The 144179-nt window shown below is 41.5% G+C and overlaps 3 protein-coding genes across 3 annotated transcripts; all 3 read right to left on the bottom strand.

Annotated features, from left to right (window-relative positions):
* Window positions 1–35349: 35349 nt before the first annotated feature.
* On the bottom strand, window positions 35350–61271 carry LOC139458131 (neural cell adhesion molecule 2-like). Its single transcript, XM_071239437.1, has 8 exons — window positions 61247–61271; window positions 61044–61157; window positions 59920–60216; window positions 59236–59502; window positions 39387–39685; window positions 37678–37688; window positions 36028–36129; window positions 35350–35572 (listed from the first exon to the last, which is right to left on the bottom strand). The coding sequence occupies exons 1-8, from the start codon at window positions 61269–61271 to the stop codon at window positions 35350–35352; spliced, it is 1338 nt and encodes a 445-aa protein (XP_071095538.1).
* A 2183-nt stretch (window positions 61272–63454) lies between these two features.
* On the bottom strand, window positions 63455–66355 carry LOC139457455 (uncharacterized protein KIAA1958-like). Its single transcript, XM_071238844.1, has 7 exons — window positions 66323–66355; window positions 65829–66116; window positions 65195–65389; window positions 64774–64981; window positions 64257–64483; window positions 63971–64080; window positions 63455–63766 (listed from the first exon to the last, which is right to left on the bottom strand). Exons 2-7 carry the CDS (start codon window positions 66061–66063, stop codon window positions 63455–63457), a joined length of 1287 nt encoding a protein of 428 aa, XP_071094945.1. The 5' UTR covers window positions 66064–66116; window positions 66323–66355.
* A 10725-nt stretch (window positions 66356–77080) lies between these two features.
* LOC139458130 (myelin-associated glycoprotein-like) lies at window positions 77081–102649 on the bottom strand. Its single transcript, XM_071239436.1, has 9 exons — window positions 102577–102649; window positions 101998–102180; window positions 101134–101475; window positions 100421–100717; window positions 98536–98802; window positions 81173–81471; window positions 79948–79958; window positions 77759–77860; window positions 77081–77303 (listed from the first exon to the last, which is right to left on the bottom strand). Exons 1-9 carry the CDS (start codon window positions 102647–102649, stop codon window positions 77081–77083), a joined length of 1797 nt encoding a protein of 598 aa, XP_071095537.1.
* Between the last annotated feature and the right edge of the window lie 41530 nt (window positions 102650–144179).

Raw genomic sequence — 144179 nt, 5'->3', positions numbered from 1 at the left:
TATCAGCCAGAAAACAGCTCTCCTCTCACTCTCCTGCATCTACGTATCAGACAGACAGCAGCTCACCTCTCACTCTCCTGCATCTACGTATCAGGCAGACTAGAAGGACCACAGCAGGCACCAGAAGGGCAGGGGCGGCACTATACACGATGATGGCAACCTGGACGCCGTCATCTGGATCTATTGATGGATGCATGGTATCAGAAATATGTGTTGAACTCACATTTTTGTAAGTTACTGCATTGTTAGTAATGCTGTATGGATATATTCGATGCATGTTATATGGCACGCCATCAGGTGTATCACTGACTGTTCTACCCCCAAAGATCCAGACTCTATTCAATTAAAAAGTATCAAATACGATAAGATAACGTAGCACGTTATTATCCTGAAGGAAGTTTGGGTTACAGCAGCACATTGGCACCGCTTATTGATCAACACAGATACAAAGGAATAAGAACATCACAAACGTAATTAACAATAAATGTTGCACAAGGGAATACATGCTCAACAATTATTTGTCACGAAACATATAGCAAAACCTGGAACTGGCTGGTCAGAATGAAATCCGGGTCGGTTTGTTCTCAACATGGCAACTGAAGTAGGCGACAAGAAGGACGCACTTGATACTCCGAATGTAAAACATGCGAGGTATCTCTCTGAATATATATATTGTATTTGCTCTATTAATTATTCACTGCCGGTATTCTGAAAAGAGATGTTGATGTCCTGAAGAGATGCCATTGACTTTAGTTCCATACCAGCTGTTGAAGTTGGATGTCAGAATGTTCTGTCGGATATTTTTATGAACATTGACATGATGGTAGAGTCAATATGAAATTGTCTTATACGACGACTTTATTTGGTCAAAAGAGGTTGATTTTCCACATACCACGTGAGCATGAAATACATGAGGTGAGGTGAGGTGAGGTGAGGTGAGGTGAGGTGAGGTGAGGTGAGGTGAGGTGAAAGCGGGCTCACGAATGTCGCACGTACATAACGACGTGTATGCCCCGAGCCTAGATATAATGTATGACAAATGCTCTTACACTGTATATCCAGCTTTAGGTTCCTAGACTTATTTCCATGTGTGTTGTTGACGTGACAGGTGTACAGATCAGACAGTGATCTGTTTACAGCTGGTATAGACAACACAGCCTCCCTCCGTCCCGAGGTCACCCTCTGTCTGGATGTGTCGCTCCAGGTCACAGTGCAGTCGGGGTTACAGTCAGCAGAACATGTCACTGTGAGGGGGTCACCTTCTGTGGCAGTCACTTTGTCGTCATTTTCGTTAAACTGTACCGTGTATGGTCCATCTGAATATGAGAAATAATTAAAGAATTTTTACAATGCGATTATTGAGTTCGCTCTTGATTTCATCATCCAAACATTTTCAGAACCACTACAACCTGGAGATAAAAGCCTGAGCTTTGTCTCAATCATTTATATTTAGTTTAGTAACGTTGACTAAAGGATCTACTTACGAGAAAGAAAAGCCAGTCATATTCTACCAAAATCAAGATTGTATTTGGCTTAGTTAGCAACACGATGCTTATTCTTCCAAGGGGTTACATTTCCACTGTGAGAGGGGCACCTTCTGTGGCACTCACTGTGCTGGTTGAACCATTAAACAGTGTCTGCCCAGGTCCATCTGGAATGTTTGCTAATAAGTAACAATTCTGCTGTCATTAACAGTGTAATATAACACTGTTAGCTTAAGGGCACTGCTGGCGTATGACAAATAGTTTGCTTCGGGATGTCAGTTTTAAACCTTTCAGAAATGCCATTATCAAAATACAGTAAACTACGGTTATAACAAACTCAACGGGACGACTAATTTTAGTTCGTTATAACCGTAGTTCGTCATAAGGATGTATACAGCATAACTACAGCAAATAGTCGGGACAAAAAAAGTACATGTAAGTTCGTTATATCCGTCAGTTCGTTATAAGCGTTTTCGTTATAAACGTAGTTTAATGTACATAATGCTGGTCGTAAGAGTGTATTAAATGACTGTGGTGGTCAGATTCGGTTACTTGGTTGACTGCATGTCATCGTACGACGATGACGACGATGTAGATCAATAACTAAATCGTTTGGTCCAGACGCGATTATTAACAGGCTGCTGTAATGTAGGTAGAATATGCTGAGTGCAACACTATACAAGCTAAACGTCTTTGTTCTGTATAGAGGATATTTAGCGGCCGTTGTGAGTCAATATCGGTTCTAACCACGTCAATGGATGATATAAACAGCGTATTTAACCACCATTCTGATTTTGTGTGATTTCACTTCTCAAACTAAGTACTCGAACCACGTCCGGAGCCAAGCCACTTTCGTCAGGGTTCACTGTAATGTTTTTTAATACATGCAAACTGAAGACACACATTCGAGAATTGTTTGTAGTGCATAAGACAATCTGTTAGCGCAAAGGAATACTGGTGATGCCACCATGTGCAAACAGCTGATCAGACACGTGTGAACATTTTGTAAGTATTATCAATACAAAAGGAACTGGACTGACTTGACGGAAAATATTTAGGGACTAACAAGAAGGCCAGACAACTACCAATTATCAAATGACAAGTTTCTTTCAACAAAGTCAAGGGTCGCGACCCATCACACGAGCCTTTACCTTTGACCAGTGACGAGATTATCTGATAGGTGAGATGAGGTGAAATGGGGTTTAACGTCACGTCAAAGATTAATGCACTTAAATAGCGACGTGCATGCACGTGTGTGTGTGGCTGCTTGTACTAGTCCGGACTGATCCCGATTTATAGTGCTATTCCACTGAGGTACCATGCCGCAGTTGAACATAAATACACCACTCAGACACTGTATACTGACGCCTAGCCGACCAGTTCATGTCTCAGGCCCTTTATGCCAAACACCAGCCACGGTAACAACAAGTACCATCTTTTAACATCTTTTGACGCGGCCGTAGATCGAAACCCGCCCCTGGCGGACGCTCTACCACTAGACCACTGAGGCGGTGATTATCTAAAAGAGTGGCGATACCATTTCATGGGAACTGCGCGAAATTTATTTCACTACTTGATTCGACTATTTCACTGCCAGTTTTATAATAAATAAAGTTGTTTGATGTTCTACTCACACTGAACATCCAGCACATGTCCGTGACTCCAGTCAGACACCAGCCCCTCCTCCTTTGCCTGACAGGTGTAGTTGTCTTTCTTCTCTTTGTTGATGTGTCTCACAGTGAGGTTCGGTCCATCTACAGGGACGTCTCCACCTCCCTGAATCTCCTCACTGTTCCTCCTCCAGGTGTAGGTCATGGTCAGTGGGGGGTGGTCTGGAGGCAGACTCCGGGAGGAGGAGGAGCATGTCAGGGTCACACTCCCACCTGATACAGCTGAGGCAGGTCCTGTGATGTTGGGTTGTGATGGATTCTCTGTAACATCAACATAGAAGTGGGCTTTCAGGAATGAGCATTCACTAGTAAATGATACAGGTGTGGTTGGTCCTGGCATGACTGGTGTCTCTATAGCAGAACAATACTCAACAAAAGCAAACATGTCGCATATCAATTTCTAACATCATAGAAAAAACACCATACACATACCGACGTTCACTGAGCGACATCATTAAAAATAGTGATTCTTTAGATATGAATACCCATATATGATAATAATGAATATATGTTGTCACACTACCCTTGATACATCAATGGGGACAGTGCACTTAACGTTATACCAAAGCGATGACATGTGTCTCAATATTTACATTTCTTGTTTTCAGAACAATTATGTTCACTAATTCATTGCAGAATCTCACATAAACGTACAGGGGTCAAAACATGTTGTCCTATAAAGTGTTCATTCAGAATTCACGAGCCACAATCAGAAGCTTTTCACAACCAGGCACCCTCTGGGTGTCAAACTTCCGACATTCGTAGATACCGGCGTCCTCTGTAGTGACATTGTACAGTGTCAACCTGAACACTGATGAGGTGATGTTCCCTCGGACTCTGTATCTGTCTCTGTACCATGTATGGATGCTGTTAACTCTTGTAATGTCAGTGTCATGCAACTTAAGAAAGAGGTATTCTGTGTCATTGTTAACTTCCAGGCCGACTTTGAATTCCCCACCAGCCTGAGATACATTGAGGGAGATGACTGCGTCATGACCAACATATGTAACGACGTGGTCAGATGTTGCTGATACAGAGACGAAGCCTGCAAGTACAACAAAACTGAGAACCCACTGCTCTATCTACACAGTCACTCTCAGTTGAAGGAAGCAATATAGTGACATGAAAGATAATGAAAACATATCACTTTGCAAGGATCCAAGGAAGGGCAAAAATCATACTCAATGGCCGTTTTATTGGATGATTACACCTGAAAATATTACACATTAATATAGTGTCGCAGCTAGCAATGAGTCGAAGGCTATAGGATCCTTTGTTTGAATAAAGAATTATGTTTTAACCCCAAACACTGTAATAAATACACTTCAAGCCTTTGTGTGCTATTGTTTCCAATAACTGAAGAAATAAGGCCACGCCGACTACAGAACTACTGTTTCCTGGTTAGCTGATAATAGAGTAAATGACTTATTTTGACTTGCACCATATGTTTTCGTGTTTTGTTCCGGTGACACGTACACTGGCTGTTCACGAAAACCTGGTATCACCGCTATGATTGTGATTCATGAAAACCTTCTTCTGGTGTAGTCGTAATAGCACACTGGACTTTCTTATGATTGTAGAAGGGGTCTTGTCACATTTATCTATATCAATGTTTCAATAAGATGACATCCCTCATTTTTGATTGGGTAAATTATTAGTGTCATAATTCACAAGCGATGTGATATTTGATTGCCTGTTAAGACAGTTTCTTGTTGAGGCTCGGGGGCTCGGGTGGCCCAGTAGTTTAAGGCGCCGCGATTCGCTGTGCAGAGTTGCGTCCCTTGGGCACGCCAGAAACCTATCATTGTGGGTTCGAATCCCATTTCGCCCCGATTATGTTTCTAGGTTTGTCAGCATCATACCCGTGCTCGTGGGTTTCACCGAAGTGGTAAACGTCTGAGACCTGCATCACTTCGGGCTTTCCTTCCACATTAAGTTGACACGCACTGATATAACTGGAATACTGTTAAAAGCAGCGTTAAACCCAACTCACTTACTCACTGTTAAGACTGACCAGAATTATAGCGATACGGAACATGCTGAATCTGGCCAAAGCTGTATAATATGTTTGGCAAGCTCAGCATGTGTTAACAGAATTGTTCCATTGAAGGCAGGGATTGAAATCGCGTTTAAAGCTGATCGCTGTAAGTCTTTTGCTATTGAATGTACTTTGAAAAAGACATTGATAACAGTATGCAAGAGGCCGGTATACAGTTGTTGGTTGGTACACAGTTGTGAAATATATGTTTCGCGCAGGCGTACACGTCATTGAAAACAAATATGTATAACATATGCCGAAATCGTGATGATAGAAATATCGTTTGAATGTGGGGTGAATAAATACACAGACGCTCGTCTCAGCAGTGACTCACTAACTCGGCTTCAATTTCCGTGCTTGAATGAATGAAGAATGCGGGCCAGTGTGTTTACATCAAGGAAGTATCACTGTAATGTGTCAGTTGTGTAGCCCAGTTGTTAAAGGCGTGTCTCGTCATTCCAAAGACCAGGGTTAGATCCCAAATACAGTTGCCATGGGTGAAGCTCATCTCTGGTGTATATCTTGTGTCGACATGTTCGATACATTGCTAAAAACACTGCTTACTTTCTCATTAATTTACTCCACTTTGTATATATTAGTGGTAGTTTTGCTGGCTCTTAAAACTGTTCAAATATGTTTGTTTGATTGTTGATTAACGCCGCATTCAGCAATATTACAGCTATATAACGGCGGTCTGTAAATAATCGAGTCTGGACCACACAGTCCAGTGACTGACATCATGAGCATCGATCCACGCAATTGTGATACGATGACATGCATCAACCAAGTCAGCGAGCCTGTCCACCCGATCCCGTTTGTCGCCTGTTATTGACAAGCATAGTCGCCTTTTACGGCATGAATTGGTTGCTGAAGACCTTTTCTACCCCTGATCTTCAAGTATACAGTAGGAAATGTATGCAATGACCAGATTTACGTTAGTTTCCCGGTATAAACTAACTTCGGGCGTTTATTTCATATGAAGCTACACCTTTGAAACATGATCATCGTGTATGGTCGTATGCACAAGCACCATTTGTCATGAATGCTATGACCTGATGTGCAGAAATTTCCAAGCATGAAATACAACAGTTGATACCCAGTAAATACTTGATCACAGAGCATTTTCAGTGCATTTCTCATAATTGTAATTGGTGCTGACATTTCCAGGTCCCTTCTAAGTTTACAGAGTTTGAAATATGGACACTTCCTTAGTTAGAGCATCATTTGTAAGTTGTTAATGTTCAAATGTTTTCAAGCCTTATAAAGTGAGGTATCATTCTGGATATCAAGGATATGTATTTCAATCGTTGCTATATGCTCATATTACCGGTACGCAATGATCATATGCCCCAACTTTTGAAATACTGGGTTCACGTTGCTATATGTTCTCATATACTGATACCTTTGCCATCAAGGCTCACGTGACCTCTTTCACGTTCTATGTATAAACCTGTGTATCACTAGTGCATACGCTACCACGTGTAGCTCATGAAAACAGAAGGTCAAATTTGGCACAAACGGTCAGTATGTCCCTATGCGGCCGAGTATAAGAAAACAACGAAATCTGAACAGTGACAGGTATTACCACGAAATATATTAACAGTGTTGCATTCACGACTTATTTCTTCTAAAAATAATAAACTTATTTCATATACCTACTTTGCGAAATGCATATCATATTGATAATGTGCAACATAATTCACTCTGAGTGTAATCAGACATGAGACAGAAACAGTATAAGCCATAGTATATGCATAATTTGTATGAATTATGTTTAATACTGTATTCAAGTATTGTACACGCTTCATTTACAAGGTAAGGTGAGGTGAAATTGGGTTTAACATCGCGTCCAAGATTATTGCACTTATATAGCGACATGCATGCACGTGTGTGTGTGTGTGGCTGCTTGTACTAGTCCGGACTGAGGCCGATTTATAGTTCTAGCACACTGAGATTCCATGCCGCAGTTTAACATGAATACCCCACTCAGGCACAGTATACTGACTCCGAGCCGACCAGTCCTTGTTTTAGCCCCTTAATGCCGAGCGCCAGACAGGGTAACAGCAAGTATCATCTTTTAACGTCTTTTGGTATGACGCGGCCGGGGATCAAACCCCGGACCATCCGTTCTCCGGGCGGACGCTCTACCACTAGACCACGGAGGCCGTCCTTCATTTACAACATTAATGTAGCTTCAGTTCGGTATGTCTATTAAAATGTAAACACAACGAACGAATTATGAATTAGAGGAAAGGGAAAAGTGTATGACCAAGAAATATATTTTCTAGTGACATACAAGAACAGTGTACCTTTGTTGCCATGTTGCGTTTTAGACACAATTATTCTGTGAATAGTAAACTATTATTGAACGGTTTAGGAGAACTGCTTGTACTCACCGGACTAATGCCGGGTTGTTTCATGCTAGCCCACTGACTTACCATGCTGACAACAAGTATCATCTTTCAACGTATTTTGGTGTAACGCGAACATACCGAACCAGACAGGAGCTCTTTCCACGAGACCATGATGACGAAATCTTAAGGGCAGATTTAGTATTGCCAAAAGTGTTATACTTATTTCAGATATGATGTGATGAATTGTTTTTATGACAACAGTCATAGTGTTAGTCTTTGTTTTCCTCGTTCTCAATGATTTTTTATATAATACCCTTCCATGTGTGTCTATGTTAATTCGATAATATTAGTGAAAGGTACATGTTCCCCGTATCAATAATCTCTGTTATTGCGTTCTACACACAGGAGAAGAATCTATCACTGGAATATAATACCCTTCACAATCAAATTAACCGAAACATTATTCCTATCGCCTTCCAATCTAGTATTTTTATATTATATATAGAATGCATTGTATTTTGTTCAGCTATATGCTGCAATATTGTATTTTTGAGGGGCTTGTCCATAACATTTTTCCACATTTATACACTGTAAACATGTTTAAGGTGTAAGACAGGTGCTTTGGATTAATGTTATTCCATAGTCAACTGATTCCATATACCTCTGCATACATGCTGTTCATTTACATCCTTAATTGTACAGAGCTGGGTATGATGGTGAATCGGGAACGACAAATGCATGCTTGTAACTGTGATGTGGTGGAATAGATTGAAACTACACTTGTCATATTCTTATGGTGAGGTACTATGTTACAAATTCCCTTATAGGATATATGCGTGTTAGGCAACATGTAGTTCCCATGGATACTACCACACACGTATGGGTTTCAAGTTTGTTCATGTCAGAAAGTAAATAATAGTAGAAACTCGAGAAAAGTCTACAAATGAAACTATCGCTTTGTTATAGTATTCAACTGAAAATGAAGACTGACGTTTACATATGGACATCACGTGCACCCAACCATTAATAAGCCCTCATATTATTGCACCAATCTCGGCGACTTATTCAATTCAGGAAGATTGTGTAAGACGATGAATTTTCCTGTACAGGACTAAACAAAACTATGTCCACCTAAAAATAACATTGATAACCCATATTCTAGGTGGCTATACATGTATCAGGGCTAGGATCATTTGTATGTTCATGTTTATCATATTTTATGACCTGCGCAATTAATGTAATAAATTTGGGAAACACTGTCCCTTCGTGTGGTGTATGTTGTATGTTTTACGCGCACTAGGCAGACAAGCTATGTTATACACACACATAATATTCTGTTCAATAGGGCATTGAATCTGATACACACCAACAGTTTGTTTGTCAACAGGAAGTGTATGAGTCAGGTCGCTGCTTTTAACAGTATTCCTGCTAAAACATATACGCATACAAGACATAATGCTACAGCCAAAGTCAACCCACATCTGTACACACACAGCATACAGTACCACCATCTAGGGTGTTGACATTCGCTGGGTTCATGGTCATGTTGACATCGTAGCCAGTACTGTAACAGAGTGTCGACATCCAGTTGTCACCAGCACGCACATCAACTAATCTTCCTTGAAACTTATGCTTAGTAACAGCTGATAGAATGTTGCGAAGCATCAAGAAAAATAACATAAGGACGGTTATAGATATTAGCAAGTTCAGTTTTCGAAGACATATACAGATACATACCACACACATGGAGTCCTCCGGCCACAACGTAAAACAGAAACATAGTCACCAGCGTGTTGAGTTCACACTGACAGATTTCAGCTTCTGGGGTGATTTGCGGGGAATACGTCCTTAAAGCTAGTTTCACTTGATCATATTTCCCTATCAAACGAATTTTATCACTAAAACAGAAGTGAAAATAAGGAAGAGAATATATGGATGTCAATATTTTTTATTATGAGGAGCAACAAAATTAATAAGATAACAAAAGGTGGAAACTAACAAAGGGTACAAGCTAACAAAGGAAGCCGACAGATGATTGGCGCCGATAGGTGCTTAGCAATAGACAATGGAAGCCAACACTTAAGTTATTATAGCTAAGTAATTGGTAATGGACACTGGGCAAATGGGGGGTGATAGGTGTAAGAATGGACATAGCAAGGGGCAAATTGAAGCCCCTCCGATACAAGGTGTAATATGCAACGATAGATATCACGTCATCGACAGAGTTCTGGTGACATAGTGGGTCAGATATCGACAGAGTTACAGCTGGTGGTGACAATACAGAGACACTAGGTGGCCGTGGAACCAAGGGGGAATTCGCCTTCCATATAAAGGGATATGACTCAGTAAACTTTCTTTCTCATGTGGTTTCAGAAATGACAGTGTCTGCTTAGGGTTTAAATGAGTGCGTGACTGAGTGAATATAGTTAATCGCCCCTTTGAAGGGAATTTCAATTGTTATATGGCAGTGTATTGTGTTATTTGACAATGATTGTAACTGTGTTACATTGTTTTTTGGTTGAGATTCGGTAGACACTCATTGCATTGTGTTTGGGCAGTGACCAGTCGTCAGGAAGTTACTGTATATAGATGCTAGTGTGGTCTATAAAGCGACGACGATGATAGTATCGTATAAAAACATGTGGAAAGTTCTGTGATGTTCTATTGCTGCTTGACTGGTGAGGTCACGGTATTGAAACTTCCAGTAGCTTGTTAGGCTATGTATACTAGTATATAGTACAGGCGGGTCTACGTATCTCTCACACATTTCATCACGGCTTCATTACCAGGATCGCTTGATCTTCATGTGAGGATCGCTCATCATCCCTGATCCCCTGCCCAGCCCATATCGGAAAGTTTACCGCTGTCGTCACTGGGTGAATATATATTATTATAACTGACTTTTGCTATCTCCACTGTATTTTTGGGGGGGATACTGACCACTGTCATCATATTATTTATTGCCATTAAATATTGCACTACCACCGTATTGTGTACTGCCATTGTAATTGCAGTAACTTGTATTGATTTGTAAACTTAAAATTTGTAAGTCCTGTAATACATTTGTTGGTTGTTTGTTGGTTTTACAATTCTTTTTACAGGTGCTCTATCGGGTTCAAATTCGGGGGTGTGGAGGGACAGGGGAGAATATCAAGGTTGTTGTGAAACGTGATGTATGCGGCCGAGCGTTGTCCTGAGCCGTAAGACTGCCCTGGATGTGGACCAACCTGTCCTGCCATGATGGGAGATAGCCGCCCACATCATAACGCTATCCCCACAAAACCTGTCCACTTCCTGTACGCAGTTTCCGGCGTAACGTTCTCCCCGACGTCTGTAGACCCGTGCTCTTCCTTCACCCATTCTATCTAAGGTCCACTGAAACTATGCTCATCAAAATTCAAGAACAGGTGATCATGTCATTAGACACAGACACACACTTGGCTTCTGTAATGCTATCTGGTGTGACATGTGGATCGAAATAACATTCGTCATTAGCAAGGTGGAACTCTTAGAATTAACCTGAGGCCTGAAAGGCTAAAGACGAAACACTGTAATATCAAGGTGGGAGAATACATGCTGTTACGACAGAAGAAACAGAAGAAACTGACGACACCATGTGAACCAGCATTGCACAATGTCAGTGTAAAAGGATCAACAATAACAGCGAAACGATCAAGCGATGGGAGCAGTGTGACCAGAGATTCGACACAGTTCAAGCCTTTGAACAGTGTGATCATGACCACATGTAATGCTGACGACAGCCATGACAACGATGAACAACAACCCAGTGACTGGAGAGAACAGTCACTGCTCAACACTACGCCAGATAACAAGGACGAAACTCCAGATATTCCGGAAGACGTATCTGGAGAACCTGCCACACCAGCTGTATGCAATGAAGGCGGTAAGACCAGTTACATTGGTGAGAACAAGACCTCGCCGAGTGAGTGAGTGAGTGAGTGAGTGAGTGAGTGAGTGAGTGAGTGAGTGAGGTTTTACACCGCATTTTGCAATAGTCCAACAATATCACAGCGGGGGACACCAGAAGTAGGCTTTTCACATTGTACCTATGTCAGGAATCGAACCCGGGTATTCCGCGCTACGAGCAAACCCTTTAACTTTAGGCTACCCGACCGCCCAGGGGCCAGCATATCTCAAAAGACTATGATTAATTATTTGTGCAAATGACTGACGGTTATTCATTTGGATGTTAGATAACATAGCTGATTGATTTGCAAATTATGTAGGTGTCAGTTTATTTTGAATAAAACATTTGTTCTCTTTTTGAAGAAATGTAGTGATTTTGTTTATTATATTGATACTGGAGAAATCCGCTTGATTCGATGTGTGTGTCCCGGTTAACTGATCCAAGGGACGTAACTCTGTATAGCTTATGAATAAACGCAGATGGTGCGATACTGCGAGCTGAGATAGGCTCGTGTTGTCTCTCGCTAGTTACTGACATGAACAGCTTATTGAGTGAAGCTTGAATAAAATATAAAATATTTTGGCACACGGAGCTTTTTGCAAGGGATCCCCGTGAACTTCTCACTCAACTGTCAGTGCTCCCATATAGTTACCATACAGCTACTCACATTCTTGTCTTCTTGTTTAACTTCAAGACAGAGCAAGTTCATCATTTTCAGATATGCTCGTCATTATTTACCCCTGACTCCCCTGCCCAAGTCAATAGTTTGGGTGAAAGTGTCCACAATGTTGTAGGTGGCCATTTGAAAACGATCTATCTGAGAGGTGAAAAAAGTAAGTCTCTCACTGAAAATTAGTTTCATAACAGCTTACCTCTCACTCTCCTGCATCTACGTATCAGCCAGAAAACAGCTCTCCTCTCACTCTCCTGCATCTACGTATCAGACAGACAGCAGCTCACCTCTCACTCTCCTGCATCTACGTATCAGACAGACATCAGCTCACCTCTCACTCTCCTGCATCTACGTATCAGCCAGAAAACAGCTCTCCTCTCACTCTCCTGCATCTACGTATCAGCCAGAAAACAGCTCACCTCTCACTCTCCTGCATCTACGTATCAGACAGACAACAGCTCACCTCTCACTCTCTTGCATCTACGCATCAGGCAGACTAGAAGGACCACAGCAGGCACCAGAAGGGCAGGGGCGGCACTATACACGATGATGGCAACCTGGACGCCGTCATCTGGATCTATTGATGGATGCATGGTATCAGAAATATGTGTTGAACTCACATTTTTGTAAGTTACTGCATTGTTAGTAATGCTGTATGGATATATTCGATGCATGTTATATGGCACGCCATCAGGTGTATCACTGACTGTTCTACCCCCAAAGATCCAGACTCTATTCAATTAAAAAGTATCAAATACGATAAGATAACGTAGCACGTTATTATCCTGAAGGAAGTTTGGGTTACAGCAGCACATTGGCACCGCTTATTGATCAACACAGATACAAAGGAATAAGAACATCACAAACGTAATTAACAATAAATGTTGCACAAGGGAATACATGCTCAACAATTATTTGTCACGAAACATATAGCAAAACCTGGAACTGGCTGGTCAGAATGAAATCCGGGTCGGTTTGTTCTCAACATGGCAACTGAAGTAGGCGACAAGAAGGACGCACTTGATACTCCGAATGTAAAACATGCGAGGTATCTCTCTGAATATATATATTGTATTTGCTCTATTAATTATTCACTGCCGGTATTCTGAAAAGAGATGTTGATGTCCTGAAGAGATGCCATTGACTTTAGTTCCATACCAGCTGTTGAAGTTGGATGTCAGAATGTTCTGTCGGATATTTTTATGAACATTGACATGATGGTAGAGTCAATATGAAATTGTCTTATACAACGACTTTATTTGGTCAAAAGAGGTTGATTTTCCACATACCACGTGAGCATGAAATACATGAGGTGAGGTGAGGTGAGGTGAGGTGAGGTGAGGTGAAAGCGGGCTCACGAATGTTGCACGTACATAACGACGTGTATGCCCCGAGCCTAGATATAATGTATGACAAATGCTCTTACACTGTATATCCAGCTTTAGGTTCCTAGACTTATTTCCATGTGTGTTGTTGACGTGACAGGTGTACAGATCAGACAGAGATCTGTTTACAGCTGGTATAGACAACACAGCCTCCCTTTGTCCCGAGGTCACCCTCTGTCTGGATGTGTCGCTCCAGGTCACAGTGCAGTCGGGGTTACAGTCAGCAGAACATGTCACTGTGAGGGGGTCACCTTCTGTGGCAGTCACTTTGTCGTCATTTTCGTTAAACTGTACCGTGTATGGTCCATCTGAATATGAGAAATAATTAAAGAATTTTTACAATGCGATTATTGAGTTCGCTCTTGATTTCATCATCCAAAACATTTTCAGAACCACTACAACCTGGAGATAAAAGCCTGAGCTTTGTCTCAATCATTTATATTTAGTTTAGTAACGTTGACTAAAGGATCTCCTTACGAGAAAGAAAAGCCAGTCATATTCTACCAAAATCAAGATTGTATTTGGCTTAGTTAGCAACACGATGCTTATTCTTCCAAGGGGTTACATTTCCACTGTGAGAGGGACACCTTCTGTGGCACTCACTGTGCTGGTTGAACCATGAAACAGTTTCTGCCCAGGTCCATCTGGAGTGTTTGCTTATAAGTTACAATTCTGCTGTCATTGACAGTGTAATATAACACTGTTCGTTTAAGTGCACTGCTAGTGTATGACAAATAGTTTGTTTCGTGAAGTCAATTTAGAACCTTTCGGAAATGCCATTATCTCAATACAGTAAACTACGGTTATAACGAACTCAACGGGACCACTAATTTTACTTGGTTATAACCGTAGTTCGTTATACGCATGTATACAGCATAACTACAGCAAATAGTCAGGACAAAAAAGGAAGTTCGTTATAAGCGTGTTCGTTATAAACGTAGTTTAATGTACATAATGCTGGTCGTAAGAGTGTATTAAATGACTGTGGTGGTCAGATTCGGTTACTTGGTTGACTGCATGTCATCGTACGACGATGACGACGATGTAGATCAATAACTAAATCGTTTGGTCCAGACGCGATTATTAACAGGCTGCTGTAATGTAGGTAGAATATGCTGAGTGCAACACTATACAAGCTAAACGTCTTTGTTCTGTATAGAGGATATTTAGCGGCCGTTGTGAGTCAATATCGGTTCTAACCACGTCAATGGATGATATAAACAGCGTATTTAACCACCATTCTGATTTTATGTGATTTCACTTCTCAAACTATGTACTCGAACCATGTCCGGAGCCAAGCCACTTTCGTCAGGGTTCACATTCCAGATCGGAAATAGTTCAGACTTGAACGACAGACGAAAGTTAGTAAGTACAGACTTTTCTTGTTGTAACGTTTTTAATACATGCAAACTGAAGACACACATTCCAGAATTGTATGTAGTGTATAGGAAAATCTAACCAATTAGAATGTACGGCAGTTGTTAGCGCGAAGGAATAATGGTGATGGTGATGTACAAACAGCTGGTCAGACACTTGTAAACATTATGTAAGTATTATCAATACAAAAGGAACTGAACAGACTTGACGGAAAATATTTAGGGACAAACAAGAAGGCCAGACAACTACCAATTATCAAATTCCAAGTTTCTTTCAACAAAGTCAAGTGTCGCTTCGGCGACTCTGACCGTCCCTTTACCTTTGACCAGTGACCAGATTATCTGATAGGTGAGGTGAGGTGAAATTGGGTTTAACTTCACGTCAAAGATTAATGCACTTATATAGCGACGTGCATGCACGTGTTTGTGTGGCTGCTTGTACTAGTCCGGACTGATGCCGATTTATAGTGCTAGTCCACTGAGATACCATGCCGCAGTTTAACATGAATACCCAACTCAGACATAGTATAGGGCGAGATTTATTTCACTATTTGATTTGACTATTTCACTGCCAGTTATATAATAAGTGAAGTTGTTTGATGTTCTACTCACACTGAACATCCAGCACATGTCCGTGACTCCAGTCAGACTCCAGCCCCTCCTCCACGGCCTGACAGGTGTAGTTGCCATTCTTCTCTCTGATAATGTCTCTCATAGTGAGGTTCAGTCCATCAAGAGAAGCGTCTCCACCTCCCTGAATCTCCTCACTGTTCCTCCTCCAGGTGTAGGTCTTGGTCAGTGGAGGGTGGTCCGGGGGCAGACTCCGGGAGGAGGAGGAGCATGTCAGGGTGACATTCCCACCTGATACAGCCGAGGCAGGCCCTGTGATATTGGGTTGTGATGGATTCTCTGTAACATCAACATTGAAGTGGGCTTTCAGGAATGAGCCGTCGCCAGTAAATGCCACAGCTGTGGTTGGTCCTGTCATGACTGGGGCCTCTATAGCAGAACACCACTCAAAAATAGCAATTTCTAACATCTTAGAAAAAAAACATTACAAGATACCGACGTTCACTGAGCGACATCATTAATAACAATAATTATTCAGATATCTGCCCCCATATATGACAATAATGAATATACGCTTGTCACAATACCCATGATACATTCATAGGGACAGTCATATACTGAAGCGATGATAGGTGTCTCAATATTTACATTTCTTGTTTTCAGAACAATTATGTTCACCAATTCATTGCAGAATCTCACACAAACGTACAGGGTTCAAAACGTGTTGTCCTATAAAGTGTCCATTCAGTACTCACGTGCCACAGTCAGAAGCTGTTCACAGCCAGGCAGCCTCTGGTTTTTGTCAAACTTCCGACATTCGTAGATACCGGCGTCCTCTGTAGTGACATTGTACAGTGTCAACCTGAGCACTGATGAGGTGATGTTCCCTCGGACTCTGTATCTGTCTCTGTACCATGTACGGCTGTTGTTCACTCTAATAATGTCATAAATCTTCTGAAAGAGATATTCTGTGACATTGTTAACTTCCACGCCGACTTTGAACATCCCACCAGCCTGAGATACGTTGAGGGAGATGACTGCGTTATGACCAACATATGTAACGACGTGGTCAGATCCGGACGGAACAGATACAAGACCTGCAAATACAACATTATTATCATTATATGATTAAACAGCATGCATCATATTCAATAACCTCTCACATACAAAACATCGTTCACTGTCAGCAATAATGTGGTTGTTAATAAATGTGTAAGGAGATTGGTTTCTAAGTTTGTCAATGAAAATACATACCCAAAACAAATGATCCCCATGTAACAACACATACCACAAGCATGTAACTCATTGCGTTGTGGTGTGCAACCAAGGTCTAAATGCCTCTATTATTGTCGGTTTCAATAGCTCCCGTCACCTACACGAGTTTCACATCGTGACACTTCCGCGTAGAAACAGGTCCAATCTTCTGACACTTACACCTGTCCCAGATAGATCTCGACCCAAAGATGTCTTGTCAGAATTAAGCAACCAGAAGACACTGTATCATCACTGAAAAGATACAGGTTGGGGGAAATCTCAGTACGAGGTATTTTCTCTGGACTAGTTTAATTTGAATTTCGAGCACACCCAACTCACAATGTTTTGACTTGATGTAATCAGACATGCAAACCAGGGTTACTCCTGGATCCAACACACCACTTTTCACCAATACACATTCAAAAAGAAATTAATATTCACAGATTAGGCACATTGTGAAATATTGTTGAGGACTATTTAATCAATATTGATCACATCTAACACAATTTTCTTCCGAACGGTATACAGCATATTTTGAACCCTTTGTGGACTAATGAACTGTCTGGAGTGTATTCATATTCTTAAACAACAGAACATATTTTTTTTGATACATGTAAACTGAACACACACATTCCAGAATTGTATGTGGTGCATAAGACAATCTAACCAATTAGAATGTACGGCAGTTGTTAGCGCGAAGGAATAATGGTGATGCCACAATGTGCAAACAGCTGATCAGACACGTGGATGGATTCTCTGTAACATCAACATAGAAGTGGGCTATATACTAGTAAATGATACAGCTGTGGTTGGTCCTGGCATGACTGGTGTCTCTATAGCAGAACAATACTCAACAAAAGCAAATATGTCGCATATCAATTTCTAACATCATAGAAAAAACACCATACACATACCGACGTTCACTGAGCGACATCATTAAAAACAATGATTCTTTAGATATGAATACCCATATATGATAATAATGAATATATGTTGTCACACTACCCTTGATACATCAATAGGGACAGTGCACTTAACGTTATACCAAAGCGATGACAACCTGAACACTGATGAGGTGATGTTCCCTCGGACTCTGTATCTGTCTCTGTGCCATGTACGGCTGCTGTTCAATCTTTCAATGTCATTCTCATAAAACTTAAGGAAGAGATATTCTGTGACATTGTTAACTTCCACGCCGACTTTAAACCCCCAACCAGCCTGAGATACGTTGAGGGAGATGACTGAGTCATGACCAACATATGTAATGACGTGGTCAAATGTTGCTGATACAGAGACGAAGCCTGCAAGTACAACAAAACTGAGAACCCACTGCTCTATCTACACAGTCACTCTCAGTTGAATGCATTAGAGAAAAAAGCAATATGCTAATGAAAGCATATCAATTTGTAAAGATCAAAAGAGTGGCTTAAATCATGCACAATGGCCGTTTTATTGGATGATTACACCTGAAAATATTACACAGTAATATAGTGTCGCAGTTAGCAATGAGTCGAAGGCTATAAGATCCTTCTTTTCAATGAAGAATTTTGTTTTAACCCCAAACAGTGTAATAAATACACTTCAAGCCTTTGTGTGCTATTGTTTCAAATAACTAAAGAAATAAGGCCACGCCCACTACCGGACTACTGTTTCCTGGTTAGCTGATAATAGAGTAAATGACTTATTTTGACTTGTACCATATGTTTTCGTGTTTTGTTCGGGTGACACGTGCACTGGCTGTTCACGAAAACCTGGTATCACCACTATCATAGACACCTGCTTCTGGTGTAGTCGGAATCGCACACTGGACTTTCTTATGATTGTAGAAGGGGTCTTGTCACATTTTTCTATCTCAATGTTTTCAATATGTTGACGTCCCTTATTTTCGATTGTGTAAATTATTAGTGGCGTTATTCACAAGCGATGTGATATTTGATCGTCTGTTAAGACAGTTTCTTGTTGAGGCTGGGGGGCCCGGGGGGGCCAGTTGTCTAAGGCGCCGCGATTCGCTGTGCACAGTTGCGTCCCAGAAAACCTATCATTGTGGGATAGAATCCTGGTTCGCCCCGCTCACTGTTAAGACTGACCACATGTACAATTACAGAGATACGGAACACGCTGAATATGGCCAAAGCTGTATAATATGTTGGGCAAGCTCAGCATGTGTCAGTATAATTGCTCCAATGAAGGCGGGGATTGAAATCGCGTTTAAAGATGATCGCTATTGAATGCACTATGAAAAAGACCATACGCTAAATGGGACATCTTTGAGATGAGGGAGACGAAACTGTTTGTTCAAACTTCCGTGTATTCTGAGTGAATATATTTATCACGCATACACCAAACTGCAAAGTATCGCCTCGGATGATGACTTGGATGTTTCGAGACATATATCTCCTAACAGATGTGTATGCATGTACATTGATAACAGTATGCAAGAGTTTGGTATACAGTTGTTGGTTGGTACACATCTGAATGTTACATACAATTTTTTTATGTCTGTTGTCTTGTATCAACAGTTGTGAAATATGTTTCGCACAGGCCTACATGTCATTGAAAACAAATATGTATAACATATGCCGAAATCGTGATGATAGAAATATCGTTTGAATGTAGGGATAATAAATACACAGACGCTCTTCTCAGCAGTGACGCACTAACTCGGCTTCAATTTCCGTGCTTGAATGAATGAAGAATGTGAGCCGGTGTGTTTAAATCAAGGAAGTATTGCTGTAATGTGTCAGTTGTGTAGCCCAGTCGTTAAAGGGGTGTCTCGTCATTCCAAAGACCAGGGTTAGATCCCAAACACAGTTACCATGGGTGAAGCCCATCTCTGGTGTATGTCTCTTGTCGAAATGTTTGAGATATTGCTAAAAACACTACTTACTTTCTCATTAATTTACTCCACTTTGTATATATTGGTGGCAGTTGTGCTGGCCCTTAAAACTGTTCAAATATGTTTGTGTGGTTGTTAGTATGATTGTTTGTTTGTTTGTTTGTTTGTTTGTTGATTAACGCCGCACTCAGCAATATTCCAGCTATATGACAGCGGTCTGTAAATAATCTGGACCACACAGTCCAGTGACTGACATCATGAGCATCAATCCACGCAATTGGGATACGATGACATGCATCAACCAAGTCAGCGAGCCTGTCCACCCGATCCCGTTTGTCGCCTGTTATTGACAAGCATAGTCACCTTTTACGGCATCAATTGGTTGCTGAAGACCTATTCTACCCCTGATCTTCAAGTATACCGTAGGAAATGTATGCTATGACCAGATTTACGTTAGTCTCCCGATAGAAACTAATTCGGGCGTTTATTTCATATGAAGCTACACCTTTGAAACATATGATCGTCGTGTATTGTCGTATGCACAAGCACCATTTGACATGAATGCTATGGCCTGATTTGCAGACATTTCCAAGCATGGAATACAAAAGTTGATCCCAAGTAAATACTTGATCACAGAGCATTTCCAATGGATTTCTCTTAATTATAATAGGTGCTGACATTTCCAAGTCCTTTATAAGTTTACAGAGTTTGAAATATGGACACTTCCTTAGGTGGAGCATCATTTGTAAATTGTAAATATTCAAATGTTTTCAAGCTTTATAAAGTGAGGTATCATTCCGGATATCAAGGGTATGTATTTCAATCGTTGCTATATGCTCATATAATCGGTACGCAATGATCATATGACCCAACTTTTGAAATATTGGGTTCACGTTGCTATATTTTCTCACATACTGATACCTTTGCCATCAAGGCTCACGTGACCTCTTTCTACGTTCTATGTATAAACCTATGTATTCACTAGTGCATACGCTACACGTGTTGCTCATGACAACAGTGGGTCAAATTTGGCAGTATGTCCCTAAGTGACCGAGTATGAGAAAACAACTAAAACTGAACAGTGACAAGTATAACCATGAAATATATTAAGAGTGTTGCATTCCTGACACATTTCTTTTAAAAATAATAGACTTATTTCATATACCTACTTTGCGAAATGCATATCATATTGATAACGTGCAACATGATTCACTGTGAGTGTAATCAGACATGAGACAGAAACAGTATAAGACATAGTATATGCCAAATTTGTATGAATTATGTTTAATACAGTATTAAAGTATTGTACACGCTTCATTTACAAGGTGAGGTGAGGTGAAATTGGGTTTAACATCGCGTCCAAGATTATTTCACTTATATAGCGACGTGCATGCGCGTGTGTGTGTGTGTGTGGCTGCTTGTACTAGTCCGGACTGATGCCGATTTAAAGTGCTAGCCCACTGAGATACCATGCCGCAGTTTAACATGAATACCCCACTCAGACACGGTATACTGACTCCGAGCCGACCAGTCCTTGTTTTTGCCCCTTAATGCCGAGCGCCAGGTAACAACAAGTACCATATTTTAACGTCTTTTGGTATGACGCGGCCGGGGATCGAACCCCGGACCTTCGGGTCTCCGGGGGGGGGGGGGGGGGGGGGGCTCTACCACTAGACCAGGGAGCCCGTCCTTCATTTACAACATTAATGTAGCTTCAGTTCTGTATGTCTATTAAAAAGTTAACACAACGAACGAATTATGATTGTTTGTCTAGAGGAAAGGAAAAGTGTATGATCGAGAAATATATTTTCTCATGACATACAAGAACAGTGTACCTATGTTGCCATGTTGCATTTTAGACACAATTATTCTGTGAATAATAAACTATTATTGAACGGTTTAGGAGAACTGCTTGTACTTGTCCGGACTAATGCCGGTTTTTTTCATGCTAGCACACTGACTTACCATGCTGACAACAAGTATCATCTTTCACGTATTGTGGTGTAACGCGAACATACCAAACCAGACAGGAGCTCTTTCCACTAAACCATGATGACGAAATCTTAAGGGCAGATTTAGTATTGCCAAAAGTGTTATACTTATTTCAGATATGATGTGATGAAGTGTTTTTATGACAACAGTCATAGTTTTAGTCTTTGTTTTCCTCGTTCTAAATGATTTTATATATATATTACCCTTCCATGTGTGTCTATGTTAATTCGATAATATTAGTGAAAGGTACATGTTCCCTGTATCAATCATCTCTGTTATTGCGTTCTACACACATGAGAAGAATCTGTCACTGGAATATAACACCCTTCAGAATCAAGTTAACTGAAACATTATTCCTATCGCCTTCCAAACTAGTATATTTATACTATATATAGAATGCATTGTATATTGTTCAGCTATATGCTGCAATATTGTATTGTTGAGGGGCGAGTCCATAACATTTTACCACATTTATACACTGTAAACATGTTTAAGGTGTAAGACAGGTGCTTTGGATTTATGTTATGCCATAGTCAACTGACTGAATACCTCTGCATATATGCTGTTCATTTGCATCCTTAATTGTACAGAGCTGGGTATGATGGTGAATCGGGAACGACAATTGCATGCTAGTCACTGTGATGTGGAGGAATAGATTGAAACTACACTTGTCATATTCTTATGGTGAGGTACTATGTTACAAATTCACGTATAGGATATATGCGTGTTAGGCAACAAGTAGTTCCCATGGATACTACCACACACGTATGGGTTTCAAGTTTGTTGGTGTCAGAAAGTAAATAATAGTAGAAACTCGAGAAAAGTCGTCAAATGAAACTATCGCTTTGTTATAGTATTCAACTGAAAATGAAGACTGACGTTTACATATGGACATCACGTGCACCCAACCATTAATAAGCCCTCATATTATTGCACCAATCTCGGCGACTTATTCAATTCAGGAAGATTGTGTAAGACGATGAATTTTCCTGTACAGGACTAAACAAAACTATGTCCACCTAAAATTAACATTGATAACCCATATTCTAGGTGGCTATACATGTGTCAGGGCTAGGATCATTTGTATGTTCATGTTTATCATAATTTAGGACCTGCGCCATTAATGTAATAAATTTGGGAAACGCTGTCCCTTCGTGTGGTGTATGTTGTATGTTTTACGCACACTTGGCAGACAAGCTATGTTATACACACACATTATATTCTGTTCAATAGGGCATTAAATCTGATACACACCAACAGTTTGTTTGTCAACAGGAAGTGTATGAGTCAGGTCGCTGCTTTTAACAGTATTCCTGCTAAAATATATATGCATACAAGACATAATGCTACAGCAACAATCATCCCACATCTGTACACACACAGCATACAGTACTAACATTTAGGTTGTTGACATTCGCTGGGTTCATGGTCATGTTGATATCGTAGCAATTACTGTAACAGTGTGTCGACATCTAGTTGTCACCAGCACGCAAAACAACTAATATTCCTTGAAACTTATGCTTAGTAACAGCTGATAGATTGTTGCGAAGCATCAAGGAAAAAAACATAAGGACGGTTATAGATATAAGCAAGTTCAGTTTTCGAAGACAGATACAGATACATACCACACACAGATAGACCGCCGGCCACAACGTAAAACAGAAACATAGTCACCAGCGTGTTGAGTTCACACTGACAGATTTCAGCTTCTGGGGTGATTTGCGGGGAATACGTCCTTAAAGCTAGTTTCACTTGATAATATTTCCGTATCAAAAGAATTTTATCTTCAGTTCACTAAAACAGAAGTGAAAATAAGGAAGAGAATATATGGATGTCAACTTTTTTATTATGAGGAACACAACGTTTCGGAGTGTATGCTTACTCCTTCATCAGATGAATGAATGCCTTACTTACTTACTTACTTACTTACTTTGGAGATTTAACGTGCGCTTTCCGACTGATGCGTATTTCGCACACGGGCCCGGCCAGGCCATTTAATGTGTTTCCGAAAGGGGCGAAGGTGGTCTGTGCAACCCAAGAGGGGGCTTTAGGGGTTGCTTATATAGAATTTGGGAATTTTGAGATTTGGAATAGATGCCGATGGGGTTGGGGAGGAGAACTAAGGGAGCTGGGTATGGTGGATGATTGTTTGTTTATGTGATTTTGATTTGGTAGGTTATTATGGTTTTAGATGCGTTTTATTAGTTCCGTTTTTATTAAGAATACGCCTAAGGCCTTGAAGTTTTCTAATTTATTTTGTGGGTTTAGTATTGCTTCTAGAGTGAGAGCCTTGTTTAGATTGAGGGTGGTTTGTAATGCGGTTCGATGTGTTAGGTAGTGTGTGCAGTGTATGAGTGCGTGTTCTGGGGTTTCTGGTTGTTTGCAGTGTGGGCAGTTACCTGTAGTGTGTTTTTTAAATTTTTTTAGGTGGTTATTTAGGTTGGTGTGTCCTGTTTGGAGTTTAGTGATTACTCTGTCGATTTTTTTTGATGGATGGAGAATTTTTGGTTTGGTTAGTGGTTTGCTGAGCACTCTTTTGATTTGGCTATTTGAGTTTAGATATAGGTTATGCCATTTTTGTGTTATTTTTTGTTTGTTTACACTTTTAATTTCTGATTTTGAGATGGGTAAGTTTAAGCTTATTTCTGGGATTTTGAGGGATAGTTTAGCTGCTTTATCTGCGTTTTCATTACCGTATATTCCTACGTGGGCGGGTATCCACAAGAAGGTTATTTGTTTGCCTGCCTTAGTTAGGTCGTTGGAGCTTTTAAGTATTTGATTTATTAATTTAGGTCGGTTTTTGGTATTTTTGTTTTGGAGGGCTTGCAGTCCACTTAGGGAGTCAGTAAGTATTAGGATTTTTTGGTGGTTTTTGGATTCTTGATTGTGGAGGGCTGAGGCCATACCCATTAGTTCGGCCGTGAATATTGATTGGTTATTTGGGAGTCGGAAGGATTGTGTGGTTTTAGTTGGTTGTGTGGTATGGACTCCGAAACCCGTGTGTTTGGAGGTCGGATCTGAGGATCCGTCCGTGTAAATGTGACACCAATTTGGCCAATTTTTGTGTATGTAACTAGTGTGGTAGTTTTAGCTATGTTTGGGTCGGTTTGTTTATTTATTTGGCTAGCTAGTGTTGTGTCTATTTTGGGTATTTTAAGTTTAGGGGTGAAGATATTTGATTTTTTGCAGTTTTGTTTAAGATTTTTAATTTGGTGTTCAGTTAGGTAGTTTGTTATTCTTTTGGGATATTGGGGTAAGTAAGGGGTGTTTACGAGCAAGAGCTTGGTTTTTAGGGCTGATGTTTTGGTTTATTAAGTTTTGGATGAGAGGGTTTGATTGGGACGCGGCCCAGAAATTTAAGCTTAGCTGTTCCCTGCGTAGACTTAGTGGCATTTCTCCTGTTAAGGCCTGAAGTGAGGTGTAGGAGGTGCCATGTTGGGTGCGTGTAATGAGTTTGAGAGCCTGATATTGTATTGAGTCAAGTTGTTTAGATAGAGAGTTGTTAAGGGTGTTGTATATGGCACAGCCGTAGTCTAGTTTTGATCTAATTAGGGATATGTAGAGAGAGAGAAGAGTATCTTTGGAGGCTCCCCAGTTAGAGCCAGTTAAGCATCTTAGGGTGTTTAGGTCTTTACTGCATTTAGTTGTTAGGTTTTGGATGTGAGCATCCCAGGTGAGATGTTCATCGAAAATAAGTCCTAAGAATTTGGTTTGTTTTTGAAATTTGATTGTTTGATTGTTTAGCTGGAGGATTGGGGAGGCGGGTTTCATGTTTTTATGTTTGAATACTATTCCTGTTGTTTTTTCTGAGTTAAGGGAGAAGCCCCATTTGTCAGCCTATTGTTGTATTTTATTAAGAGATTTTTGGAGTAGATTTTTGGCCATTTTCATGCTTTTAGTGCGGATCCAGATGGCTCCATCATCCGCGAATTTTGATGTGTTTACTTTAGGGGATAGACCCTCGAATAGATCGTTTATCATTATATTGAAGAGGGTGGGGCTGAGGATACTGCCCTGTGGAGTGCCATTTTCTAGGGGACATTGGTCCGATAGAGTTTGGTCTATACCCACGGTTATTTTACGATTGTTTAGGAAGTCCTGGATGTAGTTTATTATCTGACCTTTGAGTCCTATTTTTTTAAGTTTTTGTATTAGCCCATCGTGCCATACCATGTCGAAAGCTTTAGAGAAGTCTAAGAAGATGCCTGTGGTATATTGTTTATTTAGTTGTCCTGTCTTAATATCTTGTTCTAGTCGGGCGAGGTTATCTAGGGTTGAGCGGCCAGGAGTGAAACCGCTTTGATCTGGGTTTATGATGTTATTTTGGGTTAAGTAATGTTGTAATCTATTTTTAGCCATTTATTCCATTACTTTACATAAGTTTGAAGTTAGGGATATTGGTCTATATGAGTTAGCTTGATTAGCTGGTTTATTAGGTTTAGGGATTGGTATGACTAGGGCCTGTTTCCAGGGAGTAGGAACCTGTCCGTTTAGGTAGATGAGATTGTATAGTTTGAGTAGTGCCTGGAGTAGTTTTAGGGGGAGTTTTTTAATTATTTGGTAAGAGGTTAGGTCTAATCCTGGGGCTGTGCCCTTTTTCCTGTTTTGGATTACGTAGAGGAGCTCCTCCATTGTGTAGGGTTGATTTATTTCTAGATTGTTATTGTTTGGTTCTTTTGTGGGTTTGTTTTCTGTTTTAAGTTTATCTTGGAATTTTTGGCTGAAGTTGCTGTTACTGCTAACGGCCGAAAAGTGGTTGGCGAGATTATTTGCTTTTTGGGCGGGGTTGGTTGAGTTGTTAATGTTAGGGGTTTTTTTATGTCGTTTTAAGCCTCTAATGGCGTGGATTTTGCGCCAGACCGTTCTGGCATCTGTACGGTTATTTATACCTTCACAGAATTTTTTCCAGTCTCTACTTTTGGCTATTTGGAATAGTTTTTGAACCTGGTGGTTTAGTTCGTGGGCTATGTTTAAATATTTGTAGTCGCGTTTTGCTTTATTGAAGTCTGATTTACGTTTTCGTCTATTCTGTTCTATTTCCTCATTCCACCATGGTACCGTCGGTTTGCCTGTCTTAGATGTTTTGAAGGGGATGGAGGTTTTGGCTGCGTTTATTATATAGTCTGTTAGGTTTTTACAATAGGTTTCTGGATCATTATTTTCTATTTCGTTTAAGTTAGCTTCGTTGCAGATATCTTGGAATTGGTCCCAGTTAGCTTTATTGTAATGGAATTTTGGTTCTTGGTTTTCTGTTTGGATTGGTACGTTTGTATTTCCTATGGTTATGTTTATGGGGAAGTGGTCACTACCTAGCGGGACGTCGTGCACTTCCCATTGGGTGCTTTGGGCTAGATCTGCGGTGCATATGGTTAGGTCGATAGCCGACATTTTTTGGTTTATCTTATCGTACCTTGTGGGTTGGTTGCTATTAAGGAGTACTAGGTCGTTTGTTTCTATCCATTCGGAGATTGATTTGCCATGATTATCTATTTTATCATCTATGCTCCATGTAGGATGGTGAGCGTTAAAGTCTCCTAGGAATATAGTAGATTTATCGCTTATTTTGAGTAGTTTGTTTAGATCCTCAGGTTGGACTTTTTGTTCCGCCCAGTGGTAAATATTTATGATGTTTATGTTTCGGTTATTTAATGTGATTTTAATGCCGTTGGCTTCTAGGTTTGGCGTGTCTATTTTTATTTCTTCGTAATTTATATCTTCCCTGATAAATATGATTAGTCCTCCTGTGGCTCTTCTTGTTTTCGGTTTAGCTCTGTCAGTTCTAACTGAGTTGTAGTTAGGTAGTGTGAATTTCGATTTTTTTGAGAATTTGGTTTCCTGTATGCAAGCAATGTGAGGGCCTTTATTTAGTTTAAATTTAGTTTTTAGTTCATGGCCGTGGGAGGTGAGTCCGTTAGCGTTCCACTGAAAATTATTTAGTCCTTCCATTATTGGTTTCGGGTGATTGGTGATTTAGTTTTTAGTTTTTATTTTATTCGGTGAGTTCTTTTAGATGGAGGTTAAAGAGGAAGAAGGGAAGATCGGTTAACTTTAGATTGAAAGCTACTTTGTGGAAGGATTCCATACTAGCTTTTGGTGAGTTTTGACTATGCATGTATGCTAGGAGTAAGGTGAGGTTATTTAGGTTTGGGGTGTTGGCTGGTTGGGAAGTTTGGTTTGTTTTAGTTGGACTAGTGTCTATTGTTTCCTCAGAAGTGGAGAAATCTTCGTCATGGGTTGGATTAGGTTTAGCTGGTTGAGTTTCCATGGGGGAGGCATGTGATGTGGAGGGTTGTGAAGGTGTTGGCGGGATGGGTGTAGCTGATGTTTTCTTAGTGTTTGTGTTTTGTTATTGTGCTTGCTTGTGGGAGAGTGTTGTTGCCATATGGGCTGTAGGGTGCTTGGATGAGGGTCGTGTTGTGGTGGTCATTTTTGAGGTTTGTTTTGCATGCGGGGGTTGATGTTTTGGCTATGTGAGATGTGGGAGGGTTCGTGGTTGGTTGAGTGGCTGCTTGTGTGTGTGAGGTGGGTGCGGTTTCTCGGTAGGGGTCCCAGACAGAGCTGTCGGTTATGGGTGTGGTGTTTGTTTGTGGGATGGTGTTTGGGTGTGGTGTAGTGAGGAGTGGTTTAGATGCAAGTGTAGCAAATTTTCGTGTTTGGATTTTAGCCGTTTCTATGTTTATGTGTTTGTTGGCCTGCTGGGTGAGTGTGTGTCTGTGTGGGCATTGCTTTGAAAGTGAGGTGTGTTGGGTGGATTTGCAGTGGATGCACCAGGGTGTGCATGTGCCTGGGCAGTCTGTTTGTGCGCATTTTTTACATTTAGTTTTAGGGTATGTGCATTGGGAAGCAGTGTGGTTGTATTTGAGGCACTTTGAACATTGCTTAACCTGCTTTATATAGGGTTTGACTTCTAAGTTGGTGTGGGCTCCGAAGGATATGTGTTTGGGGGCTTCAGGGAATTTAGCGGTTTATTTAAAGTTGATTATGACAATGGAGGTTGGGACCGTTTTTCCATTTCTAGTTGAGGTTATTCTGCGCGTGCTGGTGATTAGGGGTTGAGGGTTTTGGTCTTGGTTTATGTTAGCTTCTAGAGAGTATAATTGTAAGTCCTCAGTTGTTTCCCTTGGGTTAACCCTAATTACGCCTCGTGTGTATTGTTGCCAATTGGGTGTTTGTTTGATTACCGTGACGTGGAATATTTGAGTAATTTTATTTGCTGCGTTGTAAGATTCTCGGTTAGGAAAGATTATCTGGTATCCTTTGTTGGCTTTTTTAATATTGTTGTAATTTATTTTTTGTCTTTTGAACCAAAGTCCTATTTTGTCTGCCGAAAGTTCTAGTGAGAGAGTGGTGCCTGAGCCTGCTGAGAAGAAGTAGAGGGCGAAGGTGGTGAGGAAGGCGGTCGGGGAGGGTGTTGGCGATGGAGGTGGAGTGGATGTGTCGAGTTTGCGTTTTTTGGTGTTTTGTGGTGGCGAGTTAGCTGGTTTGGTTGGGGTGGTGTATGTCGTGTTTTCGCCATACTCGGTCGGGACGTTGTTTTCGAGTGACCTCCCAGAAGTGTTGTGCGCTTCCGCAGGCGTGGGTGAGTAAGGAGCTGGAATGTCTGCGAGTGTGGCGTTGCGGGTGTCAGTCATATTGTTTGGGTGTTGTGTTGGAGATCGTGTGTTGTGGTGAGTGGTGGTGGAGTGTTTTGGGGAGGTGAGTTGGTTTGTTGTTTTTACTTGGTGTTTAGTTGTGTTTAGGAGGCGGAGGAGGTTGTGGTGGTTATTTGTTCTTGGTTTTAGTAGGAGGGTTTGGGAAAAGGATTATTTATTGAAGATTAAGTTTGATTCTGGAAGGCTGGGATAAGGTGAGACAAGTGGAAAGCGGGGATTAAGAGATATTTAGTCGAAGGAGTGGAGGTATGTGAGTGGTGGGCGTGGGTGGTGAGTAGGAAAGAGCGAGCGTTGTGTTTAGGAGAAGGGGGGATTAGGTGTTTTTTGTTTTTAGGAGTTGGGTTAAAGGGTGTGTTTGAGTGGTGGGCGTGGGTGGTGAGTAGAAATGAGTGCGAGCTGTGTTAGGGAGATTGGGTAGGATAAGGTGTTGGTTATTTAGTGTTGTTGTTTTTTAAGGATTTAGGGGTTTTATGATTAATTCGGTGAGAGTGATTTTAAGAGTATGTGAATAAGGATAACGTGATAATTACCGATGATGGAGTTTCCTTGGCTGGCTATCAGGCAATGCTCTGTGCTGGCTTGGGAAGTGTTGCTCGCTGGGAGTACAAACTGCAACTGATTGTCTGGCCAAGACTCGTTTATTTACAAACCGCTGTCCTGTAGCTGGAACACTGCTAGGTTCGGCGTTAAACAACAAACAAACACACGGTGAGAGTGATTGTAAGAGTATGTGAATAAGGCTGAAAAGATGACGTGATAATTACCGATGTTGGAGTTCTCCTTGGCTGGCTATCAGGCAATGCTCTGTGCTGGCTTGGGAGGTGTTGCTCGCTTGGTACAAACTGCAACTGAATGAATGCCATGAGGCAGAGAGCATGTATATACATGTAAGGATCACAAAATTAATAAGATAACAAAAGGTGGAAACTAACAAAGGGTACAAGCTAACAAAGGAAGCCGACAGATGATTGGCGCCGATAAGTGATTAGCATTAGACAATGGAAGCCAACACAAGTAATTATAGCTAAGTAATTGGTAATGGACACAGGGCAAATGGACTGGACATAGCAAGGAGCAAATTGAAGCCCCTCCGATACAAGGTGTAATATGCAACGATAGATATCACATCATCCACATAGTTCTGGTGACATAGTGGGTCAGATATCAACAGAGTTACAGCTGGTGGTGACAATACAGAGACACTAGGTGGCCGTGGAACCAAGGGGGAAGTCGCCTTCCATATAAAGAGATACGACTCAATAAACTTTCTTTCTCATGTGGTTTCAGAATGGACAGTGTCTGCTTGGGATTTAAGTGAGTGCGTGACTGAGTGAATATAGTTATCGCCCCTTTGAAGGGAATTTCACTTGTTATATGGCAGTGTATTGTCTTGTTTGACAATGATTGTAACTGTGTTACATTGTTTTTTGGGTGAGATTCGGTAGACGCTCATTGCATTGTGTTTGGGCAGTGACCAGTCATCAGGAAGTTACTATATTTAGATGCTAGTGTGGTGTATAAACCGCCGACGGTGATAGTATCGTATAAAAAACATGTGGAAAGTTCTGTAATGTTCTATTGCTGCTTGACTGGTGAGGGCACGGTATGGAAACTTCCAGTAGCTTGTTAGGCTATGTATACTAGTATATAGTACAGGCGGGTTTACGTATCTCTCACACATTTCATCACGGCTTCGGTACCAGGATCGCTTGATCTTCATGTGAGGATCGCTCATCATCCCTGATCCCCTGCCCAGCCCATATCGGAAAGTTAACCGCTGTCGTCACTGGGTGAATATATATTATTATAACTGACTTTTGCTATCTCCACTGTATTTTTTGGGGGGATACTGACCACTGCCATCATATTATTTATTGCCATTAAATATTGCACTACCACCGTATTGTGTACTGCCATTGTAATTGCAGTAACTTGTATTGATTTGTAAACTTAAAATTTGTAAGTCCTGTAATACATTTGTTGGTTGTTTGTTGGTTTTACAATTCTTTTTACAGGTGCTACAGAATATCAAGGTTGTTGTGAAACGTGATGTATGCGGCCGAGCGTTGTCCTGAGCTGTAAGACTGCCCTGGATGTGGACCAACCTGTCCTGCCATGATGGGAGATAGCCGCCCACATCATAACGCTAGCCCCACAAAACCTGTCCAGTTCCTGTACGCAGTTTCCGGTGTAACGTTCTCCCCGACGTCTGTAGACCCGTGCTCTTCCTTCACCCATTCTATCTAAGGTCCACTGAAACTATGCTCATCAAAATTCAAGAACAGGTGATCATGTCATTAGACACAGACACAGACTTGGCTTCTGTAATGCTATCTGGTGTGACATGTGGATCGAAATAACATTCGTCATTAGCAAGGTGGAACTTTTAGAATTAACCTGAGGCCTGAAAGGCTAAAGACGAAACACTGTAATATCAAGGTGGGAGAATACATGCTGTTACGACAGAAGAAACAGAAGAAACTGACGACACCATGTGAACCAGCATTGCACAATGTCAGTGTAAAAGGATCAACAATAACAGCGAAACGATCAAGCGATGGGAGCAGTGTGACCAGAGATTCGACACATTTCAAGCCTTTGAACAGTGTGATCATGACCACATGTAATGCTGACGACAGCCATGACAACGATGAACAACAACCCAGTGACTGGAGAGAACAGTCACTGCTCAACACTACGCCAGATAACAAGGACGAAACTCCAGATATTCCGGAAGACGTATCTGGAGAACCTGCCACACCAGCTGTATGCAATGAAAGCTGTAAGACCAGTTACATCGGTGAGAACAAGACCTCGCCGAATGAGTGAGTGAGTGAGTGAGTGAGTGAGTGAGTGAGTGAGTGAGTGAGTGAGTGAGTGAGTGAGTGAGTGAGTGAGTGAGTGAGTGAGTGAGTGAGTGAGTGAGTGAGTGAGTGAGTGAGTGAGTGAGTGAGTGAGTGAGGTTTTACACCGCATTTTGCAATAGTCCAACAATATCACAGCGGGGGACACCAGAAATAGGCTTTTCACATTGTACCTATGTCAGGAATCGAACCCGGGTATTCCGCGCTACGAACAAACCCTTTAACTTTAGGCTACCCGACCGCCCAGGGGCCAGCATATCTCAAAAGACTATGATTAATTATTTGTGCAAATGACTGACGGTTATTCATTTGGATGTTAGATAACATAGCTGATTGATTTGCAAATTATGTAGGTGTCAGTTTATTTTGAATAAAACATTTGTTCTCTTTTTGAAGAAATGTAGTGATTTAGTTTATTATATTGATACTGGAGAAATCCGCTTGATTCGATGTGTGCGTCCCGGTTAACTGATCCAAGGGACGTAACTCTGTATAGCTTATGAATAAACGCACATGGTGCGATACTGCGAGCTGAGATAGGCTCGTGTTGTCTCTCGCTAGTTACTGACATGAACAGCTTATTGAGTGAAGCTTGAATAAAATATGAAATATTTTGGCACACGGAGCTTTTTGCAAGGGATCCCCGTGAACTTCTCACTCAACTGTCAGTGCTCCCATATAGTTACCATACAACTACTCACATTCTTGTCTTCTTGTTTAACTTCAAGACAGAGCAAGTTCATCATTTTCAGATATGCTCGTCATTATTTACCCCTGACTCCTCTGACCAAGTCAATAGTTTGGGTGAAAGTGTCCACAATGTTGTAGGTGGCCATTTGAAAACGATCTATCTGAGAGGTGAAAAAAGTAAGTCTCTCACTGAAAATTAGTTTCATAAAAGCGTATTTTTCAACCATATATAAAGTACGTCGAAATACGTAAGTTCTCACCGCCTTCTGTATCAATGACGCCATGTAGTTCTAAGTCAAATCACTTACATCACGACAAAGGGACAGAACTCTTGCAGCCGTATCTTTGCGAGTCATAATAATTTTCACAACTAACATCATGGAGTCAAAGTTACAAAAGAATCAGTTATTAGGCTAAAGTGAAGCTACCGTAGCGTAACACACACGTATAAAAGAGATAAAAGAAGACACGAACGAAACTGAACGAAACGAACTGAAGTTTAATTATTTCTTAACACAAGACAATAAACACCATGCCACGAACGAAACTGAACGAAACGAACTGAAGTTTAATTATTTATTAACACAAGACAATAAACACCATGCTACAGCATTTTTAAGGCTTTAAGTAAGCAATTAAAAAAGAATGCACACAACTTATGTACGTCTAAACATCATATACAAAAGTAAGCAGCACTGATAGTAAACCAGTTGCTTCTAATAAACAGCAGACCCGATCTAAATACAGAGAAGGCATTATAAATCTACACAGGCATAAATCTAAATAGATAAACATACATCGGATCAAACCATCTGTCATGCAGCCAGTTTCTATACACACAGCTGGACGGAACCGCGACAGCGACCCCAACTTCGGGGACGTCAAAGACAGACAAATCGGCTAGGGCAGTCTTTCTTCCCTAGCGGTCAGCCAGGCCTATTAATTGTGTTTGTTAACAAACTTTAATCCGATGCTTCGAATTAGTATTTAACTAACATGAGTAATAAGGCCATAGTTAAAAGGTGCAGCACTTGCACTTTAAGAACATGATTTATATACAATAAAGGCACAAACAGTTTATTAAGTTATCGCCTAAAAGGTTACTAAAAACGTGTAAAATATAAGCAGTACAAATACGAGGTGGGTCCTTTAATCTGAACTTTGTCACTATGCATCTAGACCTACCTCTACACACAAGCAAATTCAGTAACAAAAACTGTTGACAAGGAGAGTCGTGTTCGGAGATCTGTAACTAACTGTATCTATTAACATCTCAAGCCGATCTGAATCTGCTGTCTTGAAGATTAGGATAGGAGGCTGTGGAAATGTCCGTGGCTCGTAGTCATCCTACCAATGCATCAACCTTCCTACATCTCACATCACCCTGCATCAACCTTCCTACATCTCACATCACCCTGCATCAACCTTCCTACATCTCACATCACCCCCCATCAACCTTCCTACATCTCACATCACCCTGCATCAACCTTCCTACATCTCACATCACTCTGCATCAACCTTTCTACATCTCACAGAACCCTGCATCAACCTTCATACGTCTCACATCACATTGCATCAACCTTCCTACATCTCACAGAACCCTGCATCAACCTTCCTACATCTCACATCACATTGCATCAACCTTCCTACATCTCACAGAACCCTGCATCAACCTTCCTACATCTCACATCACTCTGCATCAACCTTTCTACATCTCACATCACCCTGCATCAACCTTCCTACATCTCACATCACTCTGCATCATCCTTCCTACATCTCACATCACCCTGCATCAACCTTCCTACATCTCACATCACAATGCATCAACCTTCCTACATCTCACATCACCCTGCATCTACCTCCCTACATCTCACATCACCCTGCATCAACCTTCCTACATCTCACATCACCCTGCATCAACCTTCCTACATCTCACATCACTCTGCATCATCCTTCCTACATCTCACATCACCCTGCATCAACCTTCCTACATCTCACATCACCCTGCATCAACCTTCCTACATCTCACATCACCCTGCATCAACCTTCCTACATCTCACATCACTCTGCATCATCCTTCCTACATCTCACATCACCCTGCATCAACCTTCCTACATCTCACATCATTCTGCATCATCCTTCCTACATCTCACATCACCCTGCATCAACCTTCCTACATCTCACATCACCCCCCATCAACCTTCCTACATCTCACATCACCCTGCATCAACCTTCCTACATCTCACATCACTCTGCATCAACCTTTCTACATCTCACATCACCCTGCATCAACCTTCCTACATCTCACATCACATTGCATCAACCTTCCTACATCTCACATAACCCTGCATCAACCATGCTACATCTCACATCACTCTGCATCAACCTTCCTGCATCTCACATCACCCTGCATCAACCTTCCTACATCTCACATCACTCTGCAACAACCTTCCTACATCTCACATCACCTTGCATCAATCTTCCTACATCTCACATCGCCCTGCAGCAACCTTCCTACATCTCACATCACCCTGCATCAACCTTCCTACATCTCACATCACCCTGCATCAACCTTCCTACATCTCACATCACCCTGCATCTGTTCCCATTGCTGTGAAGTGGAGGATACAGAGCCGTGTAGATGTGGGAGCGTTCATCTGACTGGAGAGTCTCGTAGTCAGCTGTAGCATCAGACCCGTGGCTTGACCTGGATGAACGTTCATCCTCGTCATAGCATGTAGCATAGTGGGGCTCGCTTGTGTCACGAGATTCCCCGTTGCTCTCTCCTGTACCTTTGACAGCATGCCTGTTTTTTTTGTGAAATAAAAGGAATAACAATTATATAAGTTACAAGAAGTTGCTCCTTCAATACAGGCAAATTCTAAATCTATCCTCCAATACATTGTGCGTTATACTTTGAAATGAAATAAACAATAAAACAAACATAAAATTGTGTCCGTCAAAATGTTTTAAAAAAACAAAGAAAATCATGAAAACCAAATATATTCACGAAAAATAAATAAAGTCTAGATGTTTATATGAAATCATTTGCTCTATCAGTTTCATCTGTCTTGTATTAACTTAAGTAAAAAGTGTATTCTTTAATTTGACTTAGGTGGGTGGATGTTTATAAGATCGCTATTATACAGATTCATTCAGTCTTTAGAGATCATATCATCTGAAGGAAGAAGAAACATGACACTTTCATAAATTTGTTCAAGGAAATAATCGTGGTTCTTGGCCCGAAATGGTCCTCAGTACCTCCTGCTGGAGTAGGACAACCTGACATCCTCGTCATGGACTGTAGCGTAGGGACTGCTGACACACGACTCTCTGTTCAGTACTGTCAGGTAGGCAGCATATCTAGACACGACAGAAATGTTACAGGAACAGAAATGTTATATGAAAACACAGAAATTAGAGTATCATTGCCTCTTCCATTGAATATTTTTATCAAATGTCAATACCTCCCACAACATCCAAATTAGTAAGTTTAATCTTTACAATGTTAGAAACATATACTTGACAAAATGGAGATATAGAATGTTTGCCTGCATGTAACATAAAATGTACAGAGATGTGATGACCCTTATGAAATATGCAATCGTTATATTCTGTTTTGATATTTTGATATTTACCTTAGGGAGCACGTCTGGCCCAGTCATCTAAGGCGCAGCGATTCGCTGTGCAGAGTTGCGTGCCTTCGACACTCCAGAAACCTATCATTGTGGACTCGAATCCCGATTCGCCCCGATTATTCTTCTTTGTTTGTCAGCACCATACCTGTGCTCGTGGGTTTCACCGAAGTGGTAAACGTCTGAGACCTGCATCATTTCGGGCTTTCCACCCACATTAAGATGACACGCTATGATATAATTGGAATAATGTTAAAAGCGGCGCTAAACACAAATCACTCACTCACTCACTTACTCACTCACTATTTACCTATGCTTGTCGTAAAAGGCGACTAACGGGATCGGGTGGTCAGGCTCGCTGTTTTGGTTGATGCATGTCATCGATCCTAATTGCGTGGATAGAGGCTCATGATATCAATCACTGGATTGTCTAATCCAGATTCGATTATTTACAGACCGCCGTCATATAGCTGGGATATTGCTGAGTGCGCCGTTAAACAACAAACCAACCACTATTTACCTTAATTTCCTTTTTTCTGAAAAGCAAAACAAAGAAGACTATTACCAAGCGTTATACAATAGTAAATCGTCAAGAATCTACATTCGGCAAGTGTCACTGTCATCAAGACGTGGTTTATGAATACTTCATCTTCCAATGATCACTGGTACTTTCAGTCACATGCCTGCATCTTCTTCCATTGCCAACAGCTTACCTCTCACTCTCCTGCATCTACGTATTAGACAGACAACAGTTTACCTCGCACTCTCCTGCATCTACGTATCAGACAAACAACAGCTTACCTCTCACTCTCCTGCATCCTGAATCTACGTTTCAAACAGACTAAAGCTCACCTCTCACTCTCCTGCATCTATGTATCAGACAGACAACAGCTCACCCCTCACTCTCCTGCAACGACGTATCAGAGAGACAACAGCTCACCTCTCACTCTCCTGCATCTATGCATCAGACAGACAACATCTCACCTCTTTACTCTCATGCATTTACGTTTTAGACAGACAACAGCTTACCTCTCACTCTCCTGCATCGAAGTATCAAACAGACAACAGCTCACCTCTCACTCTCCTGAGTCTACGCGTCAGACAGACAACAGCTCACCTCTCACTCTCCTGCATTTACGTTTTTAGCTTCTGCATCTAAGTATCAGAAGACATCAGCTTACCTCTCACTCTCCTTCATCCACGTATCAGAAAGACATCAGCTTACCTCTCACTCTCCTCCATCCTGCATCTACGTATCAGACAGACAACAACTTACCTCTCACTCTCCTGCAACAACGTATCAGACAGACACCAGATCACATCTCACTCTCCTGCATCTATGTATCCGACAGACAACAGCTCACCTCTTTACTCTCCTGCATTTACGCATCAGACAGACAACAGCTCACCTCTCACTCTCCTCCATCTATGTATCAGATAGACAACAGCTCACCTCTTTTCTCTCCTGCATTTACGCACCAGACAGACAACATCTCACCTCTCACTCTCCTGCTTCTACGTATCAGAAGATATCAACTTACCTCTCACTCTCCTGCATCTATGTATCAGAAGACAACAGCTCACCCCTCACTCTCCTGCAAGGACGTATCAGAGAGACAACAGCTCACCTCTCACTCTCCTGCATCTACGCATCAGAGAGACAGCATCTCACCTCTTTACTCTGCTGCATTTACGTTTTAGACAGACAACAGCTTACCTCTCACTCTCCTGCATCGAAGTATCAGACAGACAACAGCTCACCTCTCACTCTCCTGAGTCTACGCGTCAAACAGACAACAGCTCACCTCTCACTCTCCTGCATTTACGTTTTAGACAGACGACAGCTTACCTCTCACTTTCCTGCATCTACGTATCAGACAGACAACAGCTCACCTCTCACTCTCCTGCATCTATGCATCAGATAGACAACAGCTCACCTCTCATTCTCCTGCATTTACGTTTTAGACAGACAACAGCTCACCTCTCACTCTCCTGCAACAACGCATTAGACAGACAACAGCTCACCTCTCACTCTTCTGCATCTACGTATCAGACAGACAACAGCTCAACGCTCACTTTCCTGCATCTACGTATCAGACAGACAACAGCTCACCTCTCACTCTTCTGCATCTACGTATCAGACAGACAACGGCTTACCTCTCACTCTCCTGCATCTACGTATCAGACAGACAACAGCTTACCTCTCACTCTCCTGCATCTACGTATCAGACAGACAACAGCTCAACGCTCACTTTCCTGCATTTACGTATTAGACAGACAACAGCTTACCTCTCACTCTCCTGCATCTACGCATCAGGCAGACTAGAAGGACCACAGCAGGCACCAGAAGGGCAGGGATGGCACTATACACGATGATGGCGACTTGGACGCCGTCATCTGGATCAAGTGAAGGATGCTTGGTATCAGAAATATGTGTTGAACTCACATTTTTGTAAGTTACTGCATTGTTAGTAATGCTGTATGGATATATTCGATGCATGTTAGACGGCACGCCATCAAGGGAATCAGTGACTGTCCGACCCGCAAAGATCAAGACTCTTCTCAATTAAAATATCAAATACGATAAGATAAGGTAGCACCATATTATCCTTAAGGAAATCTGGGATACAGCAGCACATTGGCTCAGCTTATTGATCAACACATATTCAAATGAATAAGAACATCACAAACGTAATTAAGATTAAATGTTGCACAAGGGAATACATGCTCAACAATTATTTGTCACGAAACATATAGCAAAACCTGGTACTGGCTGGTAAGAATGAAATCCGGGTCTGTTTGTTCTCAACATGGCAATCGAAGTAGGCAACCAGAGGGAAGCACTTGAAACTCCGAATGTAAAACATGCGAGGTATCTCTCTGAATATATACATTGTATTTTATTGTATATTAATTATTCGCTGCCGGAATTCTGAAAAGAGATGCTGATATCCTGAAGAAATGCCATTGGTTTTATTTCCGTACCAGCTCATATAATGTATGACAAAAGCTCTTACACTGTATATCCAGCTTTAGGTTCCTAGTCTTATTTCCATGTGTGTTGTTGACGTGACAGGTGTACAGATCAGACAGAGATCTGTTTACAGCTGGTATAGACAACACAGCCTCCCTCTGCCCCGAGGTCACCCTCTGTCTGGATGTGTCCCTCCAGGTCACAGTGCAGGCGGGGTTACAGTCAGCAGAACATCTCACAGTGAGGGGGTCACCTTCTGTAGCAGTCACTTTGTCGTCAGTTCCGTTAAATTGCACCGTGTGTGGTCCATCTGAATATTAGAAATTATGAAAATGCGATTATTGACTTCGCTGGTGATTTCACCACCCAAAATATTCACAGAACCACTACATCCTGGAGATAAAAGCCTGAAGTTTGTCTTAAACATTTGTATTTAGTTTAGTAAGGCCCTGGCTTTGTCACGTCACGTTGACTGAAGGATCTACTTACAGCAAGTCTTTATTGAACGAAAAGCCAGTCAAATTCTACTAAAAAACCAAAAATACATGTTGAACCCCAAAGGTTTGAGTGATATTTAATCTAGAGTGTATTTGCCTTAGTATGCAACAAGATAGAACAACAGTTGATCTTTATTCGAACAGTATTGACGAGGGGACTGTTCACTATTCTTAATCTTCCAAGGGGTTACATTGCCTTTCAATACAGATCACTGATTCACCCACACTGAACATCCAGCGCATGTCCGTGACTCCAGTCAGACTCCAGCCCCTCCTCCACAGCCTGGCAGGTGTAGTTGCCATCCTTCTCTCTGCTGATGTCTCTCACAGTGAGGTTCGGTCCATCTACAGGGATGTCTCCACCTCCCTGAATCTCCTCACTGTTCCTCCTCCAGGTGAAGGTCATGGTCAGTGGGGGGTGGTCCGGGGGCAGACTCCGGGAGTAGGAGGAGCATGTCAGGGTGACACTCCCACCTGATACAGCTGAGGCAGGTCCTGTGATGTTGGGTTGTGATGGATTCTCTGTAACATCAACATGGCCTTGGGAATTAGACGTCATTAGTAAATGATACAGCTGAGCCAAGTCCTGTGATGGTCGATGGGGTCGGCTTCCCTGATAAAATATCTTTATTTTTACATATAAAACTACAGTATCAGGACCATAGCACGAGTGCTCATAAAGAAGGTTTTACGATAAGGTTTTGAGACTCCCACTACTGCAGCATACAAAACTCACTATTGTCAATAACCTGTTGAGTTTATTTCCCCAGGTCACGAAACTGTCAGTGCTCCAAAGTTACAACAGGAAGTAATATCCTATCCTAATACTCCTAATCGTTGTGTTGATTTTATATAAAAGTTCCTAGACAAATGTAAGATTCTACTTCTAAAGCCAGGATGTGTGTTTATCTTTACGTTTAGGATTAATGACGACATTGCAGCTTTATATCAATATGTTTTGCAGAGATGTGTTAAAATAGTTGTGATGAGCTTCAGTAGAGTAATGTACAGGTGTTCACAGTCAATGGACCTGACATGTTGAAGATCGGTGTATAGTTAAACAGCACTGTCTCTGCCTCTATGTCTTATGTCTATGATAGAGATTCATTGACACATGCTTGTGATATGGTTGGAATTTGTACATTTGACTTTTAACTGAGTTTTCTTATGATTATGGAGGTGCTGTTGTCCACACTTAGGACATCAGTGGTATAGATTATTACACTAACTAACTTCGTCAAAGTATTATACATAACGTCATTCCTGAACATGAATTTATATTTTGTTATCATATTGCACTAAATCATCACTCACTTGCTACAATCAGCAACTGTTCACAACCAGGCACCCTCTGGCTGTCAAACTTCCGACATTCGTAGATACCGGCGTCCTCTGTAGTGACATTGTACAGTGTCAACCAGAACACTGATGAGGTGATGTTCCCTCGGACTCTGTATCTGTCTCTGTACCATGTACGGCTGTTGTTCACTATTGTAGTGTCTGTGTCAATAAGAAAGAGATATTCTGTGTAATTGTTAACTTCCACGCCGACTTTGAACTCCCCGCCAGCCTGAGATACGTTAATTGAGATGACTGCGTTATGATCAACGTAGGCAACGACGTGGTCAGATGTTGCTGATACAGAGAGGAGACCTGCAAGTACAAAAAACTGCATGTGTTAGCATAATTGCTCAATTGAAGGCAGGGATTGAAATCGCGTTTAAAGCTAATCGCTGGAAGTCCTTTGCTATTGAATGTACTTTGAAAAGACCAAACACTAAATGGGACATCTCTGAGATGAGGGAGACGGAACTATTTGTTCAAGCTGACTTGGATGTTTCGAGTCATATATCTCCTGACAGATGTGTATGCATGTACATTGCAAGAGTTCGGAATACAGTTGTTGGTTTGTACACATCTTAATGTTACATACAAGTTTTTATATGTATACATCCAGTCTTATCAATATTTTAGATCTCTCTTTTCTTGATATTGTCTTGTATCAATAGTTGTGAATTATATGTTTCGCACAGGCGTACATGTCATTGAAAACAAATATGTATAACATATGCCGAAATCGTGATGATAGAAATATCCTTTGAATGTGGGGATAATAAATACACAGACGCTCGTCTCAGCAGTGACGCACTAACTCGGCTTCAATTTCCGTGCCCGAATGAATGAAGAATGTGGGCCAGAGTGTTTAAATCAAGGAAGTATCACTGTAATGTGTCAGTTGTGTAGCCCAGTTGTTAAAGGGGTGTCTCCTCATTCCAAAGACCAGGGTTAGATCCCAAACACAGTTGCCATGGGTGAAGCCCATCTCTGGTGTATATCTGGTGTCGAAATGTTTGATACATTGCTAAAAACACTGCTTACTTTCTCATTAATTTACTCCACTTGGTATATATTGGTGGCAGTTGTGCTGGCCCTTAAAACTGTTCAAATATGTTTGTGTGGTTGTTAGTATGATTGTTTGTTTGTTTGTTTGTTTGTTTGTTGATTAACGCCGCACTCAGCAGTATTCCAGCTATGTGACAGCGGTCTGTAAATAATCTGGACCACACAGTCCAGTGACTGACATCATGAGCATCAATCCACGCAATTGGGATACGTTGACATGCATCAACCAAGTCAGCGAGCCTGTCCACCCGATCCCGTTAGTCGCCTGTTATTGACAAGCACATTCGCCTTTTACGGCATGAATAGGTTGCTGAAGACCTATTCTACCCCTGATCTTCAAGTATACAGTAGGACATGTATGCTATGACCAGATTTACGTTAGTCACCCGATATAAACTAACCTTGGGCGTTTATTTCAGATGAAGCTACACCTTTGAAACATATGGTCATCGTGTATTGTCGTATGCACAAGCACCATTTGTCATGGATGCTATGACCTGATTTGCAGACATTTCCAAGCATGAAATACAAAAGTTGACACCCAGTAAATACTTGATCACAGAGCATTTCCAATGCATTTCCCTTAATTGTAATAGGTGCTGACATTTCCAGGTCCCTTCTAAGTTTACAGAGTTTGAAATATGAACACTTCCTCAGGTGGAGCATCATGTGTAAATTGTAAATGTTCAAATGTTGTCAAGCCTTATAAAGTGAGGTATCATTCCGGATATCAAGGGTATGTATTTCAATCGTTGCTATATGCTCATATTACCGGTACGCAATGATCATATGACCCAACCTTTGAAATATTGGGTTCATATTGCCATATGTTCTCATATACTGATACCTTTGCCATCAAGGCTCACGTGACCTTTTTCACGTTATATGTAAAAACCTACGTATCCACTAGTGCATACGCTACACGTGTAGCTCATGAAAACGGTGGGTCAAATTTGGCCAAAAAGGTCAGTATGTCCCTAAGTGCCCGAGTATGAGAAAACAACGAAAACTGAACAGTGACAAGTATAACCCAGAAATATATTAAGAATGTTGCATTCCCCGACACATTTCTTCATAAAAATAATAAACTTATTTCATATACCTACTTTGCGAAATGTATATCATATTGATAACGTGCAACATAATTCACTGTGAGTGTAATCAGACATGAGACAGAAACAGTATAAGCCATAGTATATGCATAATGTGTATGAATTATGTTTCATACTGTATTAAAGTATTGTACACGCTTCATTTACAACATTAATGTAGCTTCAGTTCGGTATGTCTATTAAAAAGTAAACACAACAAACGAATTATGATTGTATGTCTAGAGGAAAGGGGAAAGTGTATGATCGAGAAATATATTTTCTCATGACATACAAGACCAGTGTACCTGTGTTGCCATGTTGCTTTTTAGACACAATTACTCTGTGAATAATAAACTATTATTGAATGGTTTAGGAGAACTGCTTGTACTCGTGCGGACTAATGCCAGGTTGTTTCATGCCATCCCACTGACTTACCATGCTGACAACAAGTTTCATCTTTCAACGTATTTGGGTGTGGCGCGGCCTGGAGATCGGACCAGTCAGGAGCCCTTTCAACGAGATCATGATGACAAAATCTTAAGGGCAGATTTAGTATTGCCAAAAGTGTTATACCTATTTCACATATCATGTGATATATCATGTTTTTATGACAACAGTCATAGTTTTAGTCTTTGTTTTCCTCGTTCTAAATGATTTTATATATATATATATTACCCTTTCATGTGTCTATGTTAATTCGATAATATTGGTGAAAGGTATATGTTCCCCATATCAATAATCTCTGTTATTGCGTTCTACACACAGGAGAAGAACCTATCAGTGGAACCCTTCAGAATCAATATAACTGAAAAATTATTCCTGTCGTCTTCCAATCTAGTATATTTATACTATATATAGAATGCATTGTATTTTGTTCAGCTATATGCTGCAATATTGTATTGTTGTGGGTCGTGTCCATAACATATTACCACATTTATACACTGTAAAAATGTTTAAGGTGTAAGACAGGTGCTTTGGATTAATGTTATGCCATAGTCAACTGACTAAATACCTCTGTATACATGCTGTTCATTTGCATCCTTAATTGTACAGAGCTGGGTATGATGGTGAATCGGGAACGACTATTGCATGCTTGTCACTGTGATGTGGAGGAATAGATTGAAACTACACTTGTCATATTCTTATGGTGAGATACTGTGTTACAAATTCACTTATAGGATATTTCCCATGTAGGGACACATGTAGTTCCCCTGGATACTACCACAAAAGTGTGGGTTTCAAGTTTGTTGGTGTCAGAAAGTAAATAATAGTAGAAACTCGAATCTATCGGTTTGCTATAGGATTCAACTGATAACGAAGACTGACGTTTACATATGGACATCACAGCACCCAACCATTAATAAGCTATCATATTATTGCACCAATCTCGGCGACTTATTCAATTACAGAAGATTGTGTAAGACTATGAATCTTCCCGTACAGGACTAAACAAAACTATTGTCCACCTAGAATTAACACTGATAACCCATATTCTAGATGGCTATACATATCTGGGGGCGGGGATCATGTGTATGTTTATGTTTATTATATTTCATGACCTGCGCAATTTCTGAAATAAATTTGGGAAACACTGTCCCTTCGTCTGTTGTATGTTGTATGTTTTACGCGCACTAGGCAGACAAGCTATGTTATACACACACACATTACATTCTGTTCAATAGGGCCTTAAATCTAATACACACCAACAGTTTGTTTGTCAACAGGAAGTGTATGAGTCAGGTCGTTGCTTTTAACAGTATTCTTGCTAAAATATATATGCATACAAGACATAATGCTACAGCCAAAATCAACCAAAATCTGTACACACACAGCATACAGTACTAACATTTAGGTTGTTGACATTCGCTGGGTTCATGGTCATGTTGACATCGTAGCCATTACTGTAACAGTGTGTCGACATCCAGTTGTCACCAGCACGCAAATCAACTAATCTTCCTTGAAACTTAAGCTTAGTAACTGCTGATAGATTGTTGCAAAGCATCAAGGAAAATAACATAAGGACGCTTATAGATATTAGCAAGTTCAGTTTTCGAAGACAGATACAGATACATACCACATACATGGAGTCCTCCGGCCACAACGTAAAGCAGAAACATAGTCACCAGCATGTTGAGTTCACACTGACAGGTTTCAGCTTCTGGGGTGATTTGCGGGGAATACGTCCTTAAAGCTAGTTTCACTTGATGATATTTCCCTATCAAACGAATTTTATCTTCAGTTCACTAAAACAGAAGTGAAAATAAGGAAGAGAATATATGGATGTCAACTTTTTTATTATGAGGAACACAACGTTTCGAAGTGTATGCGGGGCGGTCGGGTTGCCTAGTGGTTAAAGCGTTCGGTCGTCACGCCAGAGACCCGAGTTCGATTCCCGACATGGGTACAATGTGTGAAGACCATTTCTGGCGTCCCCCGTCGTGATATTGCCGGAATATTGCTAAAAGCGGCGTACAACCATAGTCACTCGGAGTGTATGCTTACTCCTTCATGAGGTAGTGAGCATATATGTATATACATGTAAGGACAACAAAATTAATAAGATAACAAAAGGTGGAAACTAACAAAGGGTACAACCTATCAAAGGAAGCCAACAGATGATTGGCGCCGATAGGTGCTTAGCAATAGACGATGGAAGCCAACACTTAAGTAATTATAGCTAAGTGATAGATGTAAGAATGGACATAGCAAGGGGCAAATTGAAGCCCCTCCGATACAAGGTGTAATATGCAACGATAGATATCACATCATCCATATAATGTTCTATTGCTGCTTGACCGGTGAGGTCACGGTATGGAAACTTCCAGTAGCTTGTTAGGCTATGTATACTAGTATATAGTACAGGCGGGTTTACGTATCTCTCACACATTTCATCACGGCTTCGGTACCAGGATCGCTTGATCTTCAGGTGAGGATCGCTCATCATCCCTGATCCCCTGCCCATCCCATATCGGAATGTTTACCGCTGTCGTCGCTGGGTGAACATATATTATTATCAATGACTTTTCCTATCACCACTGTTTGTTTTTTTATTTGATACTGACCTCTGCCATCATATTATTTATTGCCATTAAATATTGCGCTACCACTGTAATGTGTACTGCCATTGTAATTGCAGTAATTTGTATGGATTTGTAAACTTAAAATTTGTAAGTCCTGTAATACATTTGTTGGTTGTTTGTTGGTTTTACAATTCATTCCACAGGTGCTCTATCGGGTTCAAATTCGGGTGTGTGGAGGGGCAGGAGAGAATATGAAGGTTGTTGTGTAGAGAGGCTCTTGTCATACGTGTTATATGCGGTCGATCGGTGTCCTGAGCCGTAAGACTGCCCTGGATATGGACCAACCTGTCCTGCCATGATGGGAGATAGCCGCCCACATCATAACACTACCCCTACAAAACCTGTCCACTTCCTGTACGCAGTTTCCGGCGTAACGTTCTCCCCGACGTCTGTAGACCCGTGCTCTTCCTTCACCCATTCTATCTAAGGTCCACTGAAACTGTGCTCATCAAAATTCAAGAACAGATGATCATGTCATTAGACACAGACACAGACTTGGTTTCTGGAATGCTATCTGGTGTGACATGTGGATCGAAATAACATTCATCATTAGCCAGGTGGAACTCTTAGAATTAACCTGAGGCCTGAAAGGCTAAAGACATGGGTATTAAATCTCCACAGGAAGATGGGTTAAAGATAGTAAACAAAATGTTAAAATACGACATGATAAACACAAAGCAAAGATCAGATCTCGTGATTAAGCTTCTTTTCTCATGAATTGGCACCAGTTCCCACTTCCATGTTCAGCGACGCTGGAAAAATGAGAGTATGCAAGGCAAGGTCCACGATGAACCGTATTTAAGAAGAACCAGTATTATCTTATAATAAAGACAACAGCCTTGATTATTGATGAATCAGTCCTAAAATTATTATCTAGGTTTCAAAGCTAACAGTATATCAAAACTGAAAGTTGGGCATGTACCACAAGGACTGCAGCACTAAGGATGTCACAATGAGGGACGAACAATAATACCAGCAGTAGAGTTTATCACAAGAAGGTGTCAAAAATCTTAACTTCCCAGAAGGCTATCCTCACAATCAATGAAACCAACCATGCATTGACAAATCTGATGTCTCATGACCTCCTTAATGAAGTTGATCTGCTTCATGATCACCCAAAGAACACAAACTTGTCCTTAAAGGAGGGAATAATGTCCCACTTGAAGTGTTCCACGGCATCATATCCAGCAAACATGACACTGCCACAACGCATAAAGAATCTGACAACATAACTGTCCAACAAGCAATTTAAGTAGTAGCAGATGGACTCCATCCAGTGACTGTTCTGTTACCGACATATTCCTCCTGCCGTTACATTTCTACTACTTGCAGAATATCAAGTTACAGGTATTCATGGAGTCACCTGTCCCGGGGCTCACTGTCATTGAGATTGGAGCGTCTGTTTCCAAAACTGAGCCTATCGTTCTGGACCTCCTTGCAACACTTGCTTTGATTGGTTGTGATACAACAGCATCATGTTGCGGGATTGTTAAAGGAAAAGTGTTCAAGGCATTACAAGATGGTCACTGTCTTTCACTGCTCGGAGACCCTACAGCAGATTTACTCGGAATCTCATTACAAGCAGCTCAATGTTTTGTCAGATATCAGTGCCATTTAGAACATATTGTTTGGATACCGATCAACACCCCATCACGTGACTGGGGTCACACCTTACAACGTAATGATAAAGACACAAGTCAGAGCCAAGCTTGATCTTGTGACGAAGCAATCTAAAACAAAAGAGGAAGAAGTGATTAATACAAGGATTCACATAGAAAGTAAATCAGAGAGCCAGAATACGAAACACTGTAATATCAAGGTGGGAGAATACCTGCTGTTACGACAGAAGAAACAGAAGAGACTGACGACACTTTGTGAACCAGCATTGCACAATGTCAGTGTGGAAGGATCAACAATAACAGAGAAACGACCAAGCGATGGGAGCAGTGTGACCAGAGATTCGACACATTTCAAGCCTGGGAACAGTGTGATCGTGACTACATGTAATGTTGACGACAGCCATGGCAACGATGAACAACAACCCAGTGACTGGAGAGAACAGTCACTGCTCAACACTACGCCAGATAACAACGACGAAACTCCAGATATTCGGGAAGACGTATCTGGAAAACCTGCCACACCAGCTGTATGCAATGAAACCGGTAAGACCAGTTACATCGGTGAGAACAAGACCTCGCAGAGTTGTTAGTGAGTGAGTGAGTGAGTGAGTGAGTGAGTGTGGTTTTACACCGCATTTTGCAATAGTCCAACAATATCACGGCCGGGGACACCAGAAATAGGCTTTTCACATTGTACCTATGTCAGGAATCGAACCCGGGTATTCCCCGCTACGAGCAAACCCTTTAACTTTAGGCTACCCGACCGCCCAGGGGGGCAGCATATCTCAAAAGATTAATTAGTTGTGCAAATGTGTATTTGGATGTGAGATAACATAGCTGATTGATTTGCAAATTATGTAGGTGTCAGTTTATTTTGAATAAAACATTTGTTCTCTTTTTGAAGAAATGTAGGGATTTAGTTTATTATATTGATACTGGAGAAATTCGCTTGATTCGATGTGTGCGTCCCGGTTAACTGATCCAAGGGACGTAACTCTGTATAGCTTATGAATAAACGCACATGGTGCGATACTGCGAGCTGAGATAGGCTCGTGTTGTCTCTCGCTAGTTACTGACATGAACAGCTTATTGAGTGAAGCTTGAATAAAATATGAAATATTTTGGAACACGGAGTTTTTTGCAAGGGATCCCCGTGAACTTCTCACTCCACTGTCAGTGCTCCCATATAGTTCATCATTTTCATGGCTATATGCTCGTCATTATTTACCCCTGACTGCCCTGCCCAAGTCAATAGTTTTGGTGAAAGTGTCCACAATGTTGTAGGTGGCCATTTGAAAACGATCCATCTGAGAGGTGAAAAAAGTAAGTCTCTCACTGAAAATAAGTTTCATAAAAGCGTATTTTTCACCCATATTTAAAGTTGTGGGTATTGTTAACAACCCAGCACGTCGAAGTACGTAAGTTCTCACCGCCTTCTGTATCAATGACACCATGTAGTTTTAAGTCAAATCACTTACATCACCACAAGGGGACAGAACTCTTGCAGCTGTATCTTTCATGCGAGTCATAATAATTTTCACAACTAACATCATGGAGTCAAAGTTACAAAAGAATCAGTTATTTTGCTAAAGTGAAGCTGCCGTAGCGTAACACACACGTATAAAAGAGATAAAAGAAGACACGAACGAAACTGAACGAAACGAACTGAAGTTTAATTATTTATTAACACAAGACAATAAACACCATGCTACAGCATTTTTAAGGCTTTAAGTAAGCAATTAAAAAAAGGATGCACACAAGTTATGTACGTTTAAACATCATATACAAAAGTAAGCAGCACTGATAGTAAACCAGTCACAACTAAGAAACAGCAGACCCGATCTAAATACACAGAAGGCATTATAAATCTACACAGGCATTGATCTAAATAGATAAACATACATCAGATCAAACCATCTGTTATGTAGCCAGTTTCTGTACACACAGCTGGACGGCAACTGCGACAGCGACCCCGACTTCGGGGACGACAAAGCGCGGACGTCAAAGTCAGACAAATCGGCTAGGGTAGTCTTTCACCCCTAGCGGCCAGCCAGGCCTACTAATTGTGTTTGTTAACAAACTTTAATCCGATGCTTCGAATTATTTCTTATCTAATATGAGTAATAAGACCATAATTTAAAGTTGCAGCACTTGCACTTTAAGTGCGTGAGTGAGTTGGGGTTAACGCCGCTTTTAACAGGTCTTTAGCAGGTCTTAGACGTTTACCACTTCCGTGAAACCCACGAGCACGGTTATGGTGCTGACAAACCTAGAAACACAATCGGGGCGAACCGGGATTTAAACGCACAATCATAGGTTTCAAGGGACGCAACTCTGCACAGCGAATTGCGGCGCCTTAGGTGACTGGGCCAACCGTGCCCCCTGCACTTTAAGAACATGATTTATATACAATAAAGGCAAAAAAGGTTTATTAGTTATTCCCTAAAAGGTAATATCAAACATCTAATTAAAAAAGCAGTACAAATACGAGAGGGGGGGTCCTTTAATCTGAACCTTGTCACTATGCATCTAGGCCTACATCTACACACAAGCACAGTCACTAACAAAAACTGTTGACAAGGAGAGTCGTGTTCGGAGATCTGTAACTAACTGTATCTATTAACATCTCGCGCAAGCCCTAATTCTGCTGTCTTGAAAATAAGAATAGGAGGCGTGTAGATGTGAACATATCCGTGGCTTGTAGTCATCCTACCACTGCATCAACCTTCCTACATCTCACATCACCCTGCATCAACCTTCCTACATCTCACATCACCCTGCATCAACCTTCCTACATCTCACATCACCCTGCATCAACCTTCCTACATCTCACATCACCCTGCATCAACCTTCCTACATCTCACATCACCCTGCATCAACCTTCCTACATCTCACATCACCCTGCATCAACCTTCCTACATCTCACATCACCCTGCATCAATCTTCCTACATCTCACATCACCCTGCATCAATCTTCCTACATCTCACATCACTCTGCATCAACCTTCCTACATCTCACATCACTCTGCATCAACCTTCCTACATCTCACATCACCCTGCATCAATCTTCCTACATCTCACATCACTCTACATCAACCATCCTACATCTCACATCACTCTGCATCAACCTTCCTACATCCCACATCACCCTGCATCAATCTTCCTACATCTCACATCACTCTACATCAACCTTCCTACATCTCACATCACTCTGCATCAACCTTCCTACATCTCACATCACCCTGCATCAACCTTCCTACATCTCACATCACCCTGCATCAACCTTCCTACATCTCATATCACCCTACATCAACCTTCCTACATCTCACATCACCCTGCAGCAACCTTCCTACATCTCACATCACCATCCTTCAACCTTCCTACATCTCACATCACCCTGCATCAACCTTCATACATCTCAGATCACCCTGCAGCAACCTTCCTACATCTCACATCACCATCCTTCAACCTTCCTACATGTCACATCACCCTGCATCAACCTTCCTACATCTCACATCACTCTGCATCAACCTTCCTACATCTCACATCACCCTGCATCAACCTTCCTACATCTCACATCACCCTGCATCAACCTTCCTACATCTCACATAACCCTGCATCAACCTTCCTACATCTCACATCACCCTGCATCAACCTTCCTACATCTCACATCACCCTGCATCAACCTTCCTACATCTTACATCACCCTGCAGCAACCTCCCTACATCTCACATCACCCTGCATCAACCTTCCTACATCTCACATCACATTGCATCAACCTTCCTACATCTCACATCACCCTGCATCAACCTTCCTACATGTCACATCACTCTGCATCAACCTTCCTACATCCCACATCACCCTGTATCAACCTTCCTACATATCACATCACCCTGCATCAACCTTCCTACATCTCACATCACCCTGCATCAACCTTCCTACATCTCACATCACCCTGCATCAACCTTCCTACATCTCACATCACCCTGCATCAACCTCCCTACATCTCACATCACCCTGCATCAACCTTCCTACATCTCACATCACTCTACATCAACCTTCCTACATCCCACATCACCCTGTATCAACCTTCCTACATCTCACATCACCCTGCATCAAACTCCCTACATCTCATATCACTCTGCATCAACCTTCCTACATCTCACATCACCCTGCATCTGTTCCTACATCTCACATCACTCTGCATCAACCTCCCTACATCTCACATCACCCTGCATCAACCTTCCTTCATCTCACATCACCCTGCATCAACCTCCCTACATCTCACATCACCCTGCATCAACCCTCCTACATCTCACATCACCATGCATCAACCTTCCTACATCTCACATCACCCTGCATCAACCTTCACACATTTCACATCACACTGCATCAACCTTCCTACATCTCACATCAATCTGAATCAACCTTCCTACATCTCACATCACCCTGCATCAACCTTCCTACATCTCACATCACCCTGCATCAACCTCCCTACATGTCACATCACTCTGCATCAACCTTCCTACATCCCACATCACCCTGCATCAACCTTCCTACATCTCACATCACTCTGCATCAACCTCCCTACATCTCACATCACCCTGCATCATCCTTCCTACATCTCACATCACACTGCATCAACCTTCCTACATCTCACATCACTCTGCATCAACCTTCCTACATCTCACATCACCCTGCATCAATCTTCCTACATATCACATCACCCTGCATCAACCTCCCTACATCCCACATCACTCTGCATCAACCTTCCTACATCTCACATCACTCTGCATCAACCTTCCTACATCTCACATCATCCTGCATCAACCTTCCTACATCTCACATCACCCCGCATCAACCTCACTACATGTCACATCACTCTGCATCAACCTTCCTACATCCCACATCACCCTGCATCAACCTTCCTACATCTCACATCACCCTGCATCAACCTCCCTACATCTCACATCACCCTGCATCAACCTTCACACATTTCACATCACCCTGCATCAACCTTCCTACATCTCACATCAATCTGCATCAACCTTCCTACATCTCACATCACACTGCATCAACCTTCCTACATCTCAAATCACCCTGCATCAACCTCCCTACATGTCACATCACCCTGCATCAACCTTCCTACATCCCACATCACCCTGCATCAACCTTCCTACATCTCACATCACCCTGCATCAACCTCCCTACATCTCACATCACCCTGCATCATCCTTCCTACATCTCACATCACCCTGCATCAATCTTCCTACATCTCACATCACCCTGCATCAACCTCCCTACATCTCACATCAATCTGCATCAACCTTCCTACATGTCACATCACTCTGCATCAACCTTCCTACATCCCACATCACCCTGTATCAACCTTCCTACATCTCACATCACCCTGCATCAATCTTCCTACATCTCACATCACCCTGCATCAATCTCCCTACATCTCACATCACCCTGCATCAACCTTCCTACATCTCACATCACCCTGCATCAACTATCCTACATCTCACATCACCCTGCATCAAACTCCCTACATCTCACATCACTCTGCATCAACCTTCCTACATCTCACATCACCCTGCATCAACCTTCCTACATCTCACATCACTCTGCATCAACCTCCCTACATCTCACATCACCCTGCATCAATCTTCCTACATCTCACATCACCTTGCATCAACCTCCCTACATCTCACATCACCCTGCATCAACCTTCCTTCATCTCACATCACCCTGCATCAACCTCCCTACATCTCACATCACCCTGCATCAACCCTCCTACATCTCACATCACCCTGCATCAACCTTCCTACATCTCACATCACCCTGCATCAACCTTCCTACATCTCATATCAATCTGAATCAACCTTCCTACATCTCACATCACCCTGCATCAACCTTCCTACATCTCACATCACCCTGCATCAACCTCCCTACATGTCACATCACTCTGCATCAACCTTCCTACATCCCACATCACCCTGCATCAACCTTCCTACATCTCACATCACTCTGCATCAACCTCCCTACATCTCACATCACCCTGCATCATCCTTCCTACATCTCACATCACCCTGCATCAATCTTCCTACATCTCACATCACTCTGCATCAACCTTCCTACATCTCACATCACCCTGCATCAATCTTCCTACATCTCACATCACCCTGCATCAACCTCCCTACATCCCACATCACCCTGCATCAAACTTTCTACATCTCACATCACTCTGCATCAACCTTCCTACATCTCACATCATCCTGCATCAACCTTCCTACATCTCACATCACCCTGCATCAACCTCACTACATGTCACATCACTCTGCATCAACCTTCCTACATCCCACATCACCCTGCATCAACCTTCCTACATCTCACATCACCCTGCATCAACCTCCCTACATCTCACATCACCCTGCATCAATCTCCCTACATCTCACATCACCCTGCATCAACCTTCCTACATCTCACATCACCCTGCATCAACTATCCTACATCTCACATCACCCTGCATCAAACTCCCTACATCTCACATCACTCTGCATCAACCTTCCTACATCTCACATCACCCTGCATCAACCTTCCTACATCTCACATCACTCTGCATCAACCTCCCTACATCTCACATCACCCTGCATCAATCTTCCTACATCTCACATCACCTTGCATCAACCTCCCTACATCTCACATCACCCTGCATCAACCTTCCTTCATCTCACATCACCCTGCATCAACCTCCCTACATCTCACATCACCCTGCATCAACCCTCCTACATCTCACATCACCCTGCATCAACCTTCCTACATCTCACATCACCCTGCATCAACCTTCACACATTTCACATCACCCTGCATCAACCTTCCTACATCTCATATCAATCTGAATCAACCTTCCTACATCTCACATCACCCTGCATCAACCTTCCTACATCTCACATCACCCTGCATCAACCTCCCTACATGTCACATCACTCTGCATCAACCTTCCTACATCCCACATCACCCTGCATCAACCTTCCTACATCTCACATCACTCTGCATCAACCTCCCTACATCTCACATCACCCTGCATCATCCTTCCTACATCTCACATCACCCTGCATCAATCTTCCTACATCTCACATCACTCTGCATCAACCTTCCTACATCTCACATCACCCTGCATCAATCTTCCTACATCTCACATCACCCTGCATCAACCTCCCTACATCCCACATCACCCTGCATCAAACTTCCTACATCTCACATCACTCTGCATCAACCTTCCTACATCTCACATCATCCTGCATCAACCTTCCTACATCTCACATCACCCTGCATCAACCTCACTACATGTCACATCACTCTGCATCAACCTTCCTACATCCCACATCACCCTGCATCAACCTTCCTACATCTCACATCACCCTGCATCAACCTCCCTACATCTCACATCACCCTGCATCAACCTTCACACATTTCACATCACCCTGCATCAACCTTCCTACATCTCACATCAATCTGCATCAACCTTCCTACATCTCACATCACACTGCATCAACCTTCATACATCTCACATCACCCTGCATCAACCTCCCTACATGTCACATCACCCTGCATCAACCTTCCTACATCCCACATCACCCTGCATCAACCTTCCTACATCTCACATCACCCTGCATCAACCTCCCTACATCTCACATCACCCTGCATCATCCTTCCTACATCTCACATCACCCTGCATCAATCTTCCTACATCTCACATCACCCTGCATCAACCTCCCTACATCTCACATCACCCTGCATCAACCTTCCTACATGTCACATCACTCTGCATCAACCTTCCTACATCCCACATCACCCTGTATCAACCTTCCTACATCTCACATCACCCTGCATCAATCTTCCTACATCTCACATCACCCTGCATCAACCTCCCTACATCTCACATCACCCTGCATCAACCTTCCTACATCTCACATCACCCTGCATCAACCTTCCTACATCTCACATCACCCTGCATCAACCTTCCTACATCTCACATCACCCTGCAGCAACCTTCCTACATCTCACACCACCCTGCATCAACCTTCCTACATCTCACATCACTCTGCATTAACCTTCCTACATCTCACATCACCCTGCATCTGTTCCCATTGCTGTGAAGTGGAGGATACAGAGCCGTGTAGATGTGGAAGCGTTCATCTGACTGGAGAGCCTCGTAGTCAGTTGTAGCATCAGACCCGTGGCTTGACCTGGATGGACGTTCATCCTCGGCATAGCATGTAGCATAGTGGGGCTCGCTTGTGGCACAAGATTCTCCGTTGCTCTCTCCTGTACCTTTGACAGCATGCCTGGGTTTTTGTAATAGGAATAACAATTATATAAGTCACACAAGAAGTTGCTTCTTCAATACAGACAAATTCCAGATCTATCTTTCAATACATTTTGCGATATACTTTGAAATGAAACAAACATTAAAATAAACATAAAATTGTGTCTATCAAAATTTAAAACGAAAACAAAGAAAATCATGAAAACCCAACATATTCACGAAAATTAAATAGTCTAAGTGTTTATAAGATAACGGTTGGTCTGTCAGTTTCATCTGCCTTGTATTAACTTCAGTAAAAATGTATTCTTGAATTTGACTCTCTCTTATACAGATTCATTCAATATTTAGAGATCATATCATCTGAAGGAAGAAGAAACATGACACTTTCATAAATTTGTTCAAGGAAAAAATCGTGTTTCTTGGTCAGAAATCGTCCTCAGTACCTCCTGCTGGAGTAGGACAACCTGACATCCTCGTCATGGACTGTAGCGTAGGGGCTGCTGACACACGACTCTCTGTTCAGTACTGTCAGGTAGGCAGCATATCTAGACACGACAGAAATGTTACAGGAACAGAAATGTTATATGAAAACACAGAAATTTTAGTATCATTGCCTCTTCCATTGAATATTTTCATCAAATGTCAATACCTTCCACAACATCCAAATTAGTAAGTTTAATCTTTACAATGTTAGAAACATATTCTTGACAAAATGGAGATATAGAATGTTTGCCTGCATGTAACATAAAACGTACAGAGATGTGACGACCTCATGAAATATGCAATCATTATATTCTGTTTTGATATTTTTCTGTTTACCTTAGGGGGCACGGCTGGCCCAGTCGTCTAAGGCGCCGCAATTCGCTGTGCAGAGTTGCGTCCCTTGGACACTACAGAAACCTATCATTGTGGGTTTGAATCCCGGTTCGCCCCGATTATGCTTCTAGGTTTGTCAGCACCATACCCGTGCTATTGGGTTTCAACGAAGTGGTAAAGGTTTGAGACCTGCATCACTTCGGGCTTTCCTCCCACATTAAGCTGACACGTGGCGATATAACTGGAATACTAATCAAAGCGGCGCTAAACCCAACTCACTCACTCACTTACTATTTACCTCAATTTCCTTTTTTCTGAAAAGCAAAAAAAGAAGACAATTACCAAGCGTCCAGTTTCCACATTCGGCAAGTGTCACTGTCATCAAGACGTGTTCTATGAATACTTCATCTTCTAATAATCACTGGTACTTTCAGTCACATGTCTTTCATTGCCAACAGCTCACCTCTCACTCTCCTGCATCTACGTATCAGACAGACAACAGCTTACCTCTCACTCTCCTGCATCTACGTATCAGACAGACAACAGCTCACCTCTCACTCTCCTGCATCTACGTATCAGACAGACAACAGCTTACCTCTCACTCTCCTGCATCTACGTATCAGACAGACAACAGCTTACCTCTCACTCTCCTGCATTTACGTATCAGACAGACAACAGCTTACCTCTCACTCTCCTGCATCTACGCATCAGACAGACAACAGCTTACCTCTCACTCTCCTGCATCTACGTATCAGACAGACAACAGCTTACCTCTCACTCTCCTGCATCTACGCATCAGACAGACAACAGCTTACCTCTCACTCTCCTGCATCTACGCATCAGACAGACAACAGCTTACCTCTCACTCTCCTGCATCTACGCATCAGACAGACAACAGCTTACCTCTCACTCTCCTGCATCTACGCATCAGACAGACAACAGCTTACCTCTCACTCTCCTGCATCTACGCATCAGACAGACAACCGCTCATCTCTCACTCTCCTGCATCTACGTACCAGACAAACAGCAACCCACCTCTCACTCTCCTGCATCTACGCATCAGGCAGGCTAGAAGGACCACAGCAGGCACCAGAAGGGCAGGGGCGGCACTGTACACGATGATGGCGACTTGGACGCCGTCATCTGGATCTAGTGATTGATGCATGGTATCAGAAATATGTGTTGAACACATTTGTACTGCATTGTCAGTAATGCTGTATGGATATATTCGATGCATGTTAGACGGCACGCCATCAAGGGAATCAGTGACTGTTCGACCCGCAAAGATCCAGATTCTATTCAATTAAAATATCAAATACGATAAGATAAGGTAGCATGTTATTATCCTGAATGAAATTTGGGTTACAGCAGCACATTGGCTCAGCTTATTGATCAACACATATACAAATGAATAAGAACATCACAAGCGTAATTAACATTAAATGTTGCACAAGGGAATACATGCTCAACAATGATTTGTCACGAAACATATAGCAAAACCTGGTGCTGCCTAGTAAAGAAGAAAATCCGGGTCTGTTTGTTCTCAACATGACAATCGAAGTAGGCGACCAAAGGGAAGCACTTGATACTCAGAATGTAAAACATTAGAGGTATCCCTCTGAATATATATATTGTATTTTATTGTATATTAATTATTCGCTGCCGGTATTCTGAAAAGAGATGCTGATATCCTGAAGAGATGCCATTGGTTTTATTTCCGTACCAGCTGTTGAAGTTGAAAGTCAAAATGCTCCGTCGAATTTTTTATGAACATGGACATGATAGTAGAGTCAATTTGAAATTGTCTTATACACGACGACTTTATTTGGTCAAAAGAGGTTGATTTTACACATCCCATTTGAGCATGAAATACATGAGGTGAGGTGAGGTGGTGTGAGGTGAGTTGAGGTGAGGTGAGGTGAGGTGAGGTGAGGTGAGGTGAAAGGGGGCTCACGAATGTTGCACGTACATAACGACGTGTATGCCCTGAGCCTAGATATAATGTATGACAAATGCGCTTACACTGTATATCCAGCTTTAGGTTCCTAGACTTATTTCCATGTGTGTTGTTGACGTGACAGGTGTACAGATCAGACAGAGATCTGTTTACAGCTGGTATAGACAACACAGCCTCCTTCTGTCCCGAGGTCCCCCTCTGTCTGGATGTGTCCCACCAGGTCACAGTGCAGGCGGGGTTACAGTCAGCAGAACATCTCACTGTGAGGGGGTCACCTTCTGTGGCAGTCACTGTGTCGTCAGTTCCGTTAAAATGTACCGTGTTTGGTCCATCTGAATATTAGAAATAATGACAATACGATTATTGAGTTCATTGTTGATTTCATCACCCAAAACATTCACTGAACCACTCCATCCTGGAGATAAAAGTCTGAGCTTTGTCTGAAACATTTATATTTAGTTTAATAAGGCCCTGGCTTTGTCACGTCACGTTAACTGAAGGCTACGAAAACAATGTACACCAAGTCTTTATTGAACGAAAGCCCAGTCATATTCTACTGAAAGCGAAAATACATGCTGAACCCCAAAGGTTTGAGTGATATTTAATCAAGAGTGTATTTGCCTTAGTATGCAACAAGATAGAAAAATAGTTTATCGTTATTATAACAGTATTAACAAGGGGATTGTTCACTATTCTTAATCTTCCAAGGGGTTACATTGCCTTTCAATACAGATCACTGATTCACCCACACAGAACATCCAGTACATGTCCGTGACTCCAGTCAGACTCCAGCCCCTCCTCCACGGCCTGACAGGTGTAGATGCCATCCTTCTCTCTGCTGGTGTCTCTCACAGTGAGGCTCGGTCCATCTAGATAAACGTCTCCACCTCCCTCAATCTTCTCACTGTTCCTCCTCCAGCTGTAGGTCATGGTCAGTGGGGGGTGGTCCGGGGGCAGACTCCGGGAGGAGGAGGAGCATGTCAGGGTCACACTCCCACCTGATACAGCTGAGGCAGGTCCTGTGATGTTGGGTTGTGATGGATTCTCTGTAACATCAACATAGAAGTGGGCTTGGGAATTAGTCGTCACTAGTAACTGATACAGCTGAGCCAGGTCCTGTAATGTTGGGTTGGGATGGATTCTCTGTAACATCAACATAGAAGTGGGCTTGGGAATTACCCGTCACTAGTAAATGATACAGCTGAGCCAGGTCCTGTGATGGTCGGTAGGGTCGGAGTAAGATTCTACTTCTAAAGCCAGGATGTGTGTTTATCTTTACGTTTAGGATTAATGACGACATTGCAGCTTTATATCAATATATTTTGCAGAGATGTGTTAAAATAGTTGTGATGAGCTATAGGAGAGTAATGTACAGGTGTTCACAGTCAATGGACCTGACATGTTGAGGTTCGGTGTGTAGTTTAACACCACTGTCTTAGCCTCTATGTATTATGTCTATGATAGAGATTCATTGACACGTGCTTGTGATATAGTTGGAATTTGTACATTGGACTTTTAGCTGAGTTTTCTTATGATTATTGAGGTGTTGTTGTCCAAACTTATGACATCAGCGGTATACATTATTACACTAACTAGTGGGGTGTCTTAAGTGCTTTGGTCCAAATATTATACATAAGGTCATTCCTGAACAAGAATTTATATTTTGTAATCATAGTGCGCTAAATCATCACTCACTTGCTACAATCAGCAACTGTTCACAACCAGGCAACCTTTGGCTGTCAAACTCCCGACATTCGTAGATACCGGCGTCCTCTGTAGTGACATTATGTTCACCAATTCATTGCACAATCTTACATTGACGTACAGGGGTCAACACATGTGTTGTCCTTTAAAGTGTCCATTCAGTACTCACGTGCCACAATCAGTAGCTGTTCACATCCAGGCACCCTCTGGTTTATTTCCATCTTCCGACATTCGTAGATACCGGCGTCCTCTGTAGTGACATTGTACAGTGTCAACCTGAACACTGATGAGGTGATGTTCCCTCGGACTCTGTTTCTGTCTCTGTACCATGTACGGCTGCTGTTCACTCTTTTAATGTCACTCTCATTAAACGTAAGAAAGAGATATTCTGTGACATTGTTAACTTCCACGCCGACTTTGAACTCCCCGTCAGCCTGAGATACGTTGAGGGAGATGACTGCGTCAAGACCAACATGTGTAACGACGTGCTCAGTTGTTGCTGATACAGAGAGGAGACCTGCAAGTACAACAAAACTGCATGTCTTAGCATAATTGCTCCAATGAAGGCAGGGATTGAAATCGCGTTTAAAGCTGATCGCTGGAAGTCCTTTGCTATTGAATGTACTTTGAAAAGACCAAACACTAAATGGGACATCTCTGAGATGAGGGAGACGGAACTATTTGTTCAAGCTGACTTGGATGTTTCGAGTCATATATCTCCTAACAGATGTGTATGCATGTACATTGATAATAGTATGCAAGCGTTCGGTATACAGTTGTTGATTGGTACATATCTTAATCTTACATACAAGTGTGTATATGTATATATCCAGTCTTATCGATATTTTAGATTTCTCTTTTCTTGATATTGACTTGTATCAACAGTTGTGAAATATGTTTCGCGCAGGCGTACATGTCATTGAAAACAAATATGTATAACATATGCCGAAATCGTGATGATAGAAATATCGTTTGAATGTAGGGATAATAAATACACAGACGCTCTTCTCAGCAGTGACGCACTAACTCAGGTTTAATTTCCGTGTTTGAATGAATGAAGAATGCGGGCCAGTGTGTATAAATCAAGGAAGTATCAATGTAATGTGTCAGTTGTTTAGCCCAGTTGTTAAAGGGGTGTCTCGACATTCCAAAGACCAGGGTTAGATCCCAAACACAGTTGCCATGGGTGAAGCCCATCTCTGGTGTATATCTGGTGTCGAAATGTTTGATACATTGCTAAAAACACTACTTACTTTCTCATTAATATACTCCACATTGTATATATTAGTGGCAGTTTTGCTGACTCTTAAGACTGTTCAAATATGTTTGTACGTTTGTTTGTATGATTGTTTGTTTGTTTGTTGATTGACGCCGCACTCAGCAATATTCCAGCTATATGACAGCGGTCTGTAAATAATCGAGTCTGGACCACACAGTCCAGTGACTGACATCATGAGCATCGATCTACGCAATTGGGATACGTTGACATGCATCAACCAAGTCAGCGAGCCTGTCCACCCGATCCGGTTTGTCGCCTGTTATTGACATAGAGGATTAACCACTGTGTTCGGTTGTTACCGAAAAATCTACACACGAGTGATTAATCTGCCACGATTAGAACGAGGCTTTGCCGAGTTCTAATCGTGGCAGATTAATCACGAGTGTGTAGATTTTTCGGTAACAACCGAACACAGTGGTTAATCCTTTTTCTCCCATAACAATACGCCATAAAATATCGAGCTCGTAGTTGAAGATTTCCTGTGTTCAGTAACCACTCGGGATTCCCCCGAGCCTCGTTTTCAAATATGCCCAGTAATACAACTGCACCGAAATCAAGTAAATAGGCTCTAGCGACGACAATCCACAGGAGTCTTCCCGTAACAGGCAAGGCACTTGTTTGCATTCATTTTACGGGCTTTGTTAATTATTAAAAGATGATGGAGTAACGTTTTGAGAATTATTAATGTGACTTGATATCTATAAATGGGTTTGGATTAGAGTCTACCCGGCCAATAACTATTTGTATTCATCTCGTCGCGACTATCAGTCCCAATGCGCAACACTAAATAGGTCCACCTTCGAGTGTATGTAAACACGTCATACGTTTATTTGTCCGCTGGAAACTAATGTTATAAACCCAAATAAGAGGAAATTAAATTATTTTTGTTGTTGTAAAATATTGATAACGAAAAACAAGGGCTCAAGGAACTGTCAGCAGGATTTATCAGGCTAGATTCTATAAATACCAACTCAGGCAACTGATCAGCTGATTATTGCTAGGTGAATCTTCTCAACTCCATGAAAGAATTGAAATATTTGTAAACGAATTTTGCTCTTTAAACTAATTTCACAGTGAATAATTCAATATTTGACTTTTGAACATACTATTTACCATCACAACACCAAAAATGTTACTAAATGAGTTGTCTAATTTTCCCACATTTGAGAATGACAAGAAACAATGAATTTGACAAGCACAATAGTTTATTGTGTGTGAAACATAAAGACATAGGGTATATGTAAACAATAAAATATCATTTCAACAGTTATCAAATATTTACAACATTTAATACATTGTCTTTAATACTGTTGATTCTGAAAATAATTAACTGTGATGTTGTATGTGCCCCCATATATATTGTTGAACATTCCCTGCACGGGATCTACACCCCTGGAGACATTGACTGTGTGGCTCTCCCTCTGCTCAGAACTTGTTCTGGACATCTGGCTGGACACCATGGTGCTCACAGGATCTGGTATGGGGCTCACAGGACCTTGTGTGCTTTTGGGTCTTTTTGCTTGTCCACCAATAATCTTAGATATGGTTCTATGTTGGTTGCTGTTCAGTGAACTGTAGTCATTTAGGCTTTGCACATTCTTGTGGCCAGATATCTGCAATCAATAAGCTTAATAAATAATACATTTTTATGAGATATGGGGTATGTCAATTTCATTCCTAAAATTTAGTTATAAGTATTTTCTTTGTATCACGTTGACATAAAGAAGTTGCACAGATCTTTACAAGTTTTCAAACATTGAAATTTGATTTTTTAACTTTGAATATTCACTGATTTAGCACTTAGTGAAGCTCCTAACCTGCATCACTTGGTTGCTAGGAACACCAGCATCACACAACTTTTGGACAACATATTTTCTCGCACTATGGTTGGTCAACCTTTTGGCTTGTGGTCCTCCATCTGTCAAACCTGAATCATAACGGTTTATTCGAAAACTTTATTACATTTGTTATATTAAATCTGCATTTAGTAATTAAGTCAAGTTATCATCACTGTAGTGTAAACATTATCATGTATTGATGTGAACAATTTACATGTTCTCTTATTATATTGATATTTAGATCATATAGTTCAACATATATTACCTGCTGCTTTCGCCATAGATTTCATGAAGGAACCCAACTTGTTGATCCCTACTGGCTGTCCCCTGAACCACTTCTTGGACTTATTCATGTCTGTACAAGTTGATATATAAAAGGGATCAGTTTCCTTCATGTAGTGTGTTGGCCTCAATTCTGAATACTTTTTGAACATCCTTACAGGACAACGTTCTGGGTTCTCCTTGGTAGCCCACATCTTTGGCTCAACTTGTCTGTAAGACAAACTCATGATAGATAGAAATAGTGAAAGTATCTTTCACATCATTGATGATCTATTTTACTGATTAATTACAAAATTATTTGTGTAAGGTCACTCATTATAATTCATAAGAGTTACATTTCTTTCATCCATAAAACATACCAGAAGATGATTTCAAATTACATTGAAATCAATTTTATTGAAGTATATTTTAAACAATTGAATATTTTGGTTTTGTTGCACATTAAGTTGTATTTATATAATATTCATACTCACAAATCATCACCAATTTATTTTCCTTACCTGATATTATTTGGATCTGCTCCACCTCTTGTTTTTGTAGATCGCTCACAGAAGGCGACATAATCGTCGCCATTACCGTCCTGCTTCAGTTTCAAATCGCCCCACTTCATATCATGGTGCTCCTGCACTCCTCTCATACCAAAGTATATGGTATTGTTAAACCATACAGTGTGCAGGAGCGCCTCCGGTGTGTGTGATCCCAGTTGACCTGAAGAGAGAGGGAGACTTTATATCAGTAAAGAGAACACCTGCCAATTATACATTACCTACAGACCTTTTATAACATACATGTGAAGAGCACCACTTCGCTCGCTACAAAAGTTTTAGCTGTTTTCATATGTTTTTTCATAGCTAAAGAACTAATTGTCACAGAATATTTGGATGTTAAGAGCTGAATAAATTGATCATAACATGGATTTACCTGATGAGTAAAGCCTGTCAACTTCATCCTCTGTGAGGCAATCCGCTTTACGAGGTCTGTTTCCTCTCCCACTTCTTTTCAGTTCCATTTGTTTGGAAGCAATGACCATATTAAGTTGGGCAAACTCCTCGCTCCTAATGAGACAGTAGGCGTAATTGTGTTCCCTCAGATGTCGGTTAAATGATGATAACATTCCTGTAAGTAAAATGTCTTTAAGAACTTGAAGATAAGCATGCTTCATACTTTTAGTAATAAGCAGACTGTTCTAAATAATAATTTGATATTAAGTGTATTATCCTAATGTAGAATAAACCAAAATTAAAATCATCATAACAATATATTTAAATTTAGATTTGTATAATTACTTTGAAATTTAAGATGTTCAAATATTATGTGTCATCTATTAAACTAACTGTAATCAGATTGTTCCTAATTTTGGAATATATACTATACATTGCTATCAGAATGACAGTAAGTGAATGATGTGGATGTTTACCAAAATATTAAACTTCAATTTCTTTATCATGTTTGTTAACATCTGTGAATGTAATAGTGAAAAGTTGCCAATCTGAGGCCCATGTTTTTGTAATATTGGATATTACTTTAATAATGTTTCTAAAGTGCGTAATTTTACCTTTAAGGGATGATGGTTCATAGTTTTCACCGTTACTTTTCCTGGCATCCATAAAAAACTTGCAAAGGTGACTGTTAAGTCTGTGTGGAGGGATGGATTGAAGGGGTCTTGTTTCACCTCTATTTTTCTCTAACCACTTGGCAAGTGTTGTCATGTTTGAATTAGTTTTCTTGGCGGTGTTCTTATTTTCTTGTGCCTTGATGAATTGCTGAATTTCCTCCTGGCTACATGACATCCAGTTGTTGAACTCTTCATCAAACTCATCATCTGAACCATCTAGTCTAACATCTACAAATAAACAACATGAGATTTAATAACAGTTATTCATCGATTTATGTGTGTATATTTTATTGTATATGTTTATACTTGTGGTAAGTCATGGTTAGGTACTCGGCAAGCCTCGTTCCTATGGCTAAGTTCTCGGCAAGCCTCGAACCCAACCAAAAAAACAAATTTTTCAGAATTTCCAAAAAAAAATTATATCATAATTTTACCTCTGAATGGAGAACTCTCTCTTGATCTTTTCTTTGACCCATTCCTTTCTTTCACTCGTGAGTTTCTACCTAAAATAATAGTATGAAATTATTTTTTCACTGCTACCTATAAGAAATCAAAATAGTTAAGAAAAAATATAAATACATATATTACTTTCTTGAGTTTTCAGAGATCAAGGTACTTATAACTTAATACATTCAAGTTTAAATGTGGTAATGTTGTTGTTTTTTTATTAAAGAAATGAGCTTCATAATTTTCCTGAAATTGTATGTTTCAATTATTGAAGTCTTCAAGGTAAAAAAAGACCCCAAATAAATATAGGCCCAAATAGATGAATTATATTGATCTGGATAAACTCTACCTGTTGTAAGGGGAGACAACTGCTGTGGTTGCAGTACACCCTGGTCGTGCGCTGTACGGTCCGGCAAAGTATGATCGTTTCCTTCATTAAAATGAAGTATTGCGTTAGATACAAATTATTTGAGTCTTTATTTTCTTGAAATATGAAGTTTATGTCTCTATTATTGTCAAATAACTATGAAATATGCTTTGGACGCTGGGTTACACAAACGATCGATCGGCTCCATATCAACACTTCGTTTATAACGTGACATTGCTTATGTGTTTGATGGTTAATTTTTTAAAATACCAAAAGCAATATGGTAGTTTATTAGTATTTTTACATAAATTAATTAAGTATTTCATTAGCTGTTTTATTATCATTGAAAACGCCCAGTGAAGAATCTACCGGAATGGCTCACCTGGTCCCGTAATATCGAAGCGGTATCTTGCTTCGGTCACCGTCTTCCCATTCTGCGACTTAATCTCGTACATCGGGAAGCCGAAATTCTCAGATACATCTCCGCATATCACACCCCTTCCTCCTCCACAAATTTTCACTTGATCACCAACTTTCGGTGATTGAAACATCGTCACTACGGTGGGGCCTAATGTTTTGACAGCTGAGTATTTCCTGCACCAGACGACCTCGGGAATCCCCGATTCGAAAATAGTGCCGGAATTTATTTTTAGACAGCCAATCAAAACACGATGACACAGCTCTCCACTCTCAGCCAGCCAATCAGATTGCGTAAATAAAAATAAACCACTACGAATAAACCACTGCTGGCGATTGGAGATCAAGCCCTGTTATGGGAGAAAAGCATAGTCACCTTTTACGGCATGAATAGGTTGATGAAGACCTATTCTACCCCTGATCTTCAAGTTTATTTCATATGAAGCTACACCTTTGAAACATATGATCATCGTGTATTGTCGTATGCACAGGCACCATTTGACATGAATGCTATGACCTGATTTGCAGACATTTCCAAGCATGAAATACAAAGGTTGATACCCATTAAATACTTGATCACAGAGCATTTCCAGTGCATTTCTCTTTATTGTAATAGGTGCTGATATTTCCAAGTCCCTTCTAAGTTTACAGAGTTTGAAATATGGACACTTCTTCAGGTTGAGCATCATGTGTAAATTGTAAATGTTCAAATGTTTTCAAGCCTTATAAAGTGAGGTATCATTCCGGATATCAAGGGTGTGTATTTCAATTGTTGCTATATGCTCATATTACCGGTATGCAATGATCATATTCCCCAACATTTGAAATATTGCGTTCACGTTGCTATATTTTCTCATATACTGATACCTTTGCCATCAAGGCTCACATGACCTCTTTCACGTTCTATGTGTAAACCTATGTATCCACTAGTGCATACGCTACACGTGTAGCTCATGAAAACAGTGGGTCAAATTTGGCCAAAACGGTCAGTATGTCCCTACGCGGCCGAGCATGAGAAAACAACGAAAACTGAACAGTGACAAGTATAACCACGAAATATATTAAGAGTGTTGCATTCCGGACACATTTCTTCTAAAAAATAAACTTATTTCATATACCAACTTTGTGAATTGCATATCATATTGATAATGTGCAACATAATTCACTGTGAGTGTAATCAGACATGAGACAGAAACAGTATAAGACATGGTATATGCATAATTTGTATGAATTATGTTTAATACTGTATTAAAGTATTGTACACGCTTCATTTACAAGGTGAGGTGAGGTGAAATTGGGTTTAACATCGCGGCCAAGATTATTGCACTTATATAGCGACTTGCATGCACGTGTGTGTGTGTGTGGCTGCTTGTACTAGTCCGGACTGAGGCCGATTTATAGTTCTAGCACACTGAGATACCATGCCGCAGTTTAACATGAATACCCCACTCAGGCACAGTATACTGACTCCGAGCCGAACAGTCCTTGTTTTAGCCCCTTAATGCCGAGCGCCAGGTAACAACAAGTACCATATTTTAACGTCTTTTGGTATGACGCGGCCGGGGATCAAACCCCGGACCATCCGTTCTCCGGGCGGACGCTCTACCACTAGACCACGGAGGCCGTCCTTCATTTACAACATTAATGTAGCTTCAGTTCGGTATGTCTATCAAAATGTAAACACAACGAACGAATTAAGAATTAGAGGAAAGGGAAAAGTGTATGACCAAGAAATATATTTTCTTATGACATACAAGAACAGTGTACCTATGTTGCCATGTTGCGTTTTAGACACAATTATTCTGTGAATAGTAAACTATTATTGAACGGTTTAGGAGAACTGCTTGTACTCGTCCGGACTAATGGCGGGTTTTTTCATGCTAGCCCACTGACTTACCTGACAACAAGTATCATCTTTCAACGTATTTTGGTGTAACGCGAACATACCGAACCAGACAGGAGCTCTTTCCACTAGACCATGATGACGAAATCTTAAGGGCAGATTTAGTATTGCCAAAAGTGTTATACCTATTTCAGATATGATGTGATGAAATGTTTTTATGACAACAGTCATAGTTTTAGTCTTTGTTTTCCTCGTTCTAAATGATTTTTTATATAATACCCTTCCATGTGTGTCTATGTTAATTCGATAATATGAGTGAAAGGTACATGTTCCCTGTATCAATAATCTCTGTTATTGCGTTCTTTTTTCACACATGAGACGAATCTATCACTGGAACATAACACCCTTCAGAATCAAGTTAACTGAAACATTATTCCTATCGCCTTCCAATCTAGTATATTTATACTATATATAGAATGCATTGTATTTTGTTCAGCTATATGCTGCAATATTGTATTGTTGAGGGCCGTGTCCATAACATATCACCACATTTATACTCTGTAAAAATGTTTAAGATGTAAGACAGGTGCTTTGGATTAATGTTTTGCCATAGTCAACTGACTAAATACCTCTGCATACATGCTGTTCATTTGCATCCTTAATTGTACAAAGCTGGGTATGATGTGTGGCTTTCAAGTTTGTTCGTGTCAGAAAGTAAATAATAGTAGAAACTCGAGAAAAGTTCGCTATAGTATTCAACTGAAAATGAAGACTGACGTTTACATATGGACATCACAGCACCCAACCATAAATAAGCTATCATATTATTGCACCAATCTCGGCGACTTATTCAATTACAGAAGATTGTGTAAGACTATGAATTTTCCTGTACAAGACTAAACAAAATTAGTCCACCTTAAATTAACACTGATAACCCATATTCTAGGTGGCTATACATATGTGGGGGCGGAGATCATGTGTATGTTTATGTTTATTATATTTTATGACCTGCGCCATTAATGTAATAAATTTGGGAAACACTGTCCCTTCGTCTGTTGTATGTTGTATGTTTTACGCGCACTAGGCAGACAAGCTATGTTATACACACACATTATATTCTGTTCAATAGGGCATTAAATCTAATACACACCAACAGTTTGTTTGTCAACAGGAAGTGTATGAGTCAGGTCGCTGCTTTTAACAGTATTCCTGCTAAAATATATACGCATGCTAGGCATAATGCTACAGCCAAAATCAACCCACATCTGTACACACACAGCATACAGTACTACCATTTAGGTTGTTGAAATTCGCTGGGTTCATGGTCATGTTGATATCGTAGCCATTACTGTCACAGTGTGTGGATATCTAGTTGTCGTCCTTGAAACTTATGCTAACTAACATCTGATAGAATGTTGCGAAGCATCTAGGAAAATAACATAAGGACGGTTATAGAAATTAGCAAGTTCAGTTTTCGGAGACAGATACAGATACATACCACACACATGGAGTCCTCCGGCCACAACGTAAAACAGAAACATAGTCACCAGCGTGTTGAGTTCACACTGACAGATTTCAGTTTCTGGGGTGATTTGCGGGGAATACGTCCTTACAGCTAGTTTCACTTGATCATATTTCCCTATCAAACGAATTTTATCTTCAGTTCACTAAAACAGAAGTGAAAATAAGGAAGAAAATATATGGATGTCAACTTCTTCATTATGAGGAACACAACGTTTCGGAGTATACGCTTATTCCTTCATCAGGTGAATGAATGCCATGAGGCAGAGAGCATATATATGTACATGTAAGGACAACAAAACTAATAAGATAACAAAAGGTGGAAACTAACAAAGGAAGCCGTCAGATGATTGGCGCTGATAGGTAATTAGCAATAGACAATGGAAGCCAACAGTTAAGTAATTGTACCTAAGTAATTGGTAGTGGACACTGGGAAATGGGGGGTGATAGGTGTAAGAATGGACATAGCAAGGGGCAAATTGAAGCCCCTCCGATACAAGGTGTAATATGCAACAATAGATATCACATCATCCACATGGGTCTGGTGACATAGTGGGTCAGATATCAACAGAGTTACAGCTGGTGGTGACAATACACCAGGCCGCCGTGGAAGGGGGAATTCGCCTTCATATAAAGGGATACGACTCAATAATCTTTCTTTCTCATGTGGTTTCAGAAAGGACAGTGTCTGCTTGGGGTTTAAGTGAGTGCGTGACTGAGTGAATATAGTTAATCGCCCCTTTGAAGGGTATTTCAATTGTTTTATGGCAGTGTATTTTGTTGTTTGACAATGATCATAACTGTGTTACATTGTTTTTTTGGTTGATATTCGGGAGACGCTCATTGCATTGTGTTTGGGCAGTGACCAGTCGTCAGGAAGTTACAATATTTAGATGCTAGTGTGGTGTATAAACCGCCGACGGTGATAGTATCGTATAGAAACATGTGGAAAGTTCTGTAATGTTCTATTGCTGCTTGACTGGTGAGGGCACGGTATGGAAACTTCCAGTAGCTTGTTAGGCTATGTATACTAGTATATAGTACAGGAGGGTTTACGTATCTCTCACACATTTCATCACATCAAGACCAGCTTTGGTACCAGGATCGCTTGATCTTCATGTGAGAATCGCTCCTCATCCCTGATCCCCAGCCCATCCCATATCGGTAAGTTTACTGCTGTCGTCGCTGGGTGAATATATATTATTATCACTGACTTTTGCTATCGCCACTGTATTTTTTTATTTGATACTGATCACTGCCACCTTAATATTTATTGCCATTAAATATTGCACTACCACTGTATTGTGTACTGCCATTGTAATTGCAGTAACTTGTATTGATTTGTAAACTTAAAACTTGTAAGTCCTGTAATACATTTGTTGGTTGTTTGTTGGTTTTACAATTCATTCCACAGGTGCTCTATCGTGTTCAAATTCGGGGGTGTGGAGGGACAGGGGAGAATATCAAGGTTGTTGTTGTGTAGAGAGGCTCTTGTGATACAAGTTGTATGCGGTATGCTGCCCTGGATAATAAACAACCTGTCCTGCTATGATGGGAGACAGCCGCCCACATCATAACGCTATCCAAACAAAACCTGTCCTCTTCCTGTACGCAGTTTCTGGCGTAACGTTCTCCCCGACGTCTATCGACCCGTGCTCTTCCTTCACACGTTCTATCTCAGGTCCAACGAAACTAGGCTCATCAAAATTCAAGAACAGATGATCATGTCATAAGACACAGACACAGACTTGGCTTCTGGAATGCTATCTGGTGTGACATGTGTATCGAAATAACATTCGTCATTAGCAAGGTGGAACTCTTAGAATTAACCTGAGGCCTAAAAGGCTAAAGACATGGGTATTAAGTCTCCACGGGAAGATGGGTTAAAGATAGTAAACGCAATGTTGAAATACGACATGATAAACACAAAGCAAAGATCAGATCTCGTGATTAAGCTTCTTTTCTCGTGAATTGGCACCAGTTCCCAAGTCCATGTTCAGCGACGCTGGAAAAGTGAGAGTATGCAAGGCAAGGTCCACGATGAAACGTATTTAAGAAGGACCAGTCTCATCTTGTCATAAAGACAACAGCCTTGATTATTGATGGACCAGTCCTAGATTATTATCTATGTTTCAAAGCTAACAGTATATCAAAACTGAAAGTTGGGCATGTGAACTTGGTATTTGACTACCACAACGACTGCAGCACTAAGGATGTCACAATGAGGGAAGAACAACAATACCAGCAGTAGAGTTTATCACAAGAAGGTTTAAACAATCTTACCTTCCCAGAAGGCTATCCTCACAATCAATGAAACCAACCATGCGTTGACAAATCTGATGTCACATGACCTCCTTATTGAAGATGATCTGCTTCATGTTCACACCAAAGAACACAAACTTGTCATTAAAGGAGAGAATAATGTCCCACTTGAAGTCTTCCACGGTATCATATCAGCAGACATGACACTGCCACAACTCATAAAGAAGCTGACAAAATAACTGTCCAACAAACAATTTAAGTTGTAGCAGATGGATTCCATCCAGTGACTGCTCTGTGACCGACATATTCCTACGGCCGTTACATTTCTACTTCTTGCAGAATATCAAGGTACAGGTATTCATGGAGTCACCTGTCCCGGGGCTCACTGTCATTGAGATTGGAGCGTCTGTTTCCAAAACTGAACCTATCGTTCTGGACCTCCTTCAGCACTTGCATTGATTGGTTGTGATACAACAGCATCATGTTTGGGGATTGTTAAAGGAAAAGTGGTCAAGGCATTACAAGATGGTCACTGTCTCTCACTGCTTGGAGATCCTACAGCAGATTTACTCTGAATCTCTTTACGAGCAGCTCAATTCATTGTCAGATATCAGTGCCATTGAGAACATATTGTTTGGATACCGATCAACACCCCATCACGTGACTGGGGTCACACCTTACAACGTAATGATAAAGACACAAGTCAGAGCCAAGCTTGATCTTGTGACGAAGCAGTCTGAAACAAAAGAGGAAGAAGTGATTAATACCAGGATTCACATAGAAAGTAAATCAGAGAGCCAGAATACGAAACACTGTAATATCAAGGTGGGAGAATACGTGCTGTTACGACAGAAGAAACAGAAGAAACTGGCAACACCTTGTGAACCAGCATTTTACAATGTCAGTGTAAAAGGATCAACAGTGAGTGAGTGAGTGAGTGAGTGAGTGAGTGAGTGAGTGAGTGAGTTTGAGATATGCTGGCCTCTGGGCGGTCGGGTAGCCTAGTGGTTAAAACGTTAGCTCGTCACGCCGAAGACCCGGGTTCGAATCCCGACGTGGGTACAATGTGTGAAGCCCATTTCTGGTGTCCCCCGCCGTGATATTGTTGGAATATTGCTAAAAGCGGCGTTAAACCAAGCTCACTCACTCACTCACACCACAAGGTTCCCAGAGGGCTTTACGGAAAAATACAGCTCATGTTATTATCAAGGCTTTGGTAAAGCTCTCCACCACGCTTGGTTTGCCTGGGATTATTCATTCAGATCAGTGCTTTAATGTTCATGTCTGATGTTTTCCAACAGGCTATGCTTCAGTTGGGCATAACTCACATAACGTCTAGTGCACGTCATCCTGAATCCCAGGGAACTTTAGAGAGGTGTCATTAGACTCGTAAGAATATGATGAGGTCTTACTGTTTGGGAGATGGGAGACTGAAGAGGATTGGGATGAAGGCATTTATGTGTTGTGTGCCGTGAGGGAATCAGCTCAGAAGTCCGTTGATTTTAGTCCTTTTGACCTTGTCTTTGGCTGTAAAGCACTTGAAAGAGCATTTGCTTGGTAGAAGGTTTCACATGAGCTCGAGTTTGTTGGAGTATGTGTCATCATGTCGGGCTCGACTTTCAAAAGCTTGTGAAGTTGCTGGGAATAACTTGTAAGGATTCCAAGACAAAATAAAAGAGAAATGTCAGTCTCAGTGTTTTTGCCAATCCCTGGTCAACCTTGACGAGCTAGGTACCACGGTACGTATGTTTGTGTCAGAAGCGTCAGGACCCGTGAAGATCCAGGTTAAAGAAGAATCTGCCACTGTTTCTTCTGTGGATATTGTACCAGATTGTGAAACTGACAAGAATTGTGACTTTGTCATATTTCATGGCATTGTTGACTATGCTAGCCCTAAACTAAACAATTCTGAAGTTTTAGCTAACGTGGATGCTGTGTTCGGTCATATCACAGGCCACGGCCATCCTTCTCAAGCACAGGTGGAAGAAATTTCAAAATTCCAAGTGCTACAAAATAAAAAGAAACTAAGGAGGTTTCTTCGATTTGCTGGTTAATACCGCAAATATTGTTTGCGTAAAAAAATAAATTTGTTTGGGACAGCAATTGTCAGCTTGCTTTTGAGAAAAGTAAAGCCATTGTTATCAATTCTTCTGTTCTCTCGGTACCAAACTTTCACATTGTCAGTAGATGCTAGTAACATTAGTGATGGATCTGTCCTGTTGCAGGAAGATGCATCAGGCTTTGATCATCCTGTTGGTTAGTATTCACGAAAATTTGACAGTATGTTATTGTACGTTAACAACGACCACGAGTCGTTTATTCTTATGTGACATATCAACATTATGTACACCATGACGTTGATAAAATGTACAAGCTTTGAAAATAGTTACCTTAATTTTAATAATGATGACTCCCTGAAGAGAATTCTACCTCAGAATGTCTTTCAAGTCCATTTTATGAACAGGTTTGTAAGGTTTGGTATTTCCTACGTATTTTCACAATCCTTACGTCGATTATATGTACCTTTTCTCCCAATACCGATTGCCATATGAAAAGATCATTCGGCCACTACATATATCTGCGTACCCCAGCTATATCTGTGTGGAACAACTCATTCCACACTTCCCACTTAAAAATAGCGTCATCCAATTACAACGTCTTCCTGTTGCAAGCGTAGGTTCGAATCTCCAGAAATGACGTCAATGTGTTGAAGTGAAATAAACCACGCTTCCTCTTCGTTGTTCTTGTACAGTTTGATACATATGTATCAGTCTTATCGATATTTAGATCCCTCTTTTTGAAATATTGTCTCGCAGTTTTTTGCCAAAGCTCAGGCGTACATGCTATTGAAAACAAGTATTATTATATTTTGCAAAATGATGATTATAGAAATGACGATTCGATAACGTATAAAAACTTAAAAGCACGCGGTCTCTCCAATGTTTGTTCTCAGCCGTGACGCCCTACTCGTTTCAATTTCCGTGCGTGACTAAATGTGTTTATATCAAGGAAGTAGCCCTAAAAAACTAACGTCGTCCAATATGTGACGTCATCAAGTTGCGAGCGCATATTCGAATCTCCAGAAAAAACGTCATGACATAAACCACGTTTCGTTCTACATTGTTCTGTGCGATTTATGACGTCTCATATTACTGAATAAACGTGTCTGTCCCCCAAAATATACTATACTGAAATCGTCACCAACTGCAGAAGAATTACATTATGTGCAATGTCGATCTTCTGTAGGTACACCACACTGTCGGTAATAGATAAGTTTTGATTAGATGCTCGGAATTTTAGGATCGTACAATTAACCGTGAAAAGGAAGCCCTGAAGAGATTACACTAGCGTGGTAAATCATCTATGGTGGATGCACTAACGATTACGCCACTTATACCAGAGTAACGCCTCACCCACGGAGGAGCCGACTCGTAATTGTCAAATGACATTAATGGCGAGCTTGAATACGCACACGTGAAGTTGAAAACTACATAAATAGACAAACTGGTTGCATTACGGCGCATTAGCAACGATAAACGAACTGGAGTTTAATGATTTATTAACACAAGACAGTAAACACCATGCTAAAGCATTAATGCTTTAAGTAAATAATTAAAAAAAAGGATCCACCCAAAACATCATATACACAAGTAAGCAGCACTGATAGTAAACCAGTCACTTCCAATAAACAGCGGACCCGATGTTAATACACAGAAGGTATCATACATCGGATCAAGCAATCTGTTATGCAGTCAGTTTCTGTACACACGGCTGGACGGCAACCGCGACAGCAAACCCGACTTCGGGGACGACAAAGCGCGGACGTCAAAGTCAGACGAATCGGCTAGGGTAGACTTTCACCCTTAGCGGCCAGCCAGGCTTACTAATTGTGTTTGTTAACAACATTACTTCGAATTAGTATTCAACTAACAGGAGTAATAAGGCAATAATTTAAAGGTGCAGCACTTGCACTTTAAGAACATGATTTATATACAATCAAGGCAATGAAAGCTTATTAAGTTATCGCCTAAAAGGTAACTAAAAACCTGAGGGAATCAAACATTTAATAAAAAATAAGCAAAACAAATACGTGGGGGGGTCCCTCAATATGAACCTTGTCACTCTGCATCTAGACATACATCTACACACAAGCATATTCACTAACAAAAACTGTTGAAAAGGAGACTCGTGTTCGGAGATCTGTAACTGACTCTATCTATTAACATCTCACGCCGGCCTGAATCTGCTGTCTTGAAGATTAGGAAAGGAGGCGTGTAGATGTGGAAATGTCCGTGGCTCGTAGTCATCCTAACAATGCATCAACCTTCCTACATCTCACATCACCCTGCATCTGTTCCTATTGCTGTGAAGTGGAGGATACAGAGCCGTGTAGATGTGGAAGCGTTCATCTGACTGGAGAGTCTCGTAGTCAGCTGTAGCATCAGACCCGTGGCTTGACCTGGATGAACGTTCATCCTCGTCATAGCATGTAGCATAGTGGGGCTCACTTGTGGCACAAGATTCTCCGTTGCTCTCTCCCGTACCTTTGACAGCATGCCTGTTTTTTTTGTGAAATAAAAGGAATAACAATTATATAAGTTACAAGAAGTTGCTCCTTCAATACAGGCAAATTCTAAATCTATCCTCCAATACATTGTGCGTTATACTTTGAAATGAAATAAACAATAAAACAAACATAAAATTGTGTCCGTCAAAATGTTTTAAAAAAACAAAGAAAATCATGAAAACCAAATATATTCACGAAAAATAAATAAAGTCTAGATGTTTATATGAAAACATTTGCTCTATCAGTTTCATCTGTCTTGTATTAACTTAAGTAAAAAGTGTATTCTTGAATTTTACTTAGGTGGGTGGATGTTTATAAGATCGCTATTATACAGATTCATTCAGTCTTTAGAGATCATATCATCTGAAGGAAGAAGAAACATGACACTTTCATAAATTTGTTCAAGGAAATAATCGTGGTTCTTGGCCCGAAATGGTCCTCAGTACCTCCTGCTGGAGTAGGACAACCTGACATCCTCGTCATGGACTGTAGCGTAGGGACTGCTGACACACGACTCTCTGTTCAGTACTGTCAGGTAGGCAGCATATCTAGACACGACAGAAATGTTACAGGAACAGAAATGTTATATGAAAACACAGAAATTAGAGTATCATTGCCTCTTCCATTGAATATTTTTATCAAATGTCAATACCTCCCACAACATCCAAATTTAATCTTTACAATGTTAGAAACATATACTTGACAAAATGGAGATATAGAATGTTTGCCTGCATGTAACATAAAATGTACAGAGATGTGATGACCCTTATGAAATATGCAATCGTTATATTCTGTTTTGATATTTTGATATTTACCTTAGGGAGCACGTCTGGCCCAGTCATCTAAGGCGCAGCGATTCGCTGTGCAGAGTTGCGTGCCTTCGACACTCCAGAAACCTATCATTGTGGACTCGAATCCTGATTCGCCATGATTATTCTTCTTTGTTTGTCAGCACCATACCAGTGCTCGTGGGTTTCACCGAAGTGGTAAACGTCTGAGACCTGCATCACTTCGGGCTTTCCACCCACATTAAGATGACACGCTATGATATAATTGGAATAATGTTAAAAGCGGCGCTAAACACAAATCACTCACTCACTCACTTACTCACTCACTATTTACCTATGCTTGTCGTAAAAGGCGACTAACGGGATCGGGTGGTCAGGCTCGCTGTTTTGGTTGATGCATGTCATCGATCCTAATTGCGTGGATAGATGCTCATGATATCAATCACTGGATTGTCTGGTCCAGATTCGATTATTTACAGACCGCCGTCATATAGCTGGGATATTGCTGAGTGCGCCGTTAAACAACAAACCAACCAACCAACCACTATTTACCTTAATTTCCTTTTTTCTGAAAAGCAAAACAAAGAAGACTATTACCAAGCGTTATACAATAGTAAATCGTCAAGAATCTACATTCGGCAAGTGTCACTGTCCTCAAGACGTGGTTTATAAATACTTCATCTTCCAATGATCACTGGTACTTTCAGTCACATGCCTGCATCTCCTTCCATTGCCAACAGCGTACCTCTCACTCTCCTGCATCTACGTATCAGACAGACAACAGTTTACCTCGCACTCTCCTGCATCTACGTATCAGACAAACAACAGCTTACCTCTCACTCTCCTGCATCTACGTATCAGACAAACAACAGCTTACCTCTCACTCTCCTGCATCTATGTATCAGACAGACAACAGCTCACCCCTCACTCTCCTGCAACGACGTATCAGAGAGACAACAGCTCACCTCTCACTCTCCTGCATCTATGCATCAGACAGACAACATCTCACCTCTTTACTCTCCTGCATTTACGTTTTAGACAGACAACAGCTTACCTCTCACTCTCCTGCATCGAAGTATCAGACAGACAACAGCTCACCTCTCACTCTCCTGAGTCTACGCGTCAGACAGACAACAGCTCACCTCTCACTCTCCTTCATCCACGTATCAGACAGACAACAGCTCACCTCTTTACTCTCCTGCATTTACGCATCAGACAGACAACAGCTCACCTCTCACTCTCCTCCATCTACGTATCAGATAGACAACAGGTCACCTCTTTTCTCTCCTGCATTTACGCACCAGACAGACAACATCTCACCTCTCACTCTCCTGCATCTACGTATCAGAAGACATCAACTTACCTCTCACTCCCCTGCATCTACGTATCAAAAACAAAACAGCTCACCTCTCACTCTCCTGCATCTATGTATCAGAAGACAACAGCTCACCCCTCACTCTCCTGCAACGACGTATCAGAGAGACCACAGCTCACCTCTCACTCTCCTGCATCTACGCATCAGAGAGACAGCATCTCACCTCTTTACTCTGCTGCATTTACGTTTTAGAGAGACAACAGCTTACCTCTCACTCTCCTGCATCGAAGTATCAGACAGACAACAGCTCACCTCTCATTCTCCTGAGTCTACGCGTCAAACAGAAAACAGCTCACCTCTCACTCTCCTGCATTTACGTTTTAGACAGACGACAGCTTACCTCCCACTTTCCTGCATCTACGTATCAGACAGACAACAGCTCACCTCTCACTCCCCTGCATCTACGCATCAGATAGACAACAGCTCACCTCTCATTCTCCTGCATTTACGTTTCAGACAGACAACAGCTCACCTCTCACTCTCCTGCAACAACGCATCAGACAGACAACAGCTTACCTCTCACTCTTCTGCATCTACGTATCAGACAGACAACAGCTCACCTCTCACTCTTCTGCATCTACGTATCAGGCAGACAACGGCTTACCTCTCACTCTCCTGCATCTACGTATCAGACAGACAACAGCTCAACACTCACTTTCCTGCATCTACGTATTAGACAGACAACAGCCTACCTCTCACTCTTCTGCATCTACGTATCAGGCACACAACGGCCTACCTCTCCTCCATCCTGCATCTACGTATCAGACAGACAACAGCTTACCTCTCACTCTTCTGCATCGAAGTATCAGACAAACAACAGCTCACCTCTCACTCTCCTGCATCGAAGTATCAGACAGACAACATCTCACATTTCACTCTTCTGCATCTACGCATCAGATAGACAACAGCTTACCTCTCACTCTCCTGTATCTACGCATCAGGCAGACAACAGCTTACCTCTCACTCTCCTGCATCTACGCATCAGGCAGACAACAGCTTACCTCTCACTCTCCTGCATCTACGCATCAGGCAGACTAGAAGGACCACAGCAGGCACCAGAAGGGCAGGGGTGGCACTATACACGATGATGGCGACTTGGACGCCGTCATCTGGATCAAGTGAAGGATGCTTGGTATCAGAAATATGTGTTGAACTCACATTTTTGTAAGTTACTGCTTTGTTAGTAATGCTGTATGGATATATTCGATGCATGTTAGACGGCACGCCATCAAGGGAATCAGTGACTGTCCGACCCGCAAAGATCAAGACTCTTTTCAATTAAAATATCAAATACGATAACATAAGGTAGCACCATATTATCCTGAAGGAAATCTGGGATACAGCAGCACATTGGCTCAGCTTATTGATCAACACATATTCAAATGAATAAGAACATCACAAACGTAATTAAGATTAAATGTTGCACAAGGGAATACATGCTCAACAATTATTTGTCACGAAACATATAGCAAAACCTGGTACTGGCTGGTAAGAATGAAATCCGGGTCTGTTTGTTCTCAACATGGCAATCGAAGTAGGCGACCAGAGGGAAGCACTTGATACTCCGAATGTAAAACATGTGAGGTATCTCTCTGAATATATACATTGTATTTTATTGTATATTAATTATTCGCTGCCGGAATTCTGAAAAGAGATGCTGATATCCTGAAGAAATGTCATTGGTTTTATTTCCGTACCAGCTCATATAATGTATGACAAAAGCTCTTACACTGTATATCCAGCTTTAGGTTCCTAGTCTTATTTCCATGTGTGTTGTTGACGTGACAGGTGTACAGATCAGACAGAGATCTGTTTACAGCTAGTATAGACAACAAAGCCTCCCTCTGCCCCGAGGTCACCCTCTGTCTGGATGTGTCCCTCCAGGTCACAGTGCAGGCGGGGTTACAGTCAGCAGAACATCTCACAGTGAGGGGGTCACCTTCTGTAGCAGTCACTTTGTCGTCAGTTCCGTTAAATTGCACCGTGTGTGGTCCATCTGAATATTAGAAATAATGAAAATGCGATTATTGACTTCGCTGCTGATTTCACCACCCAAAACATTCACAGAACCACTACATCCTGGAGATAAAAGCCTGAAGTTTGTCTTAAACATTTATATTTAGTTTAGTAAGGCCCTGGCTTTGTCACGTCACGTTGACTGAAGGATCTACTTACAACAAGTCTTTATTGAACGAAAAGCCAGTCAAATTCTACTAAAAAAGCAAAAATACATGTTGAACCCCAAAGGTTTGAGTGATATTTAATCTAGAGTGTATTTGCCTTAGTATGCAACAAGATAGAACAACAGTTGATCTTTATTCGAACAGTATTGACGAGGGGAATGTTCACTATTCTTAATCTTCCAAGGGGTTACATTGCCTTTCAATACAGATCACTGATTCACCCACACTGAACATCCAGCGCATGTCCGTGACTCCAGTCAGACTCCAGCCCCTCCTCCACAGCCTGGCAGGTGTAGTTGTCTTCCTTCTCTCTGCTGATGTCTCTCACAGTGAGGTTCGGTCCATCTACAGGGATGTCTCCACCTCCCTGAATCTCCTCACTGTTCCTCCTCCAGGTGAAGGTCATGGTCAGTGGGGGGTGGTCCGGGGGCAGACTCCGGGAGGAGGAGGAGCATGTCAGGGTCACACTCCCACCTGATACAGCTGAGGCAGGTCCTGTGATGTTGGGTTGTGATGGATTCTCTGTAACATCAACATGGGCTTGGGAATTAGACGTCATTAGTAAATGATACAGCTGAGCCAGGTCCTATGATGGTCGATGGGGTCGGCTTCCCTGATAAAATATCTTTATTTTTACATATAAAACTACAGTATCAGGACCATAGCACGAGTGCTCATAAAGAAGGTTTTACGATAAAGTTTTGGGACTCCCACTACTGCAGCATACAAAACTCACTATCGTCAATAACCTGTTGAGTTTATTTCCCCAGGTCACGAAACTGTCAGTGCTCCAAAGTTACAACAGGAAGTAATGTCCTATCCTAATACTCCTAATCGTTGTGTTGATTTTATATAAAAGTTCCTAGACAAATGTAAGATTCTACTTCTAAAGCCAGGATGTGTGTTTATCTTTACGTTTAGGATTAATGACGACATTGCAGCTTTATATCAATATGTTTTGCAGAGATGTGTTAAAATAGTTGTGATGAGCTTCAGTAGAGTAATGTACAGGTGTTCACAGGCAATGTTGAAGATCGGTGTATAGTTAAACAGCACTGTCTCTGCCTCTATGTCTTATGTCTATGATAGTGATTCATTGACACATGCTTGTGATATGGTTGAAATTTGTACATTGGTCTTTTAACTGAGTTTTCTTATGATTATGGAGGTGCTGTTGTCCACACTTAGGACATCAGTGGTATAGATTATTACACTAACTAACTTTCGTCAAAGTATTATACATAACGTCATTCCTGAACATGAATTTATATTTTGTTATCATATTGCACTAAATCATCACTCACTTGCTACAATCAGCAACAGTTCATAACCAGGCACCCTCTGGCTGTCAAACTTCCGACATTCGTAGATACCGGCGTCCTCTGTAGTGACATTGTACAGTGTCAACCTGAACACTGATGAGGTGATGTTCCCTCGGACTCTGTATCTGTCTCTGTACCATGTACGGCTGTTGTTCACTATTGAAGTGTCTGTGTCAATAAGAAAGAGATATTCTGTGTAATTGTTAACTTGCACGCCGACTTTGAACTCCCCGCCAGCCTGAGATACGTTGATTGAGATGACTGCGTTATGATCAACGTAGGCAACGACGTGGTCAGATGTTGCTGATACAGAGAGGAGACCTGCAAGTACAAAAAACTGCATGTGTTAGCATAATTGCTCAATTGAAGGCAGGGATTGAAATCGCGTTTAAAGCTGATCGCTGGAAGTCCTTTGCTATTGAATGTACTTTGAAAAGACCAAACACTAAATGGGACATCTCTGAGATGAGGGAGACGGAACTATTTGTTCAAGCTGACTTGGATGTTTCGAGTCATATATCTCCTGACAGATGTGTATTCATGTACATTGCAAGAGTTCGGTATACAGTTGTTGGTTTGTACACATCTTAATGTTACATACAAGTTTTTATATGTATACATCCAGTCTTATCAATATTTTAGATCTCTCTTTTCTTGATATTGTCTTGTATCAATAGTTGTGAATTATATGTTTCGCACAGGCGTACATGTCATTGAAAACAAATATGTATAACATATGCCGAAATCGTGATGATAGAAATATCGTTTGAATGTGGGGATAATAAATACACAGACGCTCGTCTCAGCAGTGACGCACTAACTCGGCTTCAATTTCCGTGCCCGAATGAATGAAGAATGTGGGCCAGTGCGTTTAAATCAAGGAAGTATCACTGTAATGTGTCAGTTGTGTAGCCCAGTCGTTAAAGGGGTGTCTCGTCATTCCAAAGACTAGGGTTAGATACCAACCACAGTTGCCATGGGTGAAGCCCATCCCTGGTGTATATCTGGTGTCGACATGTTTGATACATTGCTAAAAACACTACTTATTTTCTCATTAATTTACTCCACTTTGTATATATTGGTGGCAGTTTTGCTGGCTCTTAAAACTGTTCAAATATGTTTGTGTGTTTGTTTGTATGATTGTTTGTTTGTTTGTTTGTTGATTAACGTCGCACTCAGCAATATTACATCATGAGCATCAATCCACGCAATTGGGATACGATGACATGCATCATCCAAGTCAGCGAGCCTGTCCACCCGATCCCGTTTGTCGCCTGTTATTGACAAGCACAGTCGCCTTTTACGGCATCAATTGGTTGCTGAAGACCTATTCTACCCCTGATCTTCAAGTATACAGTAGGAAATGTAAGCAGTGAACAGATTAACGTTAGTTTCCCGATATAAACTAACTTGGGGCGTTTATTTCATATGAAGCTACACCTTTGAAACATATGATCATCGTGTATGGTCGTATGCACAAGCACCATTTGACATGAATGCTATGACCTGATTTGCAGACATTTCCAAGCATGAAATACAAAAGTTGATACCCAGTAAATACTTGATCACAGAGCATTTCCAATGCATTTCTCTTAATTGTAATAGGTGCTGACATTTCCAAGTCCCTTCTAAGTTTACAGAGTTTGAACATGGACACTTACTTAGGTTGAGCATCATTTGTAAATTGTAAATTGTCAAGTGTTGTCAAGCCTTATCAAGTGAGGTATCATTCCGGTTATCAAGGGTATGTATTTCAATCGTTGCTATATGCTCATATGACCGGTACGCAATGATCATATGCCCCAACTTTTGAAATACTGGGTTCACGTTGCTATATTTTCTCATATACTGATACCTTTGCCATCAAGGCTCACATGACCTCTTTCACGTTCTAAGTATAAACCTATGTATCCACTAGTGCATACGCAACACGTGTAGCTCATGAAAACAGTGGGTCAAATTTGGCCAAAACGGTCAGTATGTCCCTAAGTGTCTGAGTATGAGAAAACAACGAAAACTGAACAGTGACAAGTATAACCAAGAAATACATTAAGAGTGTTGCATTCCCGATACATTTCTTCTAATAAACTTATTTCATATACCGACTTTGCGAAATGCATATCATATTGATAATGTGCCACATAATTCACTGTGAGTGTAATCCGACATGAGACAGAAACAGTATAAGCCATAGTATATGCATTATTTGTATGAATTATGTTTAAGACTGTATTAAGGTATTGTACAGGCTTCATTTACAACATTAATGTAGCTTCAGTTCGGTATGTCTATTAAAAAGTAAACACAACGAACGAATTATGATTGTATGTCTAGAGGAAAGGGAAAAGTGTATGATCGAGAAATATATTTTCTCATGACATACAAGAACAGTGTACCAATGTTGCCATGTTGCGTTTTAGACACAATTATTCTGTGACTAATAAACTATTATTGAACGGTTTAGGAGAACTGCTTGTACTCGTCCGGACTAATGCCGGGTTGTTTCATGCCAGCCCACTGACTTACCATGCTGACAACAAGTTTCATCTTTCAACGTATTTTGGTGTGGCGCGGCCCGGAGATCGAGCCAGGCAGGAGCCCTTTCCACTAGACCATGATGACGAAATCTTAAGGGCAGATTTAGTATTGCCAAAAGTGTTATACCTATTTCAGATATGATGTGATGAATTGTATTTATGACAACGGTGATAGCTTTAGTCTTTGTTTTCCTCGTTCTAAATGATTTTATATGTATTACCCTTCCATGTGTGTCTATGTTATTTCGATAATATGAGTGACAGGTACATGTTCCCTGTATCAATAATATCTGTTATTGCGTTCTACACACATGAGAAGAATCTATCACTGGAACCCTTCAGAATCAATATAACTAAAAGATTATTCCTGTCGTCTTCCAATCTAGTATATTTATACTATATATAGAATGCATTGTATTTTGTTCAGCTATATGCTGCAATATTGTATTGTTGAGGGTCGTGTCCATAACATATTACCACATTTATACACTGTAAAAATGTTTAAGTTGTAAGACAGGTGCTTTGGATTAATGTTATGCCATAGGCAACTGACTAAATACCTCTGTATACATGCTGTTCATTTGCATCCTTAATTGTACAAAGCTGGGTATGATGGTGAATCGGGAACGACTATTGCATGCTTGTAACTGTGATGTGGAGGAATAGATTGAAACTACACTTGTCATATTCTTATGGTGAGGTACTATGTAACAAATTCCCTTATAGGATATATCCCGTGTAAGGGTACATGTAGTTCCCCTGGATACTACTACCACACACGTGTGGGTTTCAAGTTTGTTCGTGTCAGAAAGTAAATAATAGTAGAAACTCGAATCTATCGGTTTGCTATAGTATTCAATTGAAAATGAAGACTGACGTTTACATATGGACATCGTGTGCACCCAACCATTAATAAGCTATCATATTATTGCACCAATCTCGGCGACTTATTCAATTACAGAAGATTGTGTAAGACTATGAATCTTCCTGTACAGGACTAAACAAAACTATTGTCCACCTAGAATTAACACTGATAACCCATGTTCTAGATGGCTATACATATCTGGGGGCGGGGATCATGTGTATGTTTATGTTTATTATATTTCATGACCTGCGCAATTTATGAAATAAATTTGGGAAACACTGTCCCTTCATGTGGTGTATGTTGTATGTTTTACGCGCACTAGGCAGACAAGCTGTGTTATACACACACATCACATTCTGTTCAATAGAGCATTAAATCTAATAACACCAACAGTTTGTTTGTCAACAGGAAGTGTATGAGTCAGGTCGCTGCTTTTAACAGTATTCCTGCTAAAATATATACGCATACAAGACATAATGCTACAGCCAAAATCAACCAAAATCTGTACACACACAGCATACAGTACTAACATTTAGGTTGTTGACATTCGCTGGGTTCATGGTCATGTTGACATCGTAGCCATTACTGTAACAGTGTGTCGACATCCAGTTGTCACTAGCACGCAAATCAACTAATCTTCCTTGAAACTTAAGCTTAGTAACAGCTGATAGATTGTTGCGAAGCATCAAGGAAAATAACATAAGGACAGTTAGAGATATAAGCAAGTTCAGTTTTCGAAGACAGATACAGATACATACCACACACATGAAGTCCTCCGGCCACAACGTAAAACAGAAACATAGTCACAAGCGTGTTGAGTTCACACTGACAGGTTTCAGCTTCTGGGGTGATTTGCGGGGAATACGTCCTTAAAGCTAGTTTCACTTGATGATATTTCCCTATCAAACGAATTTTATCTTCAGTTCACTAAAACAGAAGTGAAAATAAGGAAGAGAATATATGGATATTACCTTTTTTATTATGAGGAACACAACGTTTCGAAGTGTATGCGGGGCGGTCGGGTTGCCTAGTGGTTAAAGTGTTCGCTCGTCACGCCAAAGACCCGAGTTCGATTCCCGACATGGGTACAATGTGTGAAGCCCATTTCTGGTGTCCCCCGCCGTGATATTGCTGGAATATTGCTAAAAGCGGCGTAAAACCATATTCACTCGGAGTGTATGCTTACTCCTTCATGAGGTAGTGAGCATATATGTATATACATGTAAGGACAACAAAATTAATAAGATAACAAAAGGTGGAAACTAACAAAGGGTACAACCTATCAAAGGAAGCCAACAGATGATTAGCAATAGACAATGGAAGCCAACACTTAAGTAATTATAGCTAAGTAATTGGTAATGGACACAGGGCAAATGGGGGGTGATAGGTGTAAGAATGGACATAGCAAGGGGAAAATTGAAGGCCCTCCGATACAAGGTGTAATATGCAACGATAGAATTCACATCATCCACATAGTTCTGGTGACATAGTGGGTCAGATATCAACAGAGTTACAGCTGGTGGTGACAATACAGAGACACCAGATGGCCGTGGAACCAAGGGGGAATTCGCCTTCCATATAAAGGGATACGACTCAATAAACTTTCTTTCTAATGTGGTTTCAGAAATCACAGTGTCTGCTTGGGGTTTAAGTGAGTGCGTGACTGAGTGAATATAGTTATCGCCCCCTTGAAGGGAATTTCAGTTGTTATATGGCAGTGTATTGTCTTGTTTGACAATGATTGTAACTGTGTTACATTGTTTTTTGGTTGAGATTCGGTAGGCGCTCATTGCATTGTGTTTGGGCAGTGACCAGTCGTCAGGAAGTTACTATATTTAGATGCTAGTGTGGTGTGTAAACACACCCCTTACTTACCCTAATATCCCAAAGAATAACAAACTACCTAAATGAACACCAAATCAAAAATCATAAACAAAACTGCAAACAATCAAATATCTTCACCCCTAAACTTAAAATACCCAAAATAGACACAACACTAGCTAGCCAAATAAATAAACAAACCGACCCACACTAGCATACATACACGGACATTGGCCAAATTGGTGTCACATTTACACGGACGGATCCTCAGATCCGACCTCAAAACACACAGGTTTCCGAGTTCATACAACACAACCAACTAAAACCACACAATCCTTCCGACTCCAAAACAACCAATCAATATTCACGACAGAACTAATGGGCATGGCCTCAGCCCTCCATAATCCAGAATCCAAAAACCACAAAAAAATCCTAATACTAACCGACTCCCTAAGTGGACTGCAAGCCCTCCAAAACAAAAATACCAAAAACCGACCTAAATTGATAAATGAAATACTTAAAAGCTCCAACGACCTAACTAAGGCAGACAAACAAATAACCTTCTTGTGGATACCCGCCCACGTAGGAATATACGGTAATGAAAACGCCGATAAAGCAGCTAAACTATCCCTCAAAATCCCAGAAATAAGCTTAAACTTACCCATCTCAAAATCAGAAATTAAAAGTGTAAACAAGCAAAAAATCACAAAAAAATGGCATAACCTATATCTAAACTCAAATAGCCAAATAAAAAAAGTGCTCAGCAAACCACTAACCAAACCAAACATTTTCCATCCATCAATCAAAATCGACAGAGTAATCACTAAACTCCAAACACACCCACCTAAATAACCACCTAAAAAAAATAAAAAAACAAACTACAGGTAACTGCCCACACTGCAAACAACCAGAAACCCCAGAACACGCACTCATACAGTGCACACACTACCTAACACATCGAACCGCATTACAAACCACCCTCAATCTAAACAAGGCTCTCACTCTAGAAGCAATACTAAACCCACAAAATAAACTAGAAAACTTCAAGGCCTTAGGCATATTCTTAATAAAAACGGAACTAATAAAACGCATCTAAAAACACAATAACCTACCAAATCAAAATCACAAAAACAAACAAACATCCACCATACACAGCTCCCTTAGTTCTCCTCCCCAACCCCATCGGCATCTATTCCAAATCTCAAAATTCCCAAATTCTATATAAGCAACCCCTAAAGCCCCCTCTTGGGTTGCACACACCACTTTCGCCCCTTTCGGAAACACATTAAATGGCCTGGCCGGGCCCGTGTGCGAAATACGCATCAGTCGGAAAGCGCACGTTAAATCTCCAAAGTAAGTAAGTACGTAAGTGTGTAAACCGCCGACGGTGATAGTATCATATAGAAACATGTGGAAAGTTCTGTAATGTTCTATTGCTGCTTGACTGGTGAGGGCACGGTATGGAAACTTCCAGTAGCTTGTTAGGCTATATATACTAGTATATAGTACAGGAGTGTTTACGTATCTCTCACACATTTCATCACATCAAGACCAGCTTCGGTACCAGGATCGCTTGATCTTCATGTGGGGATCGCTCATCATCCCTTATCCCCTTCCCATCCCATATCGGAAAGTTTACCGCTGTCGTCGCTGGGTGAATATATATCATTATAACTGACTTTTGCTATCGTCACTGTATTTTTTTATTTAATACTGATCACTGCGACCATAATATTTATTGCCATTACATATTGCACAACCACCGTATTGTGTACTGCCATTGTAATTGCAGTAACTTGTATTGATTTGTAAACTTAAAATTTGTAAGTCCTGTAATACATTTGTTGGTTGTTTGTTGGTTTTACAATTCATTCTACAGGTGTTCTATCGGGTTCAAATTCGGGCGTGTGGAGGGACAGGGGAGAATATCAAGGTTGTTGTTGTGTAGAGAGGCTCTTGTGATACGTGTTGTATGCGGTCGATTGTTGTCCTGAGCCGTAAGACTGCCCTGGATATGGAACAACCTGTCCTGCCATGATGGGAGATTGCCGCCAACATCATAACGCTACCCCTACAAAACCTGTCCACTTCCTGTATGCAGTTTCCGGCGTAACGTTCTCCCCGACGTCTGTAGACCCGTGCTCTTCCTTCACCCATTCTATCTAAGGTCCACTGAAACTATGCTCATCAAAATTCAAGAACAGATGCTCATGTCATTAGACACAGACACAGACTTGGCTTCTGGAATGCTATCTGGTGTGACATGTGGATCGAAATAACATTCGTCATTAGCAAGGTGGAACTGTTAGAATTAACCTGAGGCCTAAAAGGCTAAAGACATGGGCATTAAGTCTCCATAGGAAGGTGTGTAAACGCAATGTTGAAATACGACATGATAAATACAAAGAAAAGATCAGATCTCGTGATTAAGCATGTCTTTTCTCATGAATTGGCACAAGTTCCCACTTCCATGTTCAGCGACGCTGGAGAAGTTAGAGTAGGCAAGGCAAGGTCCACGATGAAACGTATTTAAGAAGAACCAGTATCATCTTATCATAAAGACAACAGCCTTGATTATTTATGGATCAGTCCTAGATTATTATCTAGCTTTCAAAGCTAACAGTATATCAAAACCGAAAGTTGGGCATGTGTACTTGGTATTTGACTACCACAAGGACTGCAGCACTAAGGATGTCACAATGAGGGATGAGCAACAATACCAGCAGTTGAGTTTATCACAAGAAGCTTTAAACAATCTTACCTTCCCAGAAGGCTATCCTCACAATCAATGAAACCAGCCATGCATTGAAAAATTGGATGTCCCTTGACCTCCTTAATGAAGATGATCTGCTTCATGTTCACACCAAAGAACACAAACATTAAAGGAGAGAATAATGTCCCACTTGAAGTGTTCCACTACATCATATCCAGCAGACATGACACTGCCACAACGCATAAAGAAGCTGACAAAATAACTGTCCAACAAGCAATTTAAGTAGTAGCATATGGACTCCATCCAGTGACTGTTCTGTGACTGACATAGTATTCCTCCTGTCGTTACATTTCTACTACTTGCAGAATATCAAGGTACAGGTATTTATGGAGTCACCTGTCCCGGGGCTCACTGTCATTGAGATTGGAGCGTCTGTTTCCAAAAACGAACCTATCGTTGCAGCGCTTGGAGATCCTACAGCAGATTAACTCAGAATCGCTTTACAAGCAGCTCAATTCATACAACGTAATGATAAAGACACAAGTCAGATTTAAGCTTGATCTTGTGACGAAGCAGTCTAAAACGCATCTGGAGAACCTGCCACACAAGCTGTATGCAATTAAACCGGTGAGACCAGTTACATCGATAAGAACACGACCTCGCCGAGTCGTCGAGTGAGTGAGTGAGTGAGTATGGCTTTACACCGCTTTTAGCAATAGTCCAACAATATCACGGCGGGGGACAAAAACATTGGCTTTTCACATTGTACCCATGTCAGGAATCGAACCCGGGTCTTCCGCGCTACGAGCGAACCCTTTAACCACAAGGCTACCCCACCACCCAGAGGCCAGCACATCTCAAAACCTATGTGTGTGATTAATTATTTGTGCAAATGACTGACGGTTATTCATTTGGATGTAAGATAACACAGCTGAATGATTTGCAATTATGTAGGTGTCAATTTATTTTGAATAAGACATTTTGTTCTCTTTTTAAAGAAAGGGAGAAATGTAGTGATTTAGTATTTTATGTTGATACTGGAGAAATCCGCTTGATTCGATGTGTGTGTCCCGGTTAACTGATCCAAGGGACGTAACTCTGTATAGCTTATGAATAAACGCACATGGGGCGATACTGCGAGCGGAGATAGGCTCGTGTTGTCTCTCGCTAGTTACTGACATGAACAGCTTATTGAATGAAGCTTGAATAAAACATGAGATATTATAGCACAAGGACATTTTTGCAGGGGATCGACGTGAACTTCTCACTCCACTGTAAGTGCTCCCATATAGTTACCATACAGCTACTCACATTCTTGTCTTCTTGTTTAACTTCAAGGCAGAGCAGTTTCATGGCTATATGCTCGTCATTATTTACCCCTGACTCCTCTGCCAAGTCAATAGTTTTGGTGAAAGTGTCCACAATGTTGTAGGAGGTCATTTGAAAACGATCTATCTCAGAGGTGAAAAAAGTAAGTCTCTCACTGAAAATTAGTTTCATAAAAGCGTATTTTTCAACCATATATAAAGTTGTGGGTTTTTTAACAACCCAGCAGGTCGAAGTACGTAAGTTCTCACCACCCCCTCTGTATCAATGACGCCATGTAGTTCTAAGTCAAATCACTTACATCACCACAAGGGGACAGAACTCTTGCAGCCATATGTTTCATGCGAGTCATAATAATTTTCACAACTAACATCATGGAGTCAAAGTTACAAAAGAATCAGTTATTATGCTAAAGTGAAGCTACCGTTGCGCAACATACATATATAAAAGAGATAAAAGGAGACAGAGTCAGTCTTAAGTACAGGTGGTTATAAATCAATGTTTTATTACATTATATTGGTATTTATTGGTATAATTTTTGTTAATACCCCTTTGATGTGGATAGTGATAAATTCCTGACACAGTACATTGTGGAGTAAATCAGTACATGCTTACTATCATGTGTGCTTCCACAAGATTTCCAGAGGCCTTTACGGAAAACTACAGCTCAGGTTATTATGAAGGCTTTGATAAAGCTCTCCACCACGCTTGGCTTGCCTGTGATTATTCTGTCAGATCAGTACTTTAATGTTCATGTCTGGTGTTTTCCAGCAGGCTAAGCTTTAGTTAGGCATAACTCACATGAAGTCTAGTGCACGTCATCCTGAATCTCAGGGAACTTTAGAGAGGTGTCATTAGTCTCGTAAGAATATGATGAGGACTTACTGTTTGGGAGATGGGAGACTGAGGAGGAACGAAACTGAACGAAACGAACTGAAGTTTAATTATTTATTAACACAAGACAATAAACACCATGCTACAGCATTTTTAAGGCTTTAAGTAAGCTATTAAAAAAGGATGCACACAACTTATGTACGTCTAAATATCATATACAAAAGTAAGCAGCACTGATAGTAAACCAGTCACTTCTAATAAACAGCAGACCCGATCTAAATACACAGAAGGCATTATAAATCTACACAAGCATTAATCTAAATAGATAAACATACATCGGATCAAACCATCTGTTATGTAGCCAGTTTCTGTACACACAGCTGGACGGCAACCGCGACAGCGACCCCGACTTCGGGGACAACAAAGCGCGGACGTCAAACTCAGACAAATCGGCTAGGGTAGTCTTTCACCCCTAGCGGCCAGCCAGGCCTACTAATTGTGTTTGTTAACAAACTTTAATCCGATGCTTCGAATTAGTTTCTATCTAACATTGCACTTTGAATGAGTGAGTGAGTGAGTTGGGGTTAACGCCGCTTTTAACAGGTCGTCAGCAGGTCTTACACGTTTACCACTTCGGTGAAACACACGAGCACGGGTATGGTGCTGACAAACTCTGCACGGCGAATCGCGGCGCCTTAGACGACTGGGCCAACCGTGCCCCCTGCACTTTAAGAACATGATTTATATATAATAAAGGCAAAAAAGGTTTATTAGTTATCGCTTAAAAGGTAACAAAAAACCTGAAGGAATCAAACATTTAATTAAAAAAAAGCAGTACAAATACGAGGGAGGTCCTTTAATCTGAACCTTGTCACTATGCATCTAGGCCTACATCTACACACAAGCATAGTCACTAACAAAAACTGTTGACAAAGAGAGTCGTGTTCGGAGATCTGTAACTAACTGTATCTATATACAATCTCACGCCCACCCTGAATCTGCTGTCTTGAAGATTAGGATAGGAGGCGTGTAGATGTGGAAATGTCCGTGGCTCAAAGTCATCCTACCAATGCATCAACCTTCCTACATCTCACATCACCCTGCATCAACCTTCCTACATCTCACATCACCCTGCATCAACCTTCCCACATCTCACATCACCCTGCATCAACCTTCCTACATCTCACATCACCCTGCATCAACCTTCCTACATCTCAAATCACTCTGCATCAATCTTCCTACATCTCACATCACCCTGCATCAACCTTCCTACATCTCACATCACCCTGCATCAACCTCCCTACATCTCACATCACCCTGCATCAACCTTCCTACATCTCACATTACCCTGCACCAAACTTCCTACATCTCACATCACCCTGCATCAACCTCCCTACATCTCACATCACCCTGCATCAACCTCCTACATCTCACATCACCCTGCATCAACCTTCCTACATCTCACATCACCCTGCATCAACCTTCCAACATCTCACATCACCCTGCACCAAACTTCCTACATCTCACATCACCCTGCATCAACCTTCCACATCTCACATCACCCTGCATCAACCTTCTACATCTCACATCACCCTACATCAACCTTCCTACATCTCACATCACCCTGCATCAACCTTCCTGCATCTCACATCACTCTGCATCAACCTTCCTACATCTCACATCACCCTGCATCAAACTTCCTACATCTCACATCACTCTCCATCAACCTTCCTACATCTCACATCACCCTGCATCAACCTTCCTACATCTCACATCACCCTGCATCAACCTCCCTACATCTCACATCACCCTGCATTAACCTTCCTGCATCTCACAACAACCTGCATCAACCTTCCTACATCTCACATCACCCTGCATCAACCTCCCTACATCTCACATCACCCTCCATCAACCTCCCTACATCTCACATCACCCTGCATTAACCTTCCCACATCTCACATCACTCTGCATCAACCTTCCTACATCTCACATCAACCTGCATCAACCTTCTACATCTCACATCACCCTGCATTAACCTTCCTACATCTCACATCACCCTGCATCAACCTTCCTACATCTCACATCACCCTGCATCAACCTTCCTACATCTCACATCACTCTGCATTAACCTTCCTACATCTCACATCACCCTGCATCAACCTTCCTGCATCTTACAACAACCTGCATCAACCTTCCTACATCTCACATCACCCTCCATCAACCTTCCTACATCTCACATCACCCTACATCAACCTTCCTGCATCTCACATCACCCTGCATCAACCTTCCTACATCTCATATCACCCTGCATCAACCTTCCTACATCTCACATCACTCTCCATCAACCTTCCTACATCTCACATCAACCTGCATCAACCTTCCTACATCTCACATCACCCTGCATCAACCTTCCTACATCTCAAATCACACTGCAGCAACCTTCCTACATCTCACATCACCCTGCATCAACCTCCCTACATCTCACATCACCCTCCATCAACCTCCCTACATCTCACATCACCCTGCATTAACCTTCCTACATCTCACATCACCCTGCATCAACCTTCCTACATCTCACATCACCCTGCATCAACCTTCCTACATCTCACATCACCCTGCATCAACCTTCCTACATCTCAAATCACCCTGCAGCAACCTTCCTACATCTCACATCACCCTGCATCAATCTTCCTACATCTCACATCACCCTGCATCAACCTTCCTGCATCTCACATCACCCTGCATCAACCTTCCTACATCTCACATCACCCTGCATCAACCTTCCTACATCTCACATCACCCTGCATCAATCTTCCTACATCTCACATCACCCTGCATCAACCTTCCTACATCTCACATCACCCTGCATCAACCTTCCTGCATCTCACATCACCCTGCATCTGTTCCTATTGCTGTGAAGTGGAGGATACAGAGCCGTGTAGATGTGGAAGCGTTCATCTGACTGGAGAGTCTCGTAGTCAGCTGTAGCATCAGACCCGTGGCTTGACCTGGATGAACGTTCATCCTCGTCATAGCATGTAGCATAGTAGGGCTCGCTTGTGGCACAAGATTCTCCGTTGCTCTCTCCTATATCTTTGACAGCATGCCTGTGTTTTTGTAATAAAAGGAATAACAATTATATAAGTCACAAGAAGTTGCTCCTTCAATACAGGCAAATTCTAAATCTATCTTCCAGTATATTTTGCGTTATACTTTGAAATGAAATAACCAATAAAATAAACATAAAATTGTGTCTATCAAACTTTTTAAAAAACAAAAGAAAATCATGAAAACCCAACATATTCACGAAATTTAGATAAAGTCTAAGTGTTCATATGATAACAGTTGCTCTGTCAGTTTCATCTGCCTTGTATTAACTTAAGTAAAAAGTGTATTCTTGAATTTGACTTAGGTGGCCAGAAATGGTCCTCAGTACCTCCTGCAAGAGTAGGACAACCTGACATCCTCGTCATGGACTGTAGCGTAGGGACTGCTGACACACGACTCTCTGTTCAGTACTGTCAGGTAGGCAGCATATCTAGACACGACAGAAATGTTACAGGAACAGACATGTTGTATGAAAACACAGAAAGTTTTGTATCATTGCCTCTTCCACTGAATATTTTCCTCAAATGTCACTACCTCCAACAACATCCAAATTAGTAAGTTTAATCTTTATAATCTTAGAAACATATTCTTGACAAAATGGAGATATAGAATGTGTGCCTGCATGTTACATAAAATGTACAGAGATGTGATGACCCTTATTAAATATGCAATCGTTATATTCTGTTTTGATATTTTTCTATTTAGTTTAGGGGCCACGGCTGGCCAAGTCGTCTTAGGGGCCGCGATTCGCTGTGCAGAGTTGCGTCCCTTGGACACTCCAGAAACCTATCATTGTCGGTTCAAATCCCGGTTCTGCCCGATTATGCTTCTTGGTTTGTCAGCACCATACCCGTGCTCCTGGGTTTCACCGAAGTGGTAAACGTCTGAGACCTGCATCACTTCGGGCTTTCCTCACACATTAAGTTGACATTCCGTGATATAACTGGAATAATGTTAAAAGCGGCGCTAAACATAAATCACTCACTCACTATTTACCTTAATTTCCTTTTTTCTGAAAAGCAAAACAAAGATGCACTGTTACTAAGCGTTACACAGTAGTAAAACGTCCAACATCTATATTGTCACTGTCATCAAGACGTGTTCTAAGAATACTTTATCTTCCAATAATCACTGGTACTTTCAGTCACATGTCTGCATCTTCTTTCATTGCCAACAGCTCAACTCTCACTCTCCTGTATCTACGTATCTGACAGACAACAGCTCACCTCTCACTCTCCTGCATCTACGTATCAGACAGACATCAGCTCACCTCTCACTCTCCTGCATCTACGTATCAGCCAGAAAACAGCCCTCCTCTCACTCTCCTGCATCTACGTATCAGAGAGACAGCAGCTCACCTCTCACTCTCCTGCATCTACGTATCAGGCAGACTAGAAGGACCACAGCAGGCACCACAAGGGCAGGGGCGGCACTATACACGATGATGGCAACCTGGACGCCGTCATCTGGATCTAGTGATGGATGCATGGTATCAGAAATATGTGTTGAACTCACATTTTTGTAAGTTACTGCATTGTTAGTAATGCTGTATGGATATATTCGATGCATGTTATATGGCACGCCATCAGGTGTATCACTGACTGTTCTACCCCCAAAGATCCAGACTCTATTCAATTAAAAAGTATCAAATACGATAAGATAACGTAGCACGTTATTATCCTCAAGGAAGTTTGGGTTACAGCAGCACATTGGCACCGCTTATTGATCAACACAGATACAAAGGAATAAGAACATCACAAACGTAATTAACAATAAATGTTGCACAAGGGAATACATGCTCAACAATTATTTGTCACGAAACATATAGCAAAACCTGGAACTGGCTGGTCAGAATGAAATAAGGGTCGGTTTGTTCTCAACATGGCAACTGAAGTAGGCGACAAGAAGGACGCGCTTGATACTCCGAATGTAAAACATGCGAGGTATCTCTCTGAATATATATATTGTATTTGCTCTATTAATTATTCACTGCCGGTATTCTGAAAAGAGATGTTGATGTCCTGAAGAGATGCCATTGACTTTAGTTCCATACCAGCTGTTGAAGTTGGATGTCAGAATGTTCTGTCGGATATTTTTATGAACATTGACATGATGGTAGAGTCAATATGAAATTGTCTTATACAACGACTTTATTTGGTCAAAAGAGGTTGATTTTCCACATACCACGTGAGCATGAAATACATGAGGTGAGGTGAGGTGAGGTGAGGTGAGGTGAGGTGAGGTGAGGTGAGGTGAGGTGAGGTGAGGTGAAAGCGGGCTCACGAATGTTGCACGTACATAACGACGTGTATGCCCCGAGCCTAGATATAATGTATGACAAATGCTCTTACACTGTATATCCAGCTTTAGGTTCCTAGACTTATTTCCATGTGTGTTGTTGACGTGACAGGTGTACAGATCAGACAGTGATCTGTTTACAGCTGGTATAGACAACACAGCCTCCCTCTGTCCCGAGGTCACCCTCTGTCTGGATGTGTCGCTCCAGGTCACAGTGCAGTCGGGGTTACAGTCAGCAGAACATGTCACTGTGAGGGGGTCACCTTCTGTGGCAGTCACTTTGTCGTCATTTTCGTTAAACTGTACCGTGTATGGTCCATCTGAATATGAGAAATAATTAAAGAATTTTTACAATGCGATTATTGAGTTCGCTCTTGATTTCATCATCCAAAACATTTTCAGAACCACTACAACCTGGAGATAAAAGCCTGAGCTTTGTCTCAATCATTTATATTTAGTTTAGTAACGTTGACTAAAGGATCTACTTACGAGAAAGAAAAGCCAGTCATATTCTACCAAAATCAAGATTGAAGCTGGTTGAAGCATTAAACAGTGTCTGCCCAGGTCCATCTGGAATGTTTGCTAATAAGTTACAATTCTGCTGTCATTAACAGTGTAATATAACACTGTTAGCTTAAGGGCACTGCTGGTGTATGACAAATAGTTTGCTTCGGGATGTCAGTTTTGAACCTTTCAGAAATGCCATTATCAAAATACAGTAAACTACGGTTATAACGAACTCAACGGGACGACTAATTTTAGTTCGTTATAACCGTAGTTCGTCATAAGGATGTATACAGCATAACTACAGCAAATAGTCGGGACAAAAAAAGTACATGTAAGTTCGTTATATCCGTCAGTTCGTTATAAGCCTTTTCGTTATAAACGTAGTTTAATGTACATAATGCTGGTCGTAAGAGTGTATTAAATGACTGTGGTGGTCAGATTCGGTTACTTGGTTGACTGCATGTCATCGTACGACGATGACGACGATGTAGATCAATAACTAAATCGTTTGGTCCAGACGCGATTATTAACAGGCTGCTGTAATGTAGGTAGAATATGCTGAGTGCAACACTATACAAGCTAAACGTCTTTGTTCTATATAGAGGATATTTAGCGGCCGTTGTGAGTCAATATCGGTTCTAACCACGTCAATGGATGATATAAACAGCGTATTTAACCACCATTCTGATTTTATGTGATTTCACTTCTCAAACTAAGTACTCGAACCATGTCCGGAGCCAAGCCACTTTCGTCAGGGTTCACATTCCAGATCGGAAATAGTTCAGACTTGAACGACAGACGAAAGTTAGTAAGTACAGACTTTTCTTGTTGTAACGTTTTTAATACATGCAAACTGAAGACACACATTCCAGAATTGTATGTAGTGTATAGGAAAATCTAACCAATTAGAATGTACGGCAGTTGTCAGCGCGAAGGAATAATGGTGATGGTGATGTACAAACAGCTGGTCAGACACTTGTAAACATTATGTAAGTATTATCAATATAACAGGAACTGAACAGACTTGACGGAAAATATTTAGGGACAAACAAGAAGGCCAGACAACTACCAATTATCAAATTCCAAGTTTCTTTCAACAAAGTCAAGTGTCGCTTCGGCGACTCTGACCGTCCCTTTACCTTTGACCAAAGACCAGATTATCTGATAGGTGAGGTGAGGTGAAATTGGGTTTAACTTCACGTCAAAGATTAATGCACTTATATAGCGACGTGCATGCACGTGTTTGTGTGGCTGCTTGTACTAGTCCGGACTGATGCTGATTTATAGTGCTAGTCCACTGAGATACCATGCCGCAGTTTAACATGAATACCCAACTCAGACATAGTATAGGGCGAGATTTATTTCACTATTTGATTTGACTATTTCACTGCCAGTTATATAATAAGTGAAGTTGTTTGATGTTCTACTCACACTGAACATCCAGCACATGTCCGTGACTCCAGTCAGACTCCAGCCCCTCCTCCACGGCCTGACAGGTGTAGTTGCCATTCTTCTCTCTGATAATGTCTCTCATAGTGAGGTTCAGTCCATCAAGAGAAGCGTCTCCACCTCCCTGAATCTCCTCACTGTTCCTCCTCCAGGTGTAGGTCTTGGTCAGTGGAGGGTGGTCCGGGGGCAGACTCCGGGAGGAGGAGGAGCATGTCAGGGTCACACTCCCACCTGATACAGCCGAGGCGGGCCCTGTGATATTGGGTTGTGATGGATTCTCTGTAACATCAACATTGAAGTGGGCTTTCAGGAATGAGCCGTCGCCAGTAAATGCCACAGCTGTGGTTGGTCCTGTCATGACTGGGGCCTCTATAGCAGAACACCACTCAAAAATAGCAATTTCTAACATCTTAGAAAAAAAACATTACAATATACCGACGTTCACTGAGCGACATCATTAATAACAATAATTATTCAGATATCTGCCCCCATATATGACAATAATGAATATACGCTTGTCACAATACCCATGATACATTCATAGGGACAGTCATATACTGAAGCGATGATAGGTGTCTCAATATTTACATTTCTTGTTTTCAGAACAATTATGTTCACCAATTCATTGCAGAATCTCACACAAACGTACAGGGTTCAAAACGTGTTGTCCTATAAAGTGTCCATTCAGTACTCACGTGCCACAGTCAGAAGCTGTTCACAGCCAGGCAGCCTCTGGTTTTTGTCAAACTTCCGACATTCGTAGATACCGGCGTCCTCTGTAGTGACATTGTACAGTGTCAACCTGAGCACTGATGAGGTGATATTCCCTCGGACTCTGTATCTGTCTCTGTACCATGTACGGCTGTTGTTCACTCTAATAATGTCATAAATCTTCTGAAAGAGATATTCTGTGACATTGTTAACTTCCACGCCGACTTTGAACATCCCACCAGCCTGAGATACGTTGAGGGAGATGACTGCGTTATGACCAACATATGTAACGACGTGGTCAGATCCGGACGGTACAGATACAAGACCTGCAAATACAACATTATTATCATTATATGATTAAACAGCATGCATCATATTCAATAACCTCTCACATACAAAACATCGTTCACTGTCAGCAATAATGTGGTTGTTAATAAATGTGTAAGGAGATTGGTTTCTAAGTTTGTCAATGAAAATACATACCCAAAACAAATGATCCCCATGTAACAACACATACCACAAGCATGTAACTCATTGGCATGGTCCTGGCATGACTGGTGTCTCTATAGCAGAACAATACTCAACAAAAGCAAATATGTCGCATATCAATTTCTAACATCATAGAAAAAACACCATACACATACCGACGTTCACTGAGCGACATCATTCAAAACAATGATTCTTTAGATATGAATACCCATATATGATAATAATGAATATATGTTGTCACACTACCCTTGATACATCAATAGGGACAGTGCACTTAACGTTATACCAAAGCGATGACAACCTGAACACTGATGAGGTGATGTTCCCTCGGACTCTGTATCTGTCTCTGTGCCATGTACGGCTGCTGTTCAATCTTTCAATGTCATTCTCATAAAACTTAAGGAAGAGATATTCTGTGACATTGTTAACTTCCACGCCGACTTTAAACCCCCAACCAGCCTGAGATACGTTGAGGGAGATGACTGAGTCATGACCAACATATGTAATGACGTGGTCAAATGTTGCTGATACAGAGACGAAGCCTGCAAGTACAACAAAACTGAGAACCCACTGCTCTATCTACACAGTCACTCTCAGTTGAATGCATTAGAGAAAAAAGCAATATGATAATGAAAGCATATCAATTTGTAAAGATCAAAAGAGTGGCTAAAATCATGCACAATGGCCGTTTTATTGGATGATTACACCTGAAAATATTACACAATAATATAGTGTCGCAATTAGCAATGAGTCGAAGGCTATAAGATCCTTCTTTTCAATGAAGAATTTTGTTTTAACCCCAAACAGTGTAATAAATACACTTCAAGCCTTTGTGTGCTATTGTTTCAAATAACTAAAGAAATAAGGCCACGCCCACTACCGGACTACTGTTTCCTGGTTAGCTGATAATAGAGTAAATGACTTATTTTGACTTGTACCATATGTTTTCGTGTTTTGTTCGGGTGACACGTGCACTGGCTGTTCACGAACACCTGGTATCACCACTTTCATAGTGATTCATAGACACCTGCTTCTGGTGTAGTCGGAATCGCACACTGGACTTTCTTATGATTGTAGAAGGGGTCTTGTCACATTTATCTATCTCAATGTTTTCAATATGTTGACGTCCCTTATTTTCGATTGTGTAAATTATTAGTGGCGTTATTCACAAGCGATGTGATATTTGATCGTCTGTTAAGACAGTTTCTTGTTGAGGCTGGGGGGCCCGGGGGGGCCAGTTGTCTAAGGCGCCGCGATTCGCTGTGCACAGTTGCGTCCCAGAAAACCTATCATTGTGGGATAGAATCCTGGTTCGCCCCGCTCACTGTTAAGACTGACCACATGTACAATTACAGAGATACGGAACACGCTGAATATGGCCAAAGCTGTATAATATGTTGGGCAAGCTCAGCATGTGTCAGTATAATTGCTCCAATGAAGGCGGGGATTGAAATCGCGTTTAAAGATGATCGCTATTGAATGCACTATGCACTATGAAAAAGACCATACGCTAAATGGGACATCTTTGAGATGAGGGAGACGAAACTGTTTGTTCAAACTTCCGTGTATTCTGAGTGAATATATTTATCACGCATACACCAAACTGCAAAGTATCGCCTCGGATGATGACTTGGATGTTTCGAGACATATATCTCCTAACAGATGTGTATGCATGTACATTGATAACAGTATGCAAGAGTTTGGTATACAGTTGTTGGTTGGTACACATCTGAATGTTACATACAATTTTTTTATGTCTGTTGTCTTGTATCAACAGTTGTGAAATATGTTTCGCACAGGCGTACATGTCATTGAAAACAAATATGTATAACATATGCCGAAATCGTGATGATAGAAATATCGTTTGAATGTGGGGATAATAAATACACAGACGCTCTTCTCAGCAGTGACGCACTAACTCGGCTTCAATTTCCGTGCTTGAATGAATGAAGAATGTGAGCCAGTGTGTTTAAATCAAAGAAGTATTGCTGTAATGTGTCAGTTGTGTAGCCCAGTCGTTAAAGGGGTGTCTCGTCATTCCAAAGACCAGGGTTAGATCCCAAACACAGTTACCATGGGTGAAGCCCATCTCTGGTGTATGTCTCTTGTCGAAATGTTTGAGACATTGCTAAAAACACTACTTATTTTCTCATTAATTTACTCCACTTTGTATATATTAGTGGCAGTTTTGCTGGCTCTTAAAACTGTTCAAATATGTTTGTGTGTTTGTTTGTATGATTGTTTGTTTGTTTGTTTGTTGATTAACGCCGCACTCAGCAATATTCCAGCTATATGACAGCGGTCTGTAAATAATCTGGACCACACAGTCCAGTGACTGACATCATGAGCATCAATCCACGCAATTGGGATACGATGACATGCATCATCCAAGTCAGCGAGCCTGTCCACCCGATCCCGTTTGTCGCCTGTTATTGACAAGCATAGTCACCTTTTACGGCATCAATTGGTTGCTGAAGACCTATTCTACCCCTGATCTTCAAGTATACCGTAGGAAATGTATGCTATGACCAGATTTACGTTAGTCTCCCGATATAAACTAACTTGGGGCGTTTATTTCATATGAAGCTACACCTTTGAAACATATGATCGCCGAGTGAGTGAGTGAGTGAGTGAGTGAGTGAGTGAGTGAGTGTGTGAGTGAGTGAGTGAGTGAGTGAGTGAGTGAGTGAGTGAGTGAGGTTTTACACCGCATTTTGCAATAGTCCAACAATATCACAGCGGGGGACACCAGAAATAGGCTTTTCACATTGTACCTATGTCAGGAATCGAACCCGGGTATTCCGCGCTACGAGCAAACCCTTTAACTTTAGGCTACCCGACCGCCCAGGGCCCAGCATATCTCAAAAGACTATGATTAATTATTTGTGCAAATGACTGACGGTTATTCATTTGGATGTTAGATAACATAGCTGATTGATTTGCAAATTATGTAGGTGTCAGTTTATTTTGAATAAAACATTTGTTCTCTTTTTGAAGAAATGTAGTGATTTAGTTTATTATATTGATACTGGAGAAATCCGCTTGATTCGATGTGTGTGTCCCGGTTAACTGATCCAAGGGACGTAACTCTGTATAGCTTATGAATAAACGCACATGGTGCGATACTGCGAGCTGAGATAGGCTCGTGTTGTCTCTCGCTAGTTACTGACATGAACAGCTTATTGAGTGAAGCTTGAATAAAATATGAAATATTTTGGCACACGGAGCTTTTTACAAGGGATCCCCGTGAACTTCTCACTCAACTGTCAGTGCTCCCATATAGTTACCATACAACTACTCACATTCTTGTCTTCTTGTTTAACTTAAAGACAGAGCAAGTTCATCATTTTCAGATATGCTCGTCATTATTTACCCCTGACTCCTCTGCCCAAGTCAATAGTTTGGGTGAAAGTGTCCACAATGTTGTAGGTGGCCATTTGAAAACGATCTATCTGAGAGGTGAAAAAAGTAAGTCTCTCACTGAAAATTAGTTTCATAAAAGCGTATTTTTCAACAATATATAAAGTACGTCGAAATACGTAAGTTCTCACCGCCTTCTGTATCAATGACGCCATGTAGTTCTAAGTCAAATCACTTACATCACGACAAAGGGACAGAACTCTTGCAGCCGTATCTTTCATGCGAGTCATAATAATTTTCACAACTAACATCATGGAGTCAAAGTTACAAAAGAATCAGTTATTTTGCTAAAGTGAAGCTGCCGTAGCGTAACACACACGTATAAAAGAGATAAAAGAAGACACGAACGAAACTGAACAAAACGAACTGAAGTTTAATTATTTATTAACACAAGACAATAAACACCATGCCACGGACGAAACTGAACGAAACGAACTGAAGTTTAATTATTTATTAACACAAGACAATAAACACCATGCTACAGCATTTTTAAGGCTTTAAGTAAGCAATGAAAAAAGAATGCACACAACTTATGTACGTCTAAACATCATATACAAAAGTAAGCAGCACTGATAGTAAACCAGTTGCTTCTAATAAACAGCAGACCCGATCTAAATACAGAGAAGGCATTATAAATCTACACAGGCATAAATCTAAATAGATAAACATACATCGGATCCAACCATCTGTCATGCAGCCAGTTTCTGTACACACAGCTGGACGGAACCGCGACAGCGACCCCAACTTCGGGGACGTCAAAGACAGACAAATCGGCTAGGGTAGTCTTTCTTCCCTAGCGGTCAGCCAGGCCTATTAATTGTGTTTGTTAACAAACTTTAATCCGATGCTTCGAATTAGTATTTAACTGACATGAGTAATGACGCCATAGTTAAAAGGTGCAGCACTTGCACTTTAAGAACATGATTTATATACAATCAAGGCACAAACAGTTTATTAAGTTATCGCCTAAAAGGTTACTAAAAACGTGTAAAAAATAAGCAGTACAAATACGAGGGGGGTCCTTTAATCTGAACTTTGTCACTATGCATCTAGACCTACCTCTACACACAAGCAAATTCAGTAACAAAAACTGTTGACAAGGAGAGTCGTGTTCGGAGATCTGTAACTAACTCTATCTATTAACATCTCACGCCGATCTGAATCTGCTGTCTTGGAGATTAGGATAGGAGGCTGTGGAAATGTCCGTGGCTCGTAGTCATCCTACCAATGCATCAACCTTCCTACATCTCACATCACCCTGCATCAACCTTCCTACATCTCACATCACCCTGCATCAACCTTCTACATCTCACATCACCCTGCATCAACCTTCCTACATCTCACATCACCCTGCATCAACCTTCTACATCTCACATCACTCTGCATCAACCTTCCTACATCTCACATCACTCTGCATCAACCTTCCTACATCTCACATCACCCTGTATCAACCTTCCTACATCTCACATCACTCTGCATCAACCTTCCTACATCTCACATCACCCTGCATCAACCTTCCTACATCTCACATCACCCTGCATCAACCTTCCTACATCTCACATCACTCTACATCAACCTTCCTGCATCTCACGTCACCCTGCATCTACCTTCCTACATCTCACATCACTAAGCATCAATCTTCCTACATCTCACATCACTCTGCATCAACCTTCCTACATCTCACATCACCCTGCATCAACCTTCCTACATCTCACATCACTCTGCATCAACCTTCCTACATCTCACATCACTCTGCATCAACCTTGCTACATCTCACATCACCCTGCATCAACCTTCCTACATCTCACATCACCCTGCATCAACCTTCCTACATCTCACATCACTCTACATCAACCTTCTACATCTCACATCACCCTGCATCAACCTCCCTACATCTCACATCACCCTGCATCAAGCTTCCTACATCTCACATCACCCTGCATCAACCTTCCTACATCTCACATCACCCTGCATCAACCTTCCTACATCTCACATCACCCTGCATCAACCTTCCTACATCTCACATCACCCTGCATCAACCTTCCTACATCTCACATCACCCTGCATTAACCTTCCTACATCTCACATCACCCTGCATCAACCTTCCTACATCTCACATCACCCTGCATCCACCTTCCTACATCTCACATCACCCTGCATCAACCTTCCTACATCTCACATCACCCTGCATCAACCTTCCTGCATCTCACATCACCCTGCATCTGTTCCTATTGCTGTGAAGTGGAGGATACAGAGCCGTGTAGATGTGGAAGCGTTCATCTGACTGGAGAGTCTCGTAGTCAGCTGTAGCATCAGACCCGTGGCTTGACCTTGATGAACGTTCATCCTCGGCATAGCATGTAGCATAGTGGGACTCGCTTGTGGCACAAGATTCTCCGCTGCTCTCTCCTGTATCTTTGACAGCATGTCTGTGTTTTTGTAATAAAAGGAATAACAATCATATAAGTCACAAGAAGTTGCTCCTTCCACACAGGCAAATTCTAAATCTGTCTTCCAATACATTTTGCGATATACTTTGAAATGAAATAAACAATAAAATAAACATTAAATTGTGTCTATCATTTTTTTTTTAAAAACAAAGAAAATCATGAAAACCCAACATATTCACGAACAATAGATAAAGTGTAAGTGTTCATATGATAACGGTTGCTCTGTCAGTTTCATCTGTCTTGTATTAACTTAAGTAAAAAGTAAGGATAAGAAATTTATGGATGAACAACTTCTTTATTACAATTAAGAGCGACGTTTTGGTGTAGGTTCTAACACCGTTATCAAGCAAGTGATTTACAGAGTGCAGTAGAGAAGCCTGTTATGTACACACAAGGGCAGTGATGATAACCACCGGTGAAGTCAGTGCCATGAAACAAAGGGTGAAGCCAGTAATGTAAACAACGGGATTATGGCTGATTGGGGTCTTTGGGGTCTTTGATGAGTTGATGGTACGCCAGGGGTATGTAATAGCCTTGGTCACGGTTGATTGAGGGCTGAAGTCTTTTGATGTTGATGGCTTCTTGTAGTTTCCTGATCTCGAAGTCGGTGGCGAGGGTTGTGACTCTCTCCCACTGGATGCTGTGGCTTGGGTTGTCACGGATGTGGTCTGATAGAGCTGATTTAGAGTCATCTTTGGAGACTGAGCTTTGATGTTCTTTAATTCGGTTTTTGAGGGGCCTAGATGTTTCTCCTATGTAAGCTTGTCCACAATTGCACGGAATGTGGTACACTGCTCCTGATGGTTCTGGCTTGTGGCTGGATGGTGGTTTCCCTGTGGCTTTAATTGTGTTCTGAATAGTATGACTTCTTTTGAAGACTACATCAATGTTGGCCTGTTTCTTTAAGAGTCTCTGGATTTTGTGGCTAACTGTTCCAAAGTAGGGGAGGCTGATCACAAAGGGTGCAGACTGTGGACGTGGGGATTTCTGGGATTTCTTGGTGATGGTCTTTATCGTCTGTTGTACTAGTTGCTCAGGATAGCAGTTATGCTGTGTAAATACTTGTTTGAGGTGGCTAAGTTCAGTAGTTAGGTGTTGCTTCGTGGAACAGATGCTGTGGGCTCGTCTTGCTAGGGTTGACACAATTCCTTTCTTGACTTGAGGTGGATGGTTGGATGCATAGTGTAAGTATTGATATGTGTGGGTGGGTTTCCTATAAACAGTGGTCTGGAGTTTGCCGTTTTTATCTTTCTGTACGAGTACATCCAGGAAAGGGAGCTGTCGATTGGTTTCTTCCTCCATGGTGAACTGCATACGTGGGTTTTGGGAATTAAGGTGGTCCAATAGAGTTCTGGGGTCGTTGTTGGGATGTAGGATGGTAAAGGTATCATCAACTTTGCGGAACCAGCAGAGGGGAGTTATTGGGGATGTTTCCAGGGCTTTTTCTTCCAGGTGGGTCATAAATATCTCGGTGACCAAGGGCGATAGTGGGGATCCCATTGGGAGGCCGTGGGTTTGTTGATAGAATGTGTCTTTCCAGGTAAAGTATGTAGAGCTGATACAGGAGTGTATGAGTCGGATGATGCTGTGAGTTGTTAGGCGGTTGTCTAGGGATGGAAGGATTTCTTCAACGCGGGTTCTGATGATTTCCATGGCCTCGTCCCGGGGTACATTCGTGAATATGTCGACAACGTCGTAGCTTATGAGGGTTCCTGGTTGTGGGATGTCGAGAATCCTCTTACAGAATTCTGACGAATCTGTTAGAACCTACACCGAAACGTCGCTCTTAATTGTAATAAAGAAGTTGTTCATCCATAAATGTCTTATCCTTACTTAGTACTCCAACTTCTAAATGCCTATCAAAGAAGTTAAGTAAAAAGTGTATTCTTGAATTTGACTTAGGTAGGTGGATGTTTAAAAGATCACTATTATACAGATTCATTCAATCTTTAGAGATCATATCATCTGAAAGAAGAGGAAACATGACACTTTCATAAATTTGTTCAAGGAAATAATCGTGTTTTTTGGCCAGAAATGATCCTCAGTACCTCCTGCTGGAGTAGGACAACCTGACATCCTCGTCATAGACTGTAGCGTAGGGACTGCTGACACACGACTCTCTGTTCAGTACTGTCAAGTAGGCAGCATATCTAGAGACGACAGAAATGATACAGGAACAGAAATGTTATATGAAAACACAGAAAGTTTAGTATCATTGCCTCTTCCATTGAATAGTTTCATCAAATGTCAATACCTCCCACAACATCCAAATTAGTAAGTTTAATCTTTACAATGTTAGAAACATATTCTACAGAGATGTAATGACCCTTATGAGATATGCAATCGTTATATTCTGTTTTGATATTTTTCTATTTACCACAGGGGGCACGGCTGGCCCAGTCGTTTAAGGCGCCGCGATTCGCTGTGCAGATTTGCGTCCCTTGGACACTCCAGAAACCTGTGATTGTAGGTTCGAATCCCGTTTTGCCCAAATTATGTTTCTAGGTTTGTCAGCACCATACCTGTGCTCGTGGGTTTCACCGAAGTGGTAAACGTTCGAGACCTGCATCACTTCGGGCTTTCCTCCCACATCAAGCTGACACGCGGTGATACAACTGGAATACTGTTAAAAGCGGCGCTAAACCAAACTCACTCACTCACTCACTCACTATTTACCTTAATTTCCTTTTTTCTGAAAAGCAAAACAAAGAAGACAATTACAAAGCGTTACACAATAGTAAAACGTCGGCAAGTGTAACTGTCATCAAGACGTGTTCTATGAATACTTCATCTTCCAATGATCACTGGTACTTTCAGTCACATGTTTGCATCTTAGTTCATTGCCAACAGCTCACCTCTCACTCTCCTGCATCTAGGTATCAAACGACAACAGCTCACCTCTCACTCTCCTGCATCTACGCATCAGACAGACAACAGCTTACCTCTCACTCTTCTGCATCTACGCATCATACAGACAACAGCTTACCTCTCAATCTCCTACATTTACGTATCAGCCTGACAACAGCTTACCTCTCAAAGCTTACCTCTCACTCTTCTGCTTCTACGCATCAGACAGGTAACAACTTAACTCTCACTCTCCTGCATCTACGCATCAGACAGGCAACAGCTCACCTCTCACTCTCCTGTATCTACGCATCAGACAGACAACAGCTCATCTCTCACTCTCCTGCATCTACGCATCAGACAGACAACAGCTTACCTCTCACTCTTCTGCATCTACACATCAGACAGACAACAGCTCACCTCTAACTCTCCTGCATCTACATATCACACAGACAACAACTTACCTCTCACTCTTCTGCATCTAAGCATCAGACAGACAACAGCCTACCTCTCACTCTCCTGCATCTACGTATCAGACAGACAACAGCTTACCTCTCACTCTTCTGCATCTACGTATCAGACAGGTAACAGCTCACCTCTCACTCTCCTCCATTTACGTATCAGACAGACAACAGCTCACCTCTCACTCTCCTGCATCTACGCATCAGACAGACAACAGCTAACCCCTCACTCTCCTGCATCTACGCATCAGACAGACAACAACTTACCTCTCACTCTCCTCCATTTACGTATCAGGCAGACAACAACTTACCTCTCACTCTCCTGTATCTATGCATCAGATGGCAATCAGCTTACCTCTCACTCTCCTGCATCTACGCATCAGGCAGACTAGAAGGACCACAGCAGGCACCAGAAGGGCAGGGGCGGCACTATACACGATGGTGGCGACTTGGACGCCGTCATCTGGATCTAGTGATGGATGCATGGTATCAGAAATATGTGTTGAACTCACATTTTTGTAAGTTACTGCATTGTTAGTAATGCTGTATGGATATATTCGATACATGTTATATGGCACGCCATCAAGGGAATCAGTGACTGTTCTACCCGCAAAGATGCAGACTCTATTCAATTAAAATATCAAATACGATAAGATAAGAAAGCATGTTATTTTCCTGAAGGAAATTTGGGTTATAGCAGCACATTGGCTCAGCTTATTGATCAACACATATACAAATGAATAAGAACATCACAAACGTAATTAACATTAAATGTTGCACAAGGGAAAAATGCTCAACAATAATTTGTCACGCAACATATAGCAAAACCTTGTACTGGCTGGTAAGAATAAATCCGGGTCTGTTTGTTCTCAACATGGCAACTGAAGTAGGCGACCAGAGGGAAGTACTTGTTACTCCGAATGTAAAACATGCGAGGTATCTCTCTGAATATATATATTGAATTTGCTCTATTAATTATTCGCTGCCTTTATTCGGAAAAGAGATGCTGATATCCTGAAGAGATGCCATTGATTATATTTCCGTACCAGCTGTTGAAGTTTAAAGTCAAAATGCTCCGTCGGAATATTTTATGAACATGGACATGGTATAGTCAATATGAAATTGTCTTATACGACGACTGTATTTGGTCAAAAGATGTTCATGTTCTACATCCCATGTGAGCATGAAATACATGAGGTAAGGTGAGGTGAGGTGAGGTGAGGTGAGGTGAGGTGAGGTGAAGTGAGGTGAGGTGAGGTGAGGTGAGGTGAGGTAAGGTGAGGTGAGGTGAAGTGGGAATGAGGTGAGGTGGGGTGCGGTGGGGTGAGGTGAGGTGAGGATAGGTGAGGTGAGGTGAGGTGAGGTGAGGTGAGGTGGGGTGAGGTGAGATGAGATGAGGTGAAAGGGGGTTCACGAATGTTGCACGTACATAACGACGTGTATGCCCTCAGCCTAGATATAATGTATGACAAATGCTCTTACACTGTATATCCAGCTTTAGGTTCCTAGACTTATTTCCATGTGTGTTGTTGACGTGACAGGTGTACAGATCAGACAGAGATCTGTTTACAGCTGGTATAGACAATACAGCCTCCCTCTGTCCCGAGGTCACCCTCTGTCTTAAGGTGTCCCTCCAAGTCACAGTGCAAGCGGGGATACAGTCAGCAGAACATGTCACTGTGAGGGGGTCACCTTCTGTAGCAGTCACTTTGTCGTCAGTTTCGTTAAAATGTACCGTGTTTGGTCCATCTGAATATTAGAAATAATGACAAAGCGGTTATTGAGTTCGCTGTTGATTTCATCACCCAAAACATTCACAGAACCACTACATCCTGGAGATAAAAAGCCTGAAGCTTGTCTTAAACATATATATTTAGTTTAGTAAGGCCCTGAAGGATCTACTTACGAAAACAATGTACAACATGTCTGTTTTAAACGAAAAGCCAGTCATATTCTACTGAAAGCAAAAATACATGTTGAACCCCAAAGGTTTGAGTGATATTCAATCAAGAGTGTATTTGCCTTAGTATGCAACAAGATAGAACAACAGTTGATCTTTATTCCAACAGTATTAACGAGGGGATTGTTCACTATTCTTAATGTTCCAAGGGGTTATATTGCCTTTCAATACAGATCACTGATTCACTCACACTGAACATCCAGCACATGTCCGTGACTCCAGTCAGACTCCAGCCCCTCCTCCACAGCCTGACAGGTGTAGATGCCTTCCTTCTCTCTGCTGATGTGTCTCAGAGTGAGGTTCGGGCCATCTAAATAAACGTCTCCACCTCCCTCAATCTCCTCACTGTTCCTCCTCCAGGTGTAGGTCATGGTCAGTGGGGGGTGGTCCGGGGGCAGACTCCGAGAGGAGGAGGAGCATGTCAGGGTGACATTCTCTCCTGATACAGCTGAGGCAGGTCCTGTGATGTTGGGTTGTGATGGATTCTCTGTAACATCAACATTGAAGTGAGCTTGGGAATTACCCGTCACTAGTAACTGATACAGCTGAGGCAGGTCCTGTGATGGTCAGTTGGGTCGTCTTCCCTGATAAAATATCTTTATTTTTACATATAAAACTACATTATCAGGACCATAGCACTAGTGCTCATAAAGAAGGTTTTACGATCAAGTTTTGAGACTCCCATTACTGTAGCATACAAAACTCACTATCGTCAATAACCTGTTGAGTTTATTTCCCCAGGTCACGAAACTGTCAGTGCTCCAAAGTTACAACAGGAAGTAATGTCCTATCCTAATACTCCTAATCGTTGTGTTGATTTTATATAAAAGTTCCTAGACAGATGTAAGATTCTACTTCTAAAGCCACGATGTGTGTTTATCTTTACGTTTAGGATTAATGACGACATTGCAGCTTTATATCAATATATTTTGCAGAGATGTGTTAAAATAGTTGTGCTGAGCTATAGTAGAGTAATGTACAGGTGTTCACATTGGACCTGACATGTTGACGATCGGCGTATAGTTAAACACCACTGTCTTAGCCTCTATTCATTATGTCTATGATAGTGATTCATTGACACATGCTTGTGATATAGTTGGAATTTGTACATTGGACTTTTAACAGACGTTTGACATCAGTGGTATAGATTATTACACTAACTAGTGGGGTGTCTTAAGTACTTTGGTCCAAGTATTATACATAAGGGCATTCCTGAACATGAATGAAAATGAAAAGTATATTTTGTAATCATATAGCACTAAATCATCACTCACGTGCCACAATGAGAAGCTGTTCACAACAAGGGACCCTCTGGTTTATGTCAAACTTCCGACATTCGTAGATACCGGCGTCCTCTGTAGTGACATTGTACAGTGTCAACTTGAACACTGATGAGGTGATGTTCCCTCGGAGTCTGTATCTGTCTCTGTACCATGTACGGCTGCTGTTCAATCTTTCAATGTCAGTGTCATGAAACTTAGGGTAGAGATATTCTACGACATTGTTAACTTCCACGCCGACTTTGAACTCCCCGCCAGCCTGAGATACGTTAAGGGAGATGATTGCGTTATGTCCAACATATGTAACGACGTGGTCAGATGTTGCTGATACAGAGAGGATATCTGCAAATACAACATAACTGAGAACCTACTGCTCTAACTACACAGTCATTCTCGGTTGAATGCACGAGAGAGTGAGTGAGTTGGGTTTAACAGCATTCCAGTTATATCGCGGCGTGTCAGCTTAATGTGGGAGGAAACCCCGAAGTGATGCAGGTCTCAGACGTTTACCACTTCGGTGAAACCCACGAGCACGGGTATGGTGCTGACAAACCTAGAGGCATAATCAGGGCGAACCGGGATTCGAACCTACAATCACAGGTTTCTGGAGTTTCTAAGGGACGCAGCACTGCACAGCTAATCGCTCATCATCCCTGATCCCCTGCGGAGCCCATATCGGAACGTTTACATCTGTCGTCGCTGGGTGAATATATATTATTATACCTGACTTTTGCTATCACCACTGGGTTTTTTTATTTGATACTGACCACTGCCACCATATTATTTATTGCCATTAAATATTGCACTACCACCGTATTGTGTACTGCCATTGTAATTGCAGTAATTTGTATTGATTTGTAAACTTAAAATTTGTAAGTCCTGTAATACATTTGTTGGTTGTTTGTTGGGTTAACAATTCATTCCACAGGTGCTCTATCTGGTTCAAATTTGAGGTTTGGAGGGGCAGGGGAGAATATCAAGATTGTTGTGTAGAGAGGCTCTTGTCATACGTGTTGTATGCGGTCGAGCGGTGTCCTGAGCCGTAAGACTGCCCTGGATATGGACCAACCTCTCCTGCCATGATGGGAGATAGCCGCCCACATCATAACGCTACCCCTACAAAACCTGTCCACTTCCTGTACGCAGTTTCAGGCGTAACGTTCTCCCCGACGTCTGTAGACCCGTGTTCTGCCTTCACCCGTTCTATCTAAGGTCCACTGAAACTATGCTCATCTAAATTCAAGAACAGATGATCATGTCATTAGACACAGACACAGACTTGGCTTCTGGAATGCTATCTGATGTGACATGTGGATCGAAATAACATTCGTCATTAGCAAGGTGGATCTCTTAGAATTAACCTGAGTGTGAGTGAGTGAGTTGGGTTTAAAGCTGCTTTTAACAGTATTCCAGTTATATCGCAGCGTATCAGCTTCATGAGGGAGGAAAGCCCGAAGTGATGCAGGTCTTACACGTTTACTACTTCGGTGAAACCCACGAGCACGGGTATGGTGCTGACAAACCTAGAAACATAATCGGGGCGAACCGGGATTCGAACCCACAATTATAGGTTTCTGGCGTGCCCAAGGAACGCAACCCTGCACAGCGAATCGCGGCGCCTTAGACGACTGGGACACCCGTGCTCCCAGAATTAACATGAGGCCCGAAAGGCTAAAGATATGGGTATTAAGTCTCCACACGAAGATAGTAAAGGCAATGTTGAAATACGACATGATAAACACAAAGCAAAGATCAGATCTCGTGATTTAGCTTCTTTTCTCATGAATTGGCACCAGTTCTCACTTCCATGTTCAGTGGGAGTATGCAAGGCAAGGTCCACGATGAAAAGTATCTGAGAATAACCAGTATCATCTCATCATAAAGACAACAGGCTTGATCATCACTTCGCGCTTTCCTCCCATATTAAGCTGACACGCAGCGATATGACTGGAATACTGTTCAACCCGCCGCCCAGCATATCTCAAAAACTATGTGCGTGATTAATTATTTGTGCAAATGACTGACGGGTATTCATTTGGATGTAAGATAACATAGCTGATTGATTTGCAATTATGTAGGTGTAAGTTTATTTTGGTTAAGACATTTGCTCTCTTTTTGAAGAAAGGGGGAAATGTAGTGATTTAGTTTATTATGTTGATACTGGAGAAATCCGCTTGATTCGATGTGTGTGTCCCGGTTAACTGATCCAAGGGACGTAACTCTGTATAGCTTATGAACAAACGTACATGGAGCGATACTGCTTGTGTTGTCTCTCGCTAGTTACTGAGATGAACAGTTAATTGAATGAAGCTTGAATAAAACATAAAATCTTTTAGCACAAGGAGATTTTTACAAGGGATCCCCGTGAACTTCCCACTCCACTGTCAATGCTCCCTTATATTTACCATAAAACTACTCACATTCTTGTCTTCTTGTTTAACTTCAAGACAGAGCAAGTTCATCATTTTCAGATATGCTCGTCATTATTTACCCCTGACTCCCCTGCCCAAGTCAATAGTTTTGGTGATAGTGTCCACAATGTTGTAGGTGACCATTTTAAAACGATCTATCTGAGAGATGAAAAAAGTAAGTCTCTCACTGAAAATTAGTTTCATAAAAGCGTATTTTTCACCCATATTTAAAGTTGTGGGTATTTCTAACAACCCAGCAGGTCGAAGTACGTAAGTTCTCACCGCCTTCTGTATCAATGACCCCATGTAGTTCTAAGTCAAATCACTTACATCACCACAAAGGGACAGAACTCTTGCAGCCGTATCTTTCATGCGAGTCATAATAATTTTCACAACTAACATCATAGAGTCAAAGTTACAAAATAATCAGTTATTATGCTAAAGTGAAGCTACAGTAGCCTAACATACACGTATAAAAGAGACAAAAGAAGACAGGAACGAAACTGAACGAAACGAACTGAAGTTTAATTATTGATTAACACAAGACAATGAACACCATGCTACAGCATTTTTAAGGCTTTAAGTAAGCTATTAAAAAAAGGATGCACACAACTTATGTACGTCTAAACATCATATACAAAAGTAAGCAGCACGGATAGTAAACCAGTCACTTCTAATAAACAGCAGACCCGATCTAAATACACAGAAGGCATCTAAATCTACACAGGCATAAATCTAAATAGATAAACCATCATCGGATCAAACTATCTGTTATGTAGCCTGTACACAAAGCTGGAAGGCAACCGCGACAGCGACCCCGACTTCGGGGACGACAAAGTGCGGACGTCAAAGTCAGACAAATCGGCTAGGGTAGTCTTTTACACCTAGCTGCTAGCCAGGCCTACTAATTGTGTTTGTTAACAAACTTTAATCCGATGCTTCGAATTAGTTTTTATCTAACATGAGTAATAAGGCCATAATATAAAGTTGCAGCACTTGCAATTTAAGTGAGTGAGTGAGTGAGTTGGGGTTAACGCCGCTTTTAACAGGTCTTTAGCAGATCTTAGACGTTTACCACTTCGGTGAAACCCACGAGCACGGGTATGGTGCTGATAAACCTAGAAACATAATCGGGGCTAACCGGGATTTGAACCCACAATGATAGGTTTCTGGTTTCCCAAGAGACGCAACTCTGCATAGCGAATTGCGGCGCCTTAGACGACTGGGCCAACTGTGCCCCCTGCACTTTAAGAACATGATTTATATACAATAAAGGCCAAAAAGGTTTATTAATTATCGCCTAAAAGGTAACAAAAAACCTGAGGGAATCAAATATTTAATTTAAAAAAGCAGTACAATTACGAGGGGGTCCTTTAATCTGAACCTTTTCACTATGCATCTAGGCCTACATCTACACACAAGCATAGTACTAACAAAAACTGTTGACAAGGAGAGTCGTGTTCGGAGATCTGTAACTAACTGTATCTATAAACAGTTCACGCCCGCCCCGAACCTGCTGTAGTAGGCGTGTAGATGTGGAAATGTCCGTGGCTCGTAGTCATCCTAACAATGCATCAACCTTCCTACATCTCACATCACCCTGCATCAACCTTCCTACATCTCACATCACCCTGCATCATCCTTCCTACATCTCACATCACCCTGCATCAACCTCCCTACATCTCACATCACCCTGCATCAACCTTCCTACATCTCACATCACTCTGCATCAACCTTCCTACATCTCACATCACCCTGCATCAACCTCCCTACATCTCACATCACCCTGCATCAACCTTCCTACATCTCACATCACGTTGCATCAACCTTCTTACATCTCACATCACCCTGCATCAACCTTCCTACATCTCACATCACCCTGCATCAACCTTCCTACATCTCACATCACCCTGCATCAACCTTCCTACATCTCACATCACGCTGCATCGACCATCCTACATCTCACATCACCCTGCATCAACCTTCCTACATCTCACATCCCCTGCATCAACCTTCCTACATCTCACATCACCCTGCATCTGTTCCCATTGCTGTGAAGTGGAGGATACAGAGCCGTGTAGATGTGGAAGCGTTCATCTGACTGGAGAGTCTCGTAGTCAGCTGTAGCATCAGACCCGTGGCTTGACCTGGATAAACGTTTATCCTCGGCATAGCATGTAGCATAGTGGTGCTCGCTTGTGGCACAAAATTCCCCGTTCCTCTCTCCTGTATCTTTGACAGCATGCCTGTGTTTTTGAAATAAAATGAATGACAATTATATAAGTCACAAGAAGTTGCTCCTTCAATACAGGCAACTTCCAGACCTATCTTCCAATGCATTTTGCGATATACTTTGAAATGAAATAAACAATAAAAGAAACATAAAATTGGGTGTATCAAAATTTAAAAAGAAATCAAAGAAAATCATGAAAACCCAACATATTCACGAAAATTAAATTAAGTCTAAGTGTTTATATGATAACGGTTGCTCTGTCAGTTTCATCTGCCTTGCATTAACTTAAGTAAAAAGTGTATTCTTGAATTTGACTTAGGTAGGTGGATGTTTATAAGATCGCTGTTATACAGATTCATTCAATCTTTAGAGATCATATCATCTGAAAGAAGAAGAAACATGACACTTTTCATAAATTTGTTCAAGGAAATAATCGTGTTTCTTGGCAAGATTTGGTCCTCAGTACCTCCTGCTGGAGTAGGACAACCTGACATCCTCTTCATGGACTGTAGCGTAGGGACTGCTGACACACGACTCTCTGTTCAGTACTGTCAGGTAGGCAGCATATCTAGACACGACAGAAATGTTACAGGACAAGAAATTTTATATGAAATTTAAGTATCATTGCCTCTTCCATTGAATATTTTCATCAAATATCAATACCTTCCATAACATCCAAATTAGTAAGTTTAATCTTTACAATGTAAGAAACATATTCTTGACAAAATGGAGATAAAGAATTTTGCCCGCATGTTACATAAAATGTACAGAGATGTAATGACCCTTATGAAATATGCAATCGTTATATTCTGTTTTGATATTTTTCTGTTTACCTTACGGAGCACGGCTGGCAAAGTCGTCTAAGCCGCCGCGATTGGCTGTGCAGCGTTGTGTCCCTTGGACATTCAGGAACCTATTATTGTGGGTTCGAATTCCGGTTCGCCCCGATTATGCCTCTAGGTTTGTCAGCACCATACCCATGCTCGTGGGTTTCACCGAAGTGGTAAAAGTCTGAGACCTGCATCACTTCGGGCTTTCCTTCCACAAGTTGACACGCCGTGATATAACTGGCATAATGTTAAAAGCGGCGCTAAACCCAACTCACTCACTCACTCACTCATTCACTATTTACCTTAATTTCCTTTTTTCTGAAAAGCAAACCAAAAAAGACTATTACCAAGCGTTACACAATAGTAAAACGTCGGCAAGTGTAACTGTCGTAAAGACGTGTTCTATGAAAACTTCTTCTTCCAATGATCAATGGTTCTTTCATTGCCAACAGCTCACCTCTCACTCTCCTGCATCTACGTATCAGACAGACATCAGCTCACCTCTCACTCTCCTGCATCTACGTATCAGACAGACAACAGCTCACCTCTCACTCTCTTGCATCTACGCATCAGACAGACAACAGCTCACCTCTCACTCTCCTGCATCTACGCATCAGACAGACAACAGCTCACCTCTCACTCTCCTGCATCTACGCATCAGACAGACAACAGCTCACCTCTCACTCTCCTGCATCTGCGTATCAGACAGATAACAGCTCACCTCTCACTCTCCTGCATCTACGCATCAGACAGACAACAGCTCACATCTCACTCTCCTGCATCTACGCATCAGACAGACAAGAGCTCACCTCTCACTCTCCTGCATCTACGTATCAGACAGACAACAGCTCACCTCTCACTCTCCTGCATCTACGCATCAGACAGACAACAGCTCACCTCTCACTCTCCTGCATCTACGCATCAGACAGACAACAGCTCACCTCTCACTCTCCTGCATCTACGCATAAGACAGACAACAGCTCACCTCTCACTCTCCTGCATCTGCATATCAGACAGACAACAGCTCACCTCTTACTCTCCTGCATCTACGCATCAGACAGACAACAGCTCACCTCTCACTCTCCTGCATCTAGGCATCAGACAGTCAAGAGCTCACCTCTCACTCTCCTGCATCTACGCATCAGACAGACAAGAGCTCACCTCTCACTCTCCTGCATCTACGCATCAGACAGACAAGAGCTTACCCTCACTCTCCTGCATCTACGCATCAGACAGACAAGAGCTCACCTCTCACTCTCCTGCATCTACGCATCAGACAGACAAGAGCTCACCTCTCACTCTCTGGCATCTACGCATCAGACAGACAAGAGCTTACCCTCACTCTCCTGCATCTACGCATCAGACAGACAAGAGCTCACCTCTCACTCTCCTGCATCTACGCATCAGACAGAAAACAGCTCACCTCTCACTCTCCTGCATCTACGTATCAGACAGACAACAACTCACCGCCCACTCCCCTGCATCTACGTATCAGACAGACAACAGCTTACCTCTCACTCTCCTGCATCTGCAGATCAGACAGACAACAGCTTACCTCTCACTCTCCTGCATCTACGTATCAGCCAGACAAAAGCTCACATCTCAATCTCCTGCATCTACGTATCAGACAGACAACAGCCCACCTCTCACTATCCTGCATCTACGTATCAGAGAGTCAACAGCTCACCTCTCACTCTCCTGCATCTACGTATCAGACAGTCAACAGCTCACCTCTCACTCTCCTGCATCTACGTATCAGACAGACAACAGCTCACCTCTCACTCTCCTGTATCTACGTATCAGACAGACAGCAGCACACCTCTCACTATCCTGCATCTACGTATCAGACAGACAAAAGCTCACCTCTCACTCTCCTGCATCTACGTATCGGGCAGACAGCTCACCTCTCACTCTTCTGCAATCTACGTATCAGACAGACAACAGCTCACCTCTCACTCTTCTGCATCTACGTATCAGACAGATAACAGCTCACCTCTCACTCTCCTGCATCTGCGTATCAGACAGACAACAGCTCACCTCTCACTCTCCTACATCTACGTATCAGACAGACAGCAGCACACCTCTCACTCTCCTGCATCTACGTATCAGACAGACAACAGCTCACCTCTCACTCTCCTGCATCTACGTATCGGGCAGAAAGCTCACCTCTCACTCTTCTGCAATCTACGTATCAGACAGACAACAGCTCACCTCTCACTCTCCTGCATCTACGTATCAGACACACAACAGCTTACCTCTCACTCTCCTGCATCTACGTATCAGACAGACAACAGCTCACCTCTCACTCTCCTGCATCTGCGTATCAGACAGACAACAGCTCACCTCTCACTCTCCTGCATCTACGTATCAGACAGACAGCAGCACACCTCTCACTCTCCTGCATCTACGTATCAGACAGACAACAGCTCACCTCTCACTCTCCTGCATCTACGTATCGGGCAGACAGCTCACCTCTCACTCTTCTGCAATCTACGTATCAGACAGACAACAGCTCACCTCTCACTCTCCTGCATCTACGTATCAGACACACAACAGCTCACCTCTCACTCTCCTGCATCTACGTATCAGACAGACAAGAGCTCACCTCTCACTCTCCTGCATCTGCGTATCAGACAGACAACAGCTCACCTCTCACTCTCCTGCATCTACGTATCAGACAGACAGCAGCACACCTCTCACTCTCCTGCATCTACGTATCAGACAGACAACAGCTCACCTCTCACTCTCCTGCATCTACGTATCGGGCAGACAGCTCACCTCTCACTCTTCTGCAATCTACGTATCAGACAGACAACAGCTCACCTCTCACTCTCCTGCATCTACGTATCAGACACACAACAGCTCACCTCTCACTCTCCTGCATCTACGTATCAGACAGACAACAACTTACCTCTCACTCTCCTGCATCTACGCATCAGACAGACAACAGCTTACCTCTCACTCTCCTGCGTCTACGTTTCGGACAGACAACAGCTCACCTCTCACTCTCCTGCATCTACGCATCAGTCAGACAACAGCTCACCTCTCACTCTCCTACATCTACATATCAGACAGACAACAGCTCACCTCTCACTCTCCTGCATCTACCTATCAGACAGACAACAGCTCACATCTCACTCTGCTGCATCTACGTATCAGACAGGCAGCAGCTCACCTCTCACTCTCCTGCATCTACGTATCAGCCAGACAACAGCTCAACGCTCACGCTCATGCATCTACGTATTAGACAGACAACAGCTCCCCTCTCACTCTCCTGCATCTACTCATCAGACAGGCAACAGCTCACCTCTCACTCTCCTGCATCTACGTATCAGACAGACAACAGCTCACCTCTCACTCTCCTGCATCTGCGTATCAGACAGACAACAGCTCACCTCTCACTCTCCTGCATCTACGTATCAGATAGACAACAGCTCACCTCTCACTCTCCTGCATCTACGTATCGGGCAGACAACAGCTCAACGCTCACTCTCCTGCGTCTACGTTTCAGACAGACAACAACTTACCTCTCACTCTCCTGCAGCTATGCATCAGACAGACAACAGCTTACCTCTCACTCTCCTGCATCTACGTATCGGGCAGACAACAGCTCACCTCTCACTCTCCTGTATCCATGCATCAGACAGACAACAGCTTACCTCTCACTCTCCAGCATTTACACATCAGACAGACAACTTACCTCTCACTCTCCTGCATCTACGCATCAGGCAGACTAGAAGGACCACAGCAGGCAACAGAATGGTAGGGGTGGCACTATACACGATGATTGCGACTTGGACGCCGTCATCTGGATCTAGTGAAGGATGCATGGTATCAGAAATATGTGTTCAACATTTTTGTAAGTTACTGCATTGTTAGTAATGCTGTATGGATATATTCGATGCATGTTAGACGGCACGCCATCGAGGGAATCAGTGACTGTCCGACCCGCAAAGATCAAGACTCTTTTCAATTAAAATATCAAATACGATAAGATAAGGTAGCACCATATTATCCTGAAGGAAATCTGGGATACAACAGCACATTGGCTCAGCTTAGTGATCAACACATATTCAAATGAATAAGAACATCACAAACGTAATTAGGATTAAATGTTGCACAAGGGAATACATGCTCAACAATTATTTGTCACGAAACATATAGCAAAACCTGGCACTGGCTGGTAAGAATGAAATCCGGGTCTGTTTGTTCTCAACATGGCAATCGAAGTAGGCGACCAGAGGGAAGCACTTGATACTCCGAATGTAAAAAATTAGAGGAATCTCTCTGAATATATACATTGTATTTTATTGTATATTAATTATTCTCTGCCGGTATTCTGAAAAGAGATGCTGATATCCTGAAGAGATGCCATTGGTTTTTATTGGTACCAGCTGATATAATGTATGACAAAAGCTCTTACACTGTATATCCAGCTTTAGGTTCCTAGTCTTATTTCCATGTGTGTTGTTGACGTGACAGGTGTACAGATCAGACAGAGATCTGTTTACAGCTGGTATATACAACACAGCTCCCCTCTGTCCCGAGGTCCCCCTCTGTCTGGATGTGTCCCACCAGGTCACAGTGCAGGCGGGGTTACAGTCAGCAGAACATCCCACTGTGAGGGGGTCACCTTCTGTGGCAGTCACTGTGTCGTCATTTTCGTTAAACTCTACCGTGTTTGGTCCATCTGAATATTAGAAATAATGAAAATGCGATTATTGAGTTCGCTGTTGATTTCATCACCCAAAACATTCACAGAACCACTACATCCTCAGGATAAAAGCCTGACGTTTGTCTTAAACATTTATATTTAGTTTATTAAGGCCCTGGCTTTGTCACGTCACGTTGACTGAAGGATCTACTTACGAAAACAATTTACAACAAGTCTATATTGAACGAAAAGCCAGTCATATTCTACTGAAAGCGAAAATACATGTTGAACCCCAAAGGTTTGAGTGATATTTAATCAAGAGTGTATTTGCCTTCGTATGCAACAAGATAGAACAACAGTTATCTTTATTCGAACAGTATTGACGAGGGGAATGTTCACTATTCTTACTCTTCCAAGGGGATACATTGCCTTTCAATACAGATCACTGATTCACTCACACTGAACATCCAGCACATGTCCGTAGCTCCAGTCAGACTCCAGCCCCTCCTCCACAGCCTGGCAGGTGTAGTTGCCTTCCTTCTCTCTGCTGATGTGTCTCACAGTGAGGTTCGGTCCATCTAGATAAACGTCTCCACCTCCCTCAATCTCCTCACTGTTCCTTCTCCAGGTGTAGGTCATGGTCAGTGGGGGGTGGTCCGGGGGCAGACTCCGAGAGGAGGAGGAGCATGTCAGGGTCACACTCCCACCTGATACAGCTGAAGCAGGTCCTGTGATGTTGGGTTGTGATGGATTTTCTGTAACATCAACATAGAAGTGGGCTTGGGAATTACCCGTCACTAGTAAATGATACAGCTGAGCCAGGTCCCGTGGTGGTCGGTAGGGTCGGCTTCCCTGATAAAATATCTTTATTTTTACATATAAAACTACATTATCAGGACCATAGCACGAGTGCTCATAAAGAAGGTTTTACGATAAAGTTTTGAGGCTCCCATTACTGCAGCATACAAAACTCACTATCGTCAATAACCTGTTGAGTTTATTTCCCCAGGTCACGAAACTGTCAGTGCTCCAAAGTTACAACAGGAAGTAATGTCCTATCCTAATACTCCCAATCGTTGTGTTGATTTTATATAAAAGTTCCTAGACAGATGTAAGATTCTACTTCTAAAGCCAGGATGTGTGTTTATCTTTACGTTTAGGATTAATGACGACATTGCAGCTTTATATCAATATAATTTGCAGAGATGTGTTAAAATAGTTGTGATGAGCTATAGTAGAGTAATGTACAGGTGTTCACAGTCAATGGACCTGACATGTTGAAGATCGGTGTGTAGTTTAACACCACTGTCTTAGCCTCTATGTATTATGTCTATGATAGAGATTCATTGACACATGCTTGTGATATAGTTGGAATTTGTACATTGGACTTTTCTTATGAGTATGGAGCTGTTGTTGTCCAAACCTATGACATCAGTGGTATAGATTATTACACTAACTAGTGGGGTGTCTTAAGTACTTTGGTCCAAATATTATACATAAGGTCATTCCTGAACATGAATTTATATTTTGTAATCATAGTGCACTAAATCATCACTCACTTGCTACAATCAGCAACTGTTCACAACCAGGCACCCTCTGGCTGTCAAACTTCCGACATTCGTAGATACCGGCGTCCTCTGTAGTGACATTGTACAGTGTCAACCTGAACACTGATGAGGTGATGTTCCCTCGGACTCTGTATCTGTCGCTGTACCATGTACGGCTGCTGTTCACTATTGTAGTGTCTATGTCAATAAGAAAGAGATATTCTGTGTAATTGTTATCTTCCACGCCGACTTTGAACTCCCCGCCAGCTTGAGATCCGTTGAAGGAGATGACTGCGTTATGACCAACAAGTGTAACGACGTGGTCAGATGTTGCTGATACAGAGAGGTGACCTGCAAGTACAAAAAAACAGCATGTGTTAGCATAATTGCTCAATTGAAGGCAGGGATTGAAATCGCGTTTAAAGCTGATCGCTGGAAGTCCTTTGCTATTGAATGTACTTTGAAAAGACCAAACACTAAATGGGACATCTCTGAGATGAGGGAGACGGAACTATTTGTTCAAGTTGACTTGGATGTTTCCAGTCATATATCTCCTGACATATGTGTATGCATGTACATTGCAAGAGTTGGTATACAGTTGTTGGTTGGTACACATCTTAATGTTACATACAAGTTTTTATATGTATATATCCAGTCTTATCAATATTTTAGATCTCTCTTTTCTTGATATTGTGTTGTATCAATAGTTGTGAATTATATGTTTCGCTTAGGCGTACATGTCATTGAAAACAAATATGTATAACATATGCCGAAATCGTGATGATAGAAATATCTTATGAATGTGGGGATAATAAATACACAGACGCTCGTCTCAGCAGTGACGCACTAACTCGGCTTCAATTTCCGTGTTTGAATGAATGAAGAATGTGGGCCAGTGTGTTTAAATCAAGGAAGTATCACTGTAATGTGTCAGTTGTGTAGCCCAGTTGTTAAAGGGTTGTCTCCTCATTCCAAAGACCATGGTTAGATACCAACCACAGTTGCCAGGGGTGAAGCCCATCTCTGGTGTATATCTGGTGTCGACATGTTTGATACATTGCTAAAACCACTGCTTACTTTCTCATTACTTTACTCCACTTGGTATATATTGGTGGCAGTTTCGCTGGCCCTTAAAACTGTTCAAATATGTTTGTGTGGTTGTTAGTATGATTGTTTGTTTGTTTGTTTGTTTGTTTGTTGATTAACGCCGCACTCAGCAATATTCCAGCTATATGACAGCGGTCTGTAAATAATCTGGACCACACAGTCCAGTGACTGACATCATGAGCATCAATCCACGCAATTGGGATACGTTGACATGCATCAACCAAGTCAGCGAGCCTGTCCACCCAATCCCGTTTGACAAGCACATTTGCCTTTTACGGCATGAATTGGATGCTGAAGACCTATTCTACCCCTGATCTTCAAGTATACAGTAGGAAATGTATGCTATGACCAGATTTACGTTAGTCACCCGATATAAACTAACCTTGGGCGTTTATTTCATATGAAGCTACACCTTTGAAACATATGGTCATCGTGTATGGTCGTATGCACAAGCACCATTTGTCATTAATGCTATGAACTGATTTGCAGACATTTCCAAGCATGGAATACAAAAGTTGATACCCAGTAAATACTTGATCACAGAGCATTTCCAATGCATTTCTCTTAATTGTAATAGGTGCTGACATTTCCAAGTCCCTTCTAAGTTTACAGAGTTTGAAATATGGACACTTCCTTAGGTGAAGCATCATTTGTAAATTGTAAATTTTCAAATGTTTTCAAGCCTTATATAGTGAGGTATCATTCCGGATATCAAGGGTATGTATTTCAGTCGTTGCTATATGCTAATATTGCCGGTACGCAATGATCATATGCCCCAACTTTTGAAATATTGGGTTCCAGTTGCCATATTTTCTCATATACTGATACCTTTGACATCAAGGCTCACGTGACCTTTTTCACGTTCTATGTATAAACCTATGTATCCACTAGTGCATACGCTACACGTGTAGCTCATGAAAACAGTGGGTCAAATTTGGCCAAAACGGTCAGTATGTCCCTAAGCGGCTGAGTATGAGCAAACAACTAAAACTGAACAGTGACAAGTATAACCAAGAAATATATTAAGAATGTTGCATTCCCGACACATTTCTTCATAAAAATAATAAACTTATTTTATATACCTACTTTGCGAAATGCATATCATATTGATAATGTGCAACATAATTCACTGTGAGTGTAATCCGACATGAGACAGAAACAGTATAAGCCATAGTATATGCATTATTTGTATGAATTATGTTTAAGGCTGTATTAAGGTATTGTACACGCTTCATTTACAACATTAATGTAGCTTCAGTTCGGTATGTCTATTAAAAAGTAAACACAACGAACGAATTATGATTGTATGTCTAGAGGAAAGGGAAAAGTGTATGATCGAGAAATATATTTTCTTGTGACATACAAGAACAGTGTACCTATGTTGCCATGTTGCGTTTTAGACACAATTATTCTGTGACTAATAAACTATTATTGAACGGTTTAGGAGAACTGCTTGTACTCGTCCGGACTAATGCCGGGTTGTTTCATGCCAGCCCACTGACTTACCATGCTGACAACAAGTTTCATCTTTCAACGTATTTTGGTGTGGCGCGGCCCGGAGATCGAGCCAGGCAGGAGCCCTTTCCACTATACCATGATGACGAAATCTTAAGGGCAGATTTAGTATTGCCAAAAGTGTTAAACATTTTTCAGATATGATGTGATGAATTGTATTTATGACAACGGTGATAGCTTTAGTCTTTGTTTTCCTCGTTCTAAATGATTTTATATATATTACCCTTCCATGTGTGTCTATGTTAATTCGATAATATGAGTGAAAGGTACATGTTCCCTGTATCAATAATCTCTGTTATTGCGTTCTACACACATGAGAAGAATCTATCACTGGAACCCTTCAGAATCAATATAACTAAAAGATTATTCCTGTCGTCTTCCAATCTAGTATATTTATACTATATATAGAATGCATTGTATTTTGTTCTGCTATATGCTGCAATATTGTATTGTTGAGGGTCGTGTCCATAACATATTACCACATTTATACACTGTAAAAATGTTTAAGTTGTAAAACAGGTGCTTTGGATTAATGTTATGCCATAGGCAACTGATTAAATACCTCTGTATACATGCTGTTCATTTGCATCCTTAATTGTACAAAGCTGGGTATGATGGTGAATCGGGAACGACTATTGCATGCTTGTAACTGTGATGTGGAGGAATAGATTGAAACTACACTTGTCATATTCTTATGGTGAGGTACTGTGTTACCAATTCCCTTATAGGATATATCCCGTGTAAGGGTACATGTACCTCCCCTGGATACTACCACACACGTGTGGGTTTCAAGTTTGTTGGTGTCAGAAAGTAAATAATAGTAGAAACTCGAATCTATCGGTTTGCTATAGTATTCAATTGAAAATGAAGACTGACGTTTACATATGGACATCGTGTGCACCCAACCATTAATAAGCTATCATATTATTCCACCAATCTCGGCGACTTATTCAATTACAGAAGATTGTGTAAGACTATGAATCTTCCTGTACAGGACTAAACAAAACTATTGTCCACCTAGAATTAACACTGATAACCCATGTTCTAGATGGCTATACATATCTGGGGGCGGGGATCATGTGTATGTTTATGTTTATTATATTTCTTGACCTGCGCAATTTATGAAATAAATTTGGGAAACACTGTCCCTTCATGTGGTGTATGTTGTATGTTTTACGCGCAGTAGGCAGACAAGCTATGTTATACACACACACATTATATTCTGGTCAATGGGGCCTTAAATCTAATAACACCAACAGTTTGTTTGTCAACAGGAAGTGTATGAGTCAGGTCGCTGCTTTTAACAGTATTCCTTCTAAAATATATACGCATACAAGACATAATGCTACAGCCAAAATCAACCAAAATCTGTACACACACAGCATACAGTACTAACATTTAGGTTGTTGACAGTCGCTGGGTTCATGGTCATGTTGACATCGTAGCCATTACTGTAACAGTGTGTCGACATCCAGTTGTCACCAGCACACAAATCAACTAATCTTCCTTGAAACTTAAGCTTAGTAACAGCTGATAGATTGTTGCGAAGCATCAAGGAAAATAACATAAGGACGGTTATAGATATTAGCAAGTTGAGTTTTCGAAGACAGATACAGATACATACCACACACATGAAGTCCTCCGGCCACAACGTAAAACAGAAACATAGTCACAAGCGTGTTGAGTTCACACTGACAGGTTTCAGCTTCTGGGGTGATTTGCGGGGAATACGTCCTTAAAGCTAGTTTCACTTGATGATATTTCCCTATCAAACGAATTTTATCTTCAGTTCACTAAAACAGAAGTGAAAATAAGGAAGAGAATATATGGATATTACCTTTTTTATTATGAGGAACACAACGTTTCCAAGTGTATGCGGGGCGTTCGGGTTGCCTAGTGGTTAAAGTGTTCGCTCGTCACGCCGAAGACCCGAGTTCGATTCCCGACATGGGTACAATGTGTGAAGCCCATTTCTGGTGTCCCCCGCCGTGATATTGCCGGAATATTGCTAAAAGCGGCGTAAAACCATATTCACTCGGAGTGTATGCTTACTCCTTCATGAGGTAGTGAGCATATATGTATATACATGTAAGGACAACAAAATTAATAAGATAACAAAAGGTGGAAACTAACAAAGGGTACAACCTATCAAAGGAAGCCAACAGATGATTAGCAATAGACAATGGAAGCCAACACTTAAGTAATTATAGCTAAGTAATTGATAATGGACACAGGGCAAATGGGGTCTGATAGGTGTAAGAATGGACATAGCAAGGGGCAAATTGAAGCCACTCCGATACAAGGTGTAATATGCAACGATAGAATTCACATCATCCACATGGGTCTGGTGACATAGTGGGTCAGATATCAACAGAGTTACAGCTGGTGGTGACAATACAGAGACACCAGGTGGCCGTGGAACCAAGGGGGAAGTCGCCTTCCATATAAAGAGATACGACTCAATAAACTTTCTTTCTCGTGTGGTTTCAGAAAGGACAGTGTCTGCTTGGGGTTTAAGTGAGTGCGTGACTGAGTGAATATAGTTATCGCCCCTTTGAAGGGTATTTCAGTTGTTATATGGCAGTGTATTGTCTTGTTTGACAATAATTGTAACTGTGTTACATTGTTTTTTGGTTGAGATTCGGTAGGCGCTCATTGCATTGTGTTTGGGCAGTGACCAGTCGTCAGGAAGTTACTATATTTAGATGCTAGTGTGGTGTGTAAACACACCCCTTACTTACCCTAATATCCCAAAGAATAACAAACTACCTAAATGAACACCAAATCAAAAATCATAAACAAAACTGCAAACAATCAAATATCTTCACCCCTAAACTTAAAATACCCAAAATAGACACAACACTAGCTAGCCAAATAAATAAACAAACCGACCCACACTAGCATACATACACGGACATTGGCCAAATTGGTGTCACATTTACACGGACGGATCCTCAGATCCGACCTCAAAACACACAGGTTTCCGAGTTCATACAACACAACCAACTAAAACCACACAATCCTTCCGACTCCAAAACAACCAATCAATATTCACGACAGAACTAATGGGCATGGCCTCAGCCCTCCATAATCAAGAATCCAAAAACCACCAAAAAATCCTGAAATCCCATCTCAAAATCAGAAATTAAAAGTGTAAACAAGCAAAAAATCACAAAAAATGGCATAACCTATATCTAAACTCAAATAGCCAAATAAAAAAAGTGCTCAGCAAACCACTAACCAAACCAAAAATTTTCCATCCATCAATCAAAATCGACAGAGTAATCACTAAACTCCAAACAGAACACACCAACCTAAATAACCACCTAAAAAAAATTTAAAAAACAAACTACAGGTAACTGCCCACACTGCAAACAACCAGAAACCCCAGAACACGCACTCATACACTGCAAACACTACCTAACACATCGAACCGCATTAAAAACCACCCTCAATCTAAACAAGGCTCTCACTCTAGAAGCAATACTAAACCCACAAAATAAACTAGAAAACTTCAAGGCCTTAGGCATATTCTTAATAAAAACGGAACTAATAAAACGCATCTAAAAACACAATAACCTACCAAATCAAAATCACAAAAACAAACAAACATCCACCATACACAGCTCCCTTAGTTCTCCTCCCCAACCCCATCGGCTTCTATTCCAAATCTCAAAATTCCCAAATTCTATATAAGCAACCCCTAAAGCCCCCTCTTGGGTTGCACACACCACTTTCACCCCTTTCGGAAACACATTAACTCTTTCATCCCTGGCTGCCCCAGAGTTATGTCCCTTGAAACCCTGCAGTCCCTGACACTGACAAGGCCTGCACACTGGCCTCCCTGGCAGTATTATTGGAAAATCACACCATCATTTTTGATGCACTTTTTCTACCAGAAACTTGCTTTAATATACATTTATCATATACCATTGTAAAGAGGATTAAGTATACTTTAATATTCTTTGTTGTTATTGTCTCTAACATTTGTCATTATCTAATTACAGGTGTTTACAAGTGAAATAAAACTTGAAAACACTGAAAAAATGAAAACAGACAATGAATTTTGGCTCAAATTGTATTAAAAATCACAAAAATAAATCACAGATACAAGGTAAACATAACACAGTGGTCTTGTCATCTTGGACGGCACAGGTAATCCCAGGTGTTACAGGTAAATTCTCTTCATGCACATCTGTAAACAAATAAACAAGTTTACAACTCTTGGTACTTTTCTATACTGATGTCACATATTACTTATGATACACCTACAGCCTCTTAGGTAAACTCGTTAACACAGGTAAACTTGGTAACGCATGTAAACTCGTTAACACAGGTAAAAACAAATATTTGATTTATTTTGTTCTTTTTCAGGATTTGAAACAAAAATTAAGTATTTAAGTTTTTAAAAAGTAATTTATCACATTACCTGAACACTGAACCACAGCTACTATAAGAATGACATGGCAGGGAAGATATCACAGATTGATCTGAAGAGGGAAAGATTGTAAAAGGACAGAAAGATCGTAAATTCAAGTTCTGCAAATATAAAATTTGTGATAACATATTTACAATGCACTGCTATTTACAGTTGCATAATAAATTAAATCAGTACTTCATTAAATCAATTAATAAATAAATAATTTATACAGTTACTAAAATTTAAATTCAGATGTAAAAAGCAAGAGAACAAACATGAATATAGAAATAAATTTTATTCAAATTGAGCGAAATATAAGGACATACGACAAACCAGCAAACTACAATTCGGATTGCAATCAGAAAAATAAATTAAAAAAAAAAGAAACAAATACGTCATGCCACTCACCTTTGTTGTTGTTGTGATCGCTCGTTCACGTGTAGACTGCATTCTCATTCGTCGCACTGATAATCTGTTCAAACACAGAATCATTGTAAAACAGTTGGAAAAAATCAATAGCATGACTCTTCACTCACCGTGTTAATATATATATTCTTGAGTCCGGTCGCCTCTTCAAAATCCCTCATGTCTCTACTGTTGTGGTCCCTCTGCCACTCCCATTCTTGAAAGTTGGCGGGGGGGACACCTCGTCGAAACCGTCAAAATCTTTACCAAAATATTCGCGAAATTCCCTCTCCCCTTCGCTTAAATTATTCAATTCAAACACATTATTATTCCCGATAGAGTCGTTGTTAATCATCTGATCGCTATCCAAATCGTAGTTGGCCGCCATTACGCTTGATTTACGATTCAAGCGAGAAAAATACCTGTCGCGAAAACAGGTGACATCCGCGATTTTCGCGCCAAAAAGACAGGGAAATTCCATGGAATGACGTGTCAATCACGTGTAGATCTCGTTTCCATATTTAGAACGAGATTACACACGAGAAAGGAAATAGAAAGAGCGATTTTGTAAACACGCTCGCGCCGCCCGATTTATCGGGCAGCCGTGTGTGGGGCTTGGACAGTTGTCGCCCGATTTTTCGGGCAGCCGGGTACTGGGACACGGTTTATGCTGCCCGATAAATCGGGCAGTCGGGGCGAAAGGGTTAAATGGCCTGGCCGGGCCCGTGTGCGAAATACGCATCAGTCGGAAAGCGCACGTTAAATCTCCAAAGTAAGTAAGTAAGTAAGTGTGTAAACCGCCGACGGTGATAGTATCATATAGAAACATGTGGAAAGTTCTGTAATGTTCTATTGCTGCTTGACTGGTGAGGGCACGGTATGGAAACTTCCAGTAGCTTGTTAGGCTATATATACTAGTATATAGTACAGGAGTGTTTACGTATCTCTCACACATTTCATCACATCAAGACCAGCTTCGGTACCAGGATCGCTTGATCTTCATGTGGGGATCGCTCATCATCCCTTATCCCCTGCCCATCCCATATCGGAAAGTTTACCGCTGTCGTCGCTGGGTGAATATATATTATTATAACTGACTTTTGCTATCGCCACTGTATTTTTTTATTTAATACTGATCACTGCGACCATAATATTTATTGCCATTACATATTGCACAACCACCGTATTGTGTACTGCCATTGTAATTGCAGTAACTTGTATTGATTTGTAAACTTAAAATTTGTAAGTCCTGTAATACATTTGTTGGTTGTTTGTTGGTTTTACAATTCATTCTACAGGTGTTCTATCGGGTTCAAATTCGGGCGTGTGGAGGGACAGGGGAGAATATCAAGGTTGTTGTTGTGTAGAGAGGCTCTTGTGATACGTGTTGTATGCGGTCGATTGTTGTCCTGAGCCGTAAGACTGCCCTGGATATGGAACAACCTGTCCTGCCATGATGGGAGATTGCCGCCCACATCATAACGCTACCCCTACAAAACCTGTCCACTTCCTGTATGCAGTTTCCGGCGTAACGTTCTCCCCGACGTCTGTAGACCCATGTTCTTCCTTCACCCGTTCTTTCTAAGGTCCACTGAAACTGTGCTCATCAAAATTCAAGAACAGATGCTCATGTCATTAGACACAGACACAGACTTGGCTTCTGTAATGCTATCTGGTGTGACATGTGGATCGAAATAACATTCGTCATTAGCAAGGTGGAACTGTTAGAATTAACCTGAGGCCTAAAAGGCTAAAGACATTGGCATTAAGTCTCCATAGGAAGGTGTTTAAACGCAATGTTGAAATACGACATGATAAATACAAAGAAAAGATCAGATCTCGTGATTAAGCATGTCTTTTCTCATGAATTGGCACCAGTTCCCACTTCCATGTTCAGCGACGCTGGAGAAGTTAGAGTAGGCAAGGCAAGGTCCACGATGAAACGTATTTAAGAAAAACCAGTATCATCTTATCATAAAGACAACAGCCTTGATTATTTATGGATCAGTCCTAGATTATTATCTAGCTTTCAAAGCTAACAGTATATCAAAACCGAAAGTTGGGCATGTGTACTTGGTATTTGACTACCACAAGGACTGCAGCACTAAGGATGTCACAATGAGGGATGAGCAACAATACCAGCAGTTGAGTTTATCACAAGAAGCCTTAAACAATCTTACCTTCCCAGAAGGCTATCCTCACAATCAATGAAACCAGCCATGCATTGAAAAATTGGATGTCCCTTGACCTCCTTAAATGAAGATGATCTGCTTCATGATCACACAAAGAACACAAACATTAAAGGAGAGAATAATGCCCCTCTTGAAGTGTTCCACTGCATCATATCCAGCAGACATGACACTGCCACAACGCATAAAGAAGCTGACAAAATAACTGTCCAACAAGCAATTTAAGTAGTAGCACATGGACTCCATCCAGTGACTGTTCTATGACTGACATAGTATTCCTCCTGCCGTTCCATTTCTACTACTTGCAGAATATCAAGGTACAGGTATTTATGGAGTCACCTGTCCCGGGGCTCACTGTCATTGAGATTGGAGCGTCTGTTTCCAAAAACGAACCTATCGTTGCAGCACTTGGAGATCCTACAGCAGATTAACTCAGAATCGCTTTACAAGCAGCTCAATTCATACAACGTAATGATAAAGACACAAGTCAGATTTAAGCTTGATCTTGTGACGAAGCAGTCTAAAACGCATCTGGAGAACCTGCCACACAAGCTGTATGCAATTAAACCGGTGAGACCAGTTACATCGATAAGAACACGACCTCGCCGAGTCGTCGAGTGAGTGAGTGAGTGAGTGAGTATGGCTTTACACCGCTTTTAGCAATAGTCCAACAATATCACGGCGGGGGACAAAAACATTGGCTTTTCACATTGTACCCATGTCAGGAATCGAACCCGGGTCTTCCGCGCTACGAGCGAACCCTTTAACCACAAGGCTACCCCACCGCCCAGAGGCCAGCACATCTCAAAACCTATGTGTGTGATTAATTATTTGTGCAAATGACTGACGGTTATTCATTTGGATGTAAGATAACACAGCTGAATGATTTGCAATTATGTAGGTGTCAATTTATTTTGAATAAGACATTTTGTTCTCTTTTTAAAGAAAGGGAGAAATGTAGTGATTTAATATTTTATGTTGATACTGGAGAAATCCGCTTGATTCGATGTGTGTGTCCCGGTTAACTGATCCAAGGGACGTAACTCTGTATAGCTTATGAATAAACGCACATGGAGCGATACTGCGAGCGGAGATAGGCTCGTGTTGTCTCTCGCTAGTTACTGACATGAACAGCTTATTGAATGAAGCTTGAATAAAACATGAGATATTATAGCACAAGGACATTTTTGCAGGGGATCGACGTGAACTTCTCACTCCACTGTAAGTGCTCACATATAGTTACCATACAGCTACTCACATTCTTGTCTTCTTGTTTAACTTCAAGGCAGAGCAATTTCATAGCTATATGCTCGTCATTATTTACCCCTGACTCCTCTGCCAAGTCAATAGTTTTGGTGAAAGTGTCCACAATGTTGTAGGAGGTCATTTGAAAACGATCTATCTGAGAGGTGAAAAAAGTAAGTCTCTCACTGAAAATTAGTTTCATAAAAGCGTATTTTTCAACCATATATAAAGTTGTGGGTTTTTTAACAACCCAGCAGGTCGAAGTACGTAAGTTCTCACCACCCCCTCTGTATCAATGACCTCATGTAGTTCTAAGTCAAATCACTTACATCACCACAAAGGGACAGAACTCTTGCAGCCGTATGTTTCATGCGAGTCATAATAATTTTCACAACTAACATCATGGAGTCAAAGTTACAAAAGAATCAGTTATTTTGCTAAAGTGAAGCTACCGTGGCGTAACACACACGTATAAAAGAGATAAAGAAGACAGAGTCAATCTTAAGTACAGGTGGTTATAAATCAATGTTTTATTACATTCTATTAGTATTTATTGGTATAATTATTGTTAATACCCCTTTCATGTGGATAGTGATAAATTCCTGACACAGTACATTGTGGAGTAAATCAGTACATGCTTACTATCATGTGTGCTTCCACAAGATTTCCAGAGGCCTTTACGGAAAACTACAGCTCAGGTTATTATGAAGGCTTTGATAAAGCTCTCCACCACGCTTGGTTTGCCTGGGATTATTCAGTCAGATCAGTACTTTAATGTTCATGTCTGGTGTTTTCCAGCAGGCTAAGCTTTAGTTAGGCATAACTCACATGAAGTCTAGTGCACGTCATCCTGAATCTCAGGGAACTTTAGAGAGGTGTCATTAGTCTCGTAAGAATATGATGAGGACTTACTGTTTGGGAGATGGGAGACTGAGGAGGAACGAAACTGAACGAAACGAACTGAAGTTTAATTATTTATTAACACAAGACAATAAACACCATGCTACAGCATTTTTAAGGCTTTAAGTAAGCTATTAAAAAAGGATGCACACAAGTTATGTACGTCTAAACATCATATACAAAAGTAAGCAGCACTGATAGTAAACCAGTCACTTCTAATAAACAGCAGACCCGATCTAAATACAGAGAAGGCATTATAAATCTACACAGGCATTAATCTAAATAGATAAACATACATCGGATCAAACCATCTGTTATGTAGCCAGTTTCTGTACACACAGCTGGACGGCAACCGCGACAGCGACCCCGACTTCGGGGACAACAAAGCGCGGACGTCAAACTCAGACAAATCGGCTAGGGTAGTCTTTCACCCCTAGCGGCCAGCCAGGCCTACTAATTGTGTTTGTTAACAAACTTTAATCCGATGCTTCGAATTAGTTTCTATCTAACATTGCACTTTGAATGAGTGAGTGAGTGAGTTGGGGTTAACGCCGCTTTTAACAGGTCGTCAGCAGGTCTTACACGTTTACCACTTCGGTGAAACACACGAGCACAGGTATGGTGCTGACAAACTCTGCACGGCGAATCGCGGCGCCTTAGACGACTGGGCCAACCGTGCCCCCTGCACTTTAAGAACATGATTTATATATAATAAAGGCAAAAAAGGTTTATTAGTTATCGCTTAAAAGGTAACAAAAAACCTGAAGGAATCAAACATTTAATTAAAAAAAAGCAGTTCAAATACGAGGGAGGTCCTTTAATCTGAACCTTGTCACTATGCATCTAGGCCTACATCTACACTAAGCATAGTCACTAACAAAAACTGTTGACAAGGAGAGTCGTGTTCGGAGATCTGTAACTAACTGTATCTATATACAATCTCACGCCCACCCTGAATCTGCTGTCTTGCAGATTAGGATAGGAGGCGTGTAGATGAGGAAATGTCAGTGGCTCAAAGTCATCCTACCAATGCATCAACCTTCCTACATCTCACATCACCCTGCATCAACCTTCCTACATCTCACATCACCCTGCATCAACCTTCCCACATCTCACATCACCCTGCATCAACCTTCCTACATCTCACATCACCCTGCATCAACCTTCCTACATCTCACATCACTCTGCATCAACCTTCCTACATCTCACATCACCCTGCAGCAACCTTCCTACATCTCACATCACCCTGCAGCAACCTCCCTACATCTCACATCAGCCTGCATCAACCTTCCTACATCTCACATCACCCTGCACCAAACTTCCTACATCTCACATCACCTTGCATCAACCTCCCTACATCTCACATCACCCTGCATCAACCTTCCTACATCTCACATCACCCTGCATCAACCTTCCTACATCTCACATCACCCTGCATCAACCTTCCTACATCTCACATCACCCTGCATCAACCTTCCTACATCTCACATCACACTGCATCAACCTTCCTACATCTCACATCACCCTGCACCAAACTTCCTACATCTCACATCACCCTGCAGCAACCTTCCTACATCTCACATCACCCTGCATCAACCTTCTACATCTCACATCACCCTGCATCAACCTTCCTACATCTCACATCACCCTGCACCAAACTTCCTACATCTCACATCACCCAGCATCAACCTTCCACATCTCACATCACCCTGCATCAACCTTCTACATCTCACATTACCCTACATCAACCTTCCTACATCTCACATCACCCTGCATCAACCTTCCTACATCTCACATTACCCTACATCAACCTTCCTACATCTCACATCACCCTGCATCAACCTTCACACATTTCACATCACCCTGCATCAACCTTCCTACATCTCACATCACCCTGCATCAACCTTCCTACATCTCACATCATCCTGCATCAACCTTCCTACATCTCACATCACCCTGCATCAACCTTCCTACATCTCACATCACCCTGCATCAACCTTCCTACATCTCACATCACCCTGCATCAACCTTCCTACATCTCATATCACCCAGCATCAACCTTCTTCATCTCACATCACCCTACATCAACCTTCCTACATCTCATATAACCCAGCATCAACCTTCTACATCTCACATCACCCTACATCAACCTTCCTACATCTCACATCACCCTCCATCAACCTTCCTACATCTCACATCACTCTGCATCAACCTTCCTACATCTCACATCAACCTGCATCAACCTTCCTACATCTCACATCACACTGCATCAATCTTCCTACATCTCACATCAACCTGCATCAACCTTCCTACGTCTCACATCACCCTGCATCAACCTTCCTACATCTCACATCACCCTGCAACAACCTTCCTGCATCTCACATCACCCTGCATCAACCTTCCTACATCTCACATCACCCTGCATCAACCTTCCTACATCTCACATCACCCTGCATCAACCTTCCTACATCTCACATCACCCTACATCAACCTTCCTACATCTCACATCACCCTGCATCAACCTTCCTACATCTCACATCACTCTGCATCAACCTTCCTACATCTCACATCACCCTGCAGCAACCTTCCTACAAATCACATCACCCTACATCAACCTTCCTACATCTCACATCACCCTGCAGCAACCTTCCTACATCTCACATCACTCTGCATCAACCTCCCTACATCTCACATCACCCTGCATCAACCTTCCTACATCTCACATCACCCTGCATCAACCTCCGTACATCTCACATCACCCTGCATCAACCTTCCTACATCTCACATCACCCTGCATCAACCTTCCTACATCTCACATCACCCTGCATCAACCTTCCTACATCTCACATCACTCTGCATCAACCTTCCTACATCTCACATCACCCTGCATCAACCTTCCTACATCTCACATCACCCTGCATCAACCTTCCTACATCTCACATCACTCTGCATCAACCTCCCTACATCTCACATCACCCTGCATCAACCTTCCTACATCTCACATCACCCTGCATCAACCTTCCTACATCTCACATCAACCTGCATCAACCTTCCTACATCTCACATCACCCTGCATCAACCTTCCTACATCTCACATCACCCTGCATCAACCTTCCTGCATCTCACATCACCCTGCATCTGTTCCTATTGCTGTGAAGTGGAGGATACAGAGCCGTGTAGATGTGGAAGCGTTCATCTGACTGGAGAGTCTCGTAGTCAGCTGTAGCATCAGACCCGTGGCTTGACCTGGATGAACGTTCATCCTCGTCATAGCATGTAGCATAGTGGGGCTCGCTTGTGGCACAAGATTCTCCGTTGCTCTCTCCTATATCTTTGACAGCATGCCTGTGTTTTTGTAATAAAAGGAATAACAATTATATAAGTCACAAGAAGTTGCTCCTTCAATACAGGCAAATTCTAAATCTATCTTCCAATATATTTTGCGTTATACTTTGAAATGAAATAACCAATAAAATAAACATAAAATTGTGTCTATCAAACATTTTAAAAAACAAAAGAAAATCATGAAAACCCAACATATTAACTTAAGTAAAAAGTGTATTCTTGAATTTGACTTAGGTGGCCAGAAATGGTCCTCAGTACCTCCTGCTGGAGTAGGACAACCTGACATCCTCGTCGTGGACTGTAGCGTAGGGACTGCTGACACACGACTCTCTGTTCAGTACTGTCAGGTAGGCAGCATATCTAGACACGACAGAAATGTTACAGGAACAGACATGTTGTATGAAAACACAGAAAGTTTTGTATCATTGCCTCTTCCACTGAATATTTTCCTCAAATGTCACTACCTCCAACAACATCCAAATTAGTAAGTTTAATCTTTATAATCTTAGAAACATATTCTTGACAAAATGGAGATATAGAATTTGTGCCTGCATGTTACATAAAATGTACAGAGATGTGATGACCCTTATTAAATATGCAATCGTTATATTCTGTTTTGATATTTTTCTATTTAGTTTAGGGGCCACGGCTGGCCAAGTCGTCTTAGGGGCCGCGATTCGCTGTGCAGAGTTGCGTCCCTTGGACACTCCAGAAACCTATCATTGTCGGTTCCAATCCCGGTTCTGCCCGATTATGCTTCTTGGTTTGTCAGCACCATACCCGTGCTCCTGGGTTTCACCGAAGTGGTAAACGTCTGAGACCTGCATCACTTCGGGCTTTCCTCACACATTAAGTTGACATTCCGTGATATAACTGGAATAATGTTAAAAGCGGCGCTAAACATCAATCACTCACTCACTATTTACCTTAATTTCCTTTTTTCTGAAAAGCAAAACAAAGATGCACTGTTACTAAGCGTTACACAGTAGTAAAACGTCCAACATCTATATTGTCACTGTCATCAAGACGTGTTCTAAGAATACTTTATCTTCCAATAATCACTGGTACTTTCAGTCATATGTCTGCATCTTCTTTCATTGCCAACAGCTCACCTCTCACTCTCCTGCATCTGCGTATCAGACAGACAACAGCTCACCTCTCACTCTCCTGCATCTAGGTATCAGACAGACAACAGCTCACCTCTCACTCTCCTGCATCTATGTATCAGACAGACATCAGCTCACCTCTCACTCTCCTGCATCTACGTATCAGACAGACAACAGCTCACCTCTCACTCTCCTGCATCTAGGTATCAGACAGACAACAGCTCACCTCTCACTCTCCTGCATCTACGTATCAGACAGACAACAGCTCACCTCTCACTCTCCTGCATCTACGTATCAGACAGACATCAGCTCACCTCTCACTCTCCTGCATCTACGTATCAGACAGACATCAGCTCACCTCTCACTCTCCTGCATCTAGGTATCAGACAGACAACAGCTCACCTCTCACTCTCCTGCATCTACGTATCAGACAGACAACAGCTCACCTCTCACTCTCCTGCATCTACGTATCAGACAGACATCAGCTCACCTCTCACTCTCCTGCATCTACGTATCAGACAGACATCAGCTCACCTCTCACTCTCCTGCATCTACGTATCAGACAGACATCAGCTCACCTCTCACTCTCCTGCATCTACGTATCAGACAGACATCAGCTCACCTCTCACTCTCCTGCATCTACGTATCAGACAGACATCAGCTCACCTCTCACTCTCCTGCATCTACGTATCAGCCAGAAAACAGCTTACCTCTCACTCTCCTGCATCTACGTATCAGACAGACAGCAGCTCACCTCTCACTCTCCTGCATCTACGTATCAGGCAGACTAGAAGGACCACAGCAGGCACCAGAAGGGCAGGGGCGGCACTATACACGATGATGGCAACCTGGACGCCGTCATCTGGATCTAGTGATGGACGCATGGCATCAGAAATATGTGTTGAACTCACATTTTTGTAAGTTACTGCATTGTTAGTAATGCTGTATGGATATATTCGATGCATGTTATATGGCACGCCATCAGGTGTATCACTGACTGTTCTACCGCCAAAGATCCAGACTCTATTCAATTAAAAAATATCAAATACGATAAGATAACATAGCACGTTATTATCCTGAAGGAAATTTGGGTTACAGCAGCACATTGGCACCGCTTATTGATCAACACAGATACAAAGGAATAAGAACATCACAAACGTAATTAACAATAAATGTTGCACAAGGGAATACATGCTCAACAATTATTTGTCACGAAACATATAGCAAAACCTGGTACTGGCTGGTCAGAATGAAATCCGGGTCGGTTTGTTCTCAGCATGGCAACTGAAGTAGGCGACAAGAAGGACGCACTTGATACTCCGAATGTAAAACATGCGAGGTATCTCTCTGAATATATATATTGTATTTGCTCTATTAATTATTCACTGCCGGTATTCTGAAAAGAGATGTTGATGTCCTGAAGAGATGCCATTGACTTTATTTCCATACCAGCTGTTGAAGTTGGATGTCAGAATGTTCTGTCGGATATTTTTATGAACATTGACATGATGGTAGAGTCAACATGAAATTGTCTTATACGACGACTTTATTTGGTCAAAAAAGGTTGATTTTCCACATACCACGTGAGCATGGAATACATGAGGTGAGGTGAGGTGAGGTGAGGTGAGGTGAGGTGAGGTGAAAGCGGGCTCACGAATGTTGCACGTACATAACGACGTGTATGCCCCGAGCCTAGATATAATGTATGACAAATGCTCTTACACTGTATATCCAGCTTTAGGTTCCTAGACTTATTTCCATGTGTGTTGTTGACGTGACAGGTGTACAGATCAGACAGTGATCTGTTTACAGCTGGTATAGACAACACAGCCTCCCTCTGTCCCGAGGTCACCCTCTGTCTGGATGTGTCGCTCCAGGTCACAGTGCAGTCGGGGTTACAGTCAGCAGAACATCTCACTGTGAGGGGGTCACCTTCTGTGGCAGTCACTTTGTCGTCATTTTCGTTAAACTGTACCGTGTATGGTCCATCTGAATATGAGAAATAATTAAAGAATTTTTACAATGCGATTATTGAGTTCGCTCTTGATTTCATCATCCAAAACATTTTCAGAACCACTACAACCTGGAGATAAACCCTGAGCTTTGTCTCAATCATTTATATTTAGTTTAGTAACGTTGACTAAAGGATCTACTTACGAGAAAGAAAAGCCAGTCATATTCTACCAAAATCAAGATTGTATTTGGCTTAGTTAGCAGCA

The sequence above is a fragment of the Haliotis cracherodii genome, unplaced genomic scaffold, assembly GCF_022045235.1.
Source record: "Haliotis cracherodii isolate W230 unplaced genomic scaffold, xgHalCrac1.p SCAF_12, whole genome shotgun sequence".
NCBI lineage: Eukaryota > Metazoa > Mollusca > Gastropoda > Lepetellida > Haliotidae > Haliotis > Haliotis cracherodii.
This window is presented reverse-complemented; position numbering and strand designations above follow the sequence as displayed.

Bases quoted from the DNA above. Each gene is read 5' to 3' on its own strand.
- LOC139458130 (XM_071239436.1), bottom strand. From the start codon at position 102,649: ATGAAAGTGGTGATACCAGGTGTTCGTGAACAGCCAGTGCACGTGTCA. The intron at 101,476-101,997 runs GTACATGGCACA...TTGTATTTGCAG, and splicing joins TGAAAGATTGAACAGCAGCC to GTCTTGTATCTGTACCGTCC. The intron at 98,803-100,420 runs GTGAGTAGAACA...TCTCATATTCAG, and splicing joins ACATGTGCTGGATGTTCAGT to ATGGACCATACACGGTACAG.
- LOC139458131 (XM_071239437.1), bottom strand. From the start codon at position 61,271: ATGTCACAGAATATCTCTTTCTTAC. The intron at 61,158-61,246 runs GTTTAATGAGAG...TCACCTCATCAG, and splicing joins ACAGAATATCTCTTTCTTAC to TGTTCAGGTTGACACTGTAC. The intron at 59,503-59,919 runs GTGGGTGAATCA...TCTAATATTCAG, and splicing joins ACATGTACTGGATGTTCTGT to ATGGACCAAACACGGTACAT.
- LOC139457455 (XM_071238844.1), bottom strand. From the start codon at position 66,063: ATGTCATGTAGCCAGGAGGAAATTCAGCAATTCATCAAGGCACAAGAA. The intron at 64,982-65,194 runs GTAAATCCATGT...CTCTCTCTTCAG, and splicing joins TGACAGGCTTTACTCATCAG to GTCAACTGGGATCACACACA. The intron at 64,484-64,773 runs GTAAGGAAAATA...TTTGTCTTACAG, and splicing joins GCAGATCCAAATAATATCAG to ACAAGTTGAGCCAAAGATGT.